The sequence below is a fragment of the Antennarius striatus genome, chromosome 8 (assembly GCF_040054535.1).
Source record: "Antennarius striatus isolate MH-2024 chromosome 8, ASM4005453v1, whole genome shotgun sequence".
In the NCBI taxonomy this organism is placed as follows: Eukaryota; Metazoa; Chordata; class Actinopteri; order Lophiiformes; family Antennariidae; genus Antennarius; species Antennarius striatus.
This window is the reverse complement of record NC_090783.1, coordinates 22,158,268-22,261,011: the sequence shown is the minus strand read 5'-3', so window position 1 is coordinate 22,261,011 and position 102,744 is coordinate 22,158,268. Positions and strand designations below refer to the sequence as shown.

The 102,744-nt window shown below is 39.5% G+C and overlaps 5 protein-coding genes across 10 annotated transcripts; 4 read left to right on the top strand and 1 right to left on the bottom strand.

Annotated features, from left to right (window-relative positions):
- The first annotated feature begins 299 nt into the window (after nucleotides 1-299).
- Nucleotides 300-44,952, top strand: LOC137599973 (E3 ubiquitin-protein ligase SMURF2-like). Its single transcript, XM_068321265.1, has 20 exons — nucleotides 300-695; nucleotides 12,493-12,531; nucleotides 16,227-16,335; nucleotides 18,428-18,561; nucleotides 23,116-23,181; nucleotides 23,477-23,561; nucleotides 24,310-24,393; nucleotides 26,201-26,409; nucleotides 28,596-28,680; nucleotides 30,632-30,790; nucleotides 31,630-31,683; nucleotides 36,405-36,618; nucleotides 38,186-38,289; nucleotides 38,418-38,532; nucleotides 38,655-38,833; nucleotides 39,779-39,916; nucleotides 40,070-40,190; nucleotides 40,371-40,572; nucleotides 40,893-40,968; nucleotides 41,077-44,952. Exons 1-20 carry the CDS (start codon nucleotides 644-646, stop codon nucleotides 41,174-41,176), a joined length of 2,325 nt encoding a protein of 774 aa, XP_068177366.1. The 5' UTR covers nucleotides 300-643; the 3' UTR covers nucleotides 41,177-44,952.
- Nucleotides 44,953-46,707: 1,755 nt separating this feature from the next.
- LOC137600473 (centrosomal protein of 95 kDa-like) lies at nucleotides 46,708-61,260 on the bottom strand. Of its 4 annotated transcripts, XM_068322127.1 has the most exons (22): nucleotides 61,119-61,194; nucleotides 59,030-59,075; nucleotides 57,834-57,962; nucleotides 57,121-57,228; nucleotides 56,805-56,915; nucleotides 55,895-56,015; nucleotides 54,971-55,089; nucleotides 54,267-54,496; nucleotides 53,597-53,648; nucleotides 53,277-53,344; nucleotides 52,739-52,935; nucleotides 52,521-52,647; nucleotides 52,098-52,215; nucleotides 51,676-51,863; nucleotides 51,097-51,192; nucleotides 50,254-50,404; nucleotides 48,973-49,139; nucleotides 48,798-48,872; nucleotides 48,502-48,654; nucleotides 48,070-48,216; nucleotides 47,889-47,960; nucleotides 46,708-47,778 (listed from the first exon to the last, which is right to left on the bottom strand). In XM_068322127.1, the coding sequence occupies exons 2-22, from the start codon at nucleotides 59,052-59,054 to the stop codon at nucleotides 47,602-47,604; spliced, it is 2,631 nt and encodes an 876-aa protein (XP_068178228.1). In that variant the 5' UTR covers nucleotides 59,055-59,075; nucleotides 61,119-61,194; the 3' UTR covers nucleotides 46,708-47,601. The 4 variants fall into 4 exon arrangements, with proteins under 4 accessions (XP_068178228.1, XP_068178229.1, XP_068178227.1 ...); XM_068322128.1 differs by lacking the exon at nucleotides 59,030-59,075 and having other exon boundaries at nucleotides 61,119-61,260; XM_068322126.1 differs by lacking the exon at nucleotides 61,119-61,194 and having other exon boundaries at nucleotides 59,030-59,204.
- Nucleotides 61,261-61,270: 10 nt separating this feature from the next.
- slc25a38b (solute carrier family 25 member 38b) lies at nucleotides 61,271-69,296 on the top strand. Its single transcript, XM_068322130.1, has 8 exons — nucleotides 61,271-61,567; nucleotides 61,854-61,936; nucleotides 64,868-64,992; nucleotides 65,456-65,540; nucleotides 65,921-66,100; nucleotides 66,612-66,780; nucleotides 67,132-67,295; nucleotides 67,489-69,296. The coding sequence occupies exons 2-8, from the start codon at nucleotides 61,922-61,924 to the stop codon at nucleotides 67,609-67,611; spliced, it is 861 nt and encodes a 286-aa protein (XP_068178231.1). The 5' UTR covers nucleotides 61,271-61,567; nucleotides 61,854-61,921; the 3' UTR covers nucleotides 67,612-69,296.
- A 3,168-nt stretch (nucleotides 69,297-72,464) lies between these two features.
- On the top strand, nucleotides 72,465-79,638 carry ift56 (intraflagellar transport 56). Its single transcript, XM_068321356.1, has 18 exons — nucleotides 72,465-72,693; nucleotides 72,847-72,987; nucleotides 73,847-73,939; nucleotides 74,132-74,246; nucleotides 74,443-74,492; nucleotides 74,769-74,914; nucleotides 75,191-75,362; nucleotides 75,779-75,853; nucleotides 75,967-76,069; nucleotides 76,430-76,485; nucleotides 76,683-76,736; nucleotides 76,837-76,900; nucleotides 77,277-77,365; nucleotides 77,884-77,968; nucleotides 78,054-78,122; nucleotides 78,395-78,501; nucleotides 78,903-79,036; nucleotides 79,309-79,638. The coding sequence occupies exons 1-18, from the start codon at nucleotides 72,691-72,693 to the stop codon at nucleotides 79,421-79,423; spliced, it is 1,671 nt and encodes a 556-aa protein (XP_068177457.1). The 5' UTR covers nucleotides 72,465-72,690; the 3' UTR covers nucleotides 79,424-79,638.
- Nucleotides 79,639-80,524: 886 nt separating this feature from the next.
- Nucleotides 80,525-100,033, top strand: LOC137600177 (ubinuclein-2-like). Of its 3 annotated transcripts, none has more exons than XR_011036912.1 (18): nucleotides 80,525-81,171; nucleotides 82,347-82,463; nucleotides 83,459-83,560; nucleotides 84,218-84,328; nucleotides 85,711-85,814; nucleotides 87,233-87,791; nucleotides 89,396-89,466; nucleotides 89,748-89,877; nucleotides 90,967-91,073; nucleotides 91,491-91,601; nucleotides 92,185-92,328; nucleotides 92,966-93,016; nucleotides 93,145-93,187; nucleotides 93,850-95,328; nucleotides 95,464-95,662; nucleotides 96,679-96,747; nucleotides 97,311-97,441; nucleotides 97,828-100,033. XR_011036912.1 is itself a non-coding variant. In XM_068321641.1 (18 exons), the coding sequence occupies exons 1-17, from the start codon at nucleotides 80,869-80,871 to the stop codon at nucleotides 97,355-97,357; spliced, it is 3,747 nt and encodes a 1,248-aa protein (XP_068177742.1). In that variant the 5' UTR covers nucleotides 80,525-80,868; the 3' UTR covers nucleotides 97,358-97,371; nucleotides 97,828-100,033. The 3 variants fall into 3 exon arrangements, 2 of the variants coding, with proteins under 2 accessions (XP_068177742.1, XP_068177741.1); XM_068321641.1 differs by having other exon boundaries at nucleotides 97,311-97,371; XM_068321640.1 differs by having other exon boundaries at nucleotides 97,311-100,033.
- The last annotated feature ends 2,711 nt before the right edge of the window (nucleotides 100,034-102,744 follow it).

Here is a 102,744-nt window from a genome sequence, read left to right as displayed (position 1 = left end):
GCCCCCATGTCTCAATAGGTGCATGGATTAGGTTTCCTTTAATATTTTAAAGCTTACCATTTTCTTTCAAGAAAAACTTTAAACGACGACGTCTTTCCTTAAAGAATACAATGCTGCATCTTACACGCCTTAATAATCTGTTTGCGTTTTAATCGCCACACATGTCATTGTGATCTAGGAACATTCAACGTTTGCATAGAGGATATTGATTGACCCTACTTTTATTTTGTAAGACTGTACCGGATGTACTACCTTGGCGACAGAATAGCATTTACCATCATCACAATCAACTTCAGTTCAAGAAATTCAGAGTAGGCGCCTGTACGGATAGGACCAATTTGCTTCTAAAATTGTGTTTGTAATGCGACCACAGCGTCAATAACCCTGGTTTACGTCGTGAACGTCTTTTTGGAAATATTGTAATTTGTAAGTTTTTGCTGAGAACGGTTAACGTGTTTGTGAGCATGATAACGTTAATGTTATATTGCCTACTCAGTCGGGGTGGTTTGCTGTGCTGATACTACAAGCTAACCTCAAGCTAGCAGAGGGACTGCTTTGGGAGAAACCCCTCTGAACGACTCATGCGCTGACAAAAGCAGGACTCATTTCTTATGATTTTACATCAGGCTGGAACACAAAGGGAATGTCTAGCCAGGGAGCTAGGAGAAATGGCCCAGTAAAGCTGCGGTTGACAGGTAAGCGAATTTAAACCCCCTCACACTCCTAAGCGATAGCAATTTAGCCTGTTAGCCACTCAGGCTAACTAATACCTCCCGATTGTAACATTGAGTACTCGCGCATTTGTGTTATGTGATATATTTAGATATGTTGATTTTTCTTGCTGACATTTACTTGTTTTTAATTTACTTAATAAAACTCTCATTGATGACGTATCATTGAGTAATGTTGAAAGATAGCCCAGTCTAGTTAATAAAGCTTGCTCATTAGCACATTAGCAGCTACAACGCTGTTTGATTTCTAGTAACTTGGGTAGCTAACAATTGTTTTATCCCCCCAGCATCGGTACCGATGGTATCCTGAATTCTGAAATAATAAATTATATGAAATACTTCACCCAATTAAAATCAAGTATGTGCTAATACATATTAATGCTATAGCTGTTCAGCATACTAACAATTTCAGCACTGTTTTCCATAGTGGACATGAAATTTAATTTCACAATGATTAACAATAATTAATAATCATCTTCCAAGAACATTGAAGTGAATACAACACAGGGTCTTGCTGCGTGGCTGCATGATTGGGGTTTATCACACATACTGGTGCCATTCACAATTGCTTCCAGGTTCATTCAAGAAAGCGTCTTTCAATGGGGTCATCAACAGTGAATGTGGAAAAATAACTACACTAGATGCATTTTGTAACATGTTGATGTTTCTTTTTCGGTTTGTATGAAATAGCTGTGGTCTTGCTTTGGACAGGGATGGTAGTTTCTGTGTAACCCACATGGATTTATGCGTAGTCTGGATCATTCCGTAATTTTACTGTGGTGGCATCAAAACCAATCTGACTGTGTTCAGAAACCATGACTGCTGAAATGAGATCACACAGTCCAAGATTGTCTCAATGTGATCATACACTCGTATTATTCTAGTGTTAAGTCTTACAGTGATAAATTGTAATTTCAAATGATCATCACTGACAGCAGAACTGTTAGTAACAGATGACTCCACTTGTCAAATATCTAAACAGATGTTTCTGGGTCTGTAGGAATATGTATATATCTAAGAATTGTTCCTACTAACATTTTTGGGTACTTTTATTAACTCCATATTCAGTAATTAACATTTTTGGCAGAATAATAAAGATATAATGTAATAATGTAAGTTATCATGAGTGTCAGCTGTAGTAACAATATTTTTTCCATATTCGTGTTATTTTCTTTTTCACTGTAGGAGAGCATATTAATATTTAAGGCCTTTATCATTCGGTACAGTGTGAACATGAGGTTTCTTAAAATCAAAAGGTAGTGTGTTACAGTAATGACAAATTAGCCATCAAAGTTCTGAGCCTACCCAGCTGGCCGCCTTCATGCCTGCCCTGCCCCCCACCCCCCACAGATGGGGAATTATTCTAAATGGGCTACAGTGGTCTTCAGACGGAATCCTAGGAATGTGAAACCTCAGAGAGGAAATGTGAGTCTTTTCCAGTCATAGACACATCCTCTGTCTATTCTTCACGAGAAAGGATAATAAAAACTGTGTGGTTTTGTGTGTAAGGAGAGAGAGAAAGTGAGGTTCATATGGCAGAGATCATCCAGAAATGCTACTAACACCATGATCAGAATCAGATGTTCACTCAACACGTTAACTTATGCATTCATTCACACTTTGCTCGTATGTTTAGTTGTCACCACACTTGATTCATAAGTCGGAGACTGCGTAGTTCTGACATTTCTTACAAGTCCAGTTTTACTCTTGTCTGCTCTGTGGTCTCTATCTTCGCATTTTTTATTTCGTCAGGGGATTGGAACTGGAAGATTAAAAGTTATTGTTGTGCATCACGCTTGTTTTTCTCAAGGATTGGATTTTATGTTCAAGTACCATTTTATTTAATAATCAATGCGGATGAGCTTTTGAACTTACTAGGTTTTGTTGTCTTTTTATTTAAAATTAAATAAACTTCAAAAACCGTTACCTGGCATGACATTAGATCTGGGTGTTTCATGCCCTTTGGACAGAGGATGGCATTGATTTCCATGTGACACAACAGGTACATGGTTGTTGTTGACTTAGCATTTCATTGTTTTTGTCGTGCTGCTCAGTAAAAAATTTTACGCTAGACACTGAGGTTACCATGGTAAATGCCACAGCTACTTATGGAACAGTGGTATACTATCTAATATCACACACTGAGTGGTTTTGATGGTATTTTTTTTGTCTGCATAAGTAAACAAAGGTGTCAGTAAAGAAGAGTATTTGCTGTAGTGCCATTTTTTTTATTTCTGTGTTAAAGGGATAATGCCATGTCTTTTCTCTTTTAGCAAAAGATGGGAAGACACGGCTCATCATTAGGAACGCTGGTTCTTGAGTTTATGTGAGCAATGTGCGAGTGTATACCCAGGAAGCTGGTGATTAGGATAAAGAGCCAGCCTCCAGCCCTGGTCCAGCATTAGCATTGGAGGAGAATGCATTTCAAGAGATGCTATCGGGCACAACTGTCACAGCATTCATTGTCAGCTCTCAGAAAGTCCAGCTATGTGTGTGAGCCTGTTTGTCTACATGCAATTTAAAGTGCAGATGGACAAAGGCACCCTCATGCACTCAACAGATGTAATATTAGGACACAATGCTGAGCCAAGTTAGGGCTCATTCTCGTTTGCAAACTAAAGACATAGCTCATGTGTTCTCGTGACTTTTGTGACCTGAATTCAAAAACAAACACATTTCCTGTTGAGAGAAGCAAGTATGTAGATAGTTGCTTTTGAAGAAAAATTATGAACATACTACTTTCTAATGACTTACCTGCTCCACAGCAGGATTTTATGTTGGTTAAGTGTTTTGTATGTACTGGGCTTGTCTCTTTCATGAGTGCTTGAGACTACCATGTACTGCTCAGACTGCATTCCTTACACATGAATGGGATACATTCTGAGATACCAAAACCTTAAATAGGTCTGTCCGATTGATTACTTTTTCATCCAGAAAAATGCTGTGTTGCTGATTTCTCCTGTCTCTAAGTCTGAATGGCCCAGCCCATGTGTCATGTCTGTCTTCTGCAATCTAATGTCTGGTTACAGCTATTTAATATTACTGTCGCCATGGCAATGACTAATATTTCAAGACATTGAATCATCCCTACTAAAAATTGTGATGTACTGTACTACAGTATTATTGAAAGAGTTACCTTGTGAAGTCTCCATGAGGCTGTTTGACCTTGATGTGTTACTTAGATTCTGAGGACAATCAACTTTGAACAAATCCTTGAAAGAAATATATTTATGCCAGTCAGTGTCACATAATGAGGAAAAAGGGAACAGGAAAAAGGATTATTTTTGTATACCGCATTATCATATTTCCCACAAATTTGCTTTTTCTCAAGATTGCTTTTGTTTGAAGGCTAACGTTGCCTGAGTCAGTCCAAATTTTATCTGCTTTTCAAATTATTTTTGAACTTGGTGGCGTCAGTGTACATCCGAGTGGGGAAATGGAAAGACTGAACACCTCACCATTGCATAACAGTCTCTGTGTGGGGAGGAGGTGGTCTTCAATATGCCGAATACATTAAAGTTTCCAAGTGCTGAAGGGGATTCTCTTGCAGAATATGTTGGTTAAATATCTTCTGTCTTCATATGCTAAGAGAATAATATAACTGACAGTATCTGAGGAGTTTCAGTGGAAGTGAAACCTTGAGTCTTAAAAAGTAATTTGGAACAAGTGAATAATCAGATATAATTGTCGATGTGAGTTACCCAAGGTTTTTGCGTCCTCCTCCCTAACCCTCTTCTTTTCACTGCCTTAAGTATTTCTGTATTAAAGTTATCATGCATTATCTTCTGTCTCTTGCTCTTTCTTCGTCTTAAACAGATGTAAATCGTCTCTTTTGTCATTTCTCAATGTGCATTTTCAGAGACTTCTGCCTTTGAAAAAATTGAATGGATTTTGCTCAGGCTTTCTATTTTAAGGAACCTGAACTAGCAGGGCAGGTTAAAACCACAGTGTTCTGCTCTGCTTCTGTTTCTGCAGTCAGACTGTGTGTGTCTGGTAGATCACTCGGCATGTCTACTGTGCAAACATGCAAACAAATGGAGAAATGCTGCCACTCAAATTGCACCCCCCCATCTTTGAGTCTGCTTCAGTTTGAGAGAGAGAAAGAGAGAGAGAGAGAGAGAGAGAGAGAGAGAGAGAGAGAGAGAGAGAGAGAGAGAGAGAGAGAGAGAGAGAGAGAGAGATGAACACTGAATGCAAGTTATTCAGTGATTTTTTAATTTGGAGATCAGGCTATAGAAGCTCACATGGTGCTGTGCGTTGCATCATTGACGTTTTGGCTTTTATGTTAAAAAACAAAAAATCAATGAGCAGTGAGGACAATTGTATCAAACATAGATTTGTGTCCTCTGGAATCAATGACATTATTTATCAATGATAAATCAATAACTTAATTTGACTGGAGAAATGCTGAGGGTGGTGAAGGATGTGGATTTTAAATCTGAATGATTGCCATTAATTACTCAGGAGATGTGAGAAGATGTGCTGGAGACATTCTATTACTATTTTACTATTAAGTCATATATTTTATTTTAAAACATTGTCTTATTTATACCTCACATTCTGCTTTATACATTTAAAAAAAACGTAAGAGCACAGGGATTTACAGCATATCAGGTGACATGTGTGTTCAAGGTTAAAATAACCATCAACTTCTGCGTTTGGGTCATTTGCGCATTTCATTAATTGATTGCTGCGATTTTTAGGGCATTTCTTTAGTGTATGCCTTCTACTTTTACAATTTAACATCTGACTATTATGATGTTTTGATACAGTTTTTTGTAAGTGAAGAGACCTGAGGTCAAAAATGTTATTTCAGCATACGTCTATTTATTGCATGGTTAAAGGAAGCAGTCAGCTCTAAAAGGCTATAGAGTTCTGCGATGAGCGTATTAGTAGACAACACTGTCTCTTTTGGTCATTCTTTTACCTGGATGGGGTTATTTTGATTTTTTTAAGCTCAATTTATAGGAATATTTAAAATAATGTAGTCAATGATTAAACATGATAAACTTTATTCGATTGCACACTATTTTCATTTGATGTCTTCCTAACTTTGCTTCCATCTAATACAGCTCCACCAGGTTGTGTCATGGCTGCAAATATCATATACCGTATTTTGTTGCATATGAGTTAATTGTTGCAGACTAGTTATGCCTTTTTAATTGACAATGAAATGAGCCCCATGGGTATGTAGAAGCAGTGCCTACTCTGAGTGGATTCATGCGAAGGATCGTGACAAATGCAAAAACTGAATTATCATATTCAATCTTATTTGCTGCCTCTCTGTGGCCTGTTATGACTTGTCTTTATACATCAAGAGCAAAAGCACCAATCGTACATGAAACTGATAGTGGAAAAAAGGTGGATATATTTCAACAGCATTTAAACTCAACAACTGGATGCTGACACAGCATGGTCGGACTGCCCTGTCCTTGCAGCTCACTGAGAGAATTAATCGAACTAATGGACCACAGAATGACTGCACTTGACGGTGGAGTTGGCAGTGCACAGTCATGCAATTATCCTAAGATCCTGGAGTTCCATAACACAAAACTTTGTCTCGGTGGAACGTAGCTCAGCTATGTGGTTTGATGTGAGGCTCAAGGAATGGCAGTGGTTCAGTGGACAATGCAACTCCTGAACTGTGAGCTTGAATGGAGATCATGTATTTTGTCTTTTCACCCCCTTTTTGAGCTGCAGTGATTTAACAGTACCAGCATATTAAGCTATAATTATCAAAGACCATGCTTACCCAGACTACAGGATTCTCCAGACGTCAGAAAAATATTCTGAAATTGAAAGAAGTAATGTGTCTTATACTTAAAAGTAGGACCATAATTTTGTCTGTGGAGCTATGCAATTGTCCCTTTTTTTTTTTTTAAGTCAGCAGTTTTTATTTGTCAGCCATTAGTAATTCCTTCAGGAATTGATGCCCCTTATAATTTCCTTCTCAAGTTTGTGCTGGGGTAGCATTTAAAGCTTGTTTATTTTATTAAAACATTTTGCTTTGTACTTGTTCAGTTAGTATCAGTGTCAATAATCAGACCAGATCAAATTTATGCACTATCCAAACAGAGCACTCTGTTTGTGTTTAAAAGATGTGTTTATGTATCTCAGCCCTCTTCTTTTTCAAACCGTGTGCTGTTAAGCATCCATTGTAAGGGGTGGTTTGGTGACTCCCCTGAGGACAGCTGTGGCAATCCCCAGATGCTCTGCTGCACTCGTCTGTTTAGGACCTTTCACCTTTAGCCAACTGTCAACAAAACCTTTTGTTCAGAGATGGTACGAAGCTGATGCTCCCAGCTGCGTCTCTTTGTACTGTCAATTTATTTTAGCAGTTTTTATAATGAATACTCAAGGACTTGATTTTTGTATTACACAATATGCTGATATACATTTATAGTGTGTTTTATATAAATACAAGTGCGATATCAATGGAGCTGAATTAGAGATATATCCGTTACTTTTTATACTATTAAATGTACTTATTTTATATTTCATTTGATCATGTCAAAATAAATTTTCGCTGATGAAGCACACAACAATCTCATCACAATATTTAGTATGTTATGTTTGACAGGAAATAAAACAGGCAACAGTTTCTAGTTCCTTTAACATGAGGTGGCAGGACAAGCACAATATTTATTTATAAGCAACTAAGTCTGTTATTAAGAGCTTCTGACTCATTGTGTGGTAGGACTGGTTATATGGTCTGATGCTTAAAAATCTGTAGGATATATGTCATATGTATCATCTACAAGGATGTCTTACTGATGATCTAAAGGACATGGAAGCTGACAAGAAGTGTGTCGTGTTGAAATGCCAGCAAAGACAACTCACGTACAGAAAGTATGCCATGTGTGCGAGGTAGAAGTCCATGGTCAGACTCTGCAGTGTTTTGGCTTTTGTTGACTGTGATGTTTTTCAGGCTCCGTAAACCTGGTAACTGAAAACCTGTTTTTCAGCTTTTCATTGCATCTTATTTTAACCGGTGATCTCCTTTGTCAGTGACTTCATGGCCTACTTCAACCCAGATCTTGCCTAGTTCTGTAGGCGTTTCCTTAGTGTTTTGTTTTTAAATTCTCATGTTCACAGCAAAATAACATGTCATAGAAATCTCATATCAGTATTAACAAAAATCATATACAGCATATACATCAACATCATTTATAACATATCATACTGAGCATACTGCTCTGTACCAAGCACTATATTTTAAGAACTTTTGAGTATTTGCGTTTTCTGTTACAGCTCTATTCCACTGTATTTATGGTGCAGATATTGGATTTACTCCATTGCATTTGACACTAATTTACAAGTGATTACTCTTTCAGAATAACAATATGAATGCATGTCAACTGTTAATAATTATAATTATGATTTAGTTTGGGGCTGAAACAATCCCCTGAATTATTTGAGCATGGAGTTTTTTAATCCTGAAATTATTTTTACGTTTATTAAACATCAGCTTTTTTATTCTTATTTTGTTCCTCAACATGCTATGGTACAATAATGTTCTTGGAGATTAGTAACAATCTATCTTAGGTGGTTATAAGGATAAATTGTAAAATGTTTTGTAGGTGGCACGGTGGCGCAGAGGGTAGCGCTTTCGTCGCACAGCAAGATGGTTCCAGGTTTGAGTCCCACTGTGCGGAGTTTGCATGTTCTCTCCGTGTCTGTGTGGGTTCTCTCCGGGTTCTCCAGCTTCCTCCCACCTCCAAAAACATACACTTCAGGTTAATTTGTTCCAAATTGACCGTAGGAATGAGCGTATGCTTGTGTGTTTGTCTGTGTTTCTGTGTGGCTCCGCGGTGCACTGGCGTTGCGCCTGGAGTTTCCCTCGCCTCATTCTCTCAGTCAACTCGGATAGACTCCAGCTTCCCGCGACCCGCCACAGCAGGTGAAGCGATTGACAGTGGATGATGATACTGATGAAATGTTTTACGTTGTCTTTTGTTTTTAATTTAATTTCGTACTTTACATTTTGAAGTAATGATGGTGCTTTTTCTAGAGTGGGTCAAAGCTGCTGAATGACCAAATGAAAAAAAACAGATAATATTCTAAAAATATAAGAGAAAATATTTCATGGCGCTTTCCCTGATCAGATTTTGAAAGGTGCTTTCAAAATATTGGTTTCATTTCTTTCAGTATGTAGGTGAGACGGACAAATGTCACTATAAAGTCAGTCGCGTTTTTGTTGAAATCTTGTACAAAACCAAAAGTTTATAGCATGTTTTTTGTACCTTGAAAATAATCTTGAAATTGCTTTACCTCTAAAAACATAAATATATACTGTTGCATTACCTGATTGAACCTGTCCATCAGCAGCAGCAGCCTGGTGTTTCTGTTCGGCAAATGCTGAAAGGTAATGTGTTGACACAATCTTTTTGTAATAACCCACTGAGCTGAGTTATAACATATCTACTCTTCATGGCATAAAAAGTTGATATGTGACCAATAAAAGGCACATTCCTTTTAATTCAGTGCTTGGTTATTTGTTTTTGTCACGTATGACCAGAGATTTTAGTCACTCACCATTTTGGCCTGACTCAATATATGAAAGACTCCTTATATTGTAGAAGACCTCTAGCTGTGCCATCGAATTGTCTTGATTCCCAGTTTTATTTGTGTGGGTGACGCCCCTTTCCACTTACCAACAGGTGGTGGTGCAATGCTGTGGTACACCAACAAAGACAGACAACTTCAAACGATTAAACATGTATATAGACAATGCTACATTTAAAATACTTAAAATGACAATTCCGTGCAAGAAATTTTGGGTTACACACAGTAGTAAACATGTTCGACACACTTGCTGGTGCTCAAAAATACAATACATTCCTTTTGTCCAGAATCAGTACATCGCTGAATAACTATTGTTCGATTTAAGTAAATGTAAACAGATCAAATTTGAACACAATTTTTCAACCAATAAACAGAATAAATTGCTGCCTTAAATATGCTGAATTACATGTGCAAAAATAGTTGTACATTTATATTTTCATCCTAAAGTTTAAGATCTAAGTTGATGGCCTTTTTACATCCCACTTCAAAGCGGTGATGTAATTATCAGTGTTCATGTGTTCGTCCGCTCGTTCGTCCGTCCGTCAGTCCACCAAATGTATTAAAAAAAGTTGCAGATAGAAAGATGAAACAAAGGCAAAATTACTCAGGTGGTAAAGGGGGTCGAAAATGTGATGATGACCTTGAGAAAACTAGGTCAAGGTCAAATTTCAACTCTTGCACACTCAAACCGCCGGATAAGATGGAAAGACGAGGGAGAAGGCCAGTGTGACTAAGACCATAAATCAAAGCTAGTGTTTTGATCTATGAATGTAGGTCAGGGCACTAGCTTTGATCTTTGACCTATGCAAGTAGGTCAGGGTAATATTTTGAATTCAGGGGTGTCACGGGATGTTGCAGTCTATGACTGCCTTGGTTCTAGTTAAAATTAGTTTTGTCATCAACTTAAATACTTTGTCTAGAACGGTTTACCAAGCATCTATTTCTTCTGTTTTTTTCCTGTCTGCCGACAACATGGTGTGTGTTTTGTTCCATAGGAGGCTTTTCTGGGTGCCTCCAATTTGGTCTGTGGCCATACGGTCGGCTTTGGTAGTGTAATTTCTTCTGACAAGCCAGTGGTTAGTGTCCATCCACGTCAGCCTAGTCAGTGCCTATTGACATAATTTGTTACCTTGCAGTGATTCTATTTAATTTGTTGTAACTGTAACATTTTGCTGATTGTCCAGATCTACACACCGTAAGGCTTGTCCATAGCTTTTCATGAGTAGTGCTTAGTACTTATTTGCAACAGGTTCACATATTTTTGTGTCATCTACTGTACTTCACTTGATAATCCATATGTGCCACAATGTCTCCAGTTAGGTCGGCATAGGCATGTTAACAAGCTTCAAACATAGAATAATAAATACAGCTTTGTTGTTGATTAAACAGCTGTAAAGTTAAAATCATTTTGTATGGTTGTTGGGATTCTAAAGTGAGAAAATGCCTTAAAGTGCAGATTTAAGTGAGGTAAATAAATATTAACAGTGTTGATTCAAGTAGAAACTGCATCAAATAACTTATGGCTCCAACAAGCCATAACATTATACTGGTAACCATTCAGTAAGTCCTGCTTTGTGATGCATGTACGTAAATATCAAGTTCTGATGTCCCATTTTCTCAAATATTATTTTCGGATTTTAAACAATTGCCATATATTTTGGCTACACATTACTGAATCAGTAGATGGTAAGGTGAAACTTGGTACAAAATACTGTAGCGAGGTGTTGTACTACACTTGTTTTCAAGGATCAGTTGTCCCACTGCAAATTTTCCACGTTTAGCCATGTTACAAACGTTACGGTAGTTTTAATTGAATAAGAAAGCTTCATGGTAAGCATTAAGAATAACTGGCATTTCACTGGTGGCAGAGGGTTTGTGGATGGTTTGTGTGAATATTTTGTTGAATTCTGAGTTAAAATGCCAAATCTGTTATTACTATAATGGATCTTACTTTCTGTACCTAAATGCAAGTACCGGTACAATAGTACATCCCATACAGGCCTTGGTAAAGCTGGGTAGAGCAGCCTTTTGGGCCTGATTATTTACATGTTATTCATTAGTTCTCAGGAAGTAATGCCCAAGAAAGATGAAATGAACCAAAGGATGCAATTTAGATTTTAACCTGATGTAAAATGCCTTTGCTGATCATGAAGTCGCTAAGCCACCCAGAAGATTAATCAAGGAAGTGACTATTCTTCCCAGAAGCTTATTGCCATTAATCAAATGGAAAGGAGAGAGGTCACTTGTATATGTGGTGATATTGAATTATTGTTCTTATTACCTTAATCATGTTGGATTTTTGTCCCACTGCTCTTTGCTTGCTTTGTCACATTCTATAACTGTCACAGGATTGTCTAGCCAGTTCCAAACAAAGCATTGTCTTGCCTCAGTTCACAGAGACCTTTCAAAAAAGTACAAGATATGTAGGGAGAAATTTAAAAGACATCTGTAGACTGTCTCTGCTGAGAGCCATTCATTGTATGTTACCTGTGATGCAACCCCCCCAGAGGCTTGCTTAATATAGGAAAGTGCTTGTCTTCTCAATATTTTACAAGGAGAAACTCTTCGACTGGTTCCCCTGCTCTGTTATTGAGACAGCGAAAATGGACAAGCCGAAGTGTAGAAGTGGAGTACTTAGGGAAACCATGTCAAGTTAAAGAGCTTAGACAGGAATTGATGAATGGTGACATCTTTCAGTTGGTTTCAGGATTTTCCCTAAAAAATATAGCCAGCACAAAAGAAATTACTCAATCCACATTACAGCTGTAAGATATACCTGTAATGTTATTACATGTTAAAATATTTTTGTCTGTGATATCATAAGCAGTGGTACAGAGATGTGAACATGAAGACTTCAGAATCCATACAATGGTTTTATAATCAGAGAATGTTAACTACAGTACTAATACACTGTATGACACATTGAGTAAATGCTGAGACACATTAGCCATTTCTGAAATGTTTTATATAAGTAGAATACTTTGAATAAAATAAAAGGTTTTATTTAAAAATTAACTGGACAATTAAATGATAAAATTGCATACTACTGAAAGCTATGTATAATTCTGGTATTGATGTTTTTTGTGCAAGTCTTTGGCCTTGTAGGTTTTCTTTTTTTGTTTTTTTTTAATCTAATTTACTCATTTGATGTAACTCAAACTGTCATTAACAAGACCATGTATCTTTTCTCCTCCAGTCCTTTGTGCAAAGAACCTGGCAAAGAAAGATTTCTTCCGTAAGTAGAACCTATTTTTATATGTTGCTATTCCTGTTCCATTCCCTCCCTTGTGCATTAGAGTGGGCCTTGTCAGCAGTGACAGCTTGCTGGCTGTTGAAGCCCTGCTGTAAATGAAGTCCCTAAGGAACATCCTGTCTGTGACGCACACCTTGTGCAGAGAGTCACTGCTAACCTAGCTTCCAGAAGATAAGAATCCAAAGGTCTGGGTCAGGGGTGCTCACACTTTTTCAGCATATGAGCTACTTATTAAATGAAAAAGTCAACATGATCTACCTACTACAAAAATGCAAAACATTTATTTAGGAATATATTAGAATTCTTTATATGTACAATGTATGTTAATGTACCTTGCATAATCGCATGAGCCCATGTTGCACAACACAATTAACTATGTACAATTTTGTCATGCTTTGGGTTTATTCTGATGATTTGCACTGAATGACATAAGCCAGGGATGGATAGTCCAGACAGTAGCTGCTTATAGCAAGCCTCAAGCACACGTGCAAATGATAAGTGGAACTGAACAATGCAGTCTTGGTGGTAGCACAGTTCTGCTTATTGGGGTACTTTCTTCTATATTGTGATACTTTCCTTTATAACGAAGTTCAAGTACTGTCGATTAGCCCTGGACTTCAGCTAAATATTGGCTTGTCATGTCAAAATCTCATTTTCCACCTGAGAAACGTTCAGGTGAGATAGTGCTGCACGCGACTGAATCAACCTCAGCATCCTCCCAAAAACTACACTAATGTAGCAACTTACTTCAGCAACAAAAAGTCTCAAAAGCATTTGTTCAACTCCTGACAGACAATTCCATCTTATGTCTTCAGCTCTTACTTTATTAGGTTCTAGAAGTTTGAAAAATCATGGCGCTGCTGCAACAAAAGATGTTGCATCTTTTGTTTGAAACATTAAATATTCCATAATTGAGTCAGCTGCTTCACGAATGCCTCTTTTACTATTTGTCCCACTTGGAAGGACATCATGGTAAGGATGAGGTGACTCACTCGGAACGATGCTTTGGTGGCGGCTTTCGCTTTTGAAGTTGATTGTGAGAAAAATGACTGCTGTCTCGACAACTGGCTTTTTAGTTCGTTCACCTTTTCTTTTTTAGCTCACTTTTCGGTGGAAAGTTGGTGTCGCAGTTTCTATGAACAGTCTGTAAATCCAGCTCCAATTTTCCCTTCTTTGGTATTGAGATGGTAGACTGGAATATGAGGCAAATGCAATTCAAAAATGTCATTGAAAAAACATCCTTCTCCCTTTCTGTATGAATGTGTTAAGTTTTTGTTTTTATTACTTGGTCAAGCTTCCCCACTCAACTTTTACTTTTTCATAGGTTTAAGACAAAAAAAAGACTAAAAATTGTAGGTAATTCACAAGCTAACTTTGTACTGTTGTTGTTGTCTTAGCACTGTGTCTGCTCATGATTGATGACCACAGTTCAAGAAAAAGTAAGATAGCATCTGATTGGCTGCCCTGCGTGTCAATCAGGTGAAGGTTGATAGACTGATATCTATTTTATATCTGTCAAACGATCTATCCAATTGCTAACCAGCTTGTTAGTGTTGTTGCATGTGCTGACACCTATTTTTTGAATGCCATGCAATCTGCCCAAAGTACGGTCACAATCTCCGTCACAATCAACTACCGTAATGTTCATGAGCACCCCGGTCTAGATATTATTTAAATTACTTGAAATTGCTGAAATTTCATGGTAGTAATTGTAAATGTCACTGTTTATCAAAGAAGACATTTCTACTTCTAACTGGGCATTTTATTATAAAATGTGTTGTGTCAAATATTGTGTGAAAAGCTGTATGTAATTTGGTTCAACTGACAGTATGTTTTTTAACACTCAAACAACACATATCCTCGACCTCAATTGCCATTTTTGTTCAGGATAAAATCACCTATTGAACCAATAGTTGGTTTTCAGCTGGAAGTCATAGAAATGAATCGTATTGCTTTCACACACGTGCTTACATGCAACCACAAAAGGAAGTAACTTAACAGGTTTGACTCACATTAAGTTTCAGTGCCTGGAGATATGTCCTCTAAAAAGTAGAAGATTTGTGCATGCGTGTGTGCATGCTCAGTGAAATAAATCATACACCATAGCAGAGGAGTAAATACTCCTGGGGAGTGTTCTATTAATTACATTAATGGCACATTACATGTAAACGTGAGCACGCCACCTACCTAGTGGATGTGAAATTACATTTTATTCTGGTACATTAATGAAAAAGCAAATGGTAGTTTTTCCTTGAACATTCACTGGGGTCACACACGCCCCCTGGCCCCTTGGAGGGCGCCCCCGACTATTTGAGAATCACTGGACTAAAGATTTGTTGTCCCCAGGTGGTAATTTGGCTTATAGACAGCAGTGAGTGTTTTATGCCCCACTTCACAAAGACCACCTTGTTTGTGCTGTGGTAAGAAAGCTAATGAGCTACTATCTTACTCGCTTTTAAACAAGCCATCCTTCAGGCGTGATGAACATTGGTCTGTGTGTTCAGCAGACTGTCCGACGAGTGCTTAGGAAGCGTCTACAAATTGTTATACAGATGTCACAATGACTATTTTCAGTGCAATGTCACCAAATTTCTGCATTCAACTGAATACTGGTTTGGTCACACTATAGCAGTATTTTAGAAAATTGTGATTGTATATAATTTGTGAATTTTTTTTATAGGTGAAAATATCAACTTCATTGTTATGTAGCAAATTCCAAACAGTTACTCGAGTGCCAGCCTAGATGGACTAACTAGGAAAAATCTATCACATACGGTTATTAAGTTTTTATTATGAAAATAAGATTGTAGCTCATCTACTTTACTAAATATTAATATTTCCCTAATGAGACATTAATCTAGGAAATTGATGAATATCTTTCCAACTTTCCAACCTGACATATTTCTTTTTGTAATGTTTGTTCTTCTGTCTTACGTGGATACATCTACATAAAACACCTTACAGATTTTTTTCCCTTTGTGCTGCCTATTCATTTACCCAGGGCATTGACGTGTCCAAAAGTAACAAAGTCATAGTTACTTTAATGTTATGATACTTGAGTTACATGACTCAAAACATTTAATATGAAATTTCACACAAAATTGTAATTATCCTATATATCTAGTCACATTACCTTCCCAATCTGAACCTAATGCAATATGTATCTCATATTTAATCTACATCTCTCAGTCAAAGGCAGCAATACAACATTGCACTAAGTTTGCCCCTTGTTCAAAGTGTTTGTTTCTGCCCAACTGCTTCTTAACAGTATTATTTCCCCTAATAGGCACATTATTTGTCTTATACTGTAAAACTCTTATGATTGTTATTAATACTAAAAGTATATTAGTAAGGAATTATGGGATACATCTCTGTTGACTGAGATGTATTGTTGATCAACACTAGAAATAAAGCTTTTGTCCCAGATTCCCGTGATGCCTATCGACTTGTTTGGACCCATGCAGTTCATTTGGTGACCATCAAAATAGGATGTCTAGGACCTAAGTTAGCAAACCTCTACTTTTCTGCGAAGCAATACTTTAGTGAGTGTGGTCTCTTAAAAATGTGTCAGATGAGTTTCATTATGTGTTTCCACCATGAAAGGAGTACCTGTATTGTTTGGTTGTAGGTTTCAACAGTTAAAAATAAACTTTTTTTCCGACTATTTCTTTTCACAGGCTTGCCAGATCCTTTTGCCAAAGTGGTGGTGGACGGCTCAGGACAATGCCACTCAACAGATACTGTGAGAAATACGTTGGACCCCAAATGGAACCAACATTATGATTTGTAGGTTAACAAAACCTTCATGAGCAGTGTGCTGCAGTGTGCCATTTATGTGTCATTAAGAAACAAAAGTTTTTGTGTTCAAAGGTGAAAGGTACAATATAGTATTGCTGTAACTGAACTACAGAACAGCATACTGGTTTTGCTGTTTTGCACATCTCTGTGTGGAACTAATATATTAAGTGTTCCAAAAATGTAGATTTATTCATGTTTTTACTGCGTGAAAAGACACATCTTTAAATCCTTGGAGATGTCTACAGAACATCTTGTAGAGTAAGAGTTCAGACCTTCCATATATCAGGCCTTTCTGAGACCTATGTACAGTATATGGGCTATATGAGAGAAAATGTGTGAGTTGTTTCCTACCAACACAACTCACACATACAGTATATCTCAGACCATAGATCAAAGCACTAGCTTTGATCTATGGTCTGAGATATTTTCTATCCTGAGATATTTTTGCACATATCTCAGGAACCAGATAAAATAGAAAGACAAAACAAAAAGGCATTATATTCAGGGAAGCAAGGGGATGAAATTTAGATCACAACCTTGACCTTGAAAAATGAGGTCAATGTCACCCTTTTCACTTTTATACCTTTTTAGGTACACATCTCTGAAACCTCATGAGAAGAATGGCAGTGTAGCTTTGGAAAATGATTGTGACTAAGAGAGGGAGAATTCTTAATGGACAGTGGAGACATTATAAAAACATTTTATAAGCCCACTGTTTCCCAGCGTCTACTTGATTGTAATGGTACCTTGATCATTTTCCTCAGCCACAGATAAATCATGACTTTACTGGCACACTTAAATTTTCAGGCACCTTCAGGCAATGCTTTTTGTGCCCTGTCAGCATCAACGTCACTTCCACTTATCCTTTTACATAATTCTATACCCTATTCCTGATCCCCACTCTCTCATCGGGGCACTTCCTGCCAACGACCCCTGGCCTCCTTTGGTTCAGGAAATGGCTAACATGAAAGCAGAGTAGGCTTGGCAGATTGCCAGCCTGCCACACCCCCATCACCAGCCTGCTTAAGGCAGTTGTGTCGTTTCCCACATGAAGTTTATCCTGCAAGGGATCTTCATGCCTTTTTTTGGTTTTGGTAGTTTTGTGCTCATATCTGTAAAAAAACATAAAAATATGCACACAAAGAGCCAGTCATTTATTAGCCGGTCACATGGAGGTGTTGTCATGGTTACCTCACTACCTACAATGATATATCAGAGAAGACATTTAATGGCAAAAAGCTCCAAGGTGGTGCCTTGCCCATTAACTTATTAATCTCATAACTGCCAGAAAATCACATGAGAGATTTTAAATTATCGCATTTCAACCTTCTCAGAGAGTCATTTGAGTTACACAAGTGCACATAGGCGAGGGAGCTAAGCTAAAAGCTAATGTTTTGTGAATCTCTGTTCTGAAATTGTAAAAAAAAAGTCAAAGTTTAGGGTTTTAGTGTGAACAACTTCACCATTTTGAAATGCTCATCTCCATTCTAAAACTACCCAAGAGTTTCTAACTCCTCAACATCAAGCCCATATGTTTGATATGTGTAGTAGGGAAACCCCACTCTTGTGATATTCATGCAGTGACTACAAGGTGTGTGTGTGTGTGTGTGTGTGTGTGTGTGTGTGTGTGTGTGTGTGTGTGTGTGTGTGTGTGTGTGTTTGAATGTTGAACTCTGTTTTCTGTCTGGATCTCAGACAGTCGGTGTGCAGATCATGGGGACTTCCTGTGTTTTCATTCTTCAACCACGACTAGACTGGCCACAACTGTGCTAAATCTGCACAAACACAAGCTCAGCCACACACACACTTACTGTAAAATCAGCCAATCTGACTGCATGCTGAAACTTTGCACCATGTATTGCAGTCGGTAGTCGGAAAAGTAACTGCAACAAAAGTTAAAATGTTTGTTCTTCTTCCATGTATTTTTCAGTTTTTTGTAAGTGTTGCTAATGAATTCATTTTTGTCATTACATTGTTCTTATAACTGGCACAAATTACCCCAAACCATGTTTTATTGAGCCATTTAAGATTAGATACATGTTGTCATTGACCTGTATTGTTTGCTCACTTCCTCTATCAGATATATTGGAAAGGCAGACTCAATCACCATCAGTGTATGGAACCACAAGAAGATACACAAAAAACAAGGTGCAGGTTTCCTTGGCTGTGTTCGCCTTCTGTCCAACACCATCAACAGACTCAAAGACACTGGCTGTGAGTATCCATTATATGTAATCAAGATTTGTACAGCTTAACAGTTGTGAACAAGGGTTCACTTGAGTTTGGTCTGCTCAAAGCAGTACCTGAAGAGGTTGCTTAGTAGTCAACTATGTGAAACAGACAGGTTTTCCGTCACTGAATTTGAATGATAAATATACCCATCATATTGTCAACAGTCTCTTGCCTATTTTCACCACATATTATCTTTGATTGGGTTTTTCCTTTTGTGCCCCTTTTATTTCACACATGGATGCACACATATTTGTATTTTCTTTTCTTTACGCCTGTTTGGAGATATGTACACGTGTGTATGTATATTTACACACACATGTATGTTGACAGGTTTTGGAGATACAGTCAGAGGCCAGACTGAGATGGTTTGGACATGTCCAGAGGAGAGATAGTGAATATATTGGTAGAAGGATGCTGAGTTTTGAACTGCCAGGCAGGAGGCCTAGAGGAAGTCCAAAGAGGAGGTTTATGGATGTAGTGAAAGAGGACATGAAGGTAGTTGGTGTGAGAGAAGAGGATGCAGAAGACAGGATTAGATGGAGGACACTGATTGGCTGTGGCGACCCCTGAAGGGAAAAGCAAAGGAAAAGGAAAAGAAGAGAAGATGTATGTTGACAACACCAAAATTGTGGACTGCAAACTTTCCTTGTGCTTGTTTTTTTTTTTTTTTTTTTTGCTGCAGCAGGTTTAATAAGTCTCTAACCTTCTGTTACATGTGTTGCTCTTTCATAAGCTGGCCTACACATATCAAAAAATATTGCCTGTAAACATCTTGTAGCTTAGAATAAAGGTCACAAGCTATTTTACATTTGTAGTGTGATTTTTTGTTTGGTTTTTTCAAGGAAGTAAATAGCTTTTTTGGTTGGAAGCATTCACCTGCTTTCATGCAGATGTTTGATACAATGCAAAAAGAAGGAAAAGGCTGCATGTTTGGAATAGTAGTTTGAAAAACTTTGGTTACGCAGAAGGTTTCTCTTACGAATATAAATACATAGAAAGTAACAGCAACAGTTTTGCACAGAGATATTCTCAAGATGGTTGGTTTTTCAACTGGGCTTCACACTGCTGTCCCAAAGTTCTGCATCTTGATTTCTAACTAACTGAGACTTGGTTTTTCTTTGCAGTCCTCATGCTTGTTAGCCTTGCCTGGCTTGTTGGCAGTTCCTCTACTGCCTGAACTGAGACAGTCATGCAGCAAAACCACATACTGGTTTTTCCTTTTTTTAAAACATGGCATTTTAGATATTTCCATGCATCCATTCGGTTCAGTCAGTCACTCCCCGCAAGCTTTTTCAGAGTTATTTTAATAAAAGTGTAATTTCTTGGATGTTTTTTCAACAAAATTTCACATTTGAAAACGCCAGTGACTACAAATAAATTGTATTGTGACTTGCCAAGATTTAAAATCGCTGATGCCAACTCCTGTCAGGATAAATGCATCACTAAAGGATTGAGAGTAGTTTGTACAGGTTGACAGATTTAGGTTTTAGAATTGTGGTGTCAATGTCACATGACATTTTAATAATTTGTTTAATAATAACAAATTAAAATCAAATTTGACATTTTAATACTCTTGTTTCTTTTAATGGTTTTGTCTGCCTAGGTATGTGAACTCTTTGTCTTGTAAGTAGAAAAATCTGTTTCTGCTAAATAAATGCCCAGAAAAGTAAAGTATCAAAAAATACGTTTTAGCCCACCTTATCAGGAGCATTTAAAACTTTTGTATTGCCATAAAGTAGAATTAAGTAGAAAACACTAGTGTTGGGCACACAAAATCATCAGCTCTTTTTGTCTCTGTAGAAAACAGCAGTAAACAAGGAAATGATTTCTTGTTAGACAATTACGGTTTTGGCGTGATCTATATTTTGCCAAAATAAAATTTGACAGTGTTTTATTTCATTGTATTGTCCTTCTGGTTGAATTTTGCCTCATTCAATGAATTTTAAGATACTTGAGCTTTTAAAGAACTTATCATTTCCTCATAGGTAGTTTGTTTGAGCATTGCATATTTGCCAATGCGCGACGGCTCCTACTAACATCTTTTGAATGGCATAAGGGGAGGGGTGGATCCCAACATTCTTTTGCAGCAGCCACACTGACTATCTTGTCTGCAGATGTCTGACTGCAGATATTTTTGCTTTAATCAGCCAATGAAACAGCTCCCTGCTGATGTTGATTATCTCATAATGCCAGAAATCAGCCTGAGCCAAAGGACCAATGTTTGTCCACAGCTTTAAGAAATAGTTTTCGATAGGCTCTAGTCCAGGGGGTCAAACTCATTTTCACTGAGGGCCACATCAGTATCACAGCTGTCCTCAAAGGGCCAGATGTAATTAATAAATGTAACTAAATGTAACTCAATGTAATGCAAAATAAATGCAACTACTCCTTAATGTTAAGTAACTCTGGATTTATTACTTATTCAATTCATGACAGTTGCACAGAAAAAAAGTTTGTTTGTTTCTGTGTTATAACATAAATTCTTTTGATTTGTCAGGTTATTAAACCCACAAAACTCCATCAATCACAGACCAAACTATCCAATGAATAAAGAAAAATAACATCAAACTAAGTTAGGACGTTAACGTTGTTCAAAACGTTTTTGTCAAAGTTAAAATAGGCTCAATTACTGCATTGTGGGATATGTAGTTTTTATTCAGAGCAGACTTTTCTTTTTTTTAATCTAATTATTTTTAGACACTCTGATCTTTTATGCTCTCACGGGCCACATAGAATGATGTACAGGGTTACATTTGGCCCCGGGCCTTGAGTTTGACACATGTGCTCTAGACCATCCAGTTACTGCATGGCAAAAATAAGGAAATTATACTTCATCACAGGAAGTGGACAGGGAAACATGACACTGGCACTCATGTTATCCCTTTTGTCCTTTGTGCAGCAGTAACATAAACAGCGTCCCTCATACATGTACTATACACAGAAACAAATACAAGAACACAGACATTTTAGAATTGCTGCCTTGGTTTGGAAGTAATTGTGATACACATAGCTCAGTCACTTCATCATCCAATACAAACACAAGTACTACAAAACAGTCTGACTTGTTTACACACACACACAAACACACACACACACACACACACACACACACACACACACCAAGGTGGTAATACAGCAGTATTGTCTAGTTTCCTAGAAGTCCATCTGTCTGTGCACTGAGCTTCACTTCCTGTATTATGGCAGGCACATAGTTTAAGTTCACACATTTTCGAACATACAAACTCAGCACACCTCTTTTAAATGAATTTACTGATTACATGTGTCTGTCCACCTCAGTTTGAACATGTAGTTTGACCGTTTCTAGTGTTTTAACAGCAAATTATATAAAGTAGTTGTTATATTTCTTTTATGCTCTCAGACATGAAAACTTGTAAATAGAGACCGATATCAAGAACCAATCTAATCAAGAATTAATCTACATTGAAGAGACTCAGATCATGCACATCCACTTTTAACACATAGTTTGATTATTACATGTAATTTTCCTCAATTTGAGGAACTGAGTTGTGCGGTGAGGGCTTGTGGTTAAAGGTCTGTAAACATTCTTTCTCTCCGTTTCACTCTTCTTATTTAAGAGAAAAATCTGCTTACTATTCCAGCCATGTAAGGCTTAGACCATTGCTGTTTAGTCTGGACACATATCCGGAACAGATGCACGCACACACACACGAACAAACACACGTGCACACACGCACGCGCGCACACACACACTATGAGAGAAACTACACTTGTAGATTAGTCACTGATTATGAGAACCACATGTTCTTTTTGTCAAGCAAAAACATTGCAGCAGCAAAACATCAGAGCATTGCATGTTTGAGTTTATTTATCGTACTTAACATTGTCCATCCTGTGCTATGGTATACGTGATATTTTGTGAATGTACACATTGCTGTGTTCATGAAAAAACAATATATTGTGCAGTCCTGTATGGTGTTCTACAGACCTGATTAGTCTGTCTTCAACTTATGAACATTCGGAGATACGAACAAGCGAGTCCCGCCATATTTTGTACCTTGGATACTTTACAGTTTATCACAGATGATGAAAAAAAGGCTATTGATGGTATTGGTGACAATCTTTTTTTGTGCCAGCTCGGCCTCTCACCGACAATAACTTGTCCTCATTCTCTTCATTGGCTACATGCTCCACAGTATTTTATTTTATTAAGTGTTGTTTTTATGTCCTGTTATTGCATCTGGTAAGTCTTAGGGAATAGTACTTTTGTATTTAGAGTAGTAATGACATTTAAGTAACCCCAAATGGCAATTTTAGATTGAAATTTAATATTCATTGTATTTTGGTCCACTGTGCATTGACGTAAGCCTTCCTGGATAATTTTTCAGGGTCTTAATGAGACATCTCACATCTGTGGCTACCTGTATGTTTTCATATTCTGCAATCAGTTAATGGAAATGCAAGAAGTTATTCATCCTTTTAGCACCTGGATCATTTCATGGATGTAAATGTGGCAGGTACTGAACCAATGTGTTTTGTTTGTTTTTGCCCCTGCAGATCAGAGACTGGATCTGAACAAACTTGGTCCCAATGACAACGATAGCGTCAGAGGTCAAATAGTTGGTAAGAACCCAAAGTTATTAATACACAATTTCGATCTTGTTACTTTACATTGGAATTAAAAAAACAACAACTATGTTTCTATGATCGGACAAATCAAGCAAAACATACACTCCATACAGTGGGGAGTACAAGTATTCGATGCACTCTGATTTGCAGGTTTTTGCAAGGAATTCTAATGAATATGCAAAACAAAGGTTGCTCAAATAGTTGCATGATGGTGACAGGCCAAGAGGGGTATACGAAGAAAAAAAAATCAAATTGATCAACAGCATCTCTTGTCTTTGTTTATGTGAAGTAAGTCTTCAGTCCAGAGATCGCATTGGGACAGGAGGACCAGTGGTCGATTGCAGTCGTCTGTTTGACAACGACTTACCTGATGGGTCAGTATTATAATAGTTCTCCCTTTAAAAAAGAGGCTACCGCATTTTTACACACTGCTTTTGTTTAAAGGTTTTCTTTTTCTTGAGCTGCTGAAATCACGCCATTAAAGACAAAATATATTTGAAATAGTCTTCAGCGTGGACGTCTTCAGGAAGCTAGTTAAACTTTCTTTTAAATATCTACAGTATATAGTATATAGTATTTAGAAGAATCCTTCTTGAAGCTATAAAGAGGTACATTTACAAGGCTGTATGTTTAGTGATGACATTTGTGCCATTAGTACACAATACAGTAATCGTTACTCGCGGTTAATGTGTCCCAGGACTAGCCGTATTAAACAAAATTCTGCAGTATAGTGACAAACTATTTGATTATTTACGGGAATATATATTGATGTTAAACCACCTTATATATGTATTACCTTTTTCCACACTTGTATTGACTGTTTAAAACACTTTTGTATTAAAGAACAGTGTTTCTTTAATTCCACTGTATAGCACTACGTTTAGTGAGTCTTGGAATGCAGCGCACTTCCGGATGATGTCAGCCAATAGCATGCACGTACAGTATCACGTGACTACCTACTAAAAATCTGCGATGTAGTGAAGCCGTACATTTTAAAGCGCCAGTAAGTGAGGGATTACTAGACAACGTGGGTAGTGCTGCGAGATAGGCGTGTTTACAGAGATGTTGAAGATGAACAAAAACGTATTAGTTTGTATCTAACCTGTTGGTTTCTCTCTTCAGCTGGGAAGAGAGGAGGACAGCCTCTGGAAGGATACAGTACCTTAACCACACCACCCGTTCTACACAGTGGGAGAGACCTACCAGGTACATCTACACACTTAGAATACCGGTCCGCAACACCAGCCTGCTTTCCTCAGCTGGGTTTCACCAGAGGGGCTGATCATTATAATGGGATGCTATTGATGTCATAGTATTGATTGCAATTTGAAATTGTAATTAGTAATTAACAATCTGATCAACTTTTGTCTCACAATCCTCTCTACTCATATTACAGCATCTCCGTGAGGTCTGTCAGCGCAAAGCTACCCCATAATACATATGTAGCACGTTGACAGTCTAGAAACCAGATGTTAAAATACCAAAAGAACTTTGTCATGTATTGGTTGGCTTTGGAATCGGTATCATTTGGATTTTATTGTAGCAGGCGTAGCCGGTGGTTTCAAGTAAGCTGTTGTAATTCTGCTGCCATTCTCAATGATGTCTTTGTACCAACCAAAGTTTTGGAGCCCAACTTATATCACCAAGTACAGAGGGTTTCTAAGGACCCCTCTGTACTTGGAGCTACATGTCTGTCTACCATCCATTCTTTACAGAACAGGCTGGTTGATTTTATCCTTCCAAATTCAGGTTTCCCAATAATAACCTTGAAATGAAATAATCCGGAGTCTTTAATTCAATTCATCAAATGTCATGCTGATGTCATGCACAACAAATGAGACAAACACTCTGTTGAACCTGACAATAATGTTCTATTGGTAATGACTACATTTCTGTCAAGTCATTCACCACATCACACACACACACACACACACACACACACACACACACACACACACACACACACACACACACACACACACACACGCTTCAGTAGACTCGCCAGCCAGTCGCGCAGCCAGAGTTTACTTGGCCTCTGTCCTGCAGGAACAAGTGCCGCCTTCCTACTTGGCCCATATCAGTGGATCCATTAAGAGAGCTACCCAACATAAAGCTGGGTCTTGTTCATTAAATGGCAAACTTTGCAGTGTGGTCCATGAGTTACTTGTGAGAGGACAAACTGTAGTTATAGATGGTGAAAAAAAAAACCCTCAAAAAACAAAAAGAGTTTGAAATAACTTGAAGAAAAGAACCAAGGAAAACAGAGTGAGACATAAGCCACTGGTGAGAAGGGAGAAAGAGGAAACGAGAGGGAGGAAGGCTGCATGAACTGGGGAAGGGGTGTTTTGTTGGTTGACAGACAAGGGACCAAGGTTTAAGATAACAAGGCGTCAGTAACTGCTGTTGCCAGACAGTCATCAGACATGCTAAACAGAGAGATACAGTAAATGTCAGTCTGCCAACTGTCTCTGTTTGTGTCTGCATATGAGATATCTGTTGATAATTTCTGCTGTTTCATAGCAGTCAAACACACAAAACAATCTACTGGAGGATGTTTTGTCTGCTTGTATGAAAGCCATGATTCTGTGTGTCAATCTAATCTTGACCATAACCGTAAAACATTACGGTTCATGATGACAAAATGACAAAAGATATTGGCTAAAAGTGAACATAATTGTGTGTATATGTGTGGACATCACAAGAAAAAATAATATGGCTACACTTTATCACAGTCGTATGCACTCAATCCCTCTCTGTAAACCTCAGAATGAAAACACGTGCATTATTCAGCTCACAGTAGCATTTGTCTGACAAAATGCTATTTAAAAACTATTACTGTGTTTATGGTTTGTTTTAAAAATATCTGTATATCTGATATTAAAAGTTATACTTGAAAATCTGACAGAACTTGAGTTTACACCCAAATTTCTTCATATAAAAACATGTTCATAAAAATATTTATATAGAAAGATATAGATAGACATATATAGATAACTTTTTTCCTCTCTCCCAGGCCAGCAACGGAGTACTCAAGCCCAGGGCGTCCGTTGAGCTGTGTGGTAGATGAGAACACACCAGTTATGACTCCCGTGAATGGGGCTGAGGCCAGCGGCCCACCGGGTGGCCAACAGGTCCAGGAGAGGCGGGTTCGGTCACAGCGACATCGTAACTACATGAGTCGAACACACCTACACACGCCGCCTGACCTACCGGAGGGTTACGGTGAGAAAAACTTGTGGATTAAGATTTTTTTGTGCATAACAAGAGTAAAGCAGGATTAGGAGAAAGAACCAAGGATTAGGGTGTGTAACATTCAAGTCACAACATTGGGAACTGTCTCAAAACCAAAAGTGGAACAATCAACCAAGGTTATTGACTTGCTAATTGTTTCCCAGGCCTTTTTTCTATTTTTGGGCTGTAAAGGAATGCAATTCATAACTATAAACACTGTTTCAACATATAATAACGCCCAAATAATCTCATTCGGATGTCTTCCCATACTAGATGTATTTGGTTGCGCAACATTGCCACTCTTGTTTACAGCTAATATTTACTTATTATTATATGTTACAGTGAGAGAATTGTGTAAATGTCCAGACTGTTAGTGGTAGAGATGCACGTACTTGCATGTTCGAATGTCTGCTGCATTCATGCTGCATAACATGACACAACACACTTTATTCACTTAGATCAAAAAGACAAGCTCAGGTGAAGCACTGGTGCATAAAACATAATATCCAGGTTTGGAAATGAAAGACATAATGAGTTGCTCTTGGATTTTTATTCATTAACCTGATCAGTAGTAGATGTTTCTTTGAGTGAATAGAATGAAGTTACTCTTCATACTCGCTTCCCTCTCTGCTCCTGTCCTTGAATGCTTCCCAGTGTTCTTGACTGTCAGTAGATGGCTGTGCATCAAATAAAAAGTGAGAAAGCAAGATATTCATTTCTTGATGTTTGGTGATAGATGGCACTTTTACAAAAATGTTGTTACGTCCCTCTTCAAAGCAGTGATGTAATGTAATTGTCAGCCTTCGTGTGTTTGTCCGTCCATTGGTCCGTCCATTAGTCCACCAAATATCTTCACAACCGTTGCAGATAGAAAGATGAAACAAAAAAGACATTACTCGGGCAGCGAAGGGGATGAAAATGAGATGACTTTGAGAAAAAATTTCAACTTTTTTTACATTCAGGAACCGGATTAGATAGAAAGACGAGGGAGAAGACCAGTGTGAGTTAGACCATAGATCAAGGCTTAGTGCTTCGATCTATAAAAGTAGGTCAGAGCACTAGCTTTGATCTTTGACCTATGCAAGTAAAATTTTGAATTCAGGGGTGTCGCGTGATGTTGCAGTCTGTGACTGTTCTTGGTTCTAGTTTGTTCTGTAATTCTTTGAGGCATGTAGAAGCATTTGGACAGTAATGCAAAAGTTATGCAAGTGTATTTTCCAACATCAGTTATTTTTATTTAATTTTTTGTGGATAAGTGCACTTTTTTTACAGTCAGCCACAGTTCAACTCACAGTAAGTACCCACAGAGTCTGCAAAAGAAATTATTCTCAAGTATGCGCTGTATACCAGCAATTCTCAATGGCATTATTGGACCTGTTCCCTTTTGAAATGTCCTGCTGTGTCCGCTGAAACAGGCTGAGGTCGAACAAAGTGAGTCACTGATGCCCAAAGGTTCATGAAGTTTCTTCCTCAGTTGAACCCTCTGAACTAGTGGCTGGGTGTGGTGAGAATGCACGAGAGAAGGAAAAGAGTGAGTGTGTGCAGGGAAATAGGAGACGGAGAGCTTGGTAGGAAATTCGTTTTGCCAGTAGGAAGTTGAGGGTGGGGGGTAGTGATGGATTAGGGGGTCAGTATACACACATTAACACCACAACCCTGCAGCAAGCAGACTTTGTGCCAACATTCACACACTTTCTCCATTCATCCTTGAGCTGGATGGAAGCAACTATTCAACCACCCAATGAGGAACAATTATTTTGTGATTTCTTTTTGGCATTCTCAGTTCTCTTGTTTGTTTTCGTTAAATGATATTAGTGGGTTTTTCAAAGAGTAAAAACATTTTCCTTTCCATTTCTTTCGAGATTTTGACATTAATATGAAGGTATGACTTTCAGAGCTGTAAGGCATCTAGCGTCCCTCTAGGAACTCTGGAAAAATACTCATTGAAGTCTTTGATGAGTTTATACCATATTTTGTTGACTCAGTCTTCTTTGGATGAACTCACCGGAGACTGGGGAGGAACTAATAGACATTAGACATTGGCGTACACCTGAAGAGACTCTCAAAATGCAAAATCTCACAATACTGTACCTGTTTGAACTGATTAGGACTCAGAAGCTCGTTTTAGGGTTGTTTTCACCTCTGACGTTGATTTTAATGAATTGTCTCTGTTACAGAACAAAGAACAACTCAGCAAGGTCAGGTCTACTTCCTCCATACACAGACTGGAGTCAGCACCTGGCATGACCCCCGTGTGCCAAGGTAATTTTGTTCTATCTATATTTTCCAGATTTGCATCTTTCAAGCATTTTGTATTTGTTTTGATAGTTGTGGCGAAGAACTATTAAGAATAATTCCCTCCACTCATTGACATAAACAAGTCAAGTTAAAATGTCCCGTGCCTGCAGTATTTGAATCTTGATATCAAACCACACATTATCGTAAAACAGACTGGCGTAAACTGGCCTGAATTGGGCTGAGAAAAAAAAACTCTCTACGACCAGCGCTCTCATTGAATACATTTTGGTTCAAGTCAGATTTGGCCAAACTAATGACCCCCTGAGTCCCATGTTAATTTGGAAGAACATTTTTGGACTCATGCAGCACTGAACATGCCATCGGCCCGTGGTTCTGCATTCAGTCAGACTCTATAACCTAGAAGAGATTTCATACAGCGATTGGATTACATTTTTAGCTACACCTTGATGAAACTGCTGCTTGGAAATGAAACACATGCATTTAACATCCAGCTTACATCAGAAAACCAAGGGCCAGGACATTCTGAACAGAGCTCCTAAAGTGAGCCAGGATGTAGTGATGAGGCATGTGTTTTGGTCCCTGATTGGAGTGTCCTCACTTACACAAGGACAGAGTTCTCACATACACAGGCAGTCCCTCCTGAAAGCTCCATGTTTGTCCCAGATCAGAGCTTCAGAGTTGAGGTTTCTTCTGACAGGAATGTTGCTGGAAGAGAGAAGATGAGCCAAGAAATTACAGCAAGTACTTTGTCAGAAGGCTAACGGCAATGCTTGTTGACAGTCTTGGTTTTCCTGAGCGTTCTGGTCTTGTCCTCTAATTGACTGCGTTTGTGACCCTGCTGTTAAGAGAAATAGATACTACCTGGCATGTGAGTTTTCACACGTCATTATCCTGGCTAACTACATTCCACCACTGGTGAACCCTGAGACTACACGTGAGTCTATCTATACTACCACCTCAGCTCTTCAGACCCGGCACCCGGAGGCTCTGTTCATTATTTCAGGTGACTTCAATCATGTCACCTTAGACGCATCAGTTCCCACAATGGTCCAGTGTGTGAACTGCCCCAACTGGAAGAACAGGACAATTGATCAGTAATACACTAATGCCCTGGAGACATACACAGCCACCCCAGAGGAAAGCTCAGCAAGTACTGAGACTCTACTTGAGGGTGCGGGAGGTCTGGAGCGACATGAGGATCATCACTGGGTATGCCAAAGGGTGCTGTAGAGTTGGGGAGAAACGTGGAGCAAGCAGATGAACTGAACAGCTTTTTTTTTTTGGACCCCTTCATGACCTACGGATTGCTTTCTGGGCATCCCGTGTTCTCCCACTCCGGAGCACACTTGAGAACGCCCTGCCATTTCATCCATTTCACTCACTGGACCTCCGACATCATTGGATCCACCAGTATCCCCTATTAGTACCTCCACACACACTGTTAACGCAAGCCAGTTAACGTCAATGCTGAGGAGGATTTGTCCGAGGAAGTTTGGTTGTTTCCTCCTTGTACCTGTACCTGTTTTCTACCTTTTCTCCTGATACCTGTATTTATTGTAACTGCTGTGCTGTTTTGTGTGTAATCTTGTTGAATATATATGATTGATGAGAACAGACGGTACCTAGTTTCCTTTTGGGATTAACAAAGTACGATCTATCTCTCTACATAAAGCTTTATGTAAAGGTTCATTACAACCCATATTTTATAACATACACCAGAACTACCTTTTTATTTTATTTCAAAAAAATAAATACAACAGGTTATCAAAGTTAAACATTTGCTGTTTAATACATCAGATACATATGTGTCGAATCAAATATCTAGTAATACATAGAATGGTCAATATCCTGAAATACTTTAGAGGAGTAGTGATCAGTGGGTACATATTTGTATTGTAGAATGATATAAAATTAATATTACGTTTGTTGTAAACTGGTGTCTGTTTTGGTTTAGGGATCTAAGCAATGTGAATTGCGAGGAACTGGGACCACTGCCTCCAGGCTGGGAGATAAGAAACACAGCTACTGGCCGGGTCTACTTTGTTGACCACAACAATCGAACAACACAATTCACAGACCCGCGACTTTCCGCTAACCTGCATCTAGTTCTCAAGTAAGTGCCACTCATGTTATTTTATCAAGCATCAGTGAAAACAAGACATTTCGATGACTGCGTGGTTTTGATTTGTTGCCAATTATTTTTGTAATTTCTCTTTTACAGTGTGTTTTTCATCCCATATTTAAGCAGCAGTGTACTGACATACAACTCATCTTAAACTCTGTAATACAAGAGGTTTAATATGTCATTGCAGTTAAATTTGCATGTCCACTTGTGAAGATTATTGATAGTTCTTTTGTCTCTGAAAGATTCCCTCTAATGGAGGCAAAAACGAGCAGTAATTGCAGTGAAATGCCAACAACCAGAGTATCATGACTTAGAACTATTAACATAAAAAAGGATTCCCCTTATAAAAGGGAAAAAGGGATTTGTAATGAATCCACTAGCAATGAATATGTCTGCTGTAAGATAATCACTGGTCATCATGTTTGGTTTTTTTTCTTTGTTTTTGTGCTCATCTTGTCCTTTCTCCTGTTGGGTCTGTCTGTCCTCCTGAACCTCCTAACCGCCTCCTTCTGTCTTTCTCATTTACTTCCTCTGTTGGTATTTTGGGCGTCATTGCCGTTTTTTCTGCTTCCTCTCTGGTTTATTATTATTTTTCTCCTCTTTTTCTTGCTTGTCGTTAATGTTACGGTACTATGTAATGTACTTTTGTTTTTATACCCTGAATTGCTTTTGAATATGATCTGTCTGTCTTGTCTGGCTGTTTGTTTTTTTTTAATTCTCTGCTGACTTCAACGCTCCAATTCTTATACTCATCTCCGTTTCTCACATTTTCACTTTTTTTTGCCATTTTCTCCCACTTTCCCTTCACGTCCCGGTTTCACCACCAGTCCAAGTCCAAATGGTACGCGTGTGGCCACGGACAGCCAAAACACTGACCTCAGGTAACCCCCTCCCCCACACACACACACACACACAGTTGGGCAGGCATCTTGCATGCAGACAACAAACTGTAGACTGAGACAGGCTTGCTCTTGGTCAATGCAATGTGAAAAATGTAATTATCATACAAAGATTTAAGGTTTTTTTTATTCAATTACCCCAGCTGTCTGTGTAAACACTTCCAGACGCCACACACACACACACACCCACACACACACACACACACACACACACACACACACACACACACACACACACACACACACACAAAATCACTCTATTATTCCAAAAAAACTTGGCCATGATACTTTTCCATAGGGAAATGTCCAGGATGCGTGTATTTATGTAAATAGAGTACTTGTATCACCTTCATTGTGGTTAATATTTATATGAACACCATTTGTGTCCAACGCGTACATCCGTGCTGTCCTTATCACTAAAGATTAGCTCCTGGCAGCAAAGCAAACAGTGGCCTGGGGGAAGCTGACCCCCCCCCTGGAAAATAATGCTAAACATGTGTTAGCACAGCCATTAGTTTTGCACCAACTCTAATTCTCTCAGAGTACACGTAAAAATACATCTTCAAAAAACTGTGACAGTGTTTGTGAATTATGACCCAATATTATGATAAACTTTTCACTGGTGCATCACTGGCGACGCATCTCTGGTGTCCCCACCGCTCGCTAATACAGTAGTAAGCTGTGATAGGCTCCAGCACACTTGGGAGACAATTCCGATCGTCTCCTCTTCAAGAAGACGAATGGGTGATGTCACTGGCTCTGTTTCAGCTATTTTTGTTGACTAGGAGCTTCCTGTGATTTTGCCTACCAACGTGTGAGGCTGGAGTCTTTAGGAGATGGAAAATAAAGACATGTAGAAATGAATCCCCATTACTTTTTTTCCCTCTTACATATTTTGGAAATCAGCATCATTTGGACAAATAGTATCCATATGTGTCAGAGCAGCCACTGGTTTTGAGTTCAGGTTCAGGTATGTTAGCCAGTAGACATCATCAACATCTTGTCCGAGTCCCTATTAGGAGATATTTGAGGGAGTCAAGGCCTTGAAAAGATCAATATTAACAAGTTCTAACTTCGAGTACTTTTCTCTGATACTGATGAATAAAAACAAAATTTACGTGATCTCTCTATACAGTTCCTGTCACAGCGGATCTTCTTTGCCTTGATTAACATCTGCCAAAGTGTTGGTGTAGATTTTCATTCATTCAAGTTGTGGTAATCCTACAATTAAGTTTAATCATAGAATTTGGATGTAAATGATGTCTTTTCAAATTCTGAAGAAATTCTTTAGTTGTCTCCATTTTCAGTTGCTGAGAAGAGGAGAGTAATGCAGATTTTTTTGTGAACTGTTTTGTTCAGCCAAATTTCTATCTGTATGGAGTCAAGTAAAAAGACTGGATTTTTAGTTTTTTGAGTAATTCGGGGTAAATTTCTTGAGTTGGATGCACTAATCGAGCCAAGGAGCTACAAAACAAACTACAGTACTTGTTATCTATCATCTGCCTCCCCCCCGCCATCCTCCACCAATTGTTAAAGTTATCAGTCTTGCTGCTGGCTCACTGTCAGGATGTCTGTGTTTTATCAACACCAGGATTTAAGAATATTTGACAAAACACACACATGCACACAAGAAAAAGACAGATAGTTAGACACCATGATCCTGCACCACTACATGAACCAGTTTCCATTTAAGGTGAAAAATCCTCTTTGAGTGCAAATTTTTTTCTTCTAAAGGAATCTGGCCAGAAAAGTAACAAACATTAACAAACAAAAACAACCTCTCGCGATGCATTAGTGGTGTGCTGATCGATCCAAATATCGTAATATCGATACCAAGTCTGTGTCAGTATCAGATTGAGACTAGCCTGGTGAGATTGAGTCTTTACTTGAAGTTCCAGTCTTGTTTGCTCCCTTTTGTGTTTACATTTTTCAAACAAATAAGTTAAAAAAATAAGAAACTTGCCGGCTCAGGTTCTTCATCACACGCACAGACAAAATACAACAGAAGAATGGCAAAGAGGAAGATGAGTCCCGTGTGGCTTTTCAAGCCAAAACAGTAGAATATGGGATATGTGGAAACACTACCAACTTACATCATTTTGTATCTAAAAATTCATTCAAAGACTTTGGAAGGGCTGCTTCATCCCCACCTGCAGCCTCACAGCAGCATCAGACAACTGGCACCGATGCTGTAATTAATTGTGTAGGTACCCTAGGATCAGGATCCACTACTTTGGTGGAAAAACAATGAACAAACATTCCTGTCCATGAGACAACCTTCCAAAAAAATACCTGGCAGTGTTTTCAAAATCACTGCCAGCTGAGAGGATTTTTTTTTCAAAAGCAGGGCAGTGAGTCACAGAGGAAGTGCAATAAAAGCAAAAAATGTTCATATGAACAAAAACCTGTAACTAAAACCTTTGCTCTGCACAGACTAACGAAAGGCTTTGGGAATTTGTTCAGTTTTGGGGTTGTTGTTGTTGTTGTTGTTTTCAAATTTATTACATGGAATTAAAATAATGACTTACGAACAATTCAACTTACGAACAATTCAACTTACGAACAACCTCTTGGAACCAATTGTTTGTAGGTTGAGGACTACCTGTGCATCATATTCTGCAGGCTCGTGTGAAAGAGCAGAGCAGCAGCCGACAATCAGACCAGATGGGCTCATAAAGGGCTCTTTGATTCTCCCGGCTTGGAGGGGGGGGGGATACTCTGGGTGTGTTTGGGTGGCGGTTCATGTGGTTTAACACCAACACACCTACTCAACTCTAATTTCAGCCCACCTCTGCCAGCTGCTGTGGAATAAAGAGAAAGTACTTTCTCTTATACGCATACATGGGGCCTCTGGCGCCCCCAGTACACGGTTCCTCCGTCCCCCAGTGTGCCTCTGTGTAAGCACAGAAAAAGACTGGAGACTTATCATGACTCTGCAAGTTCAGCTGCAGGTGACCATGTTCTGGAAAATGTTATATCCTTCATTTCTCCTGTTGGATAATATTTTTCCCTGCGCTCCTTCCACCCTGATATAACCGTAGTAAAATTCTCTGAGTCTCACAAAGAATTTCAAAGTTTAAAGGGTATTTCATCCAATCTGTCACATCAGTGGGAACCTTTTTGGCCCTGGCCGTTTGTTGTACGTGTGTTTGTCGTGAAACATGCCGAGCTTGTCCTGTTTTGAAATCAGAGATGATGAACCAATGTCGAAGCATCTTTAATTACACTTTGTCTTCGGGAGAAGAAAAAAATCCTGCTGAAATGACATTTTATTACGTGGTTTTTTGGAACTCCCAGCCAAGAGCAGATCACTGTCTTTTTGTTTAAGAGCATCTTTTCTTCTCCTCATCCTTCCTACATGGATTTTTAGGACTGCTCCTTTGTGGTCTTACTCTTTCTTTGACATGCTAGAAGCATGATTGCCTGCTAATAAAGTATCACGTGTCAAGGTCTCTGATTGGCCAGCAGCAGCCCTGACACTCCACTCCCAGCTGAAGAGTAGCTTCTTTTAAAGAAGACCTCTGCTCAGCATCTCTACAGGTCAGCGAGGGCTACTGTCCTGCTGATGGAAGAGATGGATTATATTTTTCCCAGGCCCACCCAGGCATCCCACCACCGACCCCACAATGAGGGTTGGAGGAGGCCAGACATGGAACACCATGCCTCACCTTTTGCCAGCGCTGTATTTTATCAGCCTCTTGTTTTCTTATAAATATACAAACCACAAATGGCCATAGAGTTCAGAGAGGTTAATGCTTAAGTTCACTGCAACAGTTATTCTTCCCTGCTCACCCTCTTTTCCACAATTTAATTGTGCTGTCCTGAAATTTTAAAAAGGGGTTGCAGTTTAATCCAGCAAACACAAACTCAATGCAGTGGTTTTCATTGTTTTTTAAAAAAAAAAAAATCTTCCACCTTGAATTTTGAGGAAGAGTGGCTGGTCCTGGTAGTTTAGTTCCAGTTGGTGGTGTTAGTCGGGGATACCTACCAAGAAATAACCATAAGTGACATTTTGCCATGCTTTTGGGGGTGCCAGAGCTAGAGTTTTGATTTAAGGTTAAAGGGAGTTCTACTTGAGAAGCGCTGTCTGAAAGAGACAAATAAACCATCCAGCTGCCTCCAAAACTTTTCTAAATTCTCCTCCTTAGTGTATAATTGTCTTGCTGCTTGCTTGGGATTTATACGTCCCTCTTACATGTATGTGTGCTGGTGATGTTTACTGAACATCTGGACAAAAGCCCATCCTGTCCACAGGTCTGCTTCAGATTTACTGATGAGATCTGGGTTCTATTTGTGCTCGCTGAGGAACTGCTTGAGAGCTGTGAGACAGGTGGTGGCTACAGAGGGAATTTCTCACAGAATGTTGGTGGTTAGAGGATATTTGAGATGGAAGGGGAATCCCTACAGTATGTATCCCTCTATTTTTTATAACTCTGTTTCCTCCATTAGAGTCAAAGTACTGCAGAAGATAGATTACACCAAGCAGGAAATATTCCGGATCGTCTGCCACAGCTGCATTTACTTGAAGAAAAACATAAAGTTATCCGTGTAAATTGCATGTAAGATGTGTAACTGTTCTGTTTAAATTAGCAGGGAGTAATACTGACATGGCCCTTCTTTATCTCCCATCTGCTCATTCATATCTTGTTTTCTCTCTTGGACCATTCATCATCCATCTCCCCTTTGACCACGTATCCCTCCAGTCAACCAGCAGAGTTGAATGATCAAGATGTTCCTGGGGCTCCTCAGCAAACTCTGTCTCCAGCCCAGCTGCCCGAAGAGGCCGAGTGCCTGACTGTGCCCAAATACAAGAGAGACTTGGTGCAGAAGCTGAAAATCCTGCGGCAAGAACTTTCTCAGCAACAACCCCAGGCCGGCCACTGCCGCATCGAAGTCTGCCGTGAGGAGATATTTGAGGTAAGACACACAGGAACTAGAAAAAAAGCACAGTTGTAATGCACTCAAAAACTACAAGAAAAATACTGTAAGCTTAATTTATATTTATTAGGAACGTGTCCGTAAATTTTTATGAATTTCTCATCTGTGTTTATCGACAAATGATCTCGAAGAACACAGTGACATTGATGAACACGGTGCCCTTAAGAGGAATTTCTGATGTGGTTGATACCCTAAAAGGAAACATTACTCTTGTCTAAGAATATCCGAGCACAGCTGCAGACACAAGAACATAAGTAAAATAATAATAGTACTTACAATGCATTTGTATGATGTGTGTTAAAGTACTCGTTCATCATCTGACATGGAAAGCATCACGCTGTGCAAACCCTGAAAAAAATATCAGAATGCTTCCAAACCACATATCTTTGCATTTTAATGGCATTTTTTTCACTCCGTTTACGACGTGCACCAGAAAACGGGCCAGAGCCAGTACTCGGAACTACTTAATAGTTTCCAGGGAAAAGAGGAACAGACAGGCCCACAAAAAAAAATATCTGTTAATTTTCTTTTTCTCCTTTTTTCTCTTTCTCTCCAATTCATTTGTTCTACCAAAGCAGGGCATTCCTTCAAGATGATTTCAGCAGCTAAAGTGATGAAGGGGGGGGGGGGTTGAGGAAAGGGACTGAGGCAGCAGTGGCAATTATTCGTGGGCCAGACATAACTTCACAACTACAAGTTGAGCAATGAAAAATGTGACTTCATCCTCCTTCAATATGACAGCTGTGGAAAAGGGAAAGCGAAGTGTGAAAAGCAGCCCTGCAGGTCCGCTTGAGGTTTACATTCAGGAACCAGGGCTGCGATTTATCACGGCCCCGATGTCGTCATGGGAGGATGCACGTACTAACAGTCGCTTTAGTTTGATTTTAGTGTGATAACTGATTCTTGAGACACGCTGTTTCACTTAACTGGAGGAGGCATCTTATTTATAAGATGAAGGGACATTGATCTTTTATATCAATTATTATGTCTGTAATACTATAATAGTTATATTTTTGGTTTGACTTGTTTGATTGTAGGCTTAAGCGTTCCTGATGTGTGCAGTGTGTACATGAAAGAGAGCCCATACCGAGCCTCAGTATGTCAGCGTTCTCAGGCCCAGTCCAGCCTGAGCTGAGCTGCAGATGTCCGCTGCAGAAGTCGGGTCTTTTCTCATCCCTTGCCAGTAATAACTCTCTGCTGTAATCCTAGAGCTTCTGTGACATTGAAGCAACGTGTTTTCTTCTTGCTCGCAACATGCCGATCCTTGATCTGAAAGAAGAAATCCAAGTATATTTTTACTAAACACATCAATGCCTTCTTGTTAACTTTAATTGTTATATAATCAAAATATACGTCCACTGCTCACTCCAACTAAATTGTTGTGACACCGCACATGCAGCTGGACGGACCACACTGCTGTGGGTTATTTTTTCTGTCGAATGCAACAAGAATAACCTGAAGTTTTTCTAATTTTTTACATCCATCCAGTGTTGTCGTTCTGTGACATTAAAGTTGGTGTAAATGACTTTTACTCCACATGTTGCAGGAGTCGTACCGACAGGTGATGAAGATGCGTCCAAAGGATCTCTGGAAAAGACTGATGATCAAATTCAGAGGAGAAGAGGGACTTGATTATGGTGGAGTAGCAAGGTACTTAATCTAAACATTGAGTTTATATGGTCGTCTTTTTCCGTGGCTTTCAGTGCTCGCAAATATTTACGCTTGTTGAAGCATTATTTTGATTGCATAATCCCACGTTGTGTGTGTGTGTGTGTTAGGGAATGGTTGTACTTACTGTCCCATGAGATGCTCAACCCCTACTACGGCCTGTTCCAGTACTCCAGAGACGACATCTACACTCTACAGATTAACCCAGACTCTGCTGTCAACCCGGTATGAATCATTCATTTACTTTTTATAGTGTGCAGTTGAGACTTGGCTTGTTGACAGCCAAGTCAACTATAAAACTGATTTGATTGGAGGCGTCCATCCTCACACACCTGTTTGATGTGCAGGAGCACCTGTCGTACTTCCACTTTGTGGGTCGCATTATGGGAATGGCGGTGTTCCACGGTCATTACATCGACGGGGGCTTCACGCTGCCCTTCTACAAACAGCTGCTGGGCAAACCCATCACACTGGACGATATGGAGTCTGTCGACCCCGACCTGCACAACAGCCTTGTCTGGATCTTGTAAGGCTTTATAGTTATTAAATAATTTCATAATTATTTTAGAATGGTTCTCTTATTTTAGCCATGTAGCAGTTAGCAACTCTTACAGATGCTTTTACATCAGGCACCTCCTCAGAAAGCAGCTGATTTTAGTGGGCAGATATGTAGAGGAAATAACCAAGAAAGTCCTACATAACGTTTCTACACCCTCTAAGTCCCTTCAAGGTCCTAATATCTATACCGCCCCCTGCTGGCAACAAAGATATGACACTTGATATCAAGAAGAGCATTCTTGCAGTTTTGTTTTTTTTGTCTCTTGTGTGTTTTAGCACATTAGTTTAAAAAAATCATTTTTTAGAATACCAATACCGCTGTGACCTCATCATGATAGGAATCCCATGTCATAAAAATTGTATTTGCCTAGTCAGCTTTGATCATGTGAAGGTTAGACAATACAGTAATTCCTAAAACTAAATGAGAATGACAGTAAATTAAATTATTCTCATTTTTACAGTTTTTATAGTCGTGTTATTGTTCATGACTCTCGTGATGTTTTCAACTGCTTCATGTTTCCCCCCCTGACTTAAAAAAAATGAAATACTCTGAACAAAATGCAGAAATCCAAAGAATTTTTTTAGAAGACACACACACACACACACACACACACACACACACACACACACACACACACACACACACACACACACACACAAGGTATTTTGGTGATATCAGTTTTGTTTGCTTTCTGCTCTAATTGTGTATGCATTTGTGTGTGTAATTTGTGTACTTGAAAAATGTTTACAAAAGGCCAAATTCTAGCAGATTTCAAAATGAAAATTAGTGTAATTTTTTTTCGGGTTTTTTTGTTTTTGTTGTTGTTATTGTTGTTTTTTGGGATTTTTTTTTTAGTCTATGGGACATTCGTGTAGTTAACCACCTCTCTGTTACGTGAAATCCTTTTTTCAGGGGCAATGACATCACTGGTGTCCTGGATCACACTTTCTGTGTCGAGCACAATGCTTACGGAGAAATCATCCAACATGAGCTCAAACCCAACGGCAAGAGCATGCCTGTTTCAGAAGACACCAAGAAGGAATATGTCAGGTATGAGAGCAATGCTTGCAAATAAAGACAAGAATGTGACAACGTTCAAACGAAAGCAAGTTCACTTTAAGTTCGTGCAGTTATTGCACCCGAACCATTAGGTAGATCTTGCTGTGTTTCCTCCCCTTCATTATTCTCTCGTGTTCTCTACAGGTTGTACGTGAACTGGCGTTTCCTGCATGGCATCGAGGCTCAATTTCTGGCCCTACAGAAGGGCTTCAATGAGGTCATTCCTCAACACCTGCTCAAAACGTTTGACGAGAAAGAACTGGAGGTGAAAGAGACCCCATTCAAAATAAAAACAATCCTCTCACAGAGCAACGACACATACGTGCTTCATTTTTTGTTGCTGTTGCTGTTTGATGATATTTAGTGAACATATTTTCTCCCATCTTCCAGATCACACTAATTACTTTAGTTAACATATAAATTTCTGTGTACCTCTGAACCCTAGCTGATAGTATGCGGCCTCGGAAAGATCGACATCTCTGACTGGAAGTCCAACACCCGTCTAAAACACTGCACCCCCGACAGCAACATTGTCAAGTGGTTTTGGAAAGCAATAGAGTCATTTGACGAGGAGAGGAGGGCACGGCTACTGCAGTTTGTCACCGGCTCATCCAGAGTCCCGCTGCAAGGCTTCAAGGCTTTACAGGGTATTTATTGTGTGTGTGTGTGTGTGTGTGTGTGTGTGTGTGGTGTGTGTGGTGTGTGTGTGTGTGTGTGTGTGTGTGTGTGTGTGTGTGTATCTGTGTGTTAAACCATTCTTCTGCTGCAATGCTGAACCACTTTTGGGATTTGTTTTATTAACTAGCTTCCATTTCTCACTGCTATCAGTTGTCTTTTGATTTTTTTTAAAAGTAAATTCCAGAAGTGTGTCCTGGATCAGGGCGTGTCGTGAAACACAGGCTGTACGTCGGTATGGAGCTGAGTAGATTGAATGTCCCCTGATGGATCCTGTTTGTCTTGACTGCAGGTGCTGCAGGACCTAGACTCTTCACCATTCATCAAATCGATGCCAACACCAACAACCTGCCCAAAGCCCACACTTGGTATGCGATACACACACATTATATACACACTGTCTTCATCATGACAAAGGATGCCTTAGTTTTCCATCCGTCTGAGCTTCACTCCTGCAAACTCTCTCTTCTCTCCAGCTTCAATCGCATCGACATTCCGCCCTACGAGAGCTACCACAAGCTGTACGACAAGCTGCTGACGGCCATCGAGGAAACCTGCGGCTTTGCAGTGGAATGAGACACACTGAACAGCTTGTGTCTGAACATGCGTAAATGGTTCAGGAATCTTGTTAGGACTATTTTTTTGTCATTGCAATGTATAGACAGGGTCATTGAGAGCATTGTACATGCATGTTCAACCAGCCTGCACTCTTCCTCTTCTTCCATCACTCTCATTGATATCTGAACAGCTGCTAGAGAGTCATCCTGTCTTATTTCCATTCATTATGGTTTTTTTTTTTAATCTTGTGTGTAATGCAGAAACCAGAGTAACAGCTGTCACGTAGGACATTCACCATTTCTTTTGAACAGCAGTGAGTTTGCATTCAGGAAAACAAACTGTCCAATCATCTTGCTTAAACTCCATTCAAATCAGGAAGTTGTAACTTCAAGTTTGACATCTTGCAGAAAGTTTCTTTTCATGTCGGAGACGTTTTGAGTCGCTGTTGTGTTGCGTTTTAAACTGATTGAAATGGCCCTTGTCGTGCTACTGAATCTTGCTGTAGGTAGCCATATCTTGCCCATAGTAACCACCTTAACCTCAACTAAGACACCCTCCAATCCTCATGGCTGCAGAGCTGGAGTGCTTCATTTTGTAGGAGCTCCACAAATTCATCCTACCTCAGTGTGTAATGTTTTGATATTTGAAGGGTTTCAATCCAAAATGCTATGTAAGTTCTCATTGAACGTAAAGGTCAAACTCTCCAGTCCTCCTTGGTTAGTTTGTCAAACCAGCAGTCGTTTTTAAGTGGAAAACTATGATTGTGGGCGTATCGTTTTGAAATGGAACTCGTACAGACTGACTTGGACATGGGTCTGATGTTTTGTGGCATTTTCAAACTTGGTTTTGTGGTGTGATTGTGTGTTGTTGTTTTTTTAAGATTAAGGACAGACTCTGGTTATGAAGGATCTTTGTTTCTCCCTACAGTCCCAGCTCTCATGACCACGATCGTATGCTTCTACAAAGGCGTACAGCCGTTGACTTGTTTGTCAGGAAGGTAGACGGTTTATAGAAGAGTTTCCCGTCACCTTCACTGCCACAGTTTCCTGTATCTGAATCTGCAGAGCTTCCTTTTGTCTTGTTTACACATTTGTCTCGAGTAGCTAAAAAAAAATACATGTCTTTATTTTTTATTTTGACCAACCCAGCATAACACAACACACTTCCTGTCCGATGACATGTGAAAAGGGCACAACTGTCCGTGGGGACCAAGCTTGATGAAAAGCTATTCGAAAGGCAGTCATGTATGTTCAGTCACATGATCATCAGGTTAAAAAGGCAAACCTTTTTCTCTGTGTCCATCTTGTCACTTTAGAGCACTTTACAAAATGAGCAGTGATAGCAGGAGTGCTTTGTTTGCATTACATTAAAATATACCATGTTCCATTTGCTATATGATTATGTTAGAAATATACGGAGTAAAAGTACCTATCTGCCTATATATGTACAAATGCATAGCTATTTTGAATATTGTTGCTTGTTCTTTCTGTTCAGTTTAAATCAAAGCATGTTTGTGTTTGTCACAGACCTCTTTGCATTCTCAGGTGAAGTTGACCCTTTTTTTTTTTTTAAATTAAAAAAAAAATTGATTTACATTTTGCATTTATTGGGCCAGTATATGAAGCGGGATAAAACTGGTTAAAATAGAAAATATATTTCAGAGGTCCGGTCTATAATCCCTCAATTATCTCAAAGTTGGTGGTTTAAATTTTTTTTTTCTTTCACACACTTTCATGTGTTAACACCCACATGCCTTCATAGAAATGGCCATATTTTTAGGCTGGAGGCCTGTGTGACCACTGTGAATACCAAACAGCACAGATGAGGGGGTTAAATAGTGGAAGGAACTGAGTTCTGGTCATGACCTCAGAGCTTGCAACTCTTCTTGGTTGATAGCTGCTGAGCTCTTGGGAGCTTCATGATGGAAATGTTCAGCCAAAAAAAAAAGAAGTTAGTAAAAACTAGAGGCATCACTAAAACCCTTCATTCAGAGAAAATCTCTCTGTTTGAATGGATGCTCAAGACTTAAAGCCTATTTATTTGCTTGGTTTTTATTCTTATAAAATGTTTTGACTTGGAAAAATGTTTTTTTTAATGTGTGCTGCTTGCATTTATTTTTTAACCATGAACATATTTTGTCATCAAACTAAACAAAATTGAAAGTTAATTTTTAAAAAATATATTTTCAGAGAAATTTTGTTTTCTTTTACCTTAAATGACCTGACTCAGATATTTTGGTTTTTATTTTCCATGTTATGCACATTTGGGTTCTTAAGCTATAATCAAATACTTCCTTCCATTCACCAAAAATTAACAGGCTGATTTTTGTAGTGTTTTTGTAGTTTTAGTCTTCTATCAAAGGCTTAGAAGTGTATTTGCTCGTCACTTCATTGTTGTATGGGGAATATACTGGAACTGCCTTTCCAGTATGGGGTCACAGCCCATAATGCTCCTGACACCAGTGGGACACCTTTGGCCTTCACTACCACATCTGTTCCTGATACTCTTTGTGTTATCATGCTCCTCCTTCCAGATGTCACTGTCAGATTGATTATCCTGTAGCTGCTTCCTGGTTCTTAACTACCTTTAGTGGTGGGTCCCATTAAGTCATGGGGTCTTCTAATCCGCCTGCAGAAATTCACAGGACTGTCCCCACACAGGCTTTTCCTATAAACGTTTTCTTTAGGCCCAGCTTTTGTGCTGACAGCATCAGAGCCTCTGTGTTGTCCTTCAAATATTTTCTCGACCCAGGTACGATTTTTTTCCCATCCATTTCCCCCTTCAGCTGATGGTGAATCACATGTCCATGGCTGTCTTTTGTCATCACCCACTGTCACTGTCTACTGCTGTCTAGGGATTTCTCTTAGCAGCCATCTTCCCCATGAATGCTTCTTGCTTCATCATCTCAGCGTGTTGGGTGCAGCGGGGACTTGGGTGTAACACTTTTTGCGTTGTTGGGAGTTTTCATATACTGACACCCTGATGTCGTTTTGGTGGTTCAGAGTCAGCGGAGAACTTTTTTCTCCAGGCTAGCAGCCGATGCTGTGAGTCTACAATGGCAGTCTCTTCAGTTTGCTCTATGGAATTTAATGTCTTTACATCCAGGACTGACTCATCACACTCTTCTTTGTCACTGTCAGCTCACTTACCTTGCTTTACACCTTTTGATCTTGCCTTCCAACCCGTTTATTCACTGTGGGGCATTTTTTTCTGTTACTCTTTTAATAGAACTAAGATCAATAGAATTTTATATCAATTCGGTGTTCTCAGTCCACTGCACAAAATCCACTTCTTCTGTCTTCATTTCTTTCCTTTACAACTGGTTTTGGTGGTTTCATTTTTTACTCTTCAGTTTGTGGGATTTTGAATATTTTCCAGATGGAGGGAAGCTTACATATTAACTTTTCCCTGAATAAGCAGACAAATTGGTCATAAAGTCTTGACAATATTTCAGGTCATTGTTCATTTTATTTCTAAGCTTTGATCAGGTTTTGTTCATCACCCTCTCCCCCCACACTTTAATATAAAAATTGTGTGCAAATGAACTTTGAAATCAGCACAGAAAACCGATTTTTTTTTTAATTGCACCATCTTTTTTTTTTCCCCTATCAATTTTGTATTTATTATTAGAGTATGTGTTCAGAGTTTTTCACATCAGCTGCTCTGTAAGCTTGTAACTGACACCTGTACATACGGACAGTAAAGAAGCAAATTAATGCACTTCTGACACTCTTGCAGAAAGCTGAGCAATAAAACTATGCTGTTTGGACTTCACAGCATTATGTTTTATAGAACCGTGTGAATTACTGTCATTTTTCTTGCTGCAAGGTTCAAGGAGAAAAGGGACAACTTTTATAAACCAAACATTTTGGATGTGGTATGTTAGAATGGAAATACTTCAGTACGGGTTAACGTTTTGTGTAAAAATACATAACTATTGTCTGCAAGATTCGCTTAAAGATGTTCAGTGTTATGATCTAGGTAAATTGCTAAGTACGTTTGTAAACCATACTGCTTATACATTTATGCCAAGTTAAATTCTTCCCCTTGTAAGGTGCTTTTCAGAAAATAAACCAGATAACCTTGGATTAACCAGAGGTTGACAATGGAAATGACCAGCCAAAATGGAAAGATAAATTAAAAATATTCTCAATCATTTGCTGAATTATTAAATTCAACGATTTGACGTCATACTACCCTTCACTCAACTTTATAAATGATATTTATGACCACTGGTCCTTCTTGGTAATGAAAAAGTGACAAGGTCTTCCAGAATCTTCAATCCAACCAAGTCTTCAAAATGAACCAAACATTACATCATTCAGAGTCCAGCCCTTCGCACATCTCAGAGATCTCTTCATAAATAGTAACTTGGCAGAATTAAAAATGCACGTATCAACTGTAATAGGTCCGAATGAAATATGATATGTTGTTAAACCCGTTTGGATACAACTTTTCCGTTCCACGTCGGGCGGAAGGACGTGTTTACATGAAGGACCATCTTCTGTTCCATTCAACGTCCTTTTCCCGTCGGAAGTATTTTGATGAAGGACCGTCCGGGTCTTTTCCGTCACAGACGGAGTAGAGGCGGGGTCCAGCGCGGGGAGTGTGTGAGGTCATATAATTGCGACAGCGGCAACAACAACAAGGACTAAAACGGACTTGTTTCGGTGCAAATCCTCAAGCCTTGCTTGAACCGAACGGTCTCCCCGCAGACCTAAGAGGCTGTGAGTCTCCTCATCAGTCCAGGGGCCGGTGTTCTCAACTTCCTTTTTTTTTTTTAACCGCTCCGTAACACGTGACGTTCTTTCTTCTGGCGCGCTGGCTCTTGCGTCGCGTAGAATGACGTCACGGACGGGCAAACCCCATCGGTGTGTTTAGAGGTGTTCAGACTGAGACGCATCCGTCCAAACTACACTACCTTCAGAAAGTGGTTTCCATCCGTCTTGCAAAAATTGTATTTTATGTGGTCTGTGACTGTTAAGGCTACGAAAGAGCCATCCGCTTTCCATCAGGATGGGCGAAAAATCTGATTTCTGTAACATACTAGTGTTCTTATATTCTCTCATTAGAGAAATAAATTTGTTAGTTTTTATTAAATGTTTTTATATTAAATAATTTGACTGTGTAAAAAAATTTACGATTTCTTAATAAAATGCTATTAAAATCTGGTATGTCCAGTAATTTGTTAAGGTTAAAAAAAAACGATCAAAAACAAACGTATCTATCTGAAGGGGTCACCTTAGAAGGGTGGCCACTGGACTCTGAACGTTCAGATTCATTCAGTTTAACATATCATGTTAGTTTGTCTATACTTTTAATAGCATAGAACTTAATAGTTCAAATGTTTAAGAATATATTTTAAACAGAAGTAGAATTTAATTCTGGTATATTTTAAATAGCCACTAAATATCCCAAGAAGAACAACAGTAATGCCTATGACAGGAAATTTGCCACCAACTCAGTGTCTTGAGCACAAATTGTCTGTGCAACAGAACAATGTGTGTGTGCAGATATAGTGGGGAGGAATGTGGGGATGGATCACAGTCAACATTTATGACATCTGAAGATGTATCTGGCAAACTTTAATTGCATATTCTAATGGGGCGAACACTGTAATCATCACATACATTTCATTTGGAAAGAATTAAGACGTTAATTCCGTTAAAAATAAATTTCTAGACAGGGCATGCTTTCATCAACCAACCCTTTCTGATTGTGTCACAATCAGACATTTACAATGATTTTCATTTGAGAGTTATGACAACACACCATTGTATGGTTGTATTAAATTAACAATGTAACACAGTGTGCCGTTTCCCGGATATCCCAAATAATTTTTCACCTGACTGCCAGAACTCTTTCAACATGGAGAGGAATAAATAACTTTCAGTATCGTTTTGGATGAGCTAGCTTTGTAAAATGGAACATTTAATTTAAAAAAATAAATAATCAACGTGCAAAGTTAAAGCAAAGACATTGCACATGAAAGGGTAAAAATGATGTCATTCAGTGTGTGTACTCAAATTTGCATCCGTGGTCCTTGTTGAACAAGAGGAAGAACATATTTCTAAGTGTTTGCTACCATATCAGCACACAAAGTCTGTACAATAGAAAATATTTTCAAGGTATCAAGTACTAAAACCCATGGAAGAAAGGGACTGAGACCAAGGTGACATTAAGGACAAGTTAGCTCAGTAAGCCAGCAGCTACATTTTGTTGGAGTGTTCAATTCATTGACAATCAATAGATTATAATGTGAATATCTTTTCCTGTGCAAATCTGATGAAAAACCATGAGGAAACAGTGCAGTATTGTTCAGCCTCCTGAATGTCGTACCGTTAGATGCTAATGGTAGAACAGTCTTACAGCAATTTCCTCTGATGTAAATCCAGCTTTGTTTTGTCGGGGCTTAAAACAGCCCCTTTATCACACTTCTCTTGTCAGGGCAGAGAGCTAGTATTATATTGGAAGGAAGCCGTCTTGATCCGATTGCGCATCCTCTGGACCTCCAGATCCTGAAAGAAGTCATCCTCGTTATTCTGGACGATGATCTTCTGCATTTCACCAATCTCACGCTCCATCCTGGAACGCAGCTCTTGCTTCATCTTCAGCAGAGTCTGCAAATAGGAGAAAAACACTGAATAATCTGGTGATGATTCAAACCAATCAGGCCACAGTAAAAACCAGTGGCAGGTGAAGTGACAGCTGTTTATCACAGAAGGTTCACCTTCTCTTGAGCTCTTTTGCGAACTTGAAGATCCTGTCTTTCTTGTGCAAGTCTTTCAGCTAGTAGAGAAAACTGAGAGAGGAAATATCTGTTATGAGCACTTTGTGAACACACATTTACAGTAAATTACTTAAGTGTGATTTTGAGGTGGTTAGCAGGTCAGACTGTGTGTGTGTCCTACTTGGTCTTTGTAATAGTTCTCCATGGACTTGATCTGATCTTGATGACGTTTCTGATGTTCCAGCCGCTGCTCCTTTGCATAGGCTCGTTGTTCTCTCAGCCGGGCTTTCTGGATCTCCAAACCCTCCTCATACAGCTGCCGAAACATCTGCACACACACAAAAAACACACACTTTGGTTCATCCTGTCACCCAAAAGACAAAAGGCAGATAATCAAAAGGCCACTTTCATAAAAGGTTTCTACATGAACTTATTCTTCAGATTCATAAACACCTACAGAAGGTGTGTGGAGACAAAACGTTAAAACAGTCACAGTGTTTGTGGGAGCCTTCAAAATCATTTGCTGGTTCCCACTCTGACCTGGTGCGGTTCTCTTTGTTCGGACCTCAGTGTGACAACATTAAATGGACAAATGGATCTCTGAAATACCCACCCTCTCCTCCTTGGTGCGGGCCTTCATCAGTTGGGCGCGGTGCTGTGTGTGATATTCATTATGGTATCTCTTGGCGCGTGCGATCTGCTGCCGCTGTTCCCTCAGGCGGTTTTGGGTCGACTTCTGCTGCTGGGTCCGTTCTTTGAAGTCCCTCTGAAAGATGAACGTGTTAGCGAGGAAACTGCCCCGGGATGGTAAAGTCCGTCTGCGTGCAGCTGCTCATCTCAAGAGTAGTTCCATCCTTTGTTTCTGATGTGAGGGAATGTTTTAGAGGGGGCGAGGTGTGTGATGCTCACCAGACGCCTGTGGTGGGCTTGATCTTTCTGGATAATCCCCGATAACAGGTCATGTTTCTTCTGGGCTTCCTCCACCTGGAAGACCAGAGATGGATTTTATTCATCCATCGGTCCACAGTTTACAGATGAAAGACAAAATGAGGTCCGTTTGGTTTGTCCGGATCCACAGTCGTACCTCACGAGACAGTTTGCGGTGCTGGCTGCCTGAGGACGAGGCAGCGTGGATTCTGTCAAGCTGATGCATCTGTTGGTCCCACATTCGACCCAGAGCGCGGGGGGAGATGTGGAGGTGGGGCAGCTCCTCCAGGAGCACCGGGAGGAGCTCATTCTCCTTCACTTTCACTGGGGAGAAGATTGACACAAGTAATTTAGTCATTAAATTTCCTTCGCCCACCCCCACACAGACAAATCCTCAGGTGGATTCAAACCTTCTTGCTGTTAGGCAGCAGCACTGTGTCGCCCTAATGTTAAAACTGACTTGGTTGTCTGGCAGGTTCAATAGCCGTCTTGACGTTCATTGAATTAGGTGGTGGGGGGTGAATATGTAGCTATTTTTATTTTAGATTTATGATCCCTACCTTACTCCTGCCAATCTAACAAGGCGCTTCCTTCAAGTTCCTTTTTCTCTCCTTTTTCATTTGACTTAAACCCCAAAATGTATCCACAACTGTGCTTTGGTGTTTGATATGATCTACAAGGTTCATGTTATCAGATGATCAAAGGTGAACAGTGGGTGGTGCTAAAAGCTCAAGTAATTCTGCACTCCTTACAAGCTGTGATATCCTCAAACCATGAAAAGTAACATGACAGTGACATTTTTTTTTATCATTCAGTTGTTTTATACAGTAGACCAGAAAAAAATTGCAGAAGATTGAGGAGTGGCAGCAGAAAGACAATCACTTCAGAGGTCTACAAGAATTTAAATGACATTTCATGATTTTTGTCTGTTATTTCTCAGAGGTCCTTTTTTGCATAATAACAGACCACATCTTCAGTATTATTATCGATGAGGAGGCAATCTCGCATCTGAGGAAGAACCACCCTGTGTGCAACAGAAACTGCTGCTGTAGAAAACACACGTGGTCCTGACTTCATTGATTATCTGAGCTGGTACTTCCAACCAGCCTGAAGCTAGGGGCGTGAACATTCACAAGCTACACACACTGTCCAAGAAGTAACTTAAGCCAAAGGACAAAGGGATTGTGAAATATAATATAATTTTGTCAAAAACACAGTTTCAGCTGTGCTTTAAAGTGAATCTTGGTTTGAGATGCTTGATGAAGGCAAATCCTTTTGGGATTTTTTCAATGGAGTTGCAGCTTAAGCCCAAAGTTCACCAATAAAGAACACAATTCAAGCTAATGGGGCGACACGGTGGCACAGCGGGTAGCGCTGTTGCCGCAACCCTGTGACCCCGCGACAGCGGAATAAGCGAATGAATGAATAGTTAACCTACACGATGGAGCTCTCCTGGGGGCCTCCTGCCACCTCTGTCCTGGGGTGCTCCGAGCGTTCCTTCCTGACTTACGCTGGGGCTTCGTTCTGGCTGGGGACGGTCGGTGCGTTTGGCAAACGTCCTTTAGTATGGCCTCCCTGTACCGTCGCTCCTACAACAGACCACACAGTTGTCAGTAAACCGGTTCAAGCTGCAGTCACTGTAACCACGGCGTTAAGAATGTGCTTCAGAAAACACTTAAGACAAGAAGCAGGTCCTGCTGTCAGAGAATGTTGACTCATATTTACCCAGCAGTCAGATTTCAGCCTGTGCACATGGTTTATGTAGTTTTTCATAAGTTCATAAGCCAGCAACAATAGCAAGCTAGCTAGTGATTGGGTAGATTGCATGACATTAAAATAGACGGCAACCCATCAGTCATCCCGTCACCTGACTGACATACAGGATAGCCAATCAGATGACATCTGACTCTTTTTCTTGAATACAGGTCACTGAGTTTACATAGACACGGTGCTGAGACAGCAACAACAACAAGCTAGCAAATTACCAACAAATTTTTAGCCCTCAGGTTTTTTGTTTTGTCTTTTCTAAAACCTAAGAGAAAGTATTAGAAAAAGTGGGGGACCTGGACCGTGTTTCTCATCACCACACGTAACCGTAGTAGGAACAATTGTTGCATCGCTGTAAAATCACACCATGAGGGTAATATGACAAAGAGAGGCAGCTTTGTACCAGGTCCTTTAGTGGGGATGTGGGTAGAGAAGAGATGGGAGGGGCTGAGAGTGTGGTCCCCATTGTATTCAAAGAACACCCTCATGCTAATAAATTATAGGAATGACTTACAGCTTCCTGAGCTTCGAGTCTTGCCGTGTCGAGATCTTCCTGTTCTCTTTCTTCGTATCTTTTCAGCTCCTCCTCATAGGCCTTACTCTGTAAATACTGAAAAGAGTGGTTCATCATTTTATCATTTTTGAAAGACTTGAATTCATTTTTATAATAATGAAAAATAAATAAATGACCAACAACTGTATTTATGCATCTCTTTTTAAAAATGTTTGAATCTCAGATATCAGATTACAGCGCGCCCCCGTTCCTCGTGGTTAATGCGTTCCAGGAACCACAGGCGAGTAATGAATTCCGCGAAAGATCGACAAACTAGTTATCTTATTATTTACGGTAATTTAAACGTTTATGAACTTTCCCCATACTGATATGAAACCACCTTCTATCTGTATTACCTTTTCCCACACTCTGATAGACTGTTTAAAGCACTTTTGTGTCTCACGGAAGTGACGTCAGCCAATAGAATGCGCGTACGGTATCACATGACTACCTCCTAAAAATCCGCGATGAGATGAAGTCGCAAGCGTTGATATGCGTATACGCACTTTATACTCAAAAAGAAAACAGCTGCTACTGTACCTTCTGCTTTCTGTGTGAGGGCCTGTGTTGTGGCTCTTCGCGTCTTGAATGATCAGAGACATCATCCAGACTCGAGGCCGCCGCCATGGCTTCTTCTAACCGCCCTTGCAGTGAACAACCGTCCAGTGGAGGGGAGGGTGGCGAGGAATGAGCCTGCTGGGCGGATTCATGACCAGATGTTTCTGAAACTAACAAATGTTTAAATTTCATAAATATTTTTTAAAAAACTAGTGTAATATTAAAATCTATTGTAGTTACAAATTTCCTACATGGGGTACTATGGTTCAAAGTTCATAATCTATAAAAACCTATTTAGAGCATTGTTACATAATTAAGTAATTGTGAAATGAAGTAATTGTGAAATGGTTTGATGTCTTCTTTAAAGAATACACGTGCTTCAGCCTTACTGTACAGTTTTGTACCTGCATGCTGCTGGGATGTTCCTGGATGCTCGTTGCTGCCGTCACTGTGGTCGGACTGCCTGTCGTCCTCTTTCACATCAGCGGACTCTCCGCTTGTATTTAGAACTCGTTTCAGCATCTACAGGCATCACACACAGACACACAGGCAGAACAACCAAATCACATTTATTTAATATACAAAAAAAATACAGCGATGCTAGGAACCAATACAATTGATGATAACTTCAATTTTACAACACCTTCCATATATAAAATGCAACTTGGATTGTTTTATATTTGAACTATAACCTTTATCTAAAAATCCAACTCATATACACATGACACATTTTCAAGAAGCTTGAATCTTGCATTTAGTAATTCATCAATAACAGAACAAAGTCCCACTTTTTATTGTCTGTATTAATTAAATACAGTAAATCATACCTGATCGAGTTCTTCAAGTCGATTGGATAATTTCTCAGATATGCTATGCAGCTCCTCTTCTGCTTGCTTGTTCCTCTGTCTGCGATACAGCAGAGGCTCCTCCAAGCGTTCCTCCTCTAGCCACCTCCTATTTATGGAGACACCCCACAGCGTCCGCGTTCAACATTATTTCCATGACAACGCTGCATCGCTTCTTCTTTGAACTCCACTTCTCTTACGTGATGCGTGTCCCATCTCTGTGAGCCATCCTTCTGCCCGGCTGTCTTTGCATGTATCTCAGATCCTCCTCATCTTGTTCCTCCTCTTCAGTGTCTGGTGGAGAAGGGCTTTTGGCTGCCGTCTCATCCCGCAGCGTGAGGAAAAGGACATCTGGCTGGGTGCTAAATAAAACCCTCTTGGGCCCCCCATTAGTTGGCTGAGATTAGAAAAAAAAAAAAAATCATTTGAGGGACAGAGAGAGACATGACATCTGGTGCTCATCCACTGTCTTTAAATAAGGGACACAATTAGCTCATGGACTTAATTAATAAAATCATCAAATATAGTGTGTTTTCAGCAGTGCAGCGCAAACCCTATACCACAGGAACATATACATGCAGATAAGACTCAACATTTTCTCCCTAACTGATGCTAAGGAAAGACCAGCCGTGTTGAAGTTACTCTACAGAATACCCATCGGACCTCCAGCTGGGGTATCAGCCCTGGAGGGGAAGTTGTTGTAAAATTGGTACAAATGAAGTCTTGTTACTGTCTTACCTCCAGCGCCTCCCGCTCCACTTCCCTCCTGGCTCTTTGCCGACTGGAGGAGGACCTCTCACTCACAGCTGGAAATAAAAAAAAACAAAGAAAAACATGACATCAGGATTTTAGTTACCTCTTCATCTAAACGTTCAGTTGTCACACTGGATTAGCAGATGAACGGTAAAATTTATCAGCAGTCCTGGATATTAAAAATCAGTCTTCAGTCCATCAGAAGAAAGGAGGCTTTTTATTGTAGATGCATGAAAGGCTAAATAAACCAGAAATAAATCAGTTTAAGTACTGGATATTTTATTCCATGTTTGCACACTACTCACCAGGAGACTGAACCCCGTTGGTAAGAAGTGTGTCAGCTGGTGGTCTGGGGGTCTGGGGGAGGATAATAGAGAAAAATATTAAACCACCACACATGAGACATACTGACACTGGAGAAATGGTTCAAGTTACTCCAAAGAGAAAACAAGAAATCTTCTGTTGGTTTGAACTCATTTGTTGTTGTTTTGTCGTCACAGAAACAGGACATAGGCTAAGCTGAGTCAGCAGACACACAACACCAAGCCCACAGGCATGTCAGAAACAACTAAAGCCTCTTTCTCACATAGTTCCTTCTCAAATACTGCAATAACCTTTTCAGGGCCGACCAGATCTCAGAATTTAGTAAGATTTTTGAGTAAGAGGTGAAACATCTTCAAAACCAAAAAAAGACATCTAGTTCCCTCCAACTGAAGCTCTTAGCATAACTATGACCAACGTGAATCGACACGTGTTGTTGTATTATTGTGAAGAACAGTCAGGAAGTCTGGAGAGACAGTTTATGACTCCAGTTGGCCGATGCCGTGTTGAATGAACCAGTAGTTGCTTATCATTGCTGGACTGTCCTGATCACTAAAAGAGCGCAAGTGTGTCCTAAATAAACCAATCATTTCCCATAAGTCTATGGGAACATTACATTTCCATGTTTTTGCAGTGACTGTGAACCAGACCGACCTCATCAGGCTCCTCTGCGGTGGCAGGAGCAGCTTCCTCCACCGGCGGCCGTTGGTCAAAGCCATCAGCTGTAGCCCGGCTGGGTGAGCGCGAGTCTGTGTCGGGTCGGTTGTTGCTCTGGGCTGGTGGCTGCAGAGCGATGGCTGTTTGTAGCAGTTCAGACGGTCGTTCAACATCCTGAGGGCCAGAAGCAGTGACTGCTTCTGAGGTTAGAGGAGGGACAACCGGTCCTGTCAGATTCATCAAGAGATTGTTTATAATGACAGTATTTTCCACACTATAAGACGCACCTGAAAGACTTTAATTTTCTCAAAAACTGATAGTGCACCTAAAAATCCAGTGCGCCTTATATATGAAAACAGTTTTAAAGTAGGCCTTTCATTGACGGTGCGCCAAGTTGTTTTAGCTCATGTGAACAAAGTTATGCTTTGTTTGGCAAACACTGATAATAAATGTTTGTGGTTAATGGAAAAACCACACGACAAAGAAGAAGAACTCAGTGCCTCAAAAAAAAAATCCTCTATCTGTGTTTTAAGCAGTTGAACACTAAAATAAGAACGATTCAACACCATCTTTCTTAAAGACAAATTCTTGACATATCTTTATGTGACATAAAAAGCTTTAAAACAAAAGGAGAGATCGGCCAGGCCCAAGAGCAGCGTATGGATTGTCGCTGGGACAAGTCAAGCTGGTTTTTGCCGTACCTTGTTGCTTGGCTGTGAACGTGCGAGCTGAGACTCCCAGCCCAATGAGCTCGCTGGCCGACGCCACCTCCTCCATGCTCCAGGAGTGGAGGGACTGTTTACTGGAGTGGACAGAGGACCTGAAGAATAAGACACAATGTTAAACATTAAAAATGTAAAATATTCAAAAGATGGATGTTTACTTTGTTCCGTTTGCTTTAAATTCACACATTACAACCAATATAGTACATAACTGCACAAAACGGGACAGTAAAAATATTATATCGCAGCAGCAGCATCAATTTAACAATTGAAGTGCAAAAAGCAACACCAGTAACTTTTCTGTACACTCATTTGTGGCTCATTTTAAAGCATGAATAAAAACACCAGCATTGCCACATCCTGAGCCCAAACAGAGAAGTCAGCTTCACCTGTTTGACAGCCACAACTCTCATAATATTGACACTGCTGATAAGAGTTTTGCCTGGCATGCTGTTATGTCAACAGGATGTTAAGCCTGTGTGCTCCCTGACGAATGATGAAATCTAGTTCTTAAAAAGAAAATTTTCAATTTGAGGTTCAGTTAGGAAAGTTGGCTTTCTGATTAATTTTATCATGTAGTGCTTTTTCCTGTTAAAAGACCGACAGTCTTTCCAAACAACTTTTTAATGTTGCTTGGAAAAATTGTAGCAACAAAACATTATTTTGCCAGTGAAGAATTCAAGACTATTTCACTCCCCGTTTACAGTGTGTGTGAGAAGCAATGGTGCTAAGAAGATGGTGAGAAAAACACTATCAGTATGTTAATGTCTAGAAATTTGGATAAAATATAATGCATCTGTAGCTATGAAAAACTTAAGATTAAAATGTAACAAAAACAAAACATTACCATTCAGGATGTGCCAATGAAGAGATGTGTATAGGGAATATCAGAAAACATCTTACTTGCCACTGGAAGACGAAGATACTCCATCCTCTATACTCCCCTTGTGCTCAGTGCTAATGGAATTTATTGGCCCTTTGGTTTCATCTGGAAATTTTTGAATGAGGCTGTCATTCAGTTCCTCTGGGAAAAATAAAAATGGAATTATCACTTTAAATGACTGACAGGGAGAGAGTGAAGCCTCAAAGATGAATCTGAAATGGAAGAACAGAACCAACAACCAAGAGAAAGCGGTACAGTATTTGTGATATGAAGTGTATGGACTAGGAAAAATATATATTTTTATCAATAAGAAAATTAGAACCCGTGGTGACACCAGTGTAACACACACATTGAATGACCCTGTTCTACGTGGTCCACTCGGTTTTTGTTACAACCCACAACAATGGGTGTGGGTTCACATGGGTTAAAGTTCAAAGAAGAACCTGAAGCCTTGAACCCATTACATAACCAGTCTGACTAACAACAAAAGTAGTTGTTAGCACAAATGTGAACTCAAATACAGCAACTCCCAACTGAGATGGGGGGGGGGGGCCCTCTCTTGATAAAACACTTACCCTTTTTCTGTCAATAGAGGCAGTTATAGAAAAATACTAATGAATAACTTGTAGTTATAACAACAAATCTAAATGCATTATCTGGTAGATTATTATAGGAAAATGGGGGGGGGCTCTGACCACAGGCACAAAAAGAGAAAGTTTCACATTGTTGGTTTGCACACAGTTAAGACATTAAAATGACAGAAAGTTGGTTGAAAGTTCAGTAAATTAATCTTTAAAACAGAAGATTGTAAATGATTAGGTAAACATTTGTGCATGAAGAGAGCCACTACTTGTGCCTAAAAACACAATTAAAAATCAGCGATAATTTTGATAGAAATAATTAAGAAGAAAAGTTACTTTATCTGCTTACCGTCATTCTGTGACTCCTCATTCATCTCCTCTTTAAGATACTCCAGAAGGCCATCAAATATTTCCAGGAGGTTCTTGATAGACTCTCTGTTCCCTCTGACAACATTTTCTCCTGCAAACACACACACACACGCACACACAAAACCCTCTCAGCATTAAACTTGTCTTTTTACTGCACATTTTTGCATATCCCTTTGAGAAGGAACAAGAACCGTGCCTTCCAAAAGTAAAGAGACCTGATGGTGAAATTTTCTATCTTGGATTGTGGATCCACAGAGCAGTTCTGAAAGTGCAGTGAAAACGGAAATTGCCAGTACCTGTGATGTGTGACAGACTGATTTGAAGGTAATCCAGGGACAGTGAATCAATCACAGCCTGAACGTTATGGATGTCATCTTCTTGACTGCTTGGCACTGCAATGTAATCTATACACACACACACGTCAATAAGCAGATCTTGTTGTTTGTTAGGCTACAGAAACAGTGAGACACACACATAAACTGTATACATATATCAAAACTTTCTAGAATGCTTGCAAACATGCCAGTAGGGGACTGTTTATGCTGATGAGCTCTTTCCTGCATTGTGAAATACAGGAAGCAGTGACATTAGTCGGACGTCATCCTGACATGGTAGCACACTTCAATGTAAAAGTCTAAAACTGGTTGATCCTCACTGTTTTCATCCTCATGATTACAATTCAAGCAACACCGCTCAAGCATCTAGTTTGTTTTTCATTAGTAATCACTCTGATCTCCTCTATATGATGCATGCATTTGGTCTATAAATATCAGGTCTTGAAATGGAACTGAATTAAATAAAGTTACTGCTTTTGTCAGTCTGAGTTGCAAATATTCCAACATTCATTTTGAATTCATAAGTCAAATAAATCCTCAGCTGTGAAGCTACAACACAAAAATACATTACAAAATAACATTAAAAAGTACATTTTGTAATGAAAATCCCCATGCTAAAAAAACTAAACAAACAGTTATTGTTAACATCTGCTGGATGGACAGTTTGATGTTACCTGGAACTTTCTCCCCCAAGATGTTCTCATACAGAGCGATGAAAATATTTGCATCACAGTCCGTTATTTTCCTCAGCCTCAGGTTTAAGTGACACTTGCTGAGTAGATCATTTGCCACATCTACCCAGTCTGTAGAGAAACAGAGAGAATTGTCCTCTTCAAGCCAAGTAGTAACACATTTCAGCAAAAGAGTTTGAATTTAACATCAAGAAATTACAAAGTAGGTACCACATAAGCAATTTAAAAAAATTAACCACTCATGTTTTGGCCCACATTTCCCAGTTTGGGATAAATAAAGTACTGGCGCATACATACATATTATATATACATACATATTATATATATATATATATATATATATATATATATATATATATATATATATATATATATATATATATATATAAAATCAATTATAGAGAAAAAAATCTTTAAGCAGTAAATCTATATTTAGGATAAGTTTTGTGCCAATTCTGTATTAATTTAAAGTTGGTCAAATTGGTTGATTTTTATTGTTCAGGTCCTCTGTCCACTCCAGTAAACACATTTTCAAATAAATTTTCAAATTTTTCACATACCCTGAAAGCAGGAAGGAGTAGTAAAAGTGTCAGAATCAGAACCCCAGTTTTAAAAAGACCAGAGCTGCTTTCAAAACTGGAGACATCGACGTGCCATGAATGAAAGCTTTTCTTATTCCGTCTCATGATGATTCAATCAAGGAATGAATGTCTGCCGCGGCAAACCTGTGTTTAGGAGCGGGGCTACAGTTTCTATCACACACAGAGACTAAATACTTTCACTTCTAACGCTGGATTAGTGTGTAATACATTAATCTGGGGTGACAAAATCGTAAACAAACCACGTGGCAACATCATCTGAGAGATTAGAGACACAGTTCACGTCTGTCACCTGAACTTTAGCTCAGCGGTTGGAGTCAACCAGAGTTGGATGCTAATGTTGCTAACTCGGTATGTTGCTAACAGGAATGTTACCAGAGAACATGGAATAAACATTAATACAGTATGTGATTAATATCTGAATTAAGGTACTACCTAAATGTAGTTACACATGAATAGGTCAGGTCAGGCTCGGTGAGACCAGGACAGTGACAATAACCTGGAAGGTTAGCTGCAAATTAGCGTCAAATACATGTCGTTTGCTTGCTCCGGTCCGGAGAGCGGTCACGGCTGCCTTACCTCTCTCTCCCTCCTGGGTTCCCATGTAACTCTCGACGACAGGAGGCTGGAAGACAAAATCCACGGACTAGCTACACAAATAGTCTCGTTTATCCAGACCCTGACCTGAACAGCTCGCTGAGTTTTAATGTTATTGTTGGTCTCAGTGACAAAGAGAAGCAACTATCGTTTAAAATCGCAGTCTTCTCTGATTGGACGAAACGCTCTGTCTCTGTTTCCGGAAGTTTCTTTGATATACAGCTACCGCCCTCTTCTGGTGACAATGTGCAACGCAGGGGAGAGTGAGGGCGTCAATTTGCAGAAGGAACTATCATTACCTGTTTTCAACCCATACATTTTAGCTTTACCAAGGTTTACACATGCCTTAACCATCATAAGCAGTTGTGTACTTTTATATTGTGTATTTTCTCAAAATTTAGTTTTTGAAATTTCCGTGGAAATATTAATTTCATTCATTCATTCATTCATTCATTTTCCTAACCGCTTTATCCGCCGTAGCGGGTCAATGAATGGTCTATTTTTAAAAAGTTTTAAAACTTTTTAAAAACTTCTTTTAAAATAGACCATTAATTGAAGATGAGTTCTCAGATGCGTTTTATAATCCAGTGCGTTTTATAATCCAGTACTCTGTATATCTGGAGTGTAGATTGGACTACTGGCACTGGTGTGGGTATATTCTCTCTGGACACCTAGCATTTACAAGTGTCCTCATTTTGAAGTTAGAGCATTTCAACATTCAGTGATATTCAGTGATGTGGCATGTCCATCGTCGATAAAAACGGAGCCCATTTTCTATCTCCTCTAACTTCACTTTGTATGGTGTTGATGTTGCTGAGACAAAACTGTACTCAGATTATTATGTTATAAACATGATAGCCCTGTCTTTTCATTACTTCTCCTGCATTAAGGGTGACAGTGGTGGGCTTTTAATCTTTCTTCCACTCTGGTGAAACAGATTTTTACCTATGCAAAGGAGATCATGATTTTGTTGGTACAGTATGCTTGCAAACATACTGTACCAGCAAAAATTGTCAATTTAACAGTGCTGATTTAATTCTGAGCCAAATTTGACATTTTCAAATCTTAATGAGCTCGATCCTGAAGAAAACAAATACAATTTATACAGAAAAAGAACTACTGAAGCCATTAGTCATCCACCTGCCTGACAGCCATGAAACTGTAAACTGGAATAGTGTTACTTATCTGGATTAATTTAATCCTATAGGACTAGTTGGTTCTGTATCGGGGGCCATCTTGGCCATCATCAAAGGATGCATTTCGAGTCCAGTCATTGAATATGCTGAGCTAAGTCACTTGCATTCCATTCTGTCGCATAAATTAAGTCATAAACATAAAAAAAAGTCAGTAAAGCCATCTAACCACGGCAAGTTGTACACAATATTTTGCTATCTCTAAATAAACACACATAGTTTGCACTTCTGAAATTGGCCCAGTCCCCTTGCTTTCTGCAGTGGCAATACTAGAGCATGAAAAATTTCCTACTACAAGGTGAGGAAATCAGCTGTTAAATTTATTCCTTTCAGACAGAGTCTGGCTAATGGCCATCTATATATTGTGTAACTAGAATAAGTAATACATTCAGAGTTATTTCACATTAAAGAGTAGTTATATTTATTTTACTTTACCTTTTCCTTAATTTACCTTGAGTTGTATTTAGTTTCATTTCTAAGTTACATCTGGCCCTTTGATGTGGCCCTCGGTGAAAATGAGTTGGACACCCCTTCTTTAGACTTTTTAAAAAAATTTTAAACTATATTTTTACCACACAAATTTTTTTCTATTTTAATTCCCAATTCCGTCTTGACAGTAACAGCCATGTGTTTCCTCCGATACGTTCAGACACAGATTCAGATCAGACATGAGAGTTGCTGCGCCTGTTGATGCTTTACGTCACACTGACGGTTCTACGTCACACTAAATCAGCGATTCTACTTCCGGCCTCTCTTTGAATCCAATACAGTACGACAATTACAATTTAAAAATCTTAACAGAAACACTTTGAATTACTTCTGACAGTTAATCTTTGTTAAAATTGTAAAAGCAGCCACATTATGATTTGCATACTGACCCCATTTCATCTTTATGACCAAGGTAACGAGTGGTGACTGGAAAACTGACGCTCCTCTGTTTTGATGAGATGAGCGCGACGATCACCGGTGAAACCACAGTGATCACTTGTGTCATGACAATAGTGAACACGTCAGTCACGACTGCTGCGTGTTTGTAGCGGCAGACCAGTTGTAGGACGCCTCTAGATCAGCATCAGTCCCTGAAAACGGGGGGGAAAAAAGTCAGATAGCTGAAGGAGTGGATGAAGACTAGTGTTGGATGACTGAAAAGTATTCCGCCTGTCGTTTTTAAATATTTTGCTAACGTAAACTAGCATAATGTCCACGGATTCTCCTAATAAACCTGGAACGCAGCTTTCGGCAGGCTGGGGCGGCGATCAGACCTGAACACAGGTCCGATAAGAGCGACGGGCTACCGCCAGCTAGCTTGTTTTAACGCCCTTCTTAGGTAATGTCCGGTTGACTGAAAATTTGAAGATATATTCCTAAACTAAATGGATAAACGAGTGAATGACTGGAGAAATGGCTGTCATTTGATGTTAGCCTTGCTTTTTACAAGCAATCGTTAGTTTTTACATGTTAGCCTGTCAGTGTGGTGGCATATGGTAGTGTGTTAACACATGCTAAACTAGCTTAAAACTAGCTTTCTGCTACCTGCTTCTTGAGAGTTTTGGTTTTGAAATTTGACTTGAATGTGACCCAGTTTTCTAATTTTACGTAACGCCGTCAAGCAGCAACCAGATCCAAAACGGCAGCGGCACAAGAGAAACTGGAATCATCCAGCTCCGCATCCCGGAGGAACATGGAGTTAGCAATGGTGAGTGTACCGGCAGGTCAGCACACATGTGTCTGTCTGAGGGGAGCCCATCTGATCTGTTGTTTAAAACAACTGAGATACTTGTGGAAGAATAATACAGGGAAATTATTTAATTTATTGGTCAAATGTCAAGCGATCCTACTTTTGTGCGCGTAATTACGCATTAATGATAAAATACCACCTTGTGTGTGATCATGCGATCATGTCAGTGTATTAATATGAATAAAATTGAGCTTTCACACATAAAAATCTGAATCCATGTTCGGGGTGTTTTTATAGTTTATACTTCTGCGCGTTTAAAGAACGCTCCATGACATTGGTTCGTCCTGCAGTCCGCTGCTTCTCTCCTGTACTTGACGACTGATTGCCTACCATGGTGTCCAGGTCATCATAAAAAAAAGAAAATCAGACTTTTTATTTGTAGACATACAGTATTCCTCTTTCTTTGCTTTCATTAGGTCCTGTGTATGGCCACAGAGTGCCACACTTATTTATAACTTAATGCCTGCCATGCCTTAGTACTATTACAGTATTATTATTGTTATTATTGTTAATATTTTTAATAATATTATTATTATTCCCTTTCCCTATTGTCTTAATTTTCTTCAATGCATATTTTCCCTGTTTCTGTCTGTTCCTATATTTAAATGCTACTGTACCATTTAAATTTCCCAGTTTGGGATAAATAAAGTATATCTATCTATGATGGCATAATGTACCTTTGACAACTTCTACCTTTAGATGTTGTTGCTCTTCCATCCTCATCTATGATTTCCATTCAGAAATGGATTCAAAACTTTTACAGTATTGTCATGGCTTGTTTTTAACGTCTTCCATTTATATATATATATTTTTTGTTCATTGGCAAAGGTACATACACTATATTGCCATCAGTACAGTATTTAGTACTATAAGGCACACCTAAAAACCTTTAATTTTCTCAAAAACCGACAGTGCACCTTATAATCCAGTGGGTCTTATTTGTGAAAAAAGTTTTGAAATAGGCCATGCATTGACGGTGCACCTTATAACCAGAAGCACCTTATAATCCAGTGCGCCTTATATATGAAAAAGGTTTAAAATAGGCCCTTTATCAAAGGTGCACCTTATAGTCTAGTGCGTCTTATAGTTTGGAAAATACTGTATTTGCTCACCTGCCTTGTCTCATATACGACTAGATATGAGAGCATATGAGCTCCTGCAAGCGACCCATTCTTTAATAAATGTTTGTAAAGGAAGTCTACATCCCTAGGTGCTAGATTTTATACATTTGTTGCCATGGAAGTGTTTGGAACACTTGATTCTGATTATTTGGATGGCTGAGCGAATTTTGGAAATATAGTGTATCTATACATTTAGAAAGACAGAAATATTTATGTCTGCTGCTGCAACAAACTTTACCATGGTTCTTTTTGAGGGTCCATGTTTTTGCCTGACCCAATTTCAGCTGTTTGATCCAGATGTTGGTCGGGGGAGAGTTCACAAAAGTCTGAGAATCCAAACCAAATCAGATAAATACTGTGTACTCTCACAATGATACCAACATCTAATGCTGTCAAAAGCTGATCCTTCTTTTTGGTTTGCAACATTGCTTGCAGTGATTGAATACTCCAATAAATAAGTATAAATGGTTTTTTTACAGAAAGGCAAACTCTTGACAACAGAGAAGACTTCCCAGTGCCATTAGAAATGAGTATATGTTGTATTTATATTTAGTTTATTTGTATAATTGTTCATTACAGCAGATGTTAAGTGATAAAAAATTTTGCCAGAAAGCAACTGGCATTCAGAATCTGGATACTGGTGGTGGTGGTGGTGGCTGATGAAACGAGGAGGTTTGTATAGAAAACTGTAGGGTGGATTAGAGACAGAGAGAGAGGGACAGAGAGACAGAGAGAGAGGGGTCTGCTTGAGAGATGTGGCTTCATCTTATCGTATGTTATTATAATAGCATCACAGAGAGCGCGATGTGAAAGAGGGCAAGATGCAGGAAAATCGCGATTCTCAAAGCCGAGCACCCGTCAGCATGGGGAAGGTAGAGGAGTGTATTTATTAAATGTGTGTGTTAAGCTGTCGTCCCTTTTATTTAGAAGCTACACATTTGCTTTCAGTTATGTTTATTTAGCATTTAGCATATACTTTGATTGTATGCGTCAAGAAACTTTATTTTGTATGTTTTCGCTTCGCTTGTCTCGATTGTTATAATTGTCTCCTTTTGTTTCCACCAATAACGTGTTTTTTTGTGTAACTGTTTATCTTAAAATGCGGCTAAATTTAGTATAATGTCTGCTCACGTCTGCGTCTGATTCCCTTCTGCCTGTTGTGTCTACGGGTCATGGAAGCAAGGTTTAGTCTTGGTATGATTCAACCTTGGTATGAGTCAACAGCCGTGTGTGTGTGTGTGTGTGTGTGTGTGTGTGTGTGTGTGTGTGTGTGTGTGTGTGTGTGTGTGTGTGTGTGTGTGTGTGTGTGTGTGTGTGTGTGTGTGTGTGTGTGTGTGTGTGTGTGTGTGTGTGTGTGTGTGTGTGTGTGTGTGTGTGTGTGTGTGTGTGTGTGTGTGTGTGTGTGTGTGTGTGTGTGGTGATGGGGGAGACGCCGCTGTCTCTTTGTATCTCCCTCATCTCTGCAGCCTGACCTCTGCTCTGTGCTACAGGGCTTTTAATGGTGATGTCAGTGATTTTTCTAATCCCCTGAACCTTTATTCAGGCGCATATGTTGCTCCTTATGTTTAGTAGGTTTTTCTATCAAGGTAAAATGTTTATTATTATTCAGGTTCATAGATAACATGGCGTTTGATTTGATGGAGATATTTTTTTGGAGCATCAAACAATAGATAAGAAATGCTCAGAAAAATGTTGAATGTTTTATTGAAAGGGTCACCTTTCCTCACCTTTCTCCCCACCGTCTAACACATTTCTCACTCATCCTCAGGCTCACCCGGCTCTCAAAGCCTTTATGTGTGGCTCTCTCAGCGGTACCTGCTCCACGCTGCTCTTCCAGCCTTTGGATCTGGTCAAGACCCGTTTGCAGACGATGCAGAAGAACGCCAAGCCGGGGTGTGTGTTCACATCTGAACATGCAGACGCCAACAGTACATACTCACTTGCATGTACATCAACATACCCTTATGTTTTGGCTTCTCTTTGTCTTTTTGCTCACACAACATTCTCACCAAAGATACAAAACAACAGAGACACACAAAAAAAAAGCCGAGCAGGACAGAATTTGCAGTCACTGCTGGCCGATTCTGCTTATATGACCTGTGTAAGGCAGTGAGTCACACCAGCACCATCTAATCACACTGTCAAGCAGTTAGGTTCATAATTAGTTTCACTGATAACGGGAACAGGAAATCTTTTGTGCTGAAATTAGAGTTTTTATTTTTAAATACATTCCACAAGTGGAGCATTTTTAATTGTTCACAGCATAAAAATTTGAATTCTTTTGTTTGTCTTTGAATATCAATAGTACTTTTTTTTTTACCTGCATGCTTAACCATTTATAAATTTCATCCTGCAGTGCACCAAATATGGGCATGGTTCCCGTTTTCCTGCACGTAATTAGGACAGAGAAATTCTTCAGTCTGTGGAAGGGAGTCTCTCCGGTGAGTAGCTGACCTTGTGCATTAATATTTATAACTTTTCATGTTATTGCTAATTCCATTGTTGTATGTAGGGTATAAATGCAATTAGTCCACCCTTTGTTGAGCAAGAGAGGTTACAATGCAGTCAGTGCTGGAGGGATATATAGGAGAAAGTCTCAACCAGCAGTTTTTCTGTCAGTAAACAGGACTAGTAAAGCGTCATGAGTCATTGCTGGTATGATTACACAATTTAGATTTTTTTTTAAACTGTTCACATGTATTGCAGTTGTCAAAATATGGTGTACATTGAAATCTTGGATAAAGCCAGCTTGAATAGCTTGACTTGAGCCAAAAGCAAAATATGACAAATGTTGACCACCTCCTTATTTCTTGTCTGACAGTCGTTTGTGCGCTGCATCCCAGGCGTGGGAATCTACTTCAGCACTTTCTACTCTCTGAAGCAGCACTTCTTCTTGACCCAGGAACCCAGTGCTGTTGAAGCTGCTCTGCTTGGAGCGGGGGCCAGAACTGTGGCTGGTGTTTGCATGCTACCATTTACAGTTATCAAGACACGCTTTGAGGTAAGCAATTTTTGCTGTTTGTACCGAGAGACCTCAGCTGACCTGAGACCCGTCCTGACCATCTGTCCGTAGTCATTTGCTTTTAGTGTGTTATTTACATAAACTTCATGGTAAACACATATTTACAAATTATTTGACTCAGTAATTAGTTATAATGAAGTAAACAGTTCTTTTCTACAATGTTTCATTCATATTTTGATGAAATTTTTAATGAACAATGACAATGTCCTATCATTATATATTCACTTTTAGCTCTTTCATTAATTAGAAGTTCTAATAAAATGAATGTTGACCCATGAATGAACCTTGAAGTATGACAATTTTTAAATCCATAAAGGATTTGCAACCAAATGCCACAAAAAGAAGGTCCACAGTGACAGTTTTTAATCATCTTTAAATAATTGTAATTTCTAATTCGGCAATTAACCATTTTTTTCCCCCCAGCATCATGAAGTATTGGCTTTAATTCTACAAACTCTATTAATCTGACTTGTTTATTTTGTTTTGTCAGAGTGGCTGTTACAATTATGTGAGTGTGTCTGGGGCGCTTAAGAACGTGTGTGAGACGGAGGGAATCAGGGCTCTGTTTTCTGGGCTGACTGCTACGCTGCTCCGAGATGCTCCATTCTCTGGAATATACGTCATGTTCTACAGCCAGGCCAAGAGGACGCTTCCTCAAGGTGAAAGCCACATGGCATCAGCAAATAAAAAATGGAGATAAAATAAAATGCGTTTAGTTTTTTAAAGATCTGACAAGAAGTGGGTCGCTGAAGTTTTGTCAAGTGTTAAGTGACTGACTTTAAAAAAAAAAAAGGTGTTAAGTGACTGGTTTTAATATGACTGAGGTCTCAAAATGAGTGATATTCAATTTTGCCCTTGTTGAGACCGGTACCAGTAACTTTTATGCAGTTCCGTCCATTGATTTTTGCACACATCAGAAACACACCCCTTATGGTTTTGTGTGGTTATGGTACTTGATAATACATATTGGTGAATTAATTTTTCCTGTAACCTGATCTCTTTTCCCTTAGATGTTAATTCATCGAGCTACGCCCCATTAGTGAACTTCAGCTGTGGAATGGTGGCGGGCGTCATGGCGTCACTGGTCACACAGCCTGCTGATGTGGTGAAGACCCACATTCAAATTAGCCCATCTCAGTGGAGCACAAGAAAATCTATCCGACACATCTACCAGGTGTGTGTGTGTGTGTGTGTGTGTGTGTGTGTGTGTGTGTGTGTGTGTGTGTGTGTGTGTGTATTTTTCAATCTCAGGTGTTTCTTGTTTTATTGCGCATGTATGTCATTTTCAGGGAAAAGCACTCATTTTTGCTATCAAGAAGCATTATAGAATTCATACTGAATTTCTTCGCTCCATCCTCTCCCCCTAGGAACATGGAATTGGTGGGTTTTTTCGGGGAGCTGTACCCAGGTCCCTGAGGCGTACTCTGATGGCTGCTATGGCTTGGACTGTCTATGAAGACCTGATGGCTCGAATGGGCCTCAAGTCCTGAAGAGCAACGGTGACTGGACTTCAGTAAAGCAGTCAAGGCCAAAATGACAAACGACACTTTCTCACAAGGCCTCGTGAAAGGAATGAGGAAACACATGGTCAAATGAAGAATCAGGTTGACGGATGTTGGTAAAAGAGAGTGTGTGTGTGTGTGTGTGTGTGTGTGTGTGTGTGTGTCTGCTAATATTATTTGTGCTTATTTATCTACGTAGGTGTGGGAGTTTGAGATAGTGATGCACCTGACAAGTGATGCTCTGCTTTGCTGTAAGCAGAATGTTTTCCACTTTCTTTGGAGCACCCTGTTTTATGGGTGCCACTAATGATGAAGGCTTTCACAACAGTTGTGTAACTGGGGCAGAAATAGTTGTCCTTGTTGAAATTGTGTTTTAAATGTTATGAAGATAAACAGGACATTTGGCAAACTGGTGTAACTTGTAACCCCCCCCCCAAAAAAAAAAAACACTGTAGAGAGATTAGATTACATTTATTGCAAGCTCAGACAATCACTAGTACTTACACGACTGTGTTAAGAATATCACCACAAGGCCTTTGTTGCCACACTCCTTTGGTTTTTCAGTTTACATAAAAAGCACCTGTGATACGTTTCTGACAGGTCATAAAGCTATGTCTGCCTTTCCACAACCTTACTTAAGGTGTTCAGTGTGAAATACATTCAGTCCAGTGATGTCAAGTTGGTCAGATGCAGATTTTATATATTATTTTTTTTAGTTTTGTAACTTTAATGTTTGGTTTTTTTAATTGCAAAAAAAGCTAACATATTTTTTAAGAGAGGGTGTAACTAGAATATATTTTTCATAATTTGCTGGAGTGAGTTACAACCTGTGAAGCAAGTTTAAAATGTTTTCCCATGGTAAACTTGTAAGTTTGTTCTCTGGGTATTGTTTGTTCAACTACTAATTATTAGCACTTGAAAAATTTGGGTTTTGACATTTTACAGCTCCTTTCATTTGTAAATATTGACCAAACACGAAATTAATTTCTGGTCGCATTGAATTAGGGCAATATTTTTCTGTTGCTTGTGCAGCATGCCCTTACTGTATTTATTATTGTTTGTCAAAAAAAGAGGTGATTTATGGAATATATAAATATATGTCTGTGTTTAATTAAATGATACCAAATGGAAAATCTCATTGATGTGGGAGATTGCATACAACAAAATTTATCTTTTTTACTCCCAAAGATTTCTTTTTAAAGTTTGGTAACGTGAAAGAAAAATCACTGCTTCACTAATAGTTACAACAGAAAGGCCAAACTGTCTATTCATTTTTTTTCCACTCCAGGACCGGCTTACAGAAACTCCAGGCTAATAAAGATTCCCATCTGCTGATCCCCGATCTGATGGGAGCAATCCAAATGTTTACAGTAGCAAACCATAATCTCAGACAAAAATGTTGTGTAGCAAAGAGAGAGGAACTGATTTCTATGCCTCTGCGTCTTGTGAAGGGCAAAGTGTGCGGCGAACCCTGCCCTACATACAGTACATTGTAATTCACTCCTGGAAGTTAAGTGTTACTCATTATCTCCCTCACGCCACCGCTGTTGTCTTCACTGACCCTTTGTTGACTATGTTGTATGTGGTCATTGTTACTGTAGGGATTTGGTCTGTGCATGTGTTTTCTAACAAGTAGCACCTGCATTATTTATAAATGAATAAATTACCCTCTTTTTAAAATAAATTTGTTGTTTTTATTTTGTGAAATACGGAGGATTTAACTTTTTTCTTTTGTAGTCTTATGTTTAAAATAATTACAGTATTTTCCTCGCTATAAGGCATGACACACCTAAAAGCCTTTAATTTTCTCAATTTCCTTTAATTCAATGTGCCTTATGTATGAAAAATGTTTTTAAAATAGACCATTCATTAAAGATGAGTTTGCAGATGCGTTTTATAATCCAGTGTACTTTATGTATTAATATTTTTTATAAATAGGCCAATCATTGATGGTGCGCCTTTTAGCGAGGAAAATACTGTACACCATATAGACGTTATATATAACGACATAGAGACAAGTAGTGACACACCAGCAATAATTAAGGTCTAAGAAGATGTTACCAAATGTGGGATGTTTTCAAACCAAACTACACAAACATTTTCAGTATATGTATGTAACATGTTAACATGAGTACATTTTTACCCTTGTTATCTATTGTTTTTCCACCCTCAACTAATCGATTGGGACACGTGATAACATGAAGCTAAAATTAAAACATAAACATTTAAGAGTCTACCTTAAGTAACAAGAATCACATTTAATAGCAGATAAAGCTGAGTTTGTCCCAGCAGTCCCAGTCCTTCAGCCTTCCCATCCTGGTTAAGACGCCACAGAATTTCCGTTTTGGACACGTGTAGCTCTGTTGATTCATGTACAATGCAAACAGCGTTGAAGGGTTCCCGTCCACCCAGTACCACTGGTCACCCATGTAACGGAGGCCAATCCATACCTGCTCATCTGTGGTACTATGCTTGATCTTCCTAACACTCAAAAGTCCTTCGGTGACTGAACCCAGGCTTATGAGTGCAGTATGAGTCTGTCTGCAGTATAATGCTGCCTCTTCCCAGGTTACCTCGGTCTTGATGAATATCAGGTTGAAGCAGAAGAAGGGCAATTTATAAGAATACCAGGCCTTGCGCCAACCAGTCCCGATGCTGCAGTTGTGCCAACAAAGTGCACCAGCAATTCTGTCAGAAAAGCCATATGTATGGTTTCTCAGCCACTGTATATTTCTTGCGGTTTCTCCTCCTGACCACTTCCACACGGATGAATTTTTGTAAAGACCGGTCCAGAACGACTTATCAACTTTCCCAATTGTTGCAATTTTCAGTTTTTTTTCCTCCTCCGCATCGATGGGGGAAAGATCGGTGTGATAACTTCTGCAATAATCTTGAGCTTTATTCCATTCCAGTGCATCTGGCACATAGACATGCTTTCCAAACTGCGCTGACACAGTTGCAATTAAAAGCGTTTTCAAAACAACAGCCTCCATGATGGTGAAGTATGAATGTGTCTTGCCCGTGCAGCAGTGCACTCCCTCTTCTGTCGCTTCCCCTTAAATCCCTCTTGCCTTGTAGTGCTAATGAAGAGATGACAGCGTTATGAAAGATCCTCTGTTTTGCCTTGGAAATTTATAGTCATTTGACATTGTGGAAGGTTCTTAGAGATAGGGTGAGGAGCTCAGTCACTCAGGAGGGGCTCAGATTCACCTCCTCCTTAACAAGAAGAGGTGATGGCTGTAGAGAAGGAGGTTTGGACTCCGCAGAGACTTCTGTCCCTATGTCCCAGAAACAAAGAAGATTGAAGAATGAATAAACAAAGAAACAAACAAACATTCTTTGAAACATATTTCTTGTGATCAAAATTCTGAAATGTGTGAGTGATGGTGAGGCATTTGCACCATTCTTGTGCTACATATCTGAAATACATGAATGATCAGTGCCCTTTAACATTTTACAGTACAGTATCTGTATTTTCCATGACTTGCCAATGCAGATGCTGTTCAGACTCAGTGCCAGGCCTAATGACTGTGTGAATACAGTATATCAGGATAGGATTTAGATAGGATTTGTAGTGTTTTCATTTGCTTTGTGTTTCTGTGGTATACAACTGAAAGATGTGACTATTTTACAGAAAGCAGGTTTTTTGTTTGTTTGTATTATTACTATTTGTTTCATCAGGGTGTACCTTCGTGTTTTGAAGTTCCGGTCAGTAGCATTTCAGATTTTACTGTTTGCAAATCATCATCTGCAGTCCATGAAGCGTCTGCATTTTCTTAAACATTTTACTGAGGAAGTTCATTTACATTTGACCTTGACAGAGTCAATGAAAGCAAGTTATATCTAAGTTCACGGTTCCTGTGAGCATTCTGACTGTGAACATCTTACAGAGCTACTGTGAAGTACCAAAACTTTTAATGTAAAACATGACGCCACCTTCCTAAATGTCACCGCAGATCACGGTGTCATCTGCAAACATCATGGTCCATGGGGATTAACTCTTCATGTCCTTTTGTCTGTTCAATAAACCTTGTTATTTGACACACCACAGAGGAGTATTTTATCACTACTTTGTCAACTGAAGTGTGGAAAGTACTGGATTTGGCGCTTTGGTGGATTTAATAACCCGTCTGGTTTCCATCATAGCTGCAATTTTTTGCAGTTTTACAGTAACTTTGGAGCAGCATATTTCTAACCAGCGTCTCTCGGTAATCTAGGGGCACAGTGAACTACAACATCGGACTAAATCTCTGTTTCTCAAATTCTGCGCTGTGATTCGTTGAAAATGGAGAGGCGGGACATCGCGGAGACTAGCCATTGGCTATGGTGTAGGGTCCTTCGCTGATTGGAACAGAGAAAAATGTCGTAATCTAGTAAAATTTTAGCGAGGTGTTGGTGCTTGTGCGTGAGTTGATGTTGCAAAAATCTTTAATTTTTGACTTTTTTTCAAAAGGTTGCCCCACAGATGGGACTTGATTCCACATATTATAAATACTTTATATTAAAAAAAAATAATTGAATTTTCGCTTTAATTCTCAGTTCGCTGATCTACTGCTGTGAAGTCAACAACATTGTAATGAATTAAGGGTTCCGGTATTACAAAAATAAACGTCCCTCTAGAACAGCATACTGTACCAGTGTATATTAGACCGACAGCTGTATCCGAATTTTTCCTTGTCCTTCAATTGTTTTTGGGCCCGATAGGAACCATAATGTGAGATTCATTAATATTTCACCCCAGAAAAGGCATTTAACGGTCACAGAATTTCATTAGAACATTTGTCCGTGCCTTTAATTTGAAAAAGAAAAGGTGGAAGAGAGCCATTGATAATAAAGTTCATGCTAACCGAGCTAACACCAAGAGAAGACGGTCATCATTCTTCAGAAACTTGCGAAGAAAACCTTTCACTGTTATTGTATCATATGTAGTTTTAAGAATAGGATTTATTTGGCTTGTTTTAATTAAAAAAGAAAGTAGATGACGTCAGCTAACTCAAACCAAATGTTAGGGGAACCAGCGTGACTCTTTGTGTTTACATTGAAGCGGTTACCTAGGATAGTGTCAACATGGTAAGCTGATGTTTCTGCATACCACCAACATTATTATGGCAGCCTTATAAAATCATTTGCTGAAATTAACCCACGCCCGAAAATTGAATGGACATTGACTGCAACTCCCTGAAAGGTATGTAATGATAACATTCAAATATTGTGTTCTGGCAGATTCTCTCTCGTACAAAGCCAGCCGGTGGAGGAGAGTCACCGGCGAGCATCAGCGACAAAAAGAAGAACAAGACCAAGGTCCCCCCCTTGGAGGAGTACTTGCAGCAGAGGGACTACCTCGGTGCCCTGACACTGTTAGAGGTACTGTACCAACACATAACACAACATTAACTTATGGGAAACATGGGTTTCACTTGTTAAATGTTTTGGGGTGTATTCTTCTCTAGAAGACATTGCTATACATACAGATCCCTTGCTTGCATCAATCAAGTATGGAATCAGATGATCAAATGTTATTTATCTAGTGATCAATTATCTAAATCTTTTTTCAATTGGATGCTGAATGGTAGTCATCATATTAAGTTAAGGTAGCTTTTTTTGATGCAATATAACAAAAGCACTTATTATTGGCCCTGGGAACTTGACAAATAAAAAAAGAAACAAATTCTAAGATTATATAAGTGCAATTCTGTATTATACCTACAAAATAAATCAGTCTGGTGTATACCAACAGATGTATCAGTCTTATTGCAGTTATATTTTTGTTGCTGACAATTAAAAGTCAAAGTCAAAAATCAAACTTTCTTTATACACACATTATACACACACAGGGATGGTACAACGACATTTCAAGGCCAGATGAAGAAAGAAATGACATTTGAGAAATGCCTAAACATGCTTTAGGTGCAAAAACAATATCATTATAGTTTGTCAATCAGAGACCACTGACAAATGGATTTTCCATTCATAAAATGTCAGACTGTATCTTGGCCACGTATTAGAATTAATCATGTTTTGGGAAAACCACAAATTTATATTACTTTTTTTACACTCCCAAATGTCAACATTTGTATTGTTCCCAATGGTCCAGTATTGGCTATTTCATTCAATTTTATTTACAGTATAAATAACTTTTTATAATTCTCTGTCTGTCTGTGTTGGCTAGTCAGTGGATCCCTCTGCTTGTATTACTGCTGATGTTTTGCTGTGTCGTCTCTAGTTCAAGAGAAGTCTCGGGCAGAAAGAGGAGCATACAGACCTTTGGATTGGCTACTGCGCCTTTCACTTGGGTGATTACAAGAGAGCTATGGAGGTGTGTTTGCTGTTTATGTGTGTGTCTAAATGAGTGTGAGTAGCAAAGCGTATGGAGGTTCACATTAACTTTAGTAAGTTCTATATTTAAATAAATAATTATGAATAGCTGTTGTGTAAATAGTGGACCTGATTGATCATTTTTATATGGCTGGATCATGTTTGTAATGTTTCCTATATTTTGTTCTGACAGGAATACAAGTCTCTGACTAAGAAGCCTGACTGTCCTGCTCAGGTGTGGGTGTACCTGGCCTGCGCCCTGTTCTTTCTGGGCTTCTATAAAGAGGCTGAGGAAGCTGCATCTAATGGTAGACATCCTACTACCTGACCTACATTTTGAACAGATGCTGTTTTTAGTTTGGTATAGTTTTTTTCTGGGTGCATTCCTCTTTGCATTGTGATGCTATTCAGCATTTGATTGTTTTATGACGGTAATGACGTTTGACACTTATCTCTGATTTGCTGTTTGTTGTATTGATAAAAACTGATATCATATCTCCATAGCACCCGTTTCCCCTCTGCAAAACCGACTTCTCTTCCACTTGGCTCACAAGGTTTGTAAACTCTTGGTCTTGTAAATTATTATTTACTATTTAAATTTTGTGTTCAGTCAGTGTGTTTGTACAATTGAGTTTTTGTTTTTTACATCATGTGAAATTTCATCTGAACAGAGACTTGATAAAACATGTCCCCCCAGATTTTTTATGACCCACTTGTTTTATGTCAGATATCTGTTTTCTTCTTTATCTCCCACTCTGCCATGTTTTTTGTGTTTGCATTCCTGAGTGAATTATTCTTTCTTTATCTGTTGTCTTTGTATTGCATCTCAGTTCAATGATGAGAAGAAGCTGATGGGTTTCCACCAGAACCTGGAGGATGTGACAGAGGATCAGTTGAGCCTGGCATCCATTCATTACATGCGTTCCCACTACCAGGAGGCTATAGACGTCTACAAACGACTTCTACTGCAGAACAGGTCTGTGTTTTACTCTACGAAAGCAGCTTCACTGGACTGTTGCAGCTGGATCAGCAATTAATCTCATTATTGTTGCAATCAAGAAATCAATAATTTAATCTATAAAATTTGTGTCTGTGGATTTTTGGTAGTTCTATTTTAACATTTAAAATTCTATAATGAGAATGCTGGACATGCAACTATGCAGAAATGTTTTATCTGAGTAATTATCAGTAACTATCAGAAACATCTTTGTCCAGTTATTTTATGAAGTCTGAATTTAATCTTGCCTTTCAGAGAGTTCCTGGCCCTGAAGGTTTACGTAGCGCTGTGTTACTATAAGTTGGACTACTATGATGTGTCTCAGGAAGTGTTGGCCGTCTACCTGCAGAGCATGTCCGATTCCACTATTGCCCTCAACCTTAAGGCATGCAACCACTTCAGACTCTACAACGGCCGGGCAGCTGAGGTACTAATTATATGTCAACTGCTTTGCTGACATGTTGCGAGAGAAAACACGTTTTCACATTACATACACACACATTTTGTGTCAAGTCTTTTGTAGGAATCGATTGTCCAAAAGGTATAACTTTACATTCAAGTATTACACTGCTTTCTAATACCTGCTTCTGTCACAATGCCCCAAGAGGTTAACACCAAAAACACAGCAAATAGTAAAATAGAAGAGAACCAAGATGAAAGTAGTTCAAATTATTGTTTCTTTTCAATGAGAATGAACTGTCATTCATTTTTCGTGGTTAGTGTACATTATTTGTGCTTGCTTTTAATTGTATGTGTTTATTACACTATTACTTTATTACTTTATTACTTGATTAACTGGTGTTTTAGTATATTTGACTAATATAACCTTTTTGCTGGTTGTAGGCTGAGTTGAAGAACCTGATAGACATCTCCTCCTGCTCCTTTGAGTTTGCTAAGGAGCTTATCCGACACAACCTGGTAAGCTCTTCACACCCTCTAACTGTGAGTGTGTAGGTGTGTGATGAGCTTGTGCTTACACTAGTGACTTACATGTATTTTTTCCACTTTGATCTGTCTTCTGTGAATTGCAGGTGGTGTTTCGTGGTGGTGAGGGAGCGTTGCAGGTGCTACCTCCCCTGATTGATGTGATTCCTGAGGCCAGGCTCAACCTGGTCATCTACTATCTCAGACAAGGTGTACTGCCGAGACAAAAAGCAAAATAAAAACAATAAATTTCCACTAAAATGCAACATGCTGGATTTGAGAATAAGTTTAACATCCATCCATCCATCTACTACTGTTTTTGTGGGGCTGGGTCACGGAGGCAACAGACTGAGCAGGGATGCCTGTGGCATTCCCAGGCCAGCCAAGACACTTAGTATCTCCAGCATGTCCTAGGTCTTCCCTGAGGCCTCCTCCCAGTGGGACAATCCCAGAACACCTCCTTGGGGAATTGACCAGAAGGCTTGTGAAAAAGTGCCCGAGCCACCTCAGCTGGCTCCGCTCGAAAATTTAAATGAAATACTGATTATTGTTCCATTTTTAAACTTCCAGATGATGTTCAGGAAGCTTACAACCTCATACAAGATTTGGTGCCCACAACACCACAGGTAAGGGATACTGGGTTTTATTGTGACATCACACAAGATAAATTTTTGCCATTTGGCCTCAATAAGTTACTACTAAGAGGAAACATCAAAAAGTTACTGCAATGAATTATTCACAGTCTTTCTCTGAAAACTTCTGTAGGGTTAGGTTGTAGTTGAGTAGAGGGTGTATTTTTTTATTTTGATCATTTGTTTTGTAGGAGTATATTTTGAAAGGAGTAGTAAATGCTGCATTAGGACAAGAAATTGGATCGGTGAGTATCTTTTTTTTTAAAACATAGCTCCTTTTATACAGTATGAATGTGATAACAGGAAGTCCAAGTCAAATGTTTGTGGCTGTGCTTCAACTTTCAGAGGGATCACCTAAAAATTGCCCAGCAGTTTTTCCAGTTGGTTGGTGGCTCAGCCAGTGAATGTGGTATGTTTAATAGATCAGGGGTGCAGGTCAAAGAACTAATTATTATTTACACGTACATGCTTTTGTTCTGTGATCCCCCATTTGATGTAATATTATGCTTTTAGACATTTGATTTCAGAAACTTTATAAGACTCATTTCCAGACTAATCACTCATTATATGAGTGTTCTGTGACACAGGAAGTTATAGTTAAAAATATGTTATTGCCTCTCATACTCAATTTCTTTCGGAATCATTAAAGTATTTTCCTGTCTCTTGCTGATGACTCTTGGAAACCCCGTCAGGGACCCCTTTTGGTCCCCAGACCCATCTTTGGACCCACTTGAATAGAAATTTGAGAAATAAAAATGATGCTGTGTGTTATTTTTGGCTCACAGATACCATCCCAGGCAGACAGTGCATGGCATCCTGCTTCTTCCTCTTGAAACAGTTTGAAGATGTGCTCATATATCTCAACTCAGTGAAGGTTAGTGCTCTTTTGTAAACGGTGTATTACACATGGTTTATTTCTGCAAAGAATGATAGCGGTGTAACATAAATGTGAGGTTCAATACTGTACATAAGTTTGAGTTGAAAGAAGCCCACACACTACAGAATGCACTGCAAAAATAATGATGACACTTTTCTGCACCTGTTCAAATATGAAAGAAAATGTTGAATAAGTTGCTTTAATTGTTAAATGAAATTTTTTTAAAAATCAAGTAACGAGACCATATACAGTCACACACAATAATGCAATGTTCAGGAAGCCCAATGATTGCAAACCTGATTTCAGCAAATGTTTCTTGCTCCTGTTTTTAAGCTGAAATAATCACCGAAGGCACTGAGCTCAAAGTATTGGCATGCACCATGTCTGACGGGCGTACACGTACATAGGCCCTCTATATGAGATACATACTGTATATCCAATGTTACATTTCTATGACCTGAACATTTTTATGAACAGTTTTGTATAGGCCTAATGTTGCTTTACTTTTTGTGCAGGGTTACTTCTACAATGACGATTCCTTCAATTTCAACTACGCTCAGGCCAAAGCAGCACTTGGCAACTACAAAGAAGCAGAAGAGGGACTTCACTTCAGCAAACACCTTCACAACCTCTGAATTTTAAGTCTGACAAGATGGTAGCTAATGTTTTTTTTTATTGTTTCAGGTTTTTCTGCTGATTCAGAGCGACAAGATCAAGAATGACTATGTATATCTTAGCTGGCTGGCACGGTGCTGTAAGTACTGTAAAATCACTGATGACAATTTTAATATAGATGGGCAATTCAACCACCCTTTATAGGGCCTTCAACTGGGAGTCACTCTTACACTCAACTAGCGTTACATTCAACAGATCTACAAATGTCACCATTTAATAATTTATCTTTCGTTTTTGATGTAATGCGCTTGAATAAAACCTTCCCACATTGTGTGAATATAAGTCTAAATCTGTAAAGGTTGTTGAACTAATCTGAGAATGATTATTGAACACTCACCTTGTTCTCGTCAGACATAATGAACCAGAAGAGTCGGCTTGCCTGGGAGCTTTATCTGAAGATGGGTACTTCCTCTGATTCTTTCAGTCTGCTGCTGCTCATTGCAAATGACTGCTACAAGGTGACATTATTCAGAAGCCGTTTTTATCCATTATTCATCAGTTGTTTAATTTTCTGTAATATGATATTTGCTTTTTCAAATTATGACATATTTTTTTTTAGTTTTGAACTCTTGATCTAAAAGACATCATCTTGGGTACTTAAGAATTATAGTCTAAATGAAAAAGTAATGACCAATTATAATTTTTACAAGTAAAGAAAACGATTTGCCCTCTGAATTTAAGGTTGCAACTCATTATGATGATGTCAGATTTAATGATTTTTTTGGTCTTTCAAGATGCTTTCTCAAGCAGTCCATGGGACCATCAAACCTTGGTTCAAGTTAAATTCAATTATATGTTTTCATCCGTTTTTTTTTTTTTTGTGAAAACACATAGTCATGATCACAGTCTTTTATTTCAGATGGGTCAGTTCTTCTATGCAGCTAAAGCGTTTGATGCACTTGAGAAACTGGACCCAGACTCCAATTATTGGGAAGGCAAGAGAGGGGCATGCGTCGGTGTCTTCCAGCTTATTCTTGCAAACAAGGAATCTAAGTAGGTCTATTTTATATATATATATATATATATATATATATATATATATATATATATATATATATATATATATATATTATTTTATTTTATTTTTTTGCATACTATGATTTGTCACAGAAGTTTCTCATAACCCAGTAAGCCTGATTATGAGATGCACTCACATATCACACTTCTGCGGTGTTTAAGTGGCCGTGATTTCTAAATAAAAGAAAACGAGAGAGGTTGCATCCTGGTCAAATTGTGCTGGCTTACATATTATGTTTCTGTTTTAGAGAAAAACTTAAAGAGGTGGTGCCCCTGCTGCTGAACTCAGGAAACCCCCAGGTTGAATACATTGTCCGAGTTCTGAGGAAGTGGGCAAAAGACAACCGGGTCCTGCTGTCATGACAGAACTCACCTTCGACTTTCTGCTCTTCATCAAGAATAGCTTAGATTTACAGACATTTTCCTTTTATAAATTGTATGTACTGGTATCTGTGCTCACATGCAGCAAATACATCTTGAGCTGTTGTTGTGGCTCTGTAATTATGAATTCTGTTAAAATATGTTACAAGATGAATTGCATTATTGATGTCTATATTAATAAAAAATATATATTTATACATGTTGACATATGTATTTAGTTTTATGTAGTTAGTAAACTTTTTCCATTTTTTTTAAAGCTACACAAAAATAAAAAAAATGAAAAGATATATTCATCAGTAAGGCTGACTATCTGTTTATCTACTGTATATGCCCATATGTGAGTGTCTTGCAAACTAAACATTCAGGTGTCATTAAATGTTACACAAATAACAGTTTCGCCTTTAATTTTTATTTTATAATTTTGATGTAACTGGAGGTTGGTCATCTCTAGAGTGCATCCACAAAAATACTGCATTCAAAGGTTAAGTAAAAGTAACACAAAAACTATGTTGGTTTTTAAGTTTCTCCATTCTTGATAGTTTCGGTGTCACTGGTTATTATTATTATTATTATTATTTTAATTATTATTATTATTATTGTTATTATTAGTCGAACAACCAGTTTTCAAATAAAGAAATTAGACCAAAATTAGTGATGTTTTTAAGTCCGTGTCCATCAACAGGTGGTCATTAATACTCCTGGTAGACGTTTAGATAACCAGTCACGTGGTCTGCTTTCTCCAGTTGAGGATTTCAGTGTGGACTGGTGCCATTGAAAGGAAAAAAAATGCACAATTCAGCATTTTCTTGACTTCAAAGGATGAAAGGCGTTGAATGTCGGTTGTCTGTTCACCGATGCGCTGCTGTTGATTTTGACTCTTATCTAATGCACACTCAACATTAGGCCGATGCATTTTCTGGCTTGTCCTTTCGGACACCTTTTGGCTCTAACATTGCTGATACTGTTGTTATCACAGCCTGTTGTGACGGAGGCGGGTCTAAGATCGGAGCCAGCGCTGATTGGACGCGATGACCCCCCCGCCCCGCCCCCCACAACACCCCCTCCCTTCTTCGGTGTCACGGTGCTTCCGTTATGTGCACAGGCGCACGCGCAGCGACCCCTCTCTTCTGATATTTTATTTACTCCCCAAACCCAAGATGGCTCCTCTGTGTGTCTCGGTCCCATAGAAGATTGAGGATGCAAGTAGCTGACGAAGAAACAACTTTTCCCCGACCGTCGCATCCCCTGGAGTTCCATTCGCATGGTGCGGAGGAGGCCCTGACATCCATATAGGCGCTAATCAGCCGTTGGAGCGCCGCGAAACCTTCTTCAACCCACCGATTTGGAGTAGTTTCGCGAAGAAGCTCTTCTCCTAGCTGTCGCCGTCTGTCCGAAGCGAGGCTCAGACAGGCAGGCTGCTCATCCAAATGGCCGAACCGAGAAAAGTGCAGTTTGTCACCCTGTCGGCCTTCGCAGCTGGGGCAGCCTCGGAGTGTAGGAAACGCCGGCTGGAGGATGAGGCCGACTTTAACTTCGGCAGAGCCGGGGAGGTCGAGGCAGCGACCGGGGCAGGAGGGACTGCCAGCAATGGTCGACTCCGTCAAACCGGCGACAGCGACAGGGTTGGAGCCGATAAGCGAGCGACGGTGCGGCTCAGCCTGTCCCTGTCCGAGCCGGACGACCTTTCCTCCGTCGAGTTTAATTACGGCGAACTCATCCAGAATCTCCAGGTGAGGATGCCCCATGTTACCTAAACGTTACTGGATGACATTAGACAGGAGCCGGAGTTCATTTCTACGTGTTTGTGGACTTGTTATCACCGGGGGAAGGGTGGGTTGAGTGCGGCTTGTCCTTCCGTGGACTAGCGTGGCTGGAACTGACCACCAGTACGACTGAGGTACAAAAGACGACGGGAGTGTTGTTCTTTTCCTCTGGGGGCCACGCAGCCAGTCCGTCCCTTCTCCAACTTTTACTCGTACAGATTGCGGGTTCGCAGGGAGCGATCTCCCTTTTTATGGGCAGATATTGTTGGCGATGAAGCTGCTACCTGTGTCCTTTTGCCTCAGACTTGCCCAGCAACAGCCCCAATCACTCAGCCATTATAGCATTTGCAAATGCCACATGCAGTTTGGCCCTCTGGCTGCGGGTGACAGAGCAGCGCTGATCAAGTACCAGGATGTACAGGATTTTCCGCACTATAAGGCGCACCTAAAAGTCTTTAATTTTCTCTTTCTAATAATCCAATGTGCCTTATATATGAAAAAAGTTTTAAAATAGACCATTCATTGAAGAGTTCTCAGATGTGTTTTATAATCCAGTAATCTTTATAATCCAGTGCGCTGTATAATCCAGTGCGCTTTATGTACGATTTTTTTTTTTTTGATAGCCCATTCATTGAAGGTGTGCTTTATAATCCAGTGTGCCTTATTTGTGAAAAAAAGTTTTGAAATTGGCCATTCATTGAAGATGCACCTTACAATCAGATGCACTTTATAATCCAGTGCGTTTTATGTATGAAAACGTTTTAATATAGGTAATTCATTGAAGGTGCGCTTTATAATCCAGTGCGCCTTATAGTGCGGAAAATACTGTACATGTCAGAGCCAGAGCCGGATGTCTCACCGCTGACTGGACTCAGTTTGTTTTATAGCGATGCACATCAATGTGCAATAGGTGTGCAAAGTTTTCAAACTACACTGTAATGAAGTAAATGTGCAAATGTCTGCCAAAATTTGGCTTATTTAATGTTTTTTAAATGTATTTAAATTGTGCTGTACGTGGGAGTTTTATTAGAGTTTGGACATCGATTGCATTGACAAGCTACTAACCCTAACCCTCTAATTCATGTTCTGTACCTCATAAGCCATATTTCATATTTTCAATCATTTAATTTTATGTATTCCAGGCAAAGAATAAACCTCCAAGTGTTTCTTCATCCCACAATCTTGACGACCCCTTCAATGATGAGGACAGAGAACGCCTCCAGGTTGAGGCCCTGGCAAAAAAGTTTGAAAATAAATATGTGAGTTATGTGTTTACTTATGCATCTGCTTTTGAGGTGTTTCTAATGTGATACAACCCAAACAATACCGGCTATATGAGATCGATGCCATTGTTATTGAACTGTTTTACAAATTCAGTATATCAATTTAATAAGAAAAAAGGCGGTCAGAGACTGCAACGTCCTGCGACTTACCCTGATGTACTTTCAGGGTAGGTCAGGGTACCCAGAAAGTAGTAGACTAGTGCATATGGAGGCCAGTGTGAGTAAGACCATAGCGAAAAGCTAGTGTAGGTAGATCAAAGCACTAGCTTTGATCTATGGTCTTACTCACACTGGCCTTCTCCCTCGTCTTTCTATGTTATCCGGTTCCTGAGTGTACAAAAGTTTAAATTTGACCGTGACCTACTTTTCTCAAGGTCATGGTCATCATGTCATTTTCATCCCCTTTGCTGCCCGAGTAACGTGCTTTTTTTTTTCTTCCTCTTTTTTCGTTTTTCTATCTGCAATGGTTGCAAAAATATTTGGTGGACTAACTAAAGAACTAACGGACGAACACACGAACGCTGACAATCACAAAACATCACCGCTTTGAAGCGGGATGTAATAAGTAACATACCAGAATTTCAAAGGTGTTATTTTACTAGACAGTTATATAACGTAAATTTATATATTGTATAATATTTAATCTCATTTGGATAAGAAATTTAATAATTATTTTTCTTGCTTAAGTTTTTTTTCTCCTGCATTTAATTTAAACCATAAATATTTTAAATAAAGATGTCATGTGTCAAGATATTTACCGTATGTGACGATTTACAGATAGCCGTAGGTGGGAGAACTATGAATATGTGTCCTTATGACCTAAATTTCTATGTTTGCACTTCTGCACTTTCACAATTTCAAAATCTCTCCATGAAATGTTCCTATTGGCTGATGTGTTGGAATGACTGATTATATTTCATCATTGTAATTTACAGAATAAAATGTGGTATTGTGTTTATCTTATACTACAGGGTGACATAGGAAAGAAGAAGAGGAAGGACAGAATGCAGGACCTGGTTGATATCGGCTTCGGTTACGACGAGACAGACCCCTTTATTGACAATTCAGAAGCTGTGAGTAGCTGCAGCTGATTTTTTTTTTCTGTCTGACATTTCTGAACTGCTGTTCTCAGGTCTTATTGCTTTATAACTCTTATTGAGGTAGATGTCATTCCTCTGCGGTTAAATATATATTTCCAGATTTATGGTTTCATGCAATATTTTCCGTGGACTTAAGGATAGCTATTCAACCCCTTCTTTCAAGCAGTCTCAGACTGTGCTATAAAATCATCCCATGACTCATAAATGTGCTCTCAGTGTTCACACGTGAATATATCAGAGTTTTTGTTTGACAGTATTTGTTGCTGTGTATTCAGAGCATACAGTATCACTTTCTGTCAGACTGTAGTAGCTCACAATTATTATTAATTGTTCTCTTGTTTTCATTGTTGTCATCTCTGCAGTCACAAGCTACACCACCTGTTTCCCTTTTTTTTTCAGTTTTGATGCTTTGTTAATAGAAAAAGGTTCATTGTGACCTGGAGCCACTGGAATTAATTTCCCTGCTTTGTTTGTTTTGTTACTAATCAATATGCACTATCCAATAGAAGAGCGCGTTTAAAAATGTTAATAACTTCTTAATTGTGTGTAGAAATCTACAAATGATCTCCACTTTTGTTTGTCTCTTATGATCTTATACCACAACCTGTCTTCTTTTGTTAACCCTCCCAGTATGATGAACTGGTGCCTGCATCTTTGACCACAAAGCTGGGAGGATTTTATATAAACACAGGCATGCTGCAGTTCAGAGCAGCTTCTGACTCTGAGGGAGAGGGTGACAAGGTGAGGCTACCATCACACAAACAGCACAACATAAAAGATTTTTTCATGTAGATCTTCCAGTTTGCGTTGTCAGGAAAATATTTTGTTGTTTGCCCCTACCAGAAGGGGCGTATGTCGTTACCCATTTCCATCTATGTATAACGGTGAATAACCTACACACATCTCCAGAATTGCAGAACAGAAAACCCATGCATGCTTCTCTTACTTAGGTTCTTCAGTATGCTTAGGTTTATACATGTTTGAAACTTTCTATTTTTTTTTCTTTTGGGGGATTTATTTTGCTTAGCTTGCTCACATTCATTTATTATAGGGGTTGTGATCTGTGTATGTCAGTTTGATTTTTCAGTCATGCCTTGGACATACAACTTCTGTTTTTATTTGAACATATTTTTAAATTGTGAGAGCCTGGATGAATACCAAGAGCAACTCTTGCTAGAGTCTGTTTAAGCTTCCGTGTTGCTGTTCTCAGACTGACTCATCCGTGGGTCAGTGAAACATGCTCATCAGATGTCCACACATGTAGGAGCACTGGAGGACACTTTCCTGAAGCAGCTCATCTCATATCAGTATAAGCTGTAGGATGTTTTTCCTGTGCAGAGATGAACATTAACAGGTCACAAGTTTGAAAGATCTCATGAAGCTTGCATCACCTTAATGGTTTTGATCAAGGGAAGTTGAGTGCTTGTGTCCCAGATGACTCACAGGGACTTTATAATTCATATTACACTAAAAAAAAACTTTCACCATTGTCATTTTTTAACTAACCTGCAGAAAAATCTCTTATGTCATCACTAGTGAAAGTATTTCCTGTCAAAAAATAAGTATACATATTATTTAAAAATGGCACACACTGACAAACCAAGACAGTTCCACCGGCAGTTGTTTAATAAGCCATTATTCATATATATATATTATTTTAAAACACTAAATGCAACTAAATCCATTTAACTTTGTCACAGAACCTCAACATCCAAATCTTCTGTTTAGAAATGTATTAATATTGCAGTAGGTCCAGGTCCTCTGAAATATGTCATCATCTAAGTGTAGCCTCAAAGACCCAGTAACGTCTTGTATTCTGATTGTAAATGTAATACCTAAAAAAGATCTGCTTTGCTTAATTCAAACAGGTGGAAAAACACCTTTAACAATGTGGACACATAGTTTTCTTGGAAAATGGGAATTATATAGTTTCTAACTTACAGAGGTTTGAGTGTCAGTAATAGTAAATAGAGCATGGTTTACTTGTGACAGATCTCTTAACTCGATTATTATTGCAAATTTTCACGCACGCAGAATACCATTCAGGTGCTTTTCATGAAATTTAGCCATATGGATTCTCATCTCTTTATTTGAGTTAAGTAATGCATGTGCTGTTATTTCAGAAGCCAGATGACGACAAGGAGCTGGTGATGAAGAAAAGGAAAAAAAAGGAAGTAAACAGTTTAGAAGAAAAGAGCCCAAAGAAGAACAGGGTACCCAAACAAGGGTGAGAATGGCAGTAGAAGATAAATATTGTGTGTGTGTGTGTGTGTGTGTGTGTGTGTGTGTGTGTGTGTGTGTGTGTGTGTGTGTGTGTGTGTGTGTGTATTTACAGTAAGTTTTTATGTTTGTCTCAGATTTTTTTTATTTAACTGAATGAAGAAGCTGAAAAACAAATTAAAGCAAGAATAAGTGATTCTATACAGCTCATATAACACATTCCAAGACTCCCAAAGCCTCATTAATCCCAAAGTGATTTTAGTTCACTCTATTGACATAATTTTTTGATTCATATCTTCACTGCCGCCTGTTTGGGAAAATTGTTAGTGTGCACAATGTTTGAGGATGGTGCTCAATTTCAAACTCGTATACACGTGACTACAAGACATCAGTAAGAAGTTGGAATCTGTTTATGTCCAGGAATCATGTAAAAACTGTGGTGTGACACGTTTGTCCACCAAACTAATAGCCAGCCGTCACACTGTGTGACATTGTGCTGCTGAGCTTTGTGTGGTTCCTCTTATACATTTATCATGAGGCAGGGGTGCTGACTGTGTGCCTTGCTCTTAGTTGGTGTGACAAGCCAACCACCGTCTTGAAAACTTTCCATTATCTACGCTTAGATAGACTGAATAGTAATGCTGCTGTTCTGGAAACCAAAAATAGCAGCAGTCGCTGCTGTTATACCAATTATTAAAATGATGACGCCATGGACGTGTGTGTCAGGTCCTTCAAAGCAGACTGCGGGTTAATCCCTTCGAATCGACCTGTCCCACATCTCTGGGTTGTCTCTTGTCAGCATGTGTTGATGCCACGGTTTTCAAGTGAAAATATTTGTTGTTTGGGTTCAAGTTAATGTTTTTTCTCCACCCACTCAAATATATCTCATTAACTTTAGCTGGAATTGTCAGCTGAAAATAACTTTTGTGGGATTAGAAATCATTTGTTAACTTTTCTCAGGTAAAAAAAATAAATTGGGCAGATGATATCAATACAGTGAATTTTCACATGCAAACTCATAACATGGCTGATCAGTTAGCCTGCTATGAGGTTTTGTATGTAAACATAACGTCCTGGTTTCAGAAACCTGAACGTTCCAGTTTGAGTACTTGAAAACGGAGATAATGTGTCATATAAACATCTGATCGGTCTCTTTCGATATATAGAACGTAGTGGCTGAGTTGTGAGAAGTCAAGATAAGCTTGTTTACAGATGATCAGAAAACACAACAGGGTTCACATTATGTAAACATGGAAATTTTGAATGTTCCGTGTTTATGCCCCTTCCTTTTGAAGTGGAAAACTGATGTAGGAGTTCCTGTACATCTTTGTGCACAATGTCAGAGTCAGAATGAGTGAAATGAAACCAAAATACCAATGCAGTCTTTTTGCTAAAACACTGCATTTCTGTGTTTCCCTCCAACAGAGTTGCATCTTTCAACCTCCATCGGCCAGAAAAGAAGAAGAGAAAGAAACTAATGAAGGATTCGTTATATCTAGCGGCCATGCTCCGCCGCTTCACCCGGGAGAAGGAGGACGTGAAGAAAAGGAACCCCAACATGGCTCACCCTGGCCTGGCTGGGCCTGAGGCCAACAAGCCTCACTCTACCAACTCAACAAACCACCTGTTAACCTCCAACTCCACCCACCTGCAGGGCAACACGACCAGCAATGACGTCTCGCTGGCAGACCTCACCTCGGACCCCGCCGTGATGTCATTGCTCGGTTCGGTCAATGAGAAGGAACTCCAGGATCTCCTAGGTGACCTAGACTTCACCTTGTTGGACACTGACCAGCACGCAATGGTTGCAGCCCGGGAGAACGGCATATTGGGTGTTGGTGTTCCAACTCTTAAAGCAGCAGCAACAGGAGGAGTAGGTCCCCAAGGGCGAAGCCTGGGGTCTTCAAGTGGGCTGTTTTCACCACCCCCACTGCCTGACGGACTGCCTGCTCCGCTTATTAAACGCATCGAGGACCTGAGGGCGGTGAGTCACCACTAGCTTGCTTGTGGGTGGCTGTAATTGCACGCACAATCTTTTTTATAAATAAACACAAATGTCGTTATAGAAAGTGCCTAAACATATTTATTATTATTTCGTCTAACAACAGTAGTTGGGACACATTAAATCTGATGGGATTTTATGGAATGAAAACAGCAGGGTTTACATCACAGCCTTTTTAAAGAAGCTCATAAATGATACTGGGAAGATGCAGGTGACACACTCTTGATCACAATGTTTAGCAGTTAAGCTTTAAATGCACTTTCAGTCATCAAAAAATATTCACAATTTCTCCACTTAAATTTCAAACCCGGAAATCGCCGTTATGTTTTGATCTCGTTCGATAAATTTATTCCTGTCATATCCTATGCCCTGTTCGTTCATTTATTAATTTTCTTGAAGAGACAATAAGAAATTGTCTCATCTTGAGCAGCTTATCAAAATTTAGGTCACAAGTTTGTACTCCTGCCTAACCTAGCTGACATTTGGCAGGAGGTGAGGGAGAACTGTGGGATAAAATAGACAAAGGCTGTAAGACCTTACAGTTAGCTGGCGCGAGTTTCTCGTCACGAGACTCCCTTGCGTGATTCTGTCTGTTAAAGCGCTTTGAGATGTCTGTTGATGGGATTAAGTGCTATACAAATAAAGGTTGATTGATTGACTGATTATCACCATGCCTCCGAAAACGATGCAAAAGTTGGAGAAAAAGCAAATGACAATGAGTTCTTTCTCGCATAAAAAAAACAATCAAAAGTTACTGGAGAAAAAAAGACAGATATTACTGACAGATATTACTGAAATTTGTGGAGAAGGTTCTGTCAGCTTGGTGCAGTGTCCACAGGAGAACATACGAATTAAAGGCAAAGAAAACTATTGAGTGAAAAGCAAAAGTAAAAAAACCCCAACTGTATTACATATTTCTTTATTTCTAAAATTGTTTTCTTTAGTGACTACCAGGCTTTAACATTAAAACTAATATATAATTTTACTCTTTTTTTTCTTTTTACTTAAATAGTCATGATGTTTAGTTTTTATATTGTGCTATAGGAAAACCATATATTCTGTTACTGCTTTTGGGATGCATAAACGTCATGTTGGGATGCACAAATTTTTCTTGAGGCGCATCCCACGGATGCACTACTTTCTTGAAGTAAAATGAACTCTTGAGTGCTCTAAAAGAAATGGGCTTTTCATCAGCTGATCACCACATGTAAACCCCCCCCCCCAAAAAAACAAAACAAAACAAAAAAACCCCCTAAAATAGAAATACAATTTCCAAAATTAAAAACTGCATTCAAATCTAAGATGAGTTCTGATCAGGGTAAAGGTAGATGGTGAGTTATGAAGCTTCATGGATGAAGACACTTGCTGCATCTTTTCTGTATCTAAATAATGTAAATAATGACTCAAATTGACTCAATAAATTATTGGACGAACTGTTCTTTAAAATCTAAAAGGGTAAATTAAAAGTCAGGTAAGATGAGAGTGATGTGTATTTCTATTGGTAGCGAGTTCTCAGAGGCATAAATGTACACTATTTCTACTGTATTGACCAAACAGGGATGCTGACTCAACTTTCTGTCCCACAGGCCTCGCAGCAGTTTGATCAAGAGGGCAGGAAGAAATTCTTCACTTTGGACATGAATAACATTCTCCTGGAGTGAGTAGGACAGCTTTTAAATCAGCATCAGCCTTTCAGCAGATTTTTCCCCACTACCTCTCCTGCTGTCTCCAAGTGTTTTATGATTCCTGTTTTTTCATTGTCTCTCTAAACGTCATGCCTTTCATTTTCTCTCCATTTTTTTATTTCTTCTACCTTCAACCTCCCTTCATCACTTCAATCTTCCCTCACACATTTACCTCCCCTTTATTCTCCCACACTTTATCTCTCGATCCCTTCTGAATCCCTCTCATATGATTTTTTTTCTTCCCTCCACAAAGTATTGAGTTGCAGGTCCAGGAGCAGCCTCCTGAGGTGCGCTCAAACATCTACTCCCACATGGAGGCGTTCGTTCCGTGCAACAAAGAAGCCCTCCTCAAACGCATGAAGAAGCTCAGTCTTAACATCCAGGTGAGCCCGGTCAACCACAAGCAAAAATGAGAAATGCTGCACAATCCTCCACAATCTGTTTCAAAAGCACCTTCGCCTCTGGGTTATTTTTGGTAGTCATTAATTTCCAGATTCATGAGGGGTCAAATCTAAAGACTACCAAAGTGATTTTTATGTAAATGCTGTCTTTTATAAAAACTTGCGTGAAATTGCAAACACAACACTGACTGAACGGGTGTGTATCAAATGTCATCCTGATTCATGGAAGGTAGAAGTATTAGTAGCTCCTGTTATGGATGGAATAAAATCCCTAAGATGCAGAATGAAATATGACAAATTTTGCGAATAAGAGTGGTTAATTTCTCCACAAAGGCAGTCATTATGTTGGACTCATTTCTACATATGAAATGTGAGGAGTAAGTAGTGAGAGAGAAGTTCACATTATGTTCACACTGGGCCGTTTTGCTGTACAAACTGGTTCTGCTGTTAGACTGCTCAAATCTTAAAGTAGCAGTAGAGAAACTTATGTTATAATAAGGAAAACAATCATGCAAAAAATTTTAAGTAGTTGTCACTGCTCAATATAAGAAAAACAGGGAATTAGGTGATGTAACTGCCTTCAAATAGATTTTTTTACTGTCATTATTTTCATGAGAAAGTGCTTTAGTTCAGGACAAAACTGCAAAAAAAATAATAATTTGAGACACAGACTCAGGAAGCCTGTTAATCTCAAGCTTTTAGCAGGAAAGCTTTAGAAAACGTGTCTCACTTTACGTCTTTGCTTTGAACCGACTTAGACTGCGTAAGAAATGTTTCATCTGTGTGTATTTTTTGTTCTTACTGTATCACAGTGGTGATTTTTCAGGTCTCATACGGTGTTGTTTGACCACAGTCGTTCTCCGCTGCAACCACAAAATATTGTCAGAGCGTGAATCCGTCCAGCAGCTATAATTTCTAGTGTTGCATTAAAACCTGACCTTTTTCTTCTTTTCTCACCTTGTTGCTATCTATCCATAATTTCTCCGTCTCACTTTCAAAACTTTTCTCCCCTTTTCACTCCTGTTGTTTTTCACCTTTCATCCATCTTCATCTATTTCCCCCAAATCTCAGGATGACCGACTGCGGACACCGTTGCTGAAGCTGAAGTTGGCAGTGTGCAGTGTGATGCCAGAACAGATAGCAAAATATAACATGGACTGCATGGCCAAGGTTGCAAAGTAAGAAAATATTTATTTATCTACCTATTTATTTATTTATTGTGTCAGAAGATGGGCAGGTACGAAACAACTCTGACCTTTATGACTGTCATAGAAGTTCACTATTTTGAGCATCAGAAACTGACCGACATCTGAAAAATTCAGCGTGTGTGTGTGTGTGTGTGTGTGTGTGTGTGTGTGTGTGTGTGTATTTACTGTAAGTTTTTATGTTTGTCTCAGATTTTTTTTATTTAACTGAATGAAGAAGCTGAAAAACAAATTAAAGCAAGATAAAGTGATTCCATACAGCTCATATAACATATTCCAAGACTCCCAATAATTATAATCCAGTGCGCCTTATAGTGCAGTCGGGTGTCAGAACTTGTTTGATACAAGTACTGTATTTTTATGTTTTTGTTGTGTTCATCCATCCTGCAGGCAGCAGTCAGAGGAGGGTGATAAGAACGGCTCGGAGGAGGAGGATGAGGAGAAACCAGGGAAAAGGGTGATGGGCCCCCGCAAGAAGTTTGTCTGGGATGACAAACTCAGGTAAAAATCTGGGGCTGTCCCACTAGGTCCCTGCTGGCTGGGAGGGGGGGTGGGGGTGGTTTGGTGTGTTTGTGGTACTCATAGCTTGACTTGATTCATTTGAGTCCAATGTGTGACATGAATGTTAGACAGTGTCACAACACAGAGTTTTTATTACTTCCATTTGTGAAATTGTATTCTATGTAATTGTATCCTAACTTACACATTTTAATCATTATATATTGCCAAACTGTGCTTTTAAGTGTGCATTCAAGCAGATTCAGATGTGCAATGTAGCTTTGACCCTCAAGCAGCGACGTGGAGTGAGCAATAGAAACTGTTAAACTTCCCATTTTGTGTTGTATTTTTTGCCCCTTATTCTCTTTCGGTTTCAAAACCTTGTCCGCTGTTGAGCTGAATCTCCCTCAGTGACAAGATATGAAGTAGTTTTTTCTTTTCCACAGCTCCCTCCAGAGCCAGAAAATGCTGCATGCATCCTTTTTATAGCAGTAGAACTCCACAGATAAAGAGATATTGATGTGTTAAGTTACTGCTATTCCTTTTAAAGTTTTATCACAGAATTGTTTGTGAATATTCTGTGCAGGAACCTGCTGTGCGGCTTGGTACGAGTGAAGCTAAGCTGCTATGAGATGGAGAACCAATGTGCTCTGTCTGTGGAGGACTACCTCAAGGCCTTCTTAGAGAACGAGGTCAAACCACTGTGGCCTAAGGGCTGGATGCAGGCCAGGTGTGTGTGTGTGCGTAAATATGGATACAGTTCCCAGCGTATGTCATAATATGGTTTGTGATGCTGTTTGTGATGTGATGAGTAGTTTTCTGTTAGAGGTTCATGGAAGAGATTCATTTTGTAATACTTTAAAATCCTAACCAGCTCAATAGCACAGTAGTGATTTCTCTGCAGCTACTCGTGGGAGACTTTCCCTGTAGCTTTCTGGTAAGAGACCTACAGAGGATTATGGGTACAGTATTTTCTGCACTATAAGGTGCGCCTAAAAGCCTTTAATTTTCTCAAAAACTGATAATGCGCCTATTAATCCAGTGCGCTTTATATAGGAAAAAAGTTTTGAAATAGGCTATTCATTGAAGGTGCTTCCTTATGATTAGGTGTACTTTATAATCCAGAGCGCTTTATAATCCAGTATTCCTTATATATGGAAAAAGAATTAAAATATACTTTTTGTTGAAGGTGCACCTTATTGTGTGGAAGATACTGTAATAACCTGCACTGAAAATCTAACCGATATTTTAGGCTGCAGCTAAATTAATGTCGTGTAGTCGTACAACAGGCACGGATGAGCGGTTCTAGAATTATAATCCAACCACTGCTGTCCCCTGACGTTAACTCTGTTTTACCTTCTGCTCAGGATTTTGTTGAAGGAGAGTCTTTCCGTTCACGGTCACCTCACTGGAAACCCGTGAGTATTTACTCAACCTGACAGTCGATCTTTCTCCAGACTTGTCGGGAATTGTTTTTGAGACTTGGCTTGGATGCAAGTAGAAGTTGGAAAAGGCTGAATGTTGACAGGTGTTGTTTCACTTTTAGAGTCAAGAGGAGAACGTTGCCAGGACCCAAGGTCAAAGCCAAGGTGAGTGACGTCTCCATACTGCTCGAGCGTATCTAAAAACTGGCTCTGCAAAGTCCAACAAAGATCATTTTAATAACAGTAATTCCATTCCAAACTGCATTCAGTAGCGAAGCAACAATATAATCAACCTTGTTCCTTGTATTGGTATTTAGCATTAATGTTGTTCTGTTTGACTGATAAGCTTTTAAAAAAAGAAAATATTTCAGTTATCCTGTTTTATTATTTCTATAACACAGGTGTGTTTTAACATTTGCAACTCTTATAAAAATCAAGGCATTTAAACCAAAATTATTTACGAGAACAATTAAATATCTTGTTTAAAAAACAAACTAACAGGTGAAACAGGCTAGTCAATGTACCAGTGGAGCTGAATTGATCATTTTAACCAAAATAATGCAGTTTTATCTTTGAAACTAATAGAAACATATAGAAACAACAACAAAAAATATTACTAAGTATTATTCTATGCCTGTTTGTATGTTTAATGTTTTTTTCAGGTTTGTAAATTTTCGATGTGTCGGGTCTTTGTCAGTTCCAGTTCCTACATGTTCGTTTGGTGTTTCTGGTTTTTCTTTCCATTATTTGTAAAAATAATGAGTTTACAATAATTAGAGATGAATTAGAGATGAAGGACGCTGAGACATTTGTGGTCTTTTCCTCAGGAGGTTCTTTGGATCCACAAACCCCCTCTCGGCGTGACCTGCACCCCGTCTTTACCCACCTCCACATCCACTCTGACCTCGACTCGTCAGGCTGTCTCTTTCTCGCCCTCGGAGCCCATCTGTCTGTCGGACTCTCTGGACGAGGATCTGACCGCTCCTTCTCTGGACTCCATCTCCCACGCTCTGGCCCTCCTCAGCAACGCCTCCAAGGGCCTGGGCCCCTCAGACAGTCCCTTATCACCACCGCCGTTGCAGATTCCCACTTCTTCTCCCCCTCCTGTCGCCCCCCACTACCCCTCAGCCTCCCAACTCTCCGCCTCCTTATCCAACACGCAGCAACATTCCCTCTTGAAGGCAGACGCCGCTCAGCTGGCCGCGTCTGCCGGGACGACGACAACGCTTCCGACCTCTTCTCCTACCTCGTCTTCCGTCGTCTCCTCCATGGCTCGCGTGCAGGCGGTGGGCCTGCCCCCGGCCTCCAGGACTGCGAACGGTCCCTACGGCCCGATCAAAGGTCAAACCCACACTCAGAGAGTCACTACGATGGCATCAACCAATCACAGGCCGAGCTTGACAATGGCTGGGAGTGGCAAGATCCATCCACACCCATCCTCCCTTTCACCTCCGAAGCAGAGACCTCCTCCCACAGCTTCCCCTCTAATGGCCCCCCATCAGAAGGGGTTTGTGAGCCCAGTGGGGAGACTGGGAACTCTGGGAGGGGCCCCAGGACTGATCAAGAGCAGTGCCAAAGTCAGCAGCAACGGCAGCGCTGTGAGCAGCAGCGTCACGCCATCTTCCTCCCCTTCCTGTTTGTCTCGCTCCATCTCCACCACCCACCCCGGCGTGCAGCCCTACTGCCCCCCCTCTCCAGCGGCCTCTTTGCCGTCCCCCACCAATCAAACCTTGCACTCCTCTCAAGCTAAACCCCACACACACCATCACCACCAGCCCAACTTCATCACGCCCATGCAGGCCACCATCACCAAGTCGTCCCACAGCAGCAACTCGTCTCCCATCATCAAGCTCACCCCCCGTCCTCCCGCGCCCACCCCGCCTCCCTCGTCCTCTCCTTCCCCGTCTTCTTCGCCCTCCCAACAGCTTTCGCATCAGATAATTGTCAGTCAGCAGCAGCAACAACAACACCAGTATGTCCCCAAAGTATTTCGGCTGCCCTTCAGCGTATCGGGGGGTGGGCAGGTAAAGCAAACACAGAGCATCTGCAGCGTCGCCGGAGGCCCCAAGACTCAGTCCACCACCAGTAACAGTAGCGTCATCAGCAGCACCACCACCAGTAAAGGAGCGGCCGCATGCAGTCACCCGGACAAGACGCCCTCGACATCCACCGCACCTTCAGTCTCAGCCAATCACAGCCAGAGGCAGAGGGTGGTGGGCGGGGCTAGCCAGAGCGCAAAGGCAGGAAACGGTTGGCCGAACTCTGGAACTTTGGCCACGTCCTCCACAACGTCACACCTCTCACAGGTGAGTGTGTTCGGAACAAGAACGATGAAGCTCAGAAGCGTGTTTTGTATTCGGTTCGGTCAGCGGAGTTACAGTTTTGAGTCGTATTAAAAACAAAAAAACTGATTTCCTGTTTTATTGCATCTTGGTTTTCAGGTATCAACAGCAGGAACTTCCCTCCTGGGCAGTCCGTCAGCTCTTCCCCTGGGCTTTGGGATGTTGGGGGGCCTCGTGCCCGTCTCTCTCCCCTTCCAATTCCCATCTTTGCTCAATTTTAGCTCTCCTGGAGCCGCTGGCTTTGGCTCAGCCCAGAGCTCCAACTCAGGATACCCCCTAGCACACAGCGACCTAATGGGTGAGTGGCTTTACCACACTGGTTTGGAAATGACAAGTTAATACAGCAGGAGCGCATGTGTCCTTTGAAGGGACCCAGAGCAGATGAGAATGAACTAGAAAAATAGGAAACTTTATCAATAGTTTCAGTTTCATTTCACAAAAATACCAGAAAACAGGAACTGATTTGTTTCTCAATCCTGCAATGATTTGCTCAGAAGATTAAAAAAACCAGATACATTTATTGATGGAATATGAATAATGTATAGTTTAACTTTTTATTCAGACTTAACATAGTTCTTAAAACAGCTGGATGCGGTGTTAATTTTATTAGGATGAGATATTTAATGGTTTTGGTTTAACAGTCCTGTAACTGTAGCAGTAAATATCTACATATATCTATATATATATATTTATTTATTTATTGAAATCCATAATTTCTGGAGCACACACGTCATAATTCGATTCTTATTTAATTGAATTACATTTTTATCTTATACCCATATGAATGTTGACCTGAGCTTTTTAAAGCTCTAGTAGAGGAAGTCGTGTTCTGCCAGCCCAGTTTTTATAATCAAAGCTAATTTTCTAGAAACTTGATTCTAGAATAGAATAAAAACCAGTTTAGAACAAAAATCTTTCATAACGTCGATACCGATGCAGACTGTGTGACATTTTCTTCGCGTCCGTCAATCGTACGTGAATCACAGTCACTTCCAGAAGAACGAAGTTCACTCAAGAACAGCAGCAGCACCTCCGCGGCGTCTGCTGTCCTCCGTCGCTCACGGCGACCCCCTCCCCCCGCTCTGCAGTGTCTTGGAACACAACACCTCCCTTTGTTCTCTTATCTTTTGCATCCGTCCGTCATCTCAACCTTTCGTACCTCACTGCTGCATCGCTCTGAGCCTCGTCCCTCTGTTGTTGCACATCTTTGTATTTTAACATGCCCCCTTACTCCGCGTTGTCTTTGTTGTTGTTTTTGTTGTGGTTGTTGTTTTTGCCCTCTTCCCTCTCATCTTTGCCTCCATCTCTCCTCAGATCTGTACAAGAGTCTTCAGTCAGGGTCGCAGGCTGCCCTACCTCCTCACTTGCAGGCTGCTTTTTCAGGTAATCAGTATTCAGCTTCTGTGTCTCTCTCTCTTCCTCTCCCCCGTATTTATTATCTGTCAGTTTTTGATGGCTATCTCGATCAAAAGGTCTGTTTTTGATTTAAAACATAGAAAGACCAATCAGGTCTTTTCATTTCTTCACGTACTATTTTCATGGTTTTTTTAATATTAAATCCACCATCTAATTAACACAGAACTGTTTAGCGACTTGAACGACAGTATTTTCTGTACTATAAGGCGCACTGGACTATAAGGCGCATCTGATTATAAGGTGCGCCTTCAATGAACGGCCTATTCTAAAACTGTTTTCATATAAAAGGCGCACTGTCGGTTTTTGAGAAAATCAAAGGTTTTTCTATAAGGTTTTACGCCTTATGGTGCGAAAATACTATAAGTATGTAGAGCAGTTGTTAGTTGATGTAAGTGGAATCTGGTCGTCTTCCAGAATCTGGTCGTTCAGGAGGTTTTTTATTTTTAGTCCACAAATCATTTGTTCAGTAAGTTTTTGTACAACAACTCAACACTGGGGGAGATTCACTCTTAAAATCTTTGTCCTTTCAGATGCGAACCAAAGCCAGGGCGGAGAAACGAAGAGGAAATCCCACTGACCAATAGCGGCGAGGTGACATCACAAACCTCTTGGACACATTCACCAATAGGGATCTTCACTTTGACCTATGGAGTCACATGACGTGAGGGGGGGTGGGGGGCTGCTCTGACTCTTAAAACGGACCTAAAGGAAACAGTTTATCCTCACTAAAAATGGCAATGATTAATTAATTTAACTGCATTTTCTGAAGAACCGGGTACGAGAACAAGACTGAGTGAATGATGAAAGAAAAAAAATATATTATTTTTTTGGTCCAGCTCATTTTTTATTTTTGTCAACATGTTTACATATAAGCGACCTTGATCACTGTGGAATGAGTGTGAGCGAGGTGGTGGTGCAGATGACAGTAATGGTATGCTACCTAATATAAGTTGTATTTAAGCTTATGTGGAATAACGGGACTCTTGTTCTTGCAGTACAAAAACAAAACAGACTGTATTGAATTTTTATTTTTCTGTCTTTTCTCAGATGTGGGAAACGTGTCTGTAGAGATTTTACCATCGGTCACCTCTGCTCCTACAAATGACTGTTAAGTAGTAGCTTAAATTAATATCGTTAAATTATTTGTAATCTACACACAGGGACAAAAACATGTTAGTGAGCGTGTGTGTGTGAGAGAGAATTTGAATGTATGTGTGTGTGTGTGTGTGTGTGTACAAAAAAGAAAGCGTACTGTTAATTTCTTTCCAGATTATTCTGTGTGAATGGATAAGGACGTGTACCCCCTTGTCGGAATATTGAGTGAGTGTAAGTTTAATTACCCCTCTCTTGCTCAGTGTGTTTTTGGTGCTGTTTAATCACACTGGACCTTTTCTGGAAAAAAGACTTGAATTGAAGATGCTTTGGGCTCCTCTGTTGTGAGGAGTCGTCTGTGAGGGAGGGGTAGAAATGTCAAGATTGTAGCCTACTTGAAGCGTGTATGTGTTTCTTTGTTAGATAAGACATTTATTGATTTACTTTGCTTATTGAATTAAATCAACTTAATATAACTCGACGCCTTAGTTTGTATTGAAAAAGTGTGAAAATGATCTATGCAGGACTGTAAAACGCTCAATGCAAAAGTGCAAGTTGTCGCTTGGCTTTCAACCTCTTCTCAACTTGTGAATGTTTGTAGATTTTTTTATTATGTCACTTGAGATTTACTTTATTTTATTTTTTTCGTGGTATGTGTTCAGACAGACGCACAGAAAATTTTATGTCGCTGGAAACATGCAATTGGATGCCGGGTTTGGCCACTGCACAGCAAAATAGGCATGAGTTGGAAATGTTTCAGGTTGATTTTAAGCCACGTCTGCCGTGATCAGGTCGGGTACTGCTGAATAGTTTTTACAAGTAGCAGCCATCGAGCCATTCACATCAGTCTATAATCAGTCTGTAGTAAAGTCCATGATTTCATGTAAACATGTGTTTACCCTTGTAATGAATCAGTATAAACACACAACAGGAATGGGATTCAGTAGTGCTTACCTCCGCTGAATCCCAAGTTCCTTTTAAATATGTTTAAACCATATCCAAGTTCCAGTTATTAATTGAACAACTTTCATGAAAATCATTCAAGTAGATTGTATAAGATAAATATTTGAGAGAAAAAAATCTGTCTCACAACTCCTAAGAACATGGGACCAATGTATTGACATCCATCCGTATATGCTCCCACGACACATGGCCCAGCGGTCTACCGAGTTTCATGTTTAATGGGACTTGTAGTTTTATGTGTAATTGACAAGAATGATCAAAAAAGCTCAGTATTGTGAAAATCCATATTTAGGATTAAAATGAGATTAAAACAGACAAGTGTTCTCTTGTTTTTCTTACAAGGAAAGCAAATTTGTCTTAACTAGTGCTGACGGCGCTCTGACGTTCTTCCTCTAAGTCTTCCAGAGTCTAAAGGCCTTCGTTCAACGAAATAACTTTCATCCTTTGTTTTTGATAACCAAATGTAGCTATTGCTAATATAATAGCAGAGGTGTTCTACCAACTATTAATGCCATAAGGGTTGTGAAGCTACCAAAATAACTGCATTTCAAAATAAAAGCGGGAAAAAGAAAACGGAAAACCAAATGGATTATCTGCTGTACCAACCCATTCAAAAAACTAATGGAAGTTGTTAAAAATGAAAAAAAATTAGTCAAAAAAACCACAAAAAGTTGATGCTTCTGTTGACGGCTAGTTTTCTGTACATTGAAGGTCTGGGGATGAAAAACACAAACAAGTAACAAGTGACTAAAATTGTTTGTCTGTCTGTCTGAACACGTCTGTAGAAAGTCCTTCCTACTGCTGAATACCTCTGTTAACCAAACCGTTCTTCCCGTCTGGCTTTCTGACTAGTTCCCCGTCCTCCAGGTGTGTTCGACCGACCAGCCGCACTGAGAACGGCGCCAAAGATTGTTCTGTAGCTCTCGTGTGAAATGGGGGTGTCGCTGGTCTGTGTATGAGTGAGTTGACATCCCCCCCCCCCCCTCAAGTGTAAACCCATGAGTGTCAACGTGTGGTTGTTCAGGATGTCATTGTGAAGTCATGTGACTGGAGCAGCAGGTGACATCTTACAAATAGTGCTTTCTTTGGGGGTAGGAGTGGGGGGGGGGTTACAAATGGCATTTTGTGATTAACTGGTTATTTAATTTGGTCTTTTGTAGATTATTTTTGTGTGTCAATTACAAAATTAAATGAAACAGGTGGTTTTGATGATGACTCCTCTGGATCTTTCTCATTCCCCCAGAGCTCTGATGGATGTTGGTGTGGACAACACTCCTGACACGTGAAACACTCATTCCACTGTTTCGTCATCATTTACGTAGACTGAACACAAAGCTGGACTCGTACCAGCAGTTAGAAGTAAACAGACGAGGCAAAGAGAGCAGGAATAAACTGTTTCCTGTATATAACTACGTTAGAAGTAAGTACAAACACAATGACACAATATTATAAAAGACCTTTGACCCTGTATTTGGCTCAATCCCATTTTATGCTTTGTACAGTATTTTCTTCACTATAAGACGCACCGTCAATGAATGGCCTATCTTAAAACTGTTTTATATATAAGGCGCACTGGATTATAAGGTGCACTGTTGGTTTTTGAGAAAATTAAAGGATTTTAGGTGCGCCTTATAGTGCAGAAAATACTGTATATTTAGGTTTATAGGTTTTATATTACACTCAAAATTATTTTTCCTAAATGAGGGAAAATGCCAGATATTCCTAAATAATTTCCTGATATATCCTGGACTAAAGATGATTTAACAGGGGACAGATGATAGCAGCATTTACTGATGGGATAAGAATTTAACAATCTTTACTCACACATACCTAAAATGAGGTCCTCACTAAAACTTTTGGCTTTAAGGTTGCAGTGAAGATTTTTTATTATAAAAGAGTTCAAAAATATGTCAAATCCATTAGAAGTCTCAGGACTCGGATTATGCAGCAAGAAAAATATTTTGAAACGGCTCCACATCTTCATCAGGTGTTCAGATGAATGCAGAAACTATCTCTGAATTTTACTTTAACTCGGCTGATTTTCCAATTTTTGCCATCCGCTCCACGGAAGTGAACTCAAGTTGAGGTTTAAACTCAAGGATTTGTTAAACCAGCTTTCCACAAAATAATGAAAAACAGCATCAAGGCTACCATGAATGTTTTATTTTTCTTTTACAAAAAACAAACAAAAATTCTGTCTAGAAATACAGGTATACAAGAAAAAAAATATGATGGGAGTATTTTGAAGGTGAATGACTGGTTGTCAACAGCCAGCTGGATTATATTAAAATAAAAATGAGTTAAATACTTGTAGATGATAAAGCGTCCAACCAAATGACATCCTGTGTGGCGCGTGACTTCAAGAACCAAACATTTAACATTTTGAAACACAGATGTTGTGGTTGGTCACTGGAATACTGATTTTAACCCCAATGGATTTCATGAATGCAGAGATAAATGACAGATATGATACAAAACAGCAAAAAATATAAAGAAGAAAAAGAAAAGAATCAAGTGTCAAACATGTTGATGTACCGGTTTCGTTTCATGAGGGTTTCAGTTTCACATCTTTTCCTGTTGATGTTCTTATTTAGTGTCTAAGGCACTTTTAAAGAAACATACTGTTTAAATTTGAGGAGTCTGCTGCAGACAGTCAAGCTAATCTGTTCATGGAAAACAAAAGAGTAGAAGTCGACCAGAAGTGTTTTATTATCACCTTGGTGGTTTTACTGGCAGTTAGAGCGTAAGCCTTACTTCACTTTGCTAAGAAACACCTTGGGCTAAAATATGGAAAAAAATAAACTTCTTTTCAGACGACCTGTGAAGTGCGTAGTGCTTAGTCGGGTGTGTGGGTCGTCTGAAGAATCCGGTTTCAACTCAACTTCATGGCACAAAGCAGCCCGTTTGCTACCGTTTACATTCTAGTCTATTCTAACACGATCGTGTCAGGAAAAAACGTTCATAGCTGCTCTGAAGGGATTTCTAGTAATCCTTGAAACACTTTCAGCCATTTGGACGACAAATATTATCAAGTAAAAAAGTAAAAGAGTTTGAAATTTACAGATGCAAAACACTAGAAAACTATAACTGAAATATTTGGTTTCATGTTGAGCAGAATTAAGGGGGGAAAAAAAAGGAAAAATAAACCTATGATACTGATAAGATGCACATTTTAGGGTGTGTGTTACTTCGTAGAACATGCACTGAGAGGTGTAACTCTATAAACGGCTTTGGCAGAGGCATGGACAGCTTTTGTTGATGTTTCTATCGATTGCAAGTTGTTTTCACCCAGATGGCTAAAAAAGAATTTTCAGGGTTCAGGAAAAGCCTTCAGGACAGCAGTTAAATGAGGAGGTAAAGATTCCTGACCTCTGGGATTCAAATGACAGGATAATACAAACTGGGACACGCAGAAAGAAAAAAAAAAGACGTCAATCTGCTTCTATTTCTAATAAAACTACATGTTTAATATGAGCTGCAACAATTTAGTGTCACACTTCCAGTAACGCACACCCCCCCCGCCTTGTGGATTTCTGCTTACGATTCAAACTGTGCAGTTCTGTGCATTTCCAGCGTCTTTGCATCATCGTCACCTCCAGCTAATCCACAGCTGAGGATGTTGTTATCCTTCAAAACCAATCGTGTTCCCAAAAAGGTCAAAAATACAAAAAAAACAGGTTGTGAGGTTTCCTGAAACAAATTTTGTTCATTTTATGTTGAGATGAATCGACAAGAGAAAATAAAATACCTTGTTTTTCACAGTAATACACTTTAAAATTCAGAGTTGACATTTCTCTCGTGTGTTCCTGTAGTGTTTTTGGGGTTTTTTTTTTAGAAACAGTTCATCTCATGCAACAGAAGCGGCCGTCCACAGACCACAGTCACCTTGGTTCTTCATTCCAAAAAAGG

Coding starts and splice junctions, on each gene's coding strand:
- LOC137600177 (XM_068321641.1), top strand. CDS start 80,869: ATGGCCGAACCGAGAAAAGTGCAGTTTGTCACCCTGTCGGCCTTCGCA. Junction 89,878..90,966: donor AGCTCAGTCTTAACATCCAG/GTGAGCCCGGTC, acceptor CCCAAATCTCAG/GATGACCGACTGCGGACACC. Junction 92,329..92,965: donor AAGGGCTGGATGCAGGCCAG/GTGTGTGTGTGT, acceptor CCTTCTGCTCAG/GATTTTGTTGAAGGAGAGTC.
- LOC137599973 (XM_068321265.1), top strand. CDS start 644: ATGTCTAGCCAGGGAGCTAGGAGAAATGGCCCAGTAAAGCTGCGGTTG. Junction 16,336..18,427: donor TGGAACCAACATTATGATTT/GTAGGTTAACAA, acceptor TTCCTCTATCAG/ATATATTGGAAAGGCAGACT. Junction 38,834..39,778: donor AACAGCCTTGTCTGGATCTT/GTAAGGCTTTAT, acceptor TCCTTTTTTCAG/GGGCAATGACATCACTGGTG.
- slc25a38b (XM_068322130.1), top strand. Junction 65,541..65,920: donor TGTGGAAGGGAGTCTCTCCG/GTGAGTAGCTGA, acceptor CTTGTCTGACAG/TCGTTTGTGCGCTGCATCCC. Junction 66,781..67,131: donor CAAGAGGACGCTTCCTCAAG/GTGAAAGCCACA, acceptor CTTTTCCCTTAG/ATGTTAATTCATCGAGCTAC.
- LOC137600473 (XM_068322127.1), bottom strand. CDS start 59,054: ATGGGAACCCAGGAGGGAGAGAGAG. Junction 57,229..57,833: donor CTTGGGGGAGAAAGTTCCAG/GTAACATCAAAC, acceptor GTGTGTGTATAG/ATTACATTGCAGTGCCAAGC. Junction 53,345..53,596: donor CAACGGGGTTCAGTCTCCTG/GTGAGTAGTGTG, acceptor TTTTATTTCCAG/CTGTGAGTGAGAGGTCCTCC.
- ift56 (XM_068321356.1), top strand. Junction 73,940..74,131: donor ATTACAAGAGAGCTATGGAG/GTGTGTTTGCTG, acceptor TTGTTCTGACAG/GAATACAAGTCTCTGACTAA. Junction 76,070..76,429: donor CATCTACTATCTCAGACAAG/GTGTACTGCCGA, acceptor TTAAACTTCCAG/ATGATGTTCAGGAAGCTTAC.